Source organism: Sturnira hondurensis, unplaced genomic scaffold (genome assembly GCF_014824575.4).
Source record: "Sturnira hondurensis isolate 20B ecotype Veracruz unplaced genomic scaffold, ASM1482457v3 Scaffold0014384, whole genome shotgun sequence".
In the NCBI taxonomy this organism is placed as follows: Eukaryota; Metazoa; Chordata; class Mammalia; order Chiroptera; family Phyllostomidae; genus Sturnira; species Sturnira hondurensis.
The window spans coordinates 1-122705 of record NW_028087015.1 but is presented as its reverse complement, the minus strand read 5'-3'; the positions used below and the strand labels follow the sequence as shown (position 1 = coordinate 122705).

Sequence of the window (122705 nt, the reverse complement as noted above, 5' to 3'; positions counted from 1 at the left end):
AACCACTATCCTCTGGTTTGCAGGCCCGTGCTCAATCCAGTGAGCTACACCAGCCAGGGCTAGACAAGGATATTTTTGAGGGGTTGTTACTCTGCCTAAAACATGGTTGCTTGGGGAAATGGAATTTGTTGAAAAAGCGTAGAGAATCTTTTTGGAGTGATGGAAATGTTCTAGATCAGGCGGTTGCACAGGTGTATACAGTTGTCAAAATATTTATAATTTAACTTCTGTATTTTAAGTGTCTTTTCATAGTGTTTTTATAGTTTGCTAGTATTTATTTAGTAGGTGCTATATGAGAGGCACTCTATTAAGCACTTTATATAATCATCTCGTGTTTTTTTCTCCTGGTTCTGGTGTTATCACATACTAAGTTTAATATCTATATCAATAATTCAGACTACATTTTTTTCAGGTACATATTGTTCCTGTTCCTATGGCTCTTTTTCAGTTCAATTTAAAGACCAACCGGGTTCTCCCCCTGCAACAAAGTACAGTACATACATGGATCTGTCAATATTCACACAGTTATGGGAAGTTCACTTAAGAAAATACTATAATTGAATAGTAAATTTATATTTTTAAACATTTAATAAATTTGTTCATATTGTACAAAAATTTCTGGAAGCCCTTTATTCCAAGACACTGTCTTAGGAGCTAGGAATGAAGTCAGTCAATAAAACAAGGTCCTGCCCTAATGGAGTTTACTTTCTGTAGAGGAGATAGGCTAATATGTAAAAATGTCAGATTGTGATAAGTATTATGAAGAAAATAATTTAATGATCCCTCACCATGTGTCAGATAAGCACTATTCTAAGCAATAAATGTGTATAATTATTATCACATTGATGGATTTTCAAAACTTTGGGGATTCCCCTAACCTTTCTCCTGTGTTGGAACTACTGTTTTTTAGATCCCATGCCTTCTTTCTTAATTACAATTTTTGTTATGGGAGATTACAAACTCCAATAACTGCTAATACAGGGTACATAGGAGATAATTTTTTAGAATTTGTAAATCTGAAAATGCTTTTATTCTACTAGATGGTGGTTTGATAGTTTAGCTGGGTACAGAATTATAGGTTGAAAATCATTTTCCCATGTAATCTTGTAGCTTTCAACATTGCTGTTGAAAGTCCAATTTGAATCTGATTCTGGATCCTTTGTATGCTACCTGTTTTGGTTCCTTATAGGGTCTTCTTTTTATTCTTAATGTTATATGCCAGCACAGTGTGCCATGGGATAAATCTTTGTTCACTTATTGAAACTCACATCCTTCAGTTCTGGGAAGGTTTTTTTGGTATTTTTTTCTGTAATAATTTCCTTCCTCCATTTTCACTGGTCTTTTTTTTTATACTTTTTTATTTTTAATTACAGCTGACATACAATATTAGTTTCAGTTGTACAAGATAGGAACTAGGCATTTATATATCTCACAAAGTAATTACCCAATAAATCTATTACTCATCTGACACCATACATAGTTATTAAAATATTATTGACTATATTCCCTATTCTGTACTTTGCATCTCCATATTTTTATAACTGGCAATTTGTATATCTTACTCCCTTCTCTTTCACTCTTCCTCTCAACTCCCCTCCCATTTAGCAACTATCAATTTGTTCTCTGATTCTATAAGTTTGTTCCAGTTTGGTTTGTCCATTCACTTTGTTTTTTAGATGCCACTTATAAGTGAAATCATGGTATTTGTCTTTATCTGACTTACTTCACTTAACATACTACCCTTTATGTTCAGTCCTGTTGTCACAAATGGCAAGATTTCATTCTTCTTATAGCTGAGTAATATTCCATTGTGTATTTGTACATATACACATCTCCTCAATCCATTTGTCTATCAATAAATGATAGACACTTAGGTTGCTTCCATGTCTTAGCTATTTTAAATCATTCAGCAATGAACATAGGGATACATATTTATTTTTGAATTAGTGTTTTGGGTTTCTTCAGATAAATACCCAGAAGTGGAAGTGCTGGCTTCTTCTTTATTACAGTCCTTTTTTTAAGTCTTTCTTAAAATTTTTATTTATTGATTTTAGAGAGAATGAGGAAGGGGCAAAAAGAGAAGAGAGACAGAGAAACATTGATTTGTCATTCCACTCATTTATGCATTCATTGGTTGCTTCTGACCAGGGATTGGATTGGCAACCTTGGAGTATCAGGATGACACTCTCACCAACTAGTCTACCTGGCCAGGGTTACAGTCCTTTGTCTGATGTCTGGGTATTGCTGTCCCAGCTTTTTGTTGTTGTTGTTGTTACCATTTGCGTGAAATATCTTTTTCTATTCCTTTACTTTCAGTTTATGTGTGTCTTTCTAGCTGAAGTGAGTCTCTTGTCCGGAACATATGTATGGATCTTATTTTCTTACTCATTCAACTACCCTATGTCTGATTAGAACATTTAATCCATTTATATTTTTTAAGAGAGGGGAAGGGAGGGAGAAAGAGAGAAAAATATCAATGTGTGGTTGCCTCTCATGTGGTCCCCCACTGGGGACCTGGCCCACAACCCAGGCATGTTCCCTGACTAGGAATCAAACCGGCGACCCTTTGGTCTGTAGGCCAGCACTCAATCCACTGAGCTATGCCAGCCAGGGCTAATCCATTTACATTTAAAGTAATTATTATAGGTATGTAGTTATTGCTATTTTATTATTCATATTGTACTTTCAATTTTTTTTTCTTAAAGAATTCTCTTCAACATTTATTGTAATACTGGTTTGGTTGTGATAAACTCCTTTAGCTTTTTCTTGTCTGGCATCTGGTCTTTTGTTCTGAAACTCCTATTAAGTTACATGTCAGACCTTGTGGAATGATCCTCTGAGTTTCTCCTTTTGTCAGCCATTTTTGTGAGAAATTATTTTGAATTTTTCTTCCAAACATGTTATTGTATTTTTAAATTTTTGCTGTCATATTTTTCTTTTTTAATTGAATTTATTGGGGTGACATTGGTTAATAAAATTATATAGGTTTCAGATGTACAATTCTATAATACATCATCTGTGTATTTTGTGTTCACCACTCTAAGTCAAATCTCCTTCCCCACTTTGCCATTTTATCCTGCTTTGCCCTCATCTACCTGACCCCACCCCCCTTTCCTCTAGTAATTACCATACTGTTGTCTGTGCCTATGAGGTTTTCTTTCCTTTCTTCTTTCTTTCTCTTTCTTCCTTCCTTCCTCCCTTCCTCCCCCCCTCACACTCTCCCTCCCTCCTTCCTTTCTTTCTCTTTTTCTTTTTTTTAATTTTATTTATTTATTTTTAGAGAAAGGGGAAAGGAAGGGGAGAGAGAGGGAGAGAAACACCAATGTGTGCATGAGCCCCAACTGGGAATCAAACCATCGACCCTTTGGTTCTCAGGTCAGCACTCAAACCACCAAGCCACACCAGCTAGGGCTCTTTTTCTTCTTTTCTTTTCTTTTTTCTTTTCTTTTCTTTCTTTCTTTCTTTTCTTTTCTTTTTACTCTTTCTCTTTTCCTTCCTTCCTTTCTTTTTGTTTGATCATTGTTTTTACCTTTTTCACCCAGCCCCCTACTGCCCTCCTCTGACAGGAATCAGTCTGTTCTCTATCTATGAATCTGTTTCTATTTTATTTATTAGTTTATTTTGTTCATTAGATTCCACATATAAGTGAAATCACATAGTACTAGTCTTTCTCTGGCTGGCTTATTTCCTTTAGCATAATATTCTCCAGGTCCATCCATGCCGTTACACAAGATAAGATTTTCTTTTTTATGGCTGAGTAGTACTCCACTGTGTAAATGTACCACAGCTTTTTTATCCACTCATCTACTAATGAGCACTTAGGTTGTTTCCAAATCTTAGCTATTGTAAATAACACTGCAATGAACATAGGGTTGTATATATTCTTTCTAATTAGTGTTTCAAGTTTCTTTGGATAAACTCTGGAAGTGGAATCTCTGGGTCATAAGGCAGTTTCATATTTAATTTTTTGAGGTGACTCCATTCTGCTTTCCACAGTGGCTGCAACAGTCTGCATTCCCACCAACAGTGCAAAAGGGTTCCCTTTCTCCACATTTTTGCCAGCATTTGTTGTTTGTTGATTTATTGATTCTGACAGGTATGAGATGGTATCTCATTGTGGTTTTAATTTGCATTTCTCTGGTGATCAATGACATTGAGCATCTTTTCATATGTCTATTGGCCATCTGTATGTTCTCTTTGGAGAAGTGTCTACTCAGGTCCTTTGCCCATTCTTCCTTCTTTTTTTAAGATTTTATTTATTTATCTTTAGAGGGGAAGGGAAGGAGAAAGGACGCGAAATATCAATGTATGGCTGCCCCCCATGCGTCCCCCACTAGGAACTGGCCTGCAACCCAGGCATGTGCCCTGACTGGGAATTGAACCACGATCATCTGGTTCGCAGGCCCGTACTCAAGCCACTGAGCTACACCAGCCAGGGCTTCTTTGACCATTCTTTTAATTGGATGTTTGGTTTTCTGGTGTTGACTTGTTTAGCTTTGGGGGTTTTTTTTTCCCATTGATTTCAGAGACAGAGGAAGGGAGAGAGAGAAGCAAGAGACATCAACGTGGGAGAGAAACATTGATTAATTGCCTCTATACATGTCCTGACTGGGAATTGAATCCACAACCCACGTATGTGTCCTGATCAAATCTACAACCTTTTTGGTGCATGGGAGAGCACTCCAATCAAGTTAGACACCTGGCCACAGTTGTTATAAAAGTTTTTAATAAATTTTGGATATTAACCCCTTATTTGATGTATTATTGGTGAATAGGTTTCTCCCATTCAGTGGGTTATCTTTTCATTTGACTGATGGTTTCCTTTGCTGTGCAGAAACTTTTTTGTTTGATGCAATCCCATTTGTTTATTCTTTCTTTTGTTTCCTTTGCCTGAGGAGATATATCAGAAAAAATATTGCTACAAGAAATGTCTGAGATTTTGCCCTAGCTATTGTGGCTCAGAGGATTGAGTGCTGGGCTACAAACCAAAAGGTCACCAGTTCAATTCCTAGTAAGGGCACATACCTGGGTTGAGGACCAGGTATGAATACCTGGGTTGGAGCCATGTGAGAGGCAACTGATCAATGTATATCTCACACATCACTGTTTCTGTCCCTCTCTTTCTCCCTCCCTTTCCCTCTCTCTAAAAGTAAATAAGTAAAATCTTTTTAAAAATGCCAAAGATTTTACTGCCTATGTTTTCTTATAAGATTTTTATGGTTGCAAGTCTTACATTTAAGTCCTTAATCCATTTTGACTTTATTCTCGTGTTTGGTGTAAGAAAACTTTTTCTTTCTTTTTTCTTTTGCAGTAATCTGTCCAGTTTTCCCAATACAATTTATTGAATAGACTACCTTTACCCCATTGTATGTTCTTGCCTCCTTTGTTAAATATTAATTGACCATAAAGTCATAGGTTCACTTCTGGACTCTCTATTCCATTGATCTTTATGATTTTATGCCAGTACTTTTGATTTCCATGGTCTTGTAGTATAGTTTGATACAGTGTGATTTCTCCAACTTTGTTCTTTCTCAAGATTGCTGCAGCTATTTGGGGTCTTTTGTGGTTCCATGTAGATTTTAGAAATATTTCTTCTAGTTCTGTGAAATATGCCATTGGTATAAAGACAGTTTTACTTCTCCCTTTCTAGTTTGAATATCTTTTATTTCTTATTCTCATCTGGTTGCTGTGACTAGGATTTCCAGTACTATGTTGAATAAGAGAGGTGAAAGTGGGCATCCCGGTCTTGTTCACAATGTTAAAGGAACACTTGCAGTTTTTGCCCATTGAGTATGATGCTGGCAGTGGGTTTAGCATTATGGCCTTTATTATGTTTAGGTATGTTCCATCTATTCCGACTTTGTTGAGAGTTTTTATCATAAATGGGTGCTGGGCCTTATCAAAAGATTTTTTTGCATCTATTGATATGATCAGGTGCTTTTTTCCTTCATTTGTTTATGTGGTGTACCACATTTATTGATTTGCAGATATTGTATCTTGCATCCCCAGGATAAATTCCACTTGGTCATGGTGTATGATATTTGTAATGTATTGCTGGAATTGGTTTGCTAATATTTTGTTGAGGAGTTTAGCTTCTATGTTAATCAGGGATATTGGCCCATAATTTTCTTTCTTTCCAGTGTCTTTATCTGGTTTTGGAACTAATATAATTCTGACCTCATAAAAAAAATTGGGAATCTTCTCTCCTCCTAAATTTTTGGGAATAATTTGAGAAGGATAGGAATGTTTTATAAAATTCACTTGTGAAGCCATCTGTTCCAGGACTTTTGTTAGGGATTTTTTGATTACTGCTTCAATTTCATTAGTTGTAATCTGTCTATTCACATTTTCTGATTCTTCCTGATTCAGTTCTGAAAGATTGTGGGGGGGGTTTCATTTTATGATTTTATTTTATTTTTTAAAATTTTTTACTTAATTCTTGTTCAAGTATTTTTCTATGAATTTATCCATTTATCCAGATTGTCCAATTTGTTGGCATATAATTTGTAATATTTTCTTATAATCCCTTGTATTTCTTTGGTGTCAGTTGTTACTTCTTCTATTTCTGATTTTATTTATTTGGGTCCTCTCTCTTTTTTTCTTGATGAGACTGGTTAAGGGTTTGTCAATCTTGTTTATCTTGATTATTGTTTCAAGGAACTAGCTCTTGGTTTCATTGATTTTTTTGTAGTTCTTTTTCACTCTGCTTCATTATTTCTGGTCAAATCTTTATTATTTCTTTTCTCCTACTCACTCTGGGCTTTGTTTGTTGTTTTTTCTAGGTCCTTTAAGTGTAAAGTTAGATTATTTATTTCAGATGTTTCTTGTGGTAAGCCTATAATGCTATGAATTCCCCTCATAGGACTGCTTTTGCTGTCTCCTGTAGATTTGGGGTTGTTGTGTTCTCATTTTCATTTCTTTCAACATATTTTTGTATTTATTCCTTGATCTCATTGTTAACCTATTCATTATTTAATATGTTATTAAGCCTCCACATATTTGTGTTTTTTCTTGTAATTGATTTTTACTTTTATACCATTACTGTCAGAGAAGATGCTTGATTTGATTTCAAATTCCTTAAATTTATTGAGACTTGTGTTGTGTCCTAACATGTTGTCTATCCTAGAAAATGTTTCATGTGCACTTGAAAAGAAGATGTATTCTGCTGCTTTGGATGACATTTTCTGAAGATATCAATTAAATCCATCTGATCTAGTGTGTTATTTAAGGCTGTGCTGTCAGTTTTAATTTCCCAGATATCTTTTTAAAACTTGCTTATGGATGTATTATCTCTTATTTCTCTGATGATATAAATAACTGTTATTTTTATTTCTTGGCTTTCTTCTCCTTGAATTGCCTATTCACCTGGAATTCCTCTGTTTGTGTAGGCCTCCTTCTTTCAAGTCAGAGATTTCCTCAGATGACTGGTGTTCTTTGGCTGGCTTGTAATAGTTAAGAGCAGGACATTAGAATATTGATTAGAAGCTCTGTGTCAATATGCAAGCATGTCAAGTGGTGAACAAAACTTTAAGGGTGACCCAGCCATTTTTTGGCCACCCCTCCTAACCTTTAATATATTTAAGATTTTTCTCTTACACTTGTTCATTTGCCAGAAAATCATGTTTTCATCTCATTTATGCAGGTATAAGTACAGCTTCCTGCATTTAGAGGGCTGAGTGGAAGAAGGGAACTAAAGGTATCACCATTTGGTATGAAGAATTTCACTTCATGTCCGCATGCTTTCCTGGCATCTGAAATCCAGTTTCTTTAGTTCAGCCTCTCTAAAACAAACCTCCAGTCATCTGCCAGGACCAGGAAGAGGTTGCACTCTCACTGTGCTCAGGTTTTCAGGAGGGAATCAAACAATCCTGTTTTCAGCTCCACCTATACCACTGATTTTACGGCCTCCTGGTGCCTCCAATTCCTGCAACCTGCTGTAGCCTACAGCACGAATCAGTTTGCTTCTTGGCTTTCCACTGTTAGCTTAAATTGCAACTGTCTTAGTCTGGTTCCATTACCACTCTTCCATGCGCTTTCCTGTTTCCAAAATGGTGTCATTTTTGCTATTCCCCCATCTTTGAGAATTAATGCATTTTTAAAAATAATCCCTTTAGTATCTTCGAGAAGAAACAAATAGATGTGTATGTTCAATCTGCTATGCTAAACAACTGTTTCCCCTCTGTGAAACACTGCCTTCTTTTCTCACCTGCCACTATTTGGTCTCCTACCTCTGTGGTGCTCTGGCCCAGTTTTATTCACTGTTTTCTCCCCGTCTTTTCAATCTTTAAATGTGGAGGGCCCTGGGACTTGCTCCTGGACATCTTCTGTTCTTTACATTCCTTCTCTTGATGACCTCACTTGTGTCAGGATTTATCTACAGCAAGGGAGACTTTACTTCCGCCTAATGAACCGCTCCTTTTTATATTTTTAAGCATTTCAAATGTAGCAGAATTCTTTTTTCAATTTTTTTTTCAGAGAGAGACATCAATTTGTTGTTCCATTATTGAGGCATTCATTGGTTGCTTCTTGTGTATGCCCTAACCAGAGATTGAACCCACATCATTGTCATATCAGGAGGACACTCGTAACCAACTGACCTACCCCACCAGGTCTCCAAATGTAGCAGAATTCTTGATCTCCTGCCCCAAACTTGCTACCCTGTAAAGGCTGCTCATCTTTCCATCTTCTGTTTCAGTTACTCAAACCAAAACCTGAGTCATCCTTGACTCCTTTTCTCTTACTCTAAACATGCAAGCCATCAACACCCATCAAGTCTGTCTCCAAAATATTTCTAAAAACCATCCCTTTCTGCTAGCACTAGCAGAACTACCCAAGCCATCATCTTTTGCCTGGCCTCCTACAATAGCCTCTTCATGGCTCCCTTGCCTCACTTTCCCTTCTGTTTTCCCCTCCTCCTCCTCACCTGTATACATTATCTTCTCAACAATTAAGGCTATCTTTCTGAAAGACAGACTATACCACACCTTGGTTTAAGACCCTCCAAAGGTTTCCACTTCACAAAAAGCCCAGATAGACTCCTTATCTTGGTTTACAAGGACTTGTATAATTTCACCCTTCCAAATTTCTTTAATTTCATCTGCACTACCTGCCTCCCCCAAACTCTAGCCACACTGACTTTTCTGAACATGAGCAGCTCAATCCTATAATTGGGTTTTCACAGCCTATTTTCTCTATCTGAAATGTTCTTGTCACTTAAGCCTCAGCTTAAATGTCACTTTCTCCAGACATTGCCAAATGTTCCCTGTGGGATAAAATGCCCCCCAGTTGAGAACTACTGGTTTAAAAGAATTTTCATTGTGCAATGGTCAAGAAGGGGTCTTCCATTAAGTCTGGTAAAGGTTTGGCATCATAGAGTCATTCAAAGTTTGTTTTTAATCAGCTTCAGCTAGTTGGAGCCCATGGCAATGAAACATGAATTTCAACAGTTTCCAAGCAAATGCTGTGGTGAGGGAATGTGAAATCTAGGGAGAAATACTATGAGAAGCATGGTCTTAAATTTATTAGCAAACAAGTAATTAGCTGCAATAAAAACAGTAAATACACAGTAAAGAAATCAGGCAACTTCTTAACCAAGTGACCAAATTTAATCTCATTTATGGTGGACAGATGAACATCATGCATCTGCAGAGCTGATCCCTTAAGAACATGTGTTACAGTATAATAGCTAAGAATGCACAGCCTCTATTTCAATCACAAGAAACCACCAAACACACACAAAAATAAGACAATTTTATTTTTGGAAAGTAGCCCTAACTGGTGTGGCTCAGTTGGTTGGGCATCATCCCACAAAATGAAAGAAAGGTCACCAGTTCAATTCCCCATTAGGGTACATGCCTGGGTTCAGTGTTTGGTCCCAGTAGGCACATACGAGAGGCAACCAATTGATGTTTCTCTCTCGAATCTATGTTGCTCTCTTCCTCCCTTACCCTCTCTCTGAAAATAAAATAAAATCTTTTTTTAAAAAGTAGCAGGGGCCTTGGCTGGTGTGGCTCAGTGGACTGAGCACTGGCTTGTGAATCAAAGGGTCGCTGGTTTGATTCCCAGTCAGGGCACATGTCTGGATTCAGGGCCAGGTCCCCCGCTCTGGGAGAGGGAACCACACATTGATGTTTATCTCCCTCTTTCTCCCTCCCTTTCTCTAAAAATAAATAAATAAATAAAATTAAAAAAATAGTACTAGGGGTGCTATATTCTTTTAAAACATCAATGTTATAAAAGACAAAGAAAAGCTGTGGGAACTCTTCCAAATTAAAAGAGCCTAAAGAGACATGGCAACTAAATGTAACATCTGACCCTAGACTGGATCATGTACTGGGGAGGGAAAATCTGTAAAGGATATTACTATTAGGTCAACAGACAAAGAGGAATATAAAAATCAGGGTGAATAAAATATAATAAAATAAAGCAAAAAACATGGACATGAAAAAATTATAATGAAGTAAAATTTTGAAGTTATTAACTGTATATGGTTTTGTAACAGACCATGTTTTCCTTAGGCAATACACACCGCAGTATTAAAAGATAAAAGGACATGATATATATATATATAGATAGATAGATCTATATACCTGACCCTCAAATGTTTCAAGAAAAAATATATATAGTTTATACAGAGAGAGAAAGAGGGAGATTAAGTAAATGATGAAGGAAATGGGGTAACATGTTAAGGATAGTTGAATCTAAGTAAAGGGTATACATATGTTTATAATATTTTTGTTTGAAAATTTTCTCAAAAAGCTACAACAAAAAGATTGGCTTTGGAAAACAGTTTGATTGAAGGAATCTAGCAGGTTAAGAAAATAACAATATTCTTATGATACAATTAGCTTGGTGGAAATATCACAGAAACCTCCTCCCACAGGCTACCACCCACCCCTCCCAATCCCTTCCCCTCTCCCCCCAAAAAGAGAAAAACTACATTTAGTACCCACGTTACTAGTTTGTGATTCTGGAAAAGTTACCTAAAGCTTCTCTGGGCTTCAGTTCCTCCAGAGTGCTGTTGGAAAGATCAAATGAAAGAACACCTATCAAAGACTGTCTGGTTACATACCACCATATACATTTCCATATACACGGAAAGTGTGAAACAATAACTAAGACTAGAGCCGTAAGTGCTTTTTTTGCCATTCAAGTTGTGGCTGCTCCACTGTCATTGTTCCAAGGCAACTTTTCCCCTGGGTTATATCAAGGAACCCACAAATTCGAGGGGCCTCGCTTGGCCTGGCCTGACCTCTCCAGGTGACTGATTGCCTCAAATGCCCGAGCGCGCAGGCACGGAGCTAGATCAAGTTTGGGCTTCTCTCTCTGGCCCCACCCTCTCTCGAATTCCGTCGCGGGATCGCCCTGGAAACGCATTTTCGGGGGAATGAGCAGCCACCAATGGGAAGGGAGCGAGTGCCACGAACCCACCAATAAGAAGGGAGAGGTGCGGGGTTTAAATCTGAGGCTGGGCCTGCCTCTCCCAGCGTGCTGTGGAGGAACGGTTGTCGGATTCAGGTCTCTGGTTTGTCGGGGGCTCCCGTTCTCTGCTTCCTCCCACTGAGCTGCAACCTGGTGAAGAGGAAGCCATGGCGCTCCGGGTCACCAGGGTGAGCTGCTGCGGACGGTGAACAAACACGGTCTTTCTGGCTTAGTGTTCTCATCTCGCCTGCCGGCGCCCCCCGGGCGGGAGCAGACCAGGGCAGAGACCAGGGCAGAGACCTGGGGAGGAAGATAGAGGTGTCAGTGGGCCCCTGGCATTGTGGGGGAGTTTGGAGGTTTTACCGACGGAAACTTGAAGGTGACAAAGAGAGCTGGATGGGCCTTGGATGGATATGGGGGTTGGTGTGGGGGAACGGAGGAGGGTCGACGGGCAACCTTTTCTAAAAGGTAATGGAGGGCCCCTGTGTGGCCTTCCACCAACTACATTAACTCCGTTAATGTTCTTTCCGTTCGAGAAAGAAAGGAAAGAGCCGGCAATTTATGACGTTTTTTAATTTCCTTTCAAATGTAAATTCGTGGTGTTTTAGTGCCAGTGGCAATAAATGGGCAAACCCCTCTATAATATGAGTGAAGAGGTTCGGGGAGGAAACTGACTTGTCACGGTCTTGGCGGAGACCCTGCAACCCGAGTTTCCCGCACAGCCGAGTGCCCGCGGAACCTCTCTTTTGGCTTACTTTAATCCCTGACTTAGTCTAACCTGGCTGGGCCAGCTCTCAAAAATGGCCTCACTTCTTTCAGAATACGAAAATTAACGCTGAAAACAAGGCGAAGAGCAGTATGGCAGGCGCAAAGCGTGTGCCTTTGGTCACTGCTGCAGCCTCGAAGGTCGGACTGCGGCCAAGAACCGCACTTGGAGACATCGGAAACAACGTCAGTGAACAGCCACAGGCCAAACTGCCTCTGAAAAAGGTAACTATCTTCCTGATCCAACGTATCTTATATCTGTAAAAGTCCACCTTGCAACTGTGACCCCGGGTTGAGAAACATTCTATTCTCTCCCATTCATCCACAGGAGGCAAAACCTTTAACTGCTGGAAAAGTTATTGCTAAAAAACTACCAAAACCACTGGAAAAGGCACTCGAGCCTGAGCCTGAGCCTGTGCCTGTGCCTGAGCCTGTGCTGGAACCGGGGCCAGCGGTGGCGCCGGAACCTGAGGCTGTTAAAGAAGAAAAACTTTCGCCGGAGCCTATTTTGGTAAACTTATTTAACTATTTTAGAGTCTGTTGATTTTTTTTTTACGAATCTCATTTTACTCTAATGCATGGAGTAGCATTTCAATAAATAATAATAATAGTAACATTTATAGAGTACACTGGTAAGCACTTTAAATGAATTAACTCACATTATCTTATACTCTCTTAGCTAGTATTATTACTTCTACTTTGTAAATAATGACTTGGAGAAGTATTAAGTATGATCTAGAGACATATCAAATCAGTGGCACAGCCCTGGCTCAGTGGATTGAGCACGGACCTGTGAACCACAGGATTGCGGTTCAATTCCCAGTCAGGGCACATGCTTGGGTTGCAGGCCAGTTCCCAGCAGGGGATTCACGAGAGGCAACCACACATTGATACTTCTCTCCTTCTCTCTTTCCTTTCCCCTCTAAAGATAAATAAATAAAATCTTTAAAAAAAAATCAGTGGCACATACTGCATTCAAACCCAGGCTTTGTCTGGCTTTGAACCTATGCTTTTTTTTTTTTTTAATCCTCACTTGAGGATATGTTTTTATTGATTTTAGAGAGAAAGAGGGAGGGAGGAAGGAAAAAAGAGAGAAAGAAATATTGATGTGAGAGAAACATTAATCAGTTGTTTCCCCTACATGCCCCCAACCAGGGCTCAAACCAGCAACCTAGGTATGTGCTCTGACCATAATCAAACCCACAACTTTTTGGTTTAATAAGTCTGTAACATATAATGGGTATAAAGCAGGGAAAAAATGTAGCTCTTCAGAGATTATGTAAGAAGATGAGTTAGTTAACAGCTTCAAAAACCTAGTATTTCTATTAAGTATTAGGTAAATGTATCTACTGGAAGAGGTTGCTTTGTGAAATTACAATGAAATGTGTTCTGAGGCCCTAGTTTTAAAAACTTAATACAACCAGTTGGGAAAATCTGTAAAAGTCATTCAGGCTGGCTTATATATAAGAATATAAGATTTAAGGCTATTGGCTTAGCATTGGCCTTCTGGACATAACACAGTCTTTAATTGGCCATTCCAAACTACCTGAGCTTTCCTTGAAAGTTCGATATTGGTTTTTGCCTTTGCTTACACACTAATTTGAAATGCCTTCCTCACTCATTTAGCTAATAATCTTTTCATCAAAACATCTTGGATATCAACTCCTAAAGATCTGCCTAACTTCCACCACCCCAACCATTGTTTCTAGAATCAGTCTCCTTACTTCACTTTAAGTTCAAAACCCCTTCATAACATAAAGTTAATGGCTAGCACAGAGCTTGGCTTGAAGAAAGTGCTCAATTAGTGAACAATTGGGTAACTGGAGTTGGAAGGAAATGGTTAATGAAATCAGTCAATAATAGGACAGAACTTGTATTCTCTTGAGCAGTGACAAGTGGTTCATGTTTTGAAAATAAAAATGAAAGCTGTCTTGCCATTCATTTGGATTAACTTCACATGACACTGATAAAGACATTTATTACTTACCACTCTCCTTTGGAGGAATGTCCAGAATCTGAATTTATTTACTTTTCTGTTTTTCCTCTTAGCATTTAGGTTCGGCTGACTTCAAATTGGCATTATACTTTTCATATTAATTGCTTCTTAAAGAGAAACTGAATTTAAAAGATGATACTTGATCTTTAAGGAAATTAATTGCACGTTCAGCAAATGGTCTCTTGAGCTGGTACCAATCTGATCTTGATCCTTAGATTGTATGCTCCTCTTTGCTGTTAGCTCAAAAGGTTTCTCTGTTTCCAGGTTGATACTCCCTCTCCAAGCCCAATGGAAACATCTGGCTGTGCCCCTGCAGAAGAATATCTGTGTCAGGCTTTCTCTGATGTAATTCTTGCAGTGAATGATGTGGATGCAGAAGATGGAGCTGATCCAAACCTTTGCAGTGAATATGTGAAAGATATCTATACTTACCTGAGACAACTTGAGGTCAGTATTATGATTAGAATCTGCTTTTTCTAAACTACATCTAGATTTATTAAAGATATTTGCCATTAACAGTTTACAATAATTCAAGCAAGATGTGAGAAAAACATTTTTAATAGTAGATTCCACTGGCAAATTCTCCTTCATGGAATACCAAAAAAAGAGAAAAAAAAAGCCGTGGCTGGTGTGGCTCAGTGAATTGAAAGCTGGCCTGTGAATCAAAGGAGGGGGCGAATAAGCCTGGTCTTGTGGGGGGCGGGGGGGGCGGATTTAAAAATTAAAAGAAAAATCACTACACAAACCAATGAAGTCTTAATTTACCATTTTTAGAAGATTTTATTTATTTATTTTTAGAAAGTGGGAAGGAAGTGAGAAAGAGGGAGAGAAATATCAACATGTAGGGGGTGGGATGGGATGGGAGTAATAGACAGAAAACTGTACTTGAAAAATAATTAAATAAAAATATTGGGGGGAAAAATAAATAGAGTGAACAACCTAATGGGGGAAAAAAAAGAAAGAAATATCAACATGTGGTTCTCACATGCCCCCCCCCCACCCCGACCCCAACTAGGGACCTGCCCCACAACCCAGGTCATGTGCACTGACTGAGAAGCAAACTGGAGACCCTTTGGTTCACAGGCTGGCACACAATCTATTGAGCCATACCAGCCCAGGCTTAATTTGCCATTTTGAATAAGGAAATTTTAAAGTGAAAGTAGATACTACCATGGCTCTTTCTAATGCAAAGTCCACAGACTGAATGATATATTATGATATATTTATATCTCTCACAGAAGCTGGCAAGTCCCAAACTCTGGAAAAACTATAATCACCCCAACACAAAACATTTTGGTTCAGTGTGGCTGTGAAACTGTTCTTTGTGTCCAAGAAGAATACACTCAAAAACTAAAGTTTTGGTTTTCTTTTATTTCATCCCACTTCTGAAACTTTTCATGAGTGGCATTTATCCTCTCCCCCTCAAAAGGAAGCATTCTGTATGCCAACAACATAAGCTATACAGTTGTCAGATTTATCCAGTTTTTCATAATGCATGCTCTAACCCCTGGCATCATTAGCATTTTCAATCTCTTCCCTGTTTCTTTGGGGCATCTCTATTTTCTACACAGTTGTCCTCTAAGATGACTTCCTTGCCAGGACCAGCCGTCTGCTTTGAGTTTCTTCTCCCTTTTTAAAGTTTGTATTCCAATTTTGGAGGAGTAGATTTAGCAGATGTATGTGCTAGTCCTTGATCGTTCACTCTACTTATGTGTGGTGTTTGGGGGGTTTAAACCCCTGGGCAGGAGAATGGTAGCCCATGGGTTCTAGGTGATCTGAGAGCTGCTGCTATTTTTCTCTACTTCATAAAGCTCAGATTCTGGGTTTAGAGCCTTAGATGAAAAAAAGGGAGATGATAGTAGGGTATCTTTATTTGGGAGTAAGTGGGTACAGAGTATGGGCCAGTAGGCCACAATGGTGAATTGAACATAAGATCTGACAATATGAAAAACCTGTCCCACTGTCGTACTTAGCGCTTGCGTGCTTTTTGTAGTGACCACATGAATAATTAACTTAAGGACTGCTAGAGATCCTAAATGCCCCAGAGCTATTCTGGTAACTAATATTTCTTTTTCTTTTTTTAAAGATTTTATTTTTATTTACTTATTTTTAGAGAGGGGAATGGAGGGAGTAAGAAAGGGAGAGAAACATCATTGTGTGGTTGCCTCTCACATGGCCCCCACTGGAGACCTAGCCCAGAACCCAGGCATGTGCCCTGACTGGGAATTGAACCGGTGACACTTTGGTTCACAGCCCACACTTAATCCACTGAGCTACACCAGCCAGGGCTAGTAACTAATATTTCTGATCAGAAATGTCACATGGAGTGTTGCTTCTGAAAATCAGCATTTCTTTTGCAGGAAGAGCAGTCAGTCAGACCAAAATACCTTCTAGGTCGGGAAGTCACTGGAAACATGAGAGCCATCCTAATTGATTGGCTGGTGCAGGTTCAAATGAAATTCAGATTGCTACAGGAGACCATGTATATGACTGTTTCCATTATTGATCGGTTCATGCAGGTGAGCATAATTCAGTAATTGAGGGTTCTGTCTTCCAGGGTCCTAGCTGAGTCATAAAAAACAGACCTTTTCAGCTAAAATCTGTTTTGGGGGATAGATTGTCATAGAGATTTTGCTCTGGGAATATGTCTTCCCCACCTCTTTCATAGCTCAGTGTCTCCTTTTTTCAAATACATATTCATCCAGTTAAAATTCCCATTGCAGAATAATTTGGTGCCCAAGAAGATGCTGCAGCTGCTTGGTGTCACTGCCATGTTTATTGCGAGCAAATATGAAGAAATGTACCCTCCAGAAATTGGTGACTTTGCCTTTGTAACTGACAACACCTACACTAAGCTCCAAATCAGACAAATGGAAATGAAGATTCTGAGAGCTTTAAATTTTAGTCTTGGTCGTCCTCTACCCCTTCATTTCCTTCGGAGAGCATCTAAGATTGGAGAGGTATAGATCTCTTAAGAAACCTTCGATGTGGTACATTAGAGAATACTGCTGACCAACTATAGATAGAATTCAACTATCTGACATTCCTAACTACAGGGGAAGGGATAAACATAATTTATTTCCACGCAGGCTATATATTAATATTATTAAGGCCTTCCATGGGCTGTTGTACTTGAGAGTTTGTAGATAAACATTTGTAGCTACAGTTAGGGGCATACTGGTTATTGCCAAGGCAAAATTTTCTGCCAGCTCAGTGACCTGTGTGTGGGTTTTGTTGCAGGTTGATGTGGAGCAGCATACTTTGGCCAAATACCTGATGGAACTAAGTATGTTAGACTACGAAATGGTGCACTTTCTTCCTTCTCAGATTGCAGCGGGAGCTTTTTGTTTAGCACTGAAAATACTCGATAATGGTGAATGGGTAAGTTCTGTCCTGCAGATCTAGGTTGCCCTAAGTTTGTAAATTGTAAATATTATTTGCCTGAGTATAGAACTTTTCACTAAAGGACAGTTCAAATGGTTCCTAAATATGGCGTTACAGAGGGAATGATTAAAGATTATATCCTGCTTGTGATGTCTTCATAGAATGCTTTCATTTCATTACCTGATTTCATCTTTCTGTATCCCTTTGAGAAAGGCAGAGCCACTGATACTCCTTATAAATGGAAAGGTTCAAGCAGGTCAAATGACATACTAGAAGTTCATTCATAGTCATTGATTCAACAAGAATTTCTGTGTGCCATGTGCTACTCCAGGCCTAAGAATAGAGAAAGTGGGCCTTAAAGAACTCAGATCTAGGTTTGGAGTGGACAAGTCAGTAATTGATTGGTTTGACCACAGGATATGAGAGAAGCATGAAAGAGGAGTGTCTAGGGAAAGAGGGATCTTAAGCTTGTCTTAAATTTTAATTATAATAAGTCATACGGTATCTGTCTCCCTACCTTCTTGAATAACATCTAGAAATGTTATGAAAGTCTTTGTTGATGAGCATTTTTAACATGAACTTTTGTTGCCTTAGACACCAGTTCTACAGTATTACCTGTCATACACTGAAGAATCCCTTCTTGTTGTTATGCAACACCTTGCTAAGAATATAGTCATGGTGAATAGTGGGCTTACAAAGCACATGGTGAGTCCCATCAGTGACACCTCAGGAGGCTGTGGGGAAAGTGAAAATAATTAAAACTTCATGCCTGCAAATGCATAGCTTATTTTTAAGAACTTATGTTTTACATGAATATCTGTACTACCTGGATCTTATGTTTTTCTCTTTCATTAATTACTACGCTTTTCTCTTGCAGACTATCAAGAACAAGTATGCCGCATCTAAGCATGCTAAGATCAGCACTCTAGCACAGCTGAATTCTGCACTAGTTCAAGATTTAGCCAAGGCTGTGGCAAAGGTGTAACTTGGAAACTTGAGTTGGAGTACAGTAATATCTGCAAATACAATTGGCACCATGTGCTATCTGTATATATTATATGTTACATTTACTTACTTTTAATAAAGCTATTGTCCTTTTTAATTCTTATACTTTAGTTCATTTGAATGTGGCTACTTCCTACTATAGGGTACCTTAAAAGGTGTCTTCAAGATATGGTGGGGAATATTGGATGTAAAAAGTGCTTTCAGTTAACCTGGAAACCCAACTAATATATATAATTGTTGCTTATGTAGTTCTTGTTTTATGTACCTGACTTTTACTTTATTAATGGGAATTACTGAGGTTGTGAAGGCATTCAAAACTCTTTATTTTCACAGAGCATACTACATGTAAGCCCAGTTATCTTGGAGAATTTGCTGCCTTGTTCTACTTCAGTAAAAGTCTACTTTATACCTAGTCTCCCTGTTTTCTATTTCTTCTGGTGGTTGCTGCCATAATTCTAGTAACCTGCTTTTACCACTATTTCTTAACTTATCAAGTTTAGTATCAACTTTTAACTTGAAAAATAAGAACTCTAATCTATATTCTAAACTTACTTGACTTTGTTTTATTGGTTGAGAAAATAAAAGACGCTCCTTATTAAACATACAAAAGTTTATTTTACCCGTCTCCCAACTTTCATCCCTACATCTCAATCCTATCCACCTGAACTTTGGGATATATCTTTTCCTGACTTCTATAAACATAGACATGTGTATAAATTGTGGAGATTTTTAAAAATGAAATTGTTCTATTTACTCAGCATTCTTTTCAACTTGTATGGGCCTTACCTATATTTCAGTATTACATTCCATAGTATACTATAATATAGCCAGTCATTCTGTTGACATTCAGTTTGTTTATTTTCTTCGCCACTGTGCTGTTTAAATATCATTAAATACCATGCCATTTTTTAACACATACTGGGTTCTCCCGGGAGTGTGTTTGTTCTCACTTCTACCGGATGCTGCCAGATGACTCTTGGTGTCATTGGCAATGTACAAAAGTGCTTGTTTTCTCTGCAGTCTTGCCAGAACTAATGGTAATCATTTTCTTCAATTTCCGTGAATTTGGCAAAAAAAATATATTGTTTGTTGCTTTAATTTATACTTCTAATGGCTACTTGAATAAATTGTTGTTGTCTACTAACTGATCAATATACAAGGCTTTCCTGGCTTGTTATTTGCCCTTCGTTAACGCTGTTGTTTACCATGCAGACATTGACAGTTTATATATTATCAAATCTATTTTTTCTGTAGTCACTTTCAGATTTTCATTGTTAAAGTCATCTCCATCCCCAAACCATAAATATCTTATAAAATTAAAAAATGCATCCATTTAGACTTGTTACTGCTGTGGTGTGAGGTGGGATTCTATCTTCCAGATGGGTGCCTATTCATGCCAGTACCATATGATTAAAGTCATCCTGTCCAGCTGAACTGGAACATCAATGCTCATCTACTGCTTCCTGGTCTCCTTGTTTTTTCCTGTGATAAACAATATTAAACTATATTATCTGATAAGGCTATACTATTTTTCAAATATTAGGGGGCAATTTTCAAACATATATGAACTTTAAAATTATTTTTACCAAAAAGCTTTTGAAATTTTGGCTATTATGTACATAGTACATTATATCCTAGGTTGAAATGGACTTACATTGTCTCTACCCAGAAGCATTTTTCTCTATCAAGTTTTGTTGCAAATCCTTGAATATAGTATTAGGACTTAATTATATAATTGCTGCACTTTTCCTGTCAAGTTTTGGGGGGCTTTGTCTGTTTATCTACAAATGGTTTAGCACCAGGTTCCCCACAAATGTGTGTTCCCCCAAAACAGATGATGGGTTGTCAAACTTATTATCTGGGGGGGATTTAAATTATATTATTGTTTATGCTATTACGGTTGTCCCAATTTTTCTTCCTTTGCCCCCTTCACCTCAAGTTTATTATTGGGTTTAAGTTTTTTGCCACTATTATGAGTAGAATCTAATTTATTCTTTATTGCTTGTGTTTTTATCCAGCTGACCTCAATTTTCTTACTTGACTTTTTAGTGCCATTTTCTAGGCCTTAAATCCAAAAATTTTATTTTTCAACATTTATGGTATTTATTGTATTAGAATACCCAAAATAATCATTGATAATGGGTAGATCTTTGACTTGTTCCTGATTGGACATCTCAGGTATTTTTACCATTTACTATTTTTGTTGTTAGTCTTTAAGAAATTTTTCCATTTTATTTTTCTATTCATTTAGAATTATACACAAAGCTGTGGAGTTTCATTTACTTTTTCAGTTTATGGTATCATTAGGGTTTTTCTCTTTTAGTATGATAGAATAATCCTTGTTACAGGTTTCCTAAAGTGAAATGAATTGCTTATGATACATAGATTTAATCTGTTAATATTTCATTTTAAAAATTTTGCATCTCATTTGGGAAACTGGTTCAGTTTTTGTTGCTACCATTTTGGGGGTTTTACTAGCTTTTAAAGTTGGATTAGAGAGACTTTCATCTTTAAGTCTTTGTGATATGAAATCCTTATTCGTTCATTGAAAACTAACTAAATTAACTATAAAGTTATTTAACTTGGAACTGTTTAAATGGTAGTTTTAGATGACCTTTTGGTCTATTAGGGATATTCTTTCCATTTCTATTATCCATCCTAGATTTTTTCAGTTATAACTGTAGAGGTGCATGATATAATTAATCTTTTCTGTATTATAGTTTATTTTATCATTCCTGATATTACTTTTGTTTTCTAGTCAGACTTGGCCAAGGTATTGGTCTTTATCTGTGTTTTGAAAGAATCAGCCCTGGCTGGTGTGGCTCAGTGAATTGAGCCAGGGTCCTGAGAACCAAAGGAACACTGATGGAATTCCCAGTCCGCACATTCCTGGGATGGGGGCTAGGTCCCCAGCAGGGGGCGCTCGAAGGGGGAAAGACACATTGATGTTGTTTTCTCTTTCTTCCCTTCCCCTCTAAAAATAAATAATTTTTTAAAAGAATCAATGTTTGGTGTTAAGAATTTCTACCATCTTTGTTTCATAGTTTTAGCTTTTCATTCTCACCATCTGTTTTTCTTTTGGTAATTTTCTAATTTAACTTAAATACTTAATGCATTTTAATAAAAGCATTTACATTTTCCACTGAAAGAAATAGCTTTTTTCTGAAGTAGTCCTTTTCATCAGTTTCTTGTTAACTTTTCTTCTGGAGTTGTTTTTGGAAGATTATTTAAGTACTCATTTTCTAAGTAGTTTCTTAAAATTTGTCAAACCCTTCCCTGGTGGCCTGGTTGGAAAACTGTCCTGTACACCAAAAGTTCGTGGCTTTGATTTAGGTCAGGGTACATTTCTAGGTTGTGGGTTCAGTCCCTGGTTGGGGCAAGTATGGGAAGTAACCAACCCGGCTACGTATCTCTTCCTCTCCTCCCACTAGTCCCTCCCACATGCCTCCTTTGAAAATCAATAAACATGCTCAGGAGAGGATTTAAAAAAAATTTGTCAGGCATCTTTATGTTGGTGATTTTAATTGCATTGGAGATCAAGTTTGTAATAAGCTTAATTTTTATTTTTTACTTTGGTAGTTTTGCTTTTTTTCTTAAGGTTTTATTTACTTAGAGAGGAAGGGAAGGAGAGAAATATCAATGTATGGTTGCCTCTCCTGAGTCCCCTGCTGGGAACTGGCCTGCAACCCAGGCACGTGCCCGGACTGGGAATCAAACCCCGATCGTGTGGCCTGCGCTCAACCCACTGAGCTACACCAGCCAGGGCTAATTTTGCTTTTTAAAGTGGCCCACTTTAAAAACAATTCTGAAGTGCTGTCTGGTGTTCCTAAAGCAGAGAAGGTTGTGGAGAGCACTTCTGTTTAGTCTGAATTTTCTTTAAAGAAGTTATTGGGGTTTTTGTTTGTTTTTAAATCTATTATTTCTAGAGAGGGGAAGGAGAACTAGAGGGAAACATCAATGTGCGGTTGCCTCTCATGCGCCCCCCACTGGGGACGTGGTCCACAACCCAGGCATATGCCTTAACTGGGAATTGAACTGGTGACCCTTTGGTTCCCAGGCCTCGGCTCAACCCACTGAACCACACCAACCAGGGCAGAAGCTATGTTAAAACCCAATTGCTGCAGTGGTTCTTAAAAGTGTCCCCAACCAGCAATATCAATATCATCTAGAACTTGTTAGAAATGCAACTCAGTGGTTTAGACGCCTAACAATGTTTTAACTAGCGATTCTGATGTATGCTCAGATTGGGGAGCTACTACTACATTATCTTTGTCCCAAATTTGGCCAGTGGACACCTAATAGCCACTGCTTAAAAGGATGAGATTGATTTTGGAAGACATCCCGGGTACATTAGGGTAGGATAGCTTTTGTGTAAAAAAAAACTAAAGGAAACAAAATGTTCTTTCAGGAATTTGGGGGTACGAGTGGCGAACTTAAAACACAGTTGCATTCTACGGTGTGTTTTGAATCTTTTGCCAGAAGCTGTTATTTAATAAAGGAGAGGAAGAAAGGAGAGTCATGTGAGCAAGTACACCTTGGGAAACTAACAATGGAAGGGTGAGAAATCCGTGTTGCGGGGCTTGTGCCACGAGGACAGTGTCCCTTACACCGCCGTCCCTAATGAAAAACTATACCTCAGCCAGGCACTTACAGGTCCCGCTCACTGGCAAGCTAAGAAAGCTCAAATGTAACCTGTGGAATCAACAAGCTGACAATGAGGGGCACCTAACTCTGTTACGAGTACGATTTTTACTGATAAGGGAGTTTCACGCTAGATGTCTGAGGTTCAAGTATCCGCTCTGCCTCCTAGTGGGGCGTGGGCACTTTTGAACTTGGGCCACTCGTCTCTCCGCCAACCGAGGGGTCTGGACCTTATGAGCTCAGCTCACAGTCTTCTTAAACCTCTAATATTTCTTCCCTAGCCTACCGTTCTCCGCGGGTGGACAAGGAGTGCCAAAATAGGTTTTTTTTAAAAAAAAGAACCCACAAACACACAATACCCGCTGTCCCGCAGATCCTTTGTCCCAGACCGAAGGCTGAATAAGCTATTTATGCCGGGGTTTTACCCACCAGGTTGCGGTTCCCGACAGCGCCCGCGAGTGTCTCAAACGGCTATAGCCTAGCCTCTAGCCAAACACTCGGAAGAGATGGCGCTTAACTAAAGTTCTTCAAACTTACACAAGTCGTTTGTATCGATTTCAAAATAGGAAAGTCAGGATAGAAGGCACAACGGTACCTGAGGTAACCGAAGAACAAAACGGAAGGGGCGGGCCCGTAGGGCGGAAAAGGCAGGGCGGGACGCCCCGGCTCTCCGACCGTTTCCGGGCGTCAATTTGGTGGCGGGAAAAGCGTCCTTTTCTGACCGTTTCTGGCCGGTCCTATGCAGTAGCTCTTCGTGGGAGCCGGGATGGAAAAGCAACTGGGGAAGCAAGCTGCTGCCGCGCCCGCGAACTCCGGAGAGGAGGGCGGACTGCCGCTGGGCGCCGGGGCCCAGAAACATCCAGAGGACCAGATGACCCTGCTGCTCAGGTTGATTGTTCCCTCTGGCCCGCTGCGAGCTGTGGCCCGAGAGCTCCGCCTTTCGCGCTGAATAGCCTAAAGGTTTCAAGTTCAGACTCGGTCCCTGAATGGCTGTGTTGACTGCATCATTCGATAATAGTTCCTTAAGCTCCGTTCTTTGTCTTCGAAAAGATGATGGGGAAGAAAAATGACAACCCCCTATCACCGTTGCTAAAGATGTTAAATGAGACAGTTTGGGGCAAGCGTTCAGCAAAGTGCTCTTAAGAGCTTTCGCAGTTTTATTCTCCCTCCCTTTCTTATCCCTTTACTCGCTTGGGGCCGCGATTTTCGAGCTTCGTGGGTCCATCCAAGAGGGGCCACGATTTTCGAGCTTCTTGGGTGCATCCAAACCCTGAGCTCCTGGAGGCCGGGGGAGGGGGGGGGTAGCCCCGCCCCGCCCCGCCCCGCCCCGCCCCTTTTAGCGCTACAGCCCCTTTGAATCCAGAAGTTTTTTGTGTGTTTTTATTTGTTTTATTTTCTATCAGCAGGGTGGTTTTTATACCTTCCCACTAAGCAGTTGTTAGGGGAAGATTTGCTGGGAAGGGATATCAGTCTTCTAACCAGTGGGCAAACTACAGCCAAGTCTACATTACTGCCTGTTTTTGTGTGACTCCCTCAAGCCAACAGTAGTTTTTATGTCTTTAAGGATTGGGAGGAAACTTACAAGAAGAATATCTAATAACACGTGAAAATTATGAAATTCAAGTTTTATTGCCCTTAAGCAAAATCTTATTTTTACTTAACACAAGCTTTCCTGCTACTAGGAATGAATTGAGTAATTACAACACAGACAATATGACTCACAAACCCTAAAATATTTGCTACTTGCTTCTTTACAAAAGAAGTTTACTGATCATTCTAAATCATAACAAGGGGATTTTAAAAAATAGGCACTGTAGCTGTCAGGTTCACCACTGCTGTGGGTAATAAAGATCAGAAGCTCACTTTAAAAATTCCTCATGACCTGGCTGGTGTGGGTAAGCTGGTTGGAGCATAGTCCTATAAACTGAAAGGTCCTCGCTTGGATTCCATCAGGCAATGCCTAGGTTGCAGTTAGGTCTCTGGCTTGGGCATGTACAAGACGAACCCATCAATGTTTCCCTCTTTCCCTCCCTCCCCATCTCAAAAATCAATAAGCATGTCCTCGGGTGAGGATTAAAAGATAGTAAATAAATACATATTCCCTCCTACTTGTAGTATAAAATACTAAAACATTAAAGATGAGGGAACTAATCTTTCAGTGTGTCTTATAAAATGCTAGCCTAATTAACATCTAAGGAATGGCTTTTTTCATTTGGAATTTTGGAACATAAGAAATTGCCGTGGAGCTTTAGAAATTTATCTATTGTGCCTTAGCTTCTTTTTTAAGATTTTATTTTATTTATTTTTAGAGAGATGGAAAGGGAGAGAAACATGTGAGAGATACAGTGATTCAGCTGCCTCTTGCACACCCCAGCTGAGGATCTGGACCTCAACTCAAGCATGTGCCCTGATCAGGCAGGCATCCAACCTTTCAGTTTGCAGGCCGGTGCTCAATCTACTGAGCCATAGTAATCAGGGCTCTTTTTAAAAAGATTTCAAAGTCACAAAGCAACAGTTTCAATTTTATGAAACTACCATGTAAGTGTGAAATATTTTGTAAGTACAGCTTAACTAATTACCATTTAGCCATAGCTTTTCTACTTATTTTATGTATAATTTTAAAATAGGACAAAAAATTATTCTATTTTAAAATAATTTTAAAATAGAATCATAGGACAGCTAAGAAACTATGTTTTACTTCTCTATCCAAGAATTAGTATCTTTGTTATTTTTCTGGATCTCCTCTGCATTTTACAGTTTGGTTGTAAACTCATCAGTGTTTGCAGACTTCACCATTTTAATCTAGTTTTTTTGTGTAACATTTCTCATTAAGTCCCACATCACTGTGGCCTATTAAGAATAAATTGAAATATGTATCATTTTAAGTATACAAGTGATATAGAGTTGTGTGCCTAAACCTATATAATGTTATTAACCAGTATCACCCCAAAGAATTCAATAAAAAATAAGGCAAAAAGAATACATTTAAAAATGAAATGTTTAACTTTTCTTCACAGATGCTGTTTTTTTCTGTATTTCGTTTTGTTGTCTTCCTATGAGGCCTGAAAAATCTTTATGCCCATTTTAAATAAAATAAGGCAAAACTAGAAGACTTTAATGCTATTTATTTATACTTATTTTGTTGTATTACCTTCCAAATAATGAGTTACTTTATTATGCAGTAAGGAGTAAAACCTCAATAAATATATGACTTTTTCCTCTTTTTATGTTTTCAGACTAAAAGCACAGACAAAACAACAACTCTTGGAATATAAATCAATGGTTGATGCAAGTAAGTATTTGCATTTTCTTTTTTTTAAAGATTTTATCTATCTATCTGTCTGTCTATTCTGAATCTTTATGGGCCCTTTATTCAGATAGTCAGTGATCTGAAAAGATGGTGGATTTGTATACTCTCAGACTGTCTTAAATTCCATTTTCAACCAACCCTTTTTAAAAGGAGAGAAAAGTGTAGGTGATCTGTTTGTAATTCAGGGAAAAGGTGTCTCAAAAAAAGCATTCTCTAATCTGTGCCCTGGGCAGTGGTCTTTATCTGTTTCATCTATGGTGGGTGGTGGGCTTCTGACCCTGGAGCACAATAGCTCAGGTGCTATCTTGATTGCCGGCTCCGCAGTCCTCCTGAAAAACAAAGGTGGAGCTGTTTGTGGCCTCCTGAGTCAAAGTGGGTTATACTTCAGTTCTTGAAACAATACCTGATAACATGCCTTTGCAAAAATAGTTTCTCTTTTTCTGGACCCCTCGAACAATAGGCAATACCCTTTTCTCTTTTGATTGTAATGGATAAAATAATGTGCCCAACTGCCATTCCCTGGAGCATTTTCTCAACTCATTAAGGTTTTGCTTCCTGGTAATTGTCATCAGTTTGTCTCAAATAAACTCATAAAAATTCTCTTTGGGTTTGAATGTTTCTTTCTTTTTTTTTTTACTTTTTTTCCATTATATTTATTTATTATTTTATAAATATATTGTATTGATTATGCCATAACAGTTGTCCCATTCCCCCCTTCACTCCCCTCCACCCTGCACACCCCTCTCCCACCATTCCCCCTCCTTCATTCATGTCCATGTGTCACAAGTTATTTAGATTCTGTATTTCCCATAGTATTCCTGCCCTCCCCACTGTCTATTTTCTACGTACCGTCTATGCTACTTATTCTCTTTACCTTCTCCCCCCTTCTCCTCCTCCCACTCCCCTGTTGCTAACCCGCCATGTAATCTCCATTTCTATGGTTCTGCTCCTGATCTAGCTGTCCTCTTGGTTTGCTTTTGTTTTAGGTGTGGTTGTTAATAACTGTGAGTTTGCTGTCCTTTCACTGTTCCTATTTTTTATCTTCTTTTTCTAGATAAGTCCCTTTAAGATTTCCTATAATATGGGCTTGGTGATGATGAACTCCTTGAATTTGACCTTATCTGAGAAGCACTTTATCTGTCCTTCCATTCTAAATGACGGCTTTGCTGGATAGAGCAATGTTGGATGAGGGTCTTTGGATTTCATGCCTTGGAATACTTCTTTCCAACCCCTTCTTGCCTGTAAGGTCTCTTTTGAGAAATCAGCTGAGTAGTCTGATGGGAACTCCTTTGTAGGTGACTGTCCCCTTATTTCTTGCTGCTTCTAGGATTCTCTCCTTCATTTTTATCTTGGCTAATGTAATTATGATGTGCCTTGGTGTCCAGCTTCTTTGGGACTCTGAGTTTCCTGGGTTTCCTGGAAGTCTATTTCCTTTGCCAGACTGGGGAAGTTCTCCTTTATTATTTGTTCAAATAAGTATTCCACTTGTTGCTGTTCTTCTCCCCCTTCTGGTACCCCTATAATTCGGATGTTGGAACCTTTAAAGATGTCCTGGAGGTTCCTAAGCCTCTCCTCATTTTTCTGAATTCTTATTTCTCCCTTCTTTTCTGTTTGGTTGTTCCTTTCTTCCTTCTGGTCCACTCCCTTGATCTGAGTCCGTTTCCTTTCCATCACTATTAGTTTCCTGTGCATTTCCCTTCATTTCAATTAGTTTAGCCTTCATATGTTCCTCTAATTTGTGGCTAAAATCAACCAATTCTCTGAGCATCCTGATCACCAGTGTTTTGAGCTGTATATCTGAAAGGAAGGTTGGCTATTTCTTGGTCACTTAGAATTATAGGCTCTGGGGCTTTGAGCTGTTCTTGAGTCATAATGTTTGGTCTGTTCACACCTGTTATGTTTGAGGGGCGGGGCCTTAGGTGTTCACCAGGGCCAGGTGACCCAGTCTCTGGGTTGTGACGCTGTATGTGGGGGCGGGGTCAGAGAAAGAGAAAAAAATGGTGCTTTGCTTCACTCTGCTCTCTCTCAGATTTCTGTCCCCTCTGCAGCTTCCCACAAGCAAATTGGGCCCCTCTGGTGCTGGTTCCCTGGTGTGTGGACCCGTGTACTCTCCAGGACCCTGTGGGTCTCTCCAACGAACTCTCTGTGAGCCTGGGAGCCTCTCCCGGCTCCTTGACCCCGAGAAAGTCTTTCCAGTTGGTGCTTTCAGGCTCTAATTCCTGCTGAGGCCCTAGCAAGAGCGGTCTGTCTCACTGTTCGCTACTTCGCTTGGTTTATCTGTGCAAGAATGTGTCCACAGTCAGCCAGCTGCCCTGCTCCCTCACTGGGTCCGCCCATCGCCATCCCACACCTGGGATCCTCTAATCGCCTCCTCCTCCTCTCCTGGGTCGGTTGGACCCAATGATCTTTTCAGCCCGACCCTGCTCTGCCGCTGACTCTGCCCCTCTTACCAGTCTGGCTGAGTTGTTTGTTGTTGTTGGACTTCCATACAGTTCAATTTTCACTGTTTTGGCTGTGTTTTTGTTTCTAAAACTTCGCTGTCTTTAAATTTAGTTGTGGGGGGAGGCACAGTGTTTCCACCTATGCCTCCATCTTGGCCGGAAGTCTGGGTTTGATTGTTTCTTACATTGGTCTAACTTAATATAAATTATGTTCCAGCTCCTGAGCTCTAAGGCAGCCCCTTGGCATCTCTCTTTGAAACTGGTTCTGCAAACCAATTTATTTATTTTTAGAGAGAGGGAAAAAGGGACAGAAACACCAGTTGCCTTTTGTGCACACTCCGTCCCAGGACTGAACCAGCAAACCAGGTGTGTGCCCTGACCGAGAATCTCACTGAGGGCCTTTCCCTTTGTGGGGTCACACCCAACCAACTGAGGCACACTGTCAGGGCATGTTTGCATTTTCAAATAATGTTTTTTGAGTTTGATGAGTACTCTAGGGAAAAGACAGTCAACTTTACAAAAAGTTACTTACTTAGTGAATAGGATAATGGCAGCATAATGCTGTATTATATATACCACGTAAGAAGGCAAAAGGCAGGCTTGCCCAGGCCCTCTAGAACTGGTTAGGGATTCAGGAAATATATGTCAGGAAATACATGGTTATATCTAAATAACGATGCAAGGCTATTAAGTTCTATTGATTAGAACTCACTATTGATTAGAGAACTGAGAGATCCTGGTGGGCTTAGGGAATCATAGAACTTGCTACCATCAATTTAAAGATTGAATTAGCAGGTCATATAACTATGAAGCCAGTGATCTGGGACCTATGCTTTGAGAAGCACTGGGTAATAGGAATGAGGCAAAGGGGGATCAGCTTAAAGACACAAATGACAATTTTTTATTGTAAACAAAAATTTTTAATTTATCTTTTAAAATTATTAATTCAGAAGTCTCTGGGACCAAGATTGTAGCAAAATGATGGGTTTCGCCCTCCAGAAGCAATAATCACCTATTGCCACCTGACTCATGAGCCCTTCCCTCACAAAGGTAGGCTTGGTGAACCTTGTTTTCTGTATGAAATAGGCTTCAAGAATAAAATCAAATAATACATTAAGTTGACTCAAATTGTTATTCAATACTACTGAAATAAAGAATCTCCTAGATGTCTCAGTCTCTTCACCTGAATCTGTGTTTGAACCTAGGTAATTTTCAGATACTGCTCAAATTTTATTTCAAAGCCATAGTTCCGCAGTGTTTAGAAACCTCTTAGGTTTCTAAAGTCTTTTTATGTAAAAACAAACAAAAAACTAACTGTAAAAATGAGGCTGTAGCTTTTCTGTTTACTACAACTAAAAAATTAGGAACAAGGATATGAACCAGGCCTTCTGGCCTCCAAAGCCATGACCCTGTCATTAGGTAAGTAATGCTTACCTCAGAGATGGTGAGTAGGTCACTGTGCATCCCCTTACAGAGTGAGTGGCCCCCTTATTTCGAGGCCTCATGCTTTTTCAAATAAACCTATGATATTTACCTTAGAAATGAGGTAATGTTTTTTCATGAAAGCCCACATAATCAAAAAGGATAATCTATCTTAGAGGACAAGGTATAGGGGGAAATCTGTTCAAAATTTGGACCATTGAATATTTATCTCTGTAGGTATTCCTGCATTCATTTTATTCCTTTTAAGTCTCCAATGTGTTCCTGCCACCATGCTAGGCAGGGAGATACGGTGCTGAACAAGACAGATTTTGCCCTCACAAATCTTAAATTCTCTGTAGCAAAACAGGTAAGCAAAGAAACATATGAGGTAGTTATAAAGTGTGGTCAGTGTAATGAAGGTAATAATGGTGCAGTGACAGGGTGGTCGACATGGCTCTTCTGAGAAGATGACTTAAGAGCTAAAGTCAAATAATGAGGAGTCTCCCTTCTCCAACAGTCATTCCTGCTTTTCCCTCTAATAGATAACTTCATTTTTAAGGGATTGTGACATCTGAAAACTTGAGGAGATTTAGTAGTCCATACTAGAATGTCTACGAGTAAAGAAGACAAATTTAAAGCAAGCCACGAGAAATTAGGTTATAGTCTTTGAATAAAGGTATTTATCTAAAAATGATTATTTTACCATTAAAAAAACACAGTTATTTAACATTCCCATCATTGCAGAAAGTTGTATGGAGCAGCAGTGTTCTAGATCTGATGTAAGTGGGACTATATGTATTTTTGTGTCAGAAATATTTTCATTGAGAATTCACATAACATAAAATTCATTTTAAAATATATTTCAGTAGTTTTTAATATATTCACAATGTTGCCCTGGCTAATGTGGCCTTAGTGGATTGAGTGCTGTCCTGCAAACCAAAGGGTTGCTGGTTCGATTCGCAGTAGAGCACATGCCCAGTAGGGGGCACGCAAGAGGCAACCACACATTGATGTTTCTCTTCTTTCGCGTCTCTAAAAATAAATAAAATCTTTCAAAAACATAAATATATTTTTCCCACAATCTTATGCAACCATTACACCTAATTTCCACCACCCTAAAGGAAACCTAGAACCTGTTAGTAGTCATTCCCAATGTGTCTGGCTACCTTTACACAGCATAGTATTTTTATGATTCACCCATGTTGTCTGTTTCAGTAATTCATTTCTTTTTATTGTGGAGTGTGTTCCATGATGACTATATCACTGTGTTTATCCATTCACCTCCTGATGGACATTGAATTGTTTGCAGTTTCTGCTCATTTTAAGTAAAGCTGCTATGGACATTTGTCATTTGTACTTGTCTTTTTGTAGACATTTGTTTTCATTTCTCTTGGTTAAAAAACTTGAAAGTGAAGTTGCAATTCACATGATAAGCATATGTTTAACTTTTTAAGAAACTGCCAAACAGCTAAAATGATTATAGTGTTATGGGACAGTGCTCTCAGCAGGGTATGAGATTTCTAGTTACTCAATGTCCTCTTCAAAATTTGGTACTGACAATCTTTTTAAATGTTACCCACTATAATAAATATGTAGTGGTATCTCCTGTGGCTTTTCTTTATAGTTCCTCCTAACTAATAATGCTAAGTATCTTTTCATGTGTTTATTGGCAATTTATATATGAATCTACTTTTATGAAGTGTCTGTTCAAATTTTTGCCCATTTTTTAATTGGATTGTTGGACTCTCTAAGTTAGAGTTTTTATCTAAGAAATCTGTGATTACCTCACAGAAGGATTTTCCCCTATGTATTGTTCTAGAAGTTTTATGGTTTTAGGTTTAACATTCAAGTCTGATTTTCTAGTTAATTTTTGTGTATGGTGTGAGCTAAGGGGATCAAGTCTCTACTTTCAGTCTCCACTGTATATGTGTCGGTCTAAATCTGGCCTCTTTCCTGTGTTCTTATGAGGCATTTGTCTGTGCTGACCATAGTACCATACTGTCTTAATTACTGTACCTGTATAGCAAATCTTGATAGCAGCTACCATAAGTCCCCTGATTTTGTTCTTTGTCAAAATGGTTTTGATTGTTCTAGGTTCTTTGCATTTCTATATGCATTTTAAAATCAGCTTTTCTTTTTTCTGTAGAACAATTTCTATAAATTGATGGAATTCTACATGGGATTTGATTATGATCTTTATGGGCGATTTTTACTTCAGGAATATTGGCTCTCCCAATACATGTACATGGTATGTCTTTCCCATTAAAAAATTGGGTAAAGGTCATACACATACTTTGTTAAATTGATTCTTGAGTATTTCATATTTTTGATGCAGTTGTACATGGTATTATTAAATTTTAAGTTCTAATTTGCATAAACATACAATTTTTTCTGTTGATCTTTTTCAGCTTTTACTCCCTATTATTTTCTGTAATTCTAAAACTGTTCTGTCCAATATGGTAGACACTAGCTCTGTGGCTGTAGAACACTTGTAATGTGATTAGTCTTCATTGTGAAAGGCTATAAACGTAAAATGTGCACTGAAAAAAAGATTGTGAAATATTTCATTAGTAACTTTAAATTGATTATATGTTGAAATGATACTGTTTTGGATCTATTGGGTTGAATAAGCTATCTTAAAATCATTTTGACTTGTTCCTTTAGTAATGTGGAAACTAGAAAATAAAATTACATACTTGGTTTGTATTTGTGGCTTACATTATATTTCTGGACAGTACTATTCTAAAACATTGCTAGCTTCAAAAACTTACCCTGTCCCTGGCTGGTGTAGCTCAGTAGATTGAGCACGGGCCTGTGAACCAAAGGATTGCGGATCGATTCCCAGCCAGGGCACATGCCTGGGTTGCAGGCCAGTTCCGACAGGGGACACACGAGAGGCAGCCATACACTGATATTTCTCTCCCTCTCTCTGACCTTTCCCCTCTAAAGATAAATAAATAAAATCTATTAAAAAAAAACTTACCCTGGCCAGATAGCTCAGTTGGTTGGAGCATTGTCTTGATATGCCAATGTTGTGGATTCAATCCCTGGTCATGGCACATGTAAGAATAAACCAGATAATGCAAAAATAAGTGGAACAACAAATCAGTGTTTTTCTCTCTCTCTCTCTCCCCCTTTCTCTCCCTAGAATCAATCAATAAAAAAAAATTAATAAAAAATTTCCTTATTTGTAGATGAAGAAAAAACTCCAGAAGAAATCATGCCAGAAAAGCAAATGGAAACGTATGTCACATTTGAAATTTTATTTGTAGGTTTTACTAAAGATTTCATAGTGATATCTATCTTATAACATTGTCTTTCTTTTTCTCCCCCTTTACTTCCCAAGTAATTTGTCATGCATGTATTAAGAACTTGTTGATATGGGATATAGAAGTACATGTATATACATGAGTGATCCTATTAGCACTTTTGGCATTGTCCCTTAACAAGATATTTATCAGAATGTCTCCCGAGGCATCAGTTTGCCAAATCTGTTAATGCATTGGTGTGACGAGCCTATAAAATACTTTTATTTAGATAGAGGCATTTTTCTTTTTTCAAAAGTTTGCTTTATGCATATATTCCAATAGTGACGTCTCCTGATATTCCCCAAATTCTTTTATTCGTGCTTCTTTGATAGTAAAATTGAAGACCTGGAAAATGAAATTGAAGAGGTGAAAATGGCTTTAGAAATGAAAAAGCTTGCATTAGACAGGTAATTATTACATTTCTTTAATAAGCACTGTTCAATGGAATGCAAAATGGGTATGGCTGGAGGTGGAAAATATATGTTAATCTAAATGAATTAAGGAAAGTGATCATACAAATTTTGAACCCTGAGAGAAAAGTTATACCATTCACTAAAGAAGTTACATGAGCCCTGGCTGGCATAGCTCAGTGGATTGAGCACAGACCTGCGAACCACACGATCGTGGTTCAATTCCCAGTCAGGGCACATGCCTGGGTTGCAGGCCAGTTCCCAGCAGGGGACTCACGAGAGGCAACCATACATTGATACTTCTCTCCTTCTCTCCTTCCCTTCCCCTCTAAAGATAAATAAATAAAATCTTAAAAAAAAAAAAAGAAGTTAGATGATACAGGGTTAATAAGGAAATGTCAATCAAAACAACAGAAATGTGAAGTTAAATTTTATTGATCAATTGAAAGGATCGTGTGGATTTGTTTATTCCAGTAACTGTTAATTGTGTAAAAGAATGGTCATCAAGTTTAAAGTATACTTTAAATTAGGTTTTGCATCTGTAGTTTAAAATTTATACAACAAATATTTGAGTGCTTGCTATGTCCTAAGCTTTTGCTAGGTGTTGGTATACGGTTGTTAATACGATAAATATGCAGTGTGAGGACTTCTGGCCAAGATGGAGGCGTAGGTGGGAACACTGTGCCTCCCCCCACAACTAAATTTAAAGACAGCGAAGTTTTAGAAACAAAAACACAGCCAAAACAGTGAAAATTGAACTGTATGGAAGTCCAACAACAACAAACAACTCAGCCAGACTGGTAAGAGGGGCAGAGTCAGCGGCAGAGCAGGGTCGGGCTGAAAAGATCATTGGGTCCAACCGACCCAGGAGAGGAGGAGGAGGCGATTAGAGGATCCCAGGTGTGGGATGGCGATGGGCGGACCCAGTGAGGGAGCAGGGCAGCTGGCTGACTGTGGACACATTCTTGCACAGATAAACCAAGCGAAGTAGCGAACAGTGAGACAGACCGCTCTTGCTAGGGCCTCAGCAGGAATTAGAGCCTGAAAGCACCAACTGGAAAGACTTTCTCGGGGTCAAGGAGCCGGGAGAGGCTCCCAGGCTCACAGAGAGTTCGTTGGAGAGACCCACAGGGTCCTGGAGAGTACACGGGTCCACACACCAGGGAACCAGCACCAGAGGGGCCCAATTTGCTTGTGGGAAGCTGCAGAGGGGACAGAAATCTGAGAGAGAGCAGAGTGAAGCAAAGCACCATTTTTTTCTCTTTCTCTGACCCCGCCCCCACATACAGCGTCACAACCCAGAGACTGGGTCACCTGGCCCTGGTGAACACCTAAGGCCCCGCCCCTCAAACATAACAGGTGTGAACAGACCAAACATTATGACTCAAGAACAGCTCAAAGCCCCAGAGCCTATAATTCTAAGTGACCAAGAAATAGCCAACCTTCCTTTCAGATATACAGCTCAAAACACTGGTGATCAGGATGCTCAGAGAATTGGTTGATTTTAGCCACAAATTAGAGGAACATATGAAGGCTAAACTAATTGAAATGAAGGGAAATGCACAGGAAACTAATAGTGATGGAAAGGAAACGGACTCAAATCAAGGGAGTGGACCAGAAGGAAGAAAGGAACAACCAAACAGAAAAGAAGGGAGAAATAAGAATTCAGAAAAATGAGGAGAGGCTTAGGAACCTCCAGGACATCTTTAAAGGTTCCAACATCCGAATTATAGGGGTACCAGAAGGGGAAGAGGAACAGCAACAAGTAGAATACTTATCTGAACAAATAATAAAGGAGAACTTCCCCAGTCTGGCAAAGGAAATAGACTTCCAGGAAATCCAGGAAGCTCAGAGAATCCCAAAGAAGGTGGACCCAAGAAGGAACACACCAAGGCACATCATAATTACATTAGCCAAGATTAAAATGAAGGAGAGAATCCTAGAAACAGCAAGAAATAAGGGGACAGTCACCTACAAAGGACTTCCCATCAAACTGTTACCGGATTTCTCAAAAGAGACCTTACAGGCAAGAAGGGGTTGGAAAGAAGTATTCCAAGTCATGAAGTCCAAAGAGCTACATCCAAGATTGCTCTATGCAGCAAAGCTTTCATTTAGAATGGAAGGACAGATAAAGTTCTTCTCAGATAAGTTCAAATTCAAGGAGTTCATCATCTCCAAGCCCTTATTATATGAAATGTTAAAGAGCCTTATCTAAGAAAAAGAAGATAAAAAATAGGAACAGTGAAAGGACAGCAAACTCACAGTTATTAACAACCACACCTAAAACAAAAGCAAACCAAGAGGACAGCTAGATCAGGAGCAGAAGCATAGAAATGGAGATCACATGGAGGGTTAGCAACAGGGGAGTGGGAGGAGGAGAAGGGGGGAGAAGGTACAGAGAATAAGTAGCATAGATGGTAGGTAGAAAATAGGCAGTGGGGAGGGCAGGAATACTATGGGAAATAGTGAATCTAACTTGTGACACATGGACATGAACGAAAGGGGGGGAATGGTGGGGGAGGGGATGTGCAGGGTGGAGGGGAGTGAAGGGGGGAATGGGACAAGTGTAATGGCCTAATCAATAAAATATTTTTTAAAAAAAGATAAACATGGTCTCTTACTGACTTTGAGATCTGAATTAATTATCTCAAGGTGTAGTGAAAGTGCTTTCCACTGTCTTGTTTTTTGTTTGTTTGCTTGCTTTTTAAAATTTTATTTATTTTTAAAGCAGGAGAAGGAAGGAAAAAGGAGAGGGAGTGAAACATCAGTGTGATAGATAAACATCAAACATCGATCAATTGCCTCTAGTAGTCACCCCAACTGGGCCACTGAACTGGTAACTCAGGCTTGTTATGGGTAACTGGCAACCCCTGACTGGGAACCGAACTGGTCACTCTTTGCTTTGCAGAATGATGTCCACCCAACCAACTAAGATACATTGGTCAGAGCTAAAGTGCTTTTAATTGCTTCTGACAGTGAGCTTCCCCCTCATCTCATATGCTGGCTTATTATATAGATTATATTTTTTTAACTAAGGTGACTTCAGAGGCATTAAGATACCTCCTTTGAATAAATTCCTGTGTGTGTGACAAAAAGGAAGGGCTCTAATATTGCTGAGTTGATTGACTTCTTTTTTTTTACACTGTTAATAATGAAGCTCCTACAGCAAAGACATCATGTTCAAGGGCAGGAAAGGGCTGCAAAGTGTTTAGTTTATGCCTTTTTTGTCACCACATTGACTGTTTATTATTACTTATTAGCTATTTGAATTTATCAGTGATTTATGGAGCTTGTTTGTATGTAGGCATATTTCAAAGTTTACAGTTAAATGTGGGTTTGTATTCCCTAACTCTCCATTTCAGGCCCTCTAGATCTCTGTAGTGCCTGCATGCATGTTGCTTCCCCAGGCACCAAGGTACACAGATGGCTTGGAAAGCAAAGCTCAGGCTGCACAACCACGTGCATTGCCAGCCCTGTCATTCTTAGTGTTAGTTCATATTTCTGTGACTTATCAAATATTTCCCAAACAATACTGCTTTAAAACCTACTTATGTTTTATGTTATATTTAAACAGAAATCAGTCTTTAACTTGTCATATTTTTTTATTTTCTTTTCAGTGTACCATAAATGCTACCCATGTTTTATAATGCCATCTTTTTTCCTCTCATAGGATGCAGCTTTCGACAGTCCTTAGAAAAAACCTGGAAGAAAGTAAATTTCAGAATAGGTACTTTTTTCTTTCTAGATTTGGTTAAGGATGGGAATTAGAAGGGGGATCTGCATAATGACTTTAGTTTCTTGATTTTTTAAAAAAATAACTGTCACTGCCAACCACTTCAATCTGGGGAATAAGAAAAGTGATGGAAGTTTTGTGGGCCTTGCTCAGTATTACAACTTTTATAGTCCCACTGACATCTTGTTTATATTCCAACACTAAGAAGCAATTTAGGTTTTAACCAGATAGTCTGAAAATTTGGAGGAAGGTTTGAAGTTAATTTTGTGCATTATTCACTGAAAGCCAGGAACAGTTGCTATTTTATTCAATCAACAACAACCCAATGATTGAAAGTAAACTATTTTTCATTAGCATAAATGAGCTTGTACACATTAAACAGTTTTTCAAGGAATATAAAATAAAGACTGGCAGTCAGGGTCCTCTACAATTTGGTCCTAAATGCCTGGCCTCAGGAGCCTTACCTGTGATTTTATCTCCCAAGGCTCTACAAATCTTGTTATATAAAAATCTTCTCCCATAAGCAATAGAAAAATCCTGAGATAGAGTTGGCACTTCTCCTATCTTGGTGGTTCAGACTCATACACATTCTCCCCGTATTCTATATTGACCCAGCGTTACATAAACCCTAAAGTCTTAATTTGAGCTAACTCTTGCTCCTCCATAAAATGAGAGCTTAGAACATTCTTGAGTTAAAGGGGTATAGGACAGATTCATCATAAACTTTACAACCAGGTATAGTGTAACCAGTAGAAAATGTGTTCAGTTCTTCCATGTCTGTGTAGATTCCTCCTTTTCAGCCTCTCCACTACATTCCTTCTACAGTATCAGAATAATTGGTATTATCACAGTGACCACATTGCTGTTCTCATCCCAAGCCTACCGACTCTGAATCTAAAAACCAAGGTGTGGGGATGGAAGGTGGTGGAGTGGTCAGCTGTCAACCCACATTGAACAGCCCTCCCAAGGGTCTGTGGCTTTTTGAAATAGGAGAACTGTTTTCACCAAGTCCTATTTCACACCCTTTGGCTCCAGCCATTTCAAACTACTTGACCTAGATAATCACTTCATGTCCTTTAAGATCCCAGGGTGTGCCTTCCCCAACTCTGCACAACTCTTACAGTGGTTCATATCCATTACTGGTTTTAATAGAACCATACTACCGTTGTGGATTTATTTTTCTCCCGCACCAGGTTCTTTCCTCTCTGAAAACAAATACTATGCCTGGCACAGTTCTTGGTATGTAGTAGACACTTAGAAATATTTGTTGAAGAAATGGAGATAAAAAGCAGCTTATTCATTGAAACTCTTCTGTTTGATACTGTGGTAGTAGATTCATGTCGTTTTACAGTTGTCAAACCCATAGCATGTACAACAACAAGGGTGGATTCTAATGTAAACGGTGGGCTTTGGGTGATTATGTTGTGTCAGATAAACGTTTGTCATGTGTTGACAGTAGGGGAGGCTGTGCATGTATAGGGGCAGAGGGTACAGCGACTTACATTCTGCTTAATTTTACTATAAACCTAAAATTGCTTTAAAAAATAAAGTAGTTTTAAAAGCAACTTATTAGCAAATTGTTCATTTTTTTCTTCCTAAATATGAGATTGTTAGAAATGTTCCTACATGCTTGAATTTGATATTTTTTGTTGTTCATGATCAATAATTTTTCTAGGGAAATGCATCTCTACTTTTAAACAGAAATTTAGTTTACATCAAACTTTTCCAGATTTATTGTTAGATAATGATTTTCTATTGAAGTGTGCAGTTAATTTAATGAAAGTATAATACTAGTTGATTTCTTCATTAATGAGACATTGCTTTTAACTAAGGTTAATGTCATATTTTTCATTTCTTTTCAGTGAGCTCATGGAAAACATGAAACACATATTAAAGCTAAATAAAATAATAATGACATCACAGCAGGTAACTTTGCACATTAAGTTGCTTATGCATCTTAATGATTTCGGTAACACTTTCTTGCTGGTAACTGCATTGTATATGATTAAATAGGATTGCCCAAACAGACTGGTATGGTTGGAGCTCAGTATCCTTAAGTTTTCTCTCTCTCTCTCTTTTTTTTTAAATCTTCACCCAAGGATATATTTACCGATTTTGAGAGAGAGAGAAACATCAATTAGTTGCCTCATGCATGCACCCTGGGGTTGAACCCATAACCTAGGTGTGTACCCTGACCAGGGATCAAACCCACAACCTTTTGTTGTATGGGATGATGCTCCAGCCAATTGAGTTACCTCGCCAAGACTTTTCTCTCTCTTTTTTATAACTCAATTATTTTTCATTAATGTTGCTAAATGTCTACTTATAATTTATGCTACTTTGTCCTCTCGTTGTGTAGAAATGAAGTAATTTAAAACTGGAGGTTTAGAAAACATAAACTAAGATAAAATTCAGTGATTTAAGTATTACATGTTTGTTCTTAGGTAATGTACCTTAATCTTTTTATTTCTAATAATAGGAATCCTGGGATCTGGAGGGAAAACTGCTTAATGTTAAAAAGAAGAGATTTGGTATGTAGAACAGTTCTTGGGTTTTTGTATAACATTGTCACTTCATATGGAGATTGATAGGGCCACATCTTTCAGCTACTAAGAAATTTCTTTTCTTTTTTTTTTTAAGATTTTTTATTTATTTATCCTTAGAGGGGAAGGGGAGAAATATCAATGTATGGTTGCCTCTTGTGCATCCCAGCAGGAACTGCATCCCCCGCTGGGAACGGGCCTGCAACCCAGGCATGTGCCCTAACTGGGAATCGAACCGCAATCCTTTGGTTCACAGGCCCGCTCTCAATCCACTGAGCTATACCAGCCAGGGCCAAAATTTCTTAATTTTCAAATTTTCTTAAAATTTTAGGTATGGCAACTTAAAAAGTAATATATAAAGTGTATTTTGCTTGATATACTTTTGTTGTTTTAGAACATTAAATCACGAAATGAGTACATTCTCAGTGAAGAGAAATCAAATGATACAGAAAAGTGTGATGTGAAAGTCATGCCTCCTTCCTGTGTGACCACAGTTAGATGTGTTTATATATGCATAATTTTTATGTGGTCAGTTAATACATGCGGTTCTACAGCCTTTTAACTTAATGAACATGAGATGGCTTTTTGCATTGGAATTATTGAAATGTTTATTTCACAAGTAGTACACATTTTCTGTAGAAAATTCAGAAACAGTAAAGTATATGTAGGGAAAGTTAAATTTTTAATTTTATCATCAAGAGATAATCAGTCTTCAATGCCTATTTTTTATATCAAATGGGAATCTCTTTATTCTGTGTTATAAACTGCTCTTTTCATTTAACAGCATGGTTTATTATTTTTAAATATGTAGATTTGCCTTAATGTAAGGGTCAGCAATAGTCTTGATCATCTAATCTAATTATCCTTTGAATATGTAATATTTTTTCATTGCATTCTAACCTACCTTTGGTACATTAATGTCAAGGAAGTAAGCTCCTAAGACGTACCCATTTATGTTTTCAAATAGTTTAATTCTTAGAACATATCAGGAACTACAATAAATGGTTGATGTTTATATCTTGAGAAGGGAACCTTTTCATTGAAAATTCATCTTGGTGATATGTCATTGTATAAATAAAAGAGGGGAGTTGGTGTGCTAACACATAATTCCTACCTATTTTGGTACCCATAGTAGGTCCTCTTTGACACTATGTCTCTTCAAACATCTGTGAACAGTTATCATTATCATATATACAACCCTTGAACATTTGCATTGTTAAGTGTACATTTCAGATATTGGTATTTTGTACCAGGGAAGTCATATTTAGATCAAAATAGAACTACAACCTAAAATACTCCTTATTAAAAATTTTCTCTTGCCCTGATTGGTGTGGCTTAGTGTGTTGGGTGTCATCAACACAAACCAAAATGTTGCAGGTTCAATTCCCAGTCAGGGCGTATGGCTGGGTTGAGGGCCAGGTCCCGGGTTGAGGGCCTGGTCCCAGGGTGGGGAAGTGCAAGCGACAACTGATTGATGTTTCTCTTCCTCTCTTTCTCCTTCCCTTCCCCGCTCTCTAAAAATAAATAAGTAAAATATTTAAAAATATTTTCTCTTGACTGAAATAACCATAAATTTTTGGGATTCTTGTTTGTAGGAATTGCTATATATAGTACACTGTTTTATTTTTAACCTCATAGAATTAAAACGAGCTTCAGAACAAAAGTTTTTAGAAATACAGACTGAAAAGAACAAACAGAAAGATGATTTGGACAGTATGGAAAATTCAGACAAGATAAAGACCTTAAAAGAAAAGCTACAGATGGAGATACAAATTACTACGGTTATTCAACATGTGTTCCAGGTAACATGTATATAAATAAGAAAGGGAGATAAAGACCGTTTTTTGTTAATAAAAATGGTTGATTTTGTTACTTTTAGAATTACAGTTAGTCTTTGATCTTGGCAAAATAACTCAATCCTGAAAATTGGTCTGTTTACATATATCTGAAATTCATGTATATTTCATATCTGGCTTTGATTTTGCATAATGGCATTTATAAATGGAATGATTTTTAGAAGCCCTGTGGAGGCAGAATGATGAAATGGTGGAGAGCATTAGATTCCAAGTTGGGAGTTTGGGGAGAACATGGGTGGGGGTGATGGGAATCTAGAGTTAAGATCCTGACTGCTACTAAATAGTGGCTGACCTTGAGCAGATGATTAACTTTCCTAAGTGTTCGTGTCCTTGTTTAGAAAGAGTGGTGTAAAAACTAAAGAGAATATAATTTGTGCCAATCTCCTTAGCATAGTGTCTGGTGCCAGTAAATTCTCAATAAATGTTGGTAGTTATAATCGTGTCAAATTTTAAATTTCAAGTATCCATTTCTTTATCCTGGGTTTTTTTAAGTACTTTTTGAATTTTAAAATGTCTCGAACTATTGAAATACTTAAATTGCCAAGTTTGAATTATGAAGATGCACAGTTAAAACTGTCTATTACATGTAAAGCAAATGCTTGTTATGTGTAAAGCATGTTCTTGTAAAATATGAGGCCTTATGTGTCACCATAAGAAATTCTTCCCCAGGTCTTACACCTACTTTTTAGTTACAGTGGGTTTTTTGATTAGAAGTAATCAAATCCCCTAAGCTAACCTTGAGAGGAGGATTGCATCATAAGTAAAGAATCATTTTCATTTTCTTTGGCAAATGTTCCTGTCTACTATTTTTAGACTTCTGTTAGTCTGCATTTCTTTGTTTGTTTGTTTTCATTTTTTTATTATAAGAGAATTTATTTAGAAAGTCACAGAAGTAGAAAAGGTGAGTCAACTGGGCTGTATGGGCTCAGGAAATAAATTGCAGAGGCAAAAGAAGGGCTAAAGCTTAGGAGAGAAAAGGCAAAGGTAATGCGCCTGGTGGGCAGGGGAGGAGTGGGAGGGACAGGCCCCAGGAATACTCCAGAGCCAGCCCAGCTGGGGAAATGAGGGGGCGAAAGGCATTATTCTGTATTTCCTTAAATTAGTGTTCATTTTGAGTTAATGAACTCATTGCTTTGTTAAACAGACTATAGGTTTGTCTAGGTCAGGAGCTCTCTCTCTTCCTGATGGAGTGAATCTTCAGGAGTTCAGTCACATTTGAATGCTTACTTTCATCTGCCTTTGCAAATTTGACTGAATTTGTATACACTAGCCCTTTTATTAACTTATACCAAGAACATGCCTTAGATAGGCCAAAGTTTTGTGTTTTATGTGTAGTAATATACCATTATACTCTAAAATGGATTTTTAACAATTTTTTTTTTAAAAATGTACATATTTTACATAATGTACAACTTTACAAATTTCAAAATTTTAAATATTTCAATTAGTAACTTAGTATCATGGAGCTATATAGTTTTTCATTGCATAATGACCAGAAATTTCATTAATTATGACCCTAATTATTCCTCCATTGTCTACCCCCAAATTGCTCTTCATCTTTTTTTAGGGTCTTGAAACTTGGCAAGAGCTGAGAACTAAGCTCTTCTTTTACCTCTTTTTAAAAATAGGACATATTAGTTAGGCTCAAATTGCTGTTCACCATAGAAGTACAAAGTGAACTCTGAACCAACTGCAATCTTTTCCCTTTAATCCAGGATACCACTGCAACCATCCTTAACGGGAAAAACTACCCACAAAAACTGATGCAGCATAAAAAATTGTTAGCATTGTAAATCTTCCCTAGCGGCATGGGGATCAAGCCTGAACCCTCACTGAAAGTGGAAATGAGCATATAATAATGTATCACTGTGTTTTTCTTATGATCAGAGATTAAATGTTCACACTTCATTTGATAATTGTTTGATCAGATCAGTGAAATAGGATGTTTTGAGAGCGTGTTAAATTTTAAAGTACTTACAACTTTAATTTGAAAAAAATTTTTTGTGTGTGTTACAGAACCTCATTTTGGGGAGTAAAGTCAATTGGGCAGAAGATTCTGCCCTTAAGGAAATTGTTCTGCAGCTTGAGAAGAATCTCACCATGATCTAGTAAAAATTCTATTTGGCCCTGGCTGGTGTAGCTCAGTGCATTGAGCATGGGCCTGTGAACCAGAGGATCGAGGTTCAATTCCCAGTCAGGGTACGTGCCTGAGTTGCAGGCCAGTTCCCAGGAAGGGACGCACGAGAGGCAACTATACATTGATATTTCTCTCCCTCTCTCCTTCCCTTCCCCTCTAAATATAAATAAATAAATAAATAAATATTTTAAAATTCTATGTTTGCATTATTTGTTTTTATCTGTGATACATCATTTAAATAGCAAATTTTAGGTGCAATATGTTTTTTAGTATTTTTAGAACTATTTTTATACTGCGATTTTTTTTAGCTTAACACTCTAACATGGAATCTATTGTTTTAAATATGATAATTAAAGTGACTGGCATACTCCAAAAGAATCTGAAAATCTTGGCCTCACAGGGGAGTTTGGAAAGACTTCATCTAGTCAGCTTTCCACTCAATGTGGACATTTTTTCTACAACATTCTTGGAAGTCCCAACTCTTATTCGTAATACATCTGTGCATTTCTTTGTCAACCAAAATACCAGACAAATTAGAAAAGCATATCCACATCTTTATTTTTTAAGTCAGTTGCATTTTATTCAAATAAATCTTATTTTTGATTTATCTCATAACATTCTTTTTTTTTAATTTGTTTAATTGTTATATATTTTTTATTTATTTATTTTTAGATAGAGGGGAATGGATGGAAAGAGAGGGAGAGAAACATCAATGTGTGGTTGCCCCTTGCACAACCCCACATGGGGACCTGGGCTTCAACCCAGGCATGTGCCCCGACTGGGAATCAAACCATCAACCCCTTGGTCTCAGGCCAGCACTCAATCCACTGAGCCACACCAGCCAAAGCTACAGATTCTTTTTCTTTTTTTGATTTTTTAAAATTCTTTTTCTTTATTGCGATATAATTGACATGTAATGTTGTATAAATTTAAGGTATACAACATGTTGAATTAACCACTGTGGCATTAGCTAACATCTCTATTATGTTATAATTACTTCTTTTTCATGGTGAAAACATTTAAGATCTAGTCTCTTAGCAACTTTGAAGTATATAATACAGTATTGTTAACTATAATCACAATTCTCTGTGTTAAATCTCTAAAACTTAATCGTCATCTTTTTTTTAAAGATTTTTAAAATTTATTTTTAGAGCCCTGGCTGGTGTAGCTCAGTGGATTGAGCACAGGCCTTCGAACCAGAGGATCGCAGTTCGTTTCGCAGTCAGGGCACATGCCTGGGTTGCAGGCCGGTTCCCTGCAGGCCAACTCCCAGCAGGGGACACACGAAAGGCAACCATACATTGATGTTTCTCTCCCTCTCTCCTTCCCCTCTAAAGATAAATAAATAAATAAAATCTTAAAAAAAATAAAGAACTGCTATTTAAAAAATATATNGTGTTAAATCTCTAAAACTTAATCGTCATCTTTTTTTAAAGATTTTTTAAATTTATTTTTAGAGCCCTGGCTGGTGTAGCTCAGTGGATTGAGCACAGGCCTTCGAACCAGAGGATCGCAGTTCGTTTCGCAGTCAGGGCACATGCAACCCAGGCCGGTTCCCTGCAGGCCAACTCCCAGCAGGGGACACATGAAAGGCAACCATACATTGATGTTTCTCTCCCTCTCTCCTTCCCCTCTAAAGATAAATAAATAAATAAAATCTTAAAAAAAATAAAGAACTGCTATTTAAAAAATATATATTTTTAGAGAGGGGAATACACGGAGAAAAACGTCAATTGTAGTTGCCTTTTGCATGCCCCCTACTGGGGACCTGACCCACGATCAAGGCATGTACCCAAAACTGGGAATCGAACTGGCAACCCTTTGGTTCACAGGCCAGCTCTGAATCCACTGAGCCACACCAGCCAGGACTGATCATCTAAGTTTGTACCCTTTCACCAACATCTCAATTTCCCCAACTCACACCCACATCTTTAATCAGAGACCCAAATAAAGCACCTTAGCCTTGAAAAATAAAAAGGCACCTGGAGAGTTGACAGTTGGGGTTCTTATGAAGGGATTGTGGCTTTATTTTTTTGTATGTCTGTATCATGCATCACTTTTACAAGTTAAAAAATAAAAAATGTTGCTCTTGTAATTAAAAAATAGAACTTGCTACTTTTTATACATCCCATCCCATCTTTTAAAAACTCTTAACAAGCTTTTTATGAATTTGGAGCCATTGTTCATTTTTATAGATACTGTGGTGTTTTCAGCACTCTCTATGACTTTAAACAACTTGCAGAGTTGTTTATTACCACTGCAGTTGGTAATAGCATTTGAAATAATGCTCTTTAGATCAATAATAAAAATACCACCAATACTTGTCTAAATTTGTATGCTAAACATTTTCTTTGGAAGATTTATAGTTTTCATTTGTTTTGATAAATCATAATTCATTTTTAATTTTATTCTTTTTGACTGTGAAAGAATTCACAGTGAATTCTTGGAAATTCTCTACATAAATTGTAAGACTAGTCATATTTTTCTTACAGAAAATCATTCTGTAAAATGCCTTTCTGATCCAAGGGTACAGCATTAAGTAAATCACAAATGCACACTATTTTAGTGAATCCCAACTCAACAGGTTATCAGTATCATCTGAAGAACTTTTTGAATTTTCCTGGGACCCTATTATCCTGTGTGTTCCCCCTTAAAGTCCAACTCTGAGAAATTGTGTTAGTCAGCTTTGTCTGAAATCGTGCTGGGTAACAGTGGCAAATCTTGGTGGCTTATAATAGTTATATCTGTCTTTTATTCATGGTTTGGCTGGTCATTCTAGGACTCAGGCTTGAAAGGGGCAGCCACTGTCTGAAACATGTTGTCATGGCTTATGAGGAGGCCAAGTCAAATTACATACAGTTCAATTTTCTTCCGTATAGAAAATTGAACTATACAGAAGTCTGACAACAATGAACTGTTCAGCTAGACCGGTAGGAGGGGCGGAGCCAGGGACTGGCAGAGAGGGGTTGCACAGGAAAACTCGGCCAGACCAACCCAGGCACTTGGGCAGCTGTTGGCAGATCCCCAGGCATGGGGTTGCGACAGGCAGACCTAGTGAGGGCGTAAAGCGGCAAGCTGACTTCGGTCACACATTTGTGTGCAGATAAGCCAAGTGAAGAAGCAAGCAGTGAGATGGACCGTGCATGCCCCAGCTGCTTGCAGGAAGCAGCAGAGGGGACCGCCATTGCCCCTCTTTGACCCCGCCTCCATAGCGTCACAACCCAGCAACCGAAATTGCCCCACCCTGGTGAACACCTAGGGCTCCGCCCCTCATACATAACAGGTGCAAACAGACCAAAACATTATGGCTCAAGAACTCAAAGCCCCAGAGCCAATAACTCTAAGCGACCAACAAATAGCCAACCGATCAGATGCACAGTTCAAAATACTGGTGATCAGGATGCTCACAGAATCGGTTGATTTTAGTCATAAATTAGAGGAACATATGAAGGCTAAACTGATTGAAACGAAGGGAAATGCACAGGAAACCAATAGTGATGGAAAGGAAACTGGGACTCAAATCAAGGGAGTGGACCAGAAGGAAGAAAAAAATGACCAAACAGAAAAGAATTAAAAAAGAAGAATTCAAAAAAATGAGAGGCTTAGGAACCTTCAGGACATCTTTAAATGTTCCAACATCCGAATTATAGGGGTACCAGAAGGGGAAGAGGAATAGCCACAAGTGGAAACTTACTTGAACAAATAATAAAGGAGAACTTCCCCAATCTGGCAAAGGAAATAGACTTCCAGGAAATCCAGGAAGCTCAGAGAATCCCAAAGAAGGTGGACCCAAGAAGGAACACACCAAGGCACATCATAATTACATTAGCCAAGATTAAAATGAAGGAGAGAATCCTAGGAGCAGCAAGAGATAAAGGGACAGTCACCTATAAAGGAGTGCCCATCAAACTGTCACTGGATTTCTCAAAAGAGACCTTACAGGCAAGAAGGGGTTGGAAAGAAGTATTCCAAGTCATGAAATCCAAAGAGCTACATCCAAGATTGCTCTATGCAGCAAAGCTTTCATTTAGAATGGAAGAGCAGATAAAGTGCTTCTCAGATAAGGTCAAATTCAAGGAGTTTATCATCACCAAGTCCTTATTATATGAAATGTTAAAGAGACTTATCTAAGAAAAAGAAGATAAAAAATAGGAACAGTGAAAGGACAGCAAACTCACAGTTATTAACAACCACACCTAAAACAAAAGCATACTAAGAGGGTCAAGGAGAACTTGCCAGGGAGCCGGGGCGGGGTGGGGGGGTGGGGGGTGCGGAGCGCAAAAAAAAAAGCATACTAAGAGGACAGCTAGATCAGGAGCAGAAGCATAGAAATGAAGATCACATGGAGGCTTAGCAACAGGGGAGTGGGAGGAGGAGAAGGGGTAGAAGGTACAGAGAATAAGTAGCATAGATGGTAGGTAGAAAACAGATGGGGGGAGGGGAAGAATAGTAGGGGGAATATAGAATCTAAAGAACTTGAGACATGTGATCATAAACTAAAGGGGGAATGGTGGGGGAGGGGTGTGCAGGGTGGAGGGAAATTAAGGGGGAAATAGGGCAACTGTAATGGCATAATCAACAAAATATATTTTTTTAAAACGCAAAAATAAAATAAAAACGAAAAGTGTTCTTTGCATATCTAGTCACTTTATCAATCTGATTTTAGAATATGTGCTGCTAAAACAAATTTGACAACTTTTTAAAAAAGAGATTTCTGGCCCTGGCTTATGTGGCTCAGTTGATTGAGGGCTGGCCTGGGAACCAAAGGGTCACTGGTTCCCGGGCAGGGCACATGCTTGGGTTGCAGCACAAGTCAGGACCCCCAGTAGGGGGCACGGGAGAGGCAACCACACATTGATGTTTCTCTCCCTCTCTTTCTCCTTCCCTTCCCCTCTCTTAAAAATAAATAAATAAAAATTAAAAATATATAGATTTCTGGTCCCCCCCGCAGACATATTGAATCAGAAGGGCCCACATTTGGGATCCATAACTTACATTTTTTTCTTTGTTTAAAATTTTTTTATTGATTTTACTGAGAAAGAGAAGGGGGGTGAGAGAGAGAGAGAGAAACATCGATTTGTTGTTACATTTTATGCATCAATTGATTGTTTCTTGTCTGTGTCTTGACTGGAGATTGAACTGTAACATTGGGATGATGCTCTAACCAACTGACACCAGGCCAGGGCAACTTACATTTCTAAAAAGCTATAAATCACCTAGATCATCAATCAAATTTGTTATTTTAAATGATTACAATGGCTTAACGCTACATTACCCACAAAGTTATGTTGAATAACATGGGAGTAAAAGACAGAGAACTGTACTTGAAGAACAATTAAATAAATCTTAAAAATTAAAAAAAAAAAACATGTTGTGTATTAAAAATTCTAACAATGTGCCCTGGCTGGTGTGGCTCAGTGGACTGAGTACCAGACTGTGAAGCAGAGGGTCACTGGTTTGATTCCCAGTCAGGGCACATGCCTGGGTTGTGAGTCAGATTCCCAATTGGTGGTGTGCAAGGGGCAACCACACACTGATGTTTCTCCCCCTCTCTTTCTCCCTCCCTTCCCCTATAAAAATAAATAAATAAAATCTTTTTTAAAATTATAACAATTTCAACATTAATTTTACCAGAGAATTTAATATCATTTTGGGAGATATATACAATAGATGGCTTATATTTCAAAAAGAAAAACTTGAACTTTTGCATTCTCTGAAATTTGAAGCAGGCAGCAGTTTAGTATCAAGACATACAGTGGGAAAAAATAGAAACAGAAGACCAAATTAAGCAATGCCAATAACTAAGGGCATATGAAATGGCTTTGTATAAACCCAGAATTGATTGCTTGCCCCGAGTTTGCCATTAACTCCTAAGTTTTAACAAAAATGTTTGTTTTAGGAGACCTCAAGAGATTGTATTTGGTTTCAGATTAAATTTGGACTATACTGAAATTCGAAACTGGTTGTCTGTTGAGGAAAAGGTCCTAGATCACTCATGGCTAATGAGCAAAATAAACCCGACATCACAAAACTTCATCGGCAAAAGGAAACAATGAGAAACACATGGTGTGTAAGGAGGGGGCGGGGTCACGCAAAGAAGGGTGGTGTTAGCGCCACTTTGGATATCCTGCCCGCTCGCCCCTCCTCCATGACGTCACAGACAGGGCCCGCCCCCAGGTGCTGAAGACTCCAGTTATCTCTGCGGCTCGCTAACGCCCCGGAAGCTACCCCTTCTCGGGGGTCATGATGGGCAGTAAGATGGCGTCTGCCAGCAGGGTCGTTCAGGTAAAGAGATTCGGTCTACTTTCCGCACCAAGGGCGGTAGGGATGGTGCTGACTATAGCTAAAAGCACTGGGGAGGAAAAGCGGTGGCGGAGACTGCGCGGCGTTCGCAGCCCTGAGTATAGGGCCAGCGGCGTCGCATGGGGGTGTGTGAGAATTGGACCTTGAGCCCGTTGGGTCGGGTAGTAAGCCGGTGACCGGAGCTGAGGGTTCGAGCCAGGCGGCGGGCGTGTGTCAACTTAGCAGGTAGGCGCATAGCTGTTTTGTGGGGTCTCTGGACTGTCCTCTGCGAGGACCTCGTTTACTCTTCCAGTTGTCTGCGGCTAGGCTGCTCAGGCTCTATCCTGGCCAATCGGCGTCTAGTATAGTCTGTGTTGCCCCTGTAGTATAGCCCGATCAGCCAATGAGAAGACAGGCGGTAGCGGTGAGGGAAAGCAAGGAAACCCTGCATTGACCCAGTGTGTCCCTTCAAGGACTTGGGAACGGCCGGAGAACTGGCTGCACCCTCGCCCCACCAATTCAAGTGTCCGGTTACAGGCAAGATGGGAGGGAATTTAAAAAGAATATGATTATTTAACTTTATCTGTGATGTTTTAGTGTTGGTTTCCCGAGCTTCCCCCCCCCCCCGCCCCAAGTTTAGATTGGCAGCTAGAGGAACCTTGTTAATTCACGCGTTAGTTAGTAACTCCTAATAGCTTTTGTTCTGCTCCAGCTGTGGTCTCGAACTTAAATAGGGGAGGTACAATTGGATATAAAGGAACACAACTTACACTTTTGTAGTTGGCTTAAACGATCTTTTTCAACTCTTGAGAGTGTGTTACTAATTTTGATACGAGAAGTGCATTCCCCTTTGCACAAGTATATCTTTAAAAGACCTTTTCTTAAAGTTGTGCCAGTCTAAAATAAAATCCTAGATCCCAGTCTTGGTCTCATTGCAATGACTGACCCTCACACGTTCATTGGGTATTTGAGTGTTAATTAAAGATTCTGTGAGAATAAGGTGAACATCTAACAAAGAACTGGTATCCATAATATATAGCCCAATTTAAAAGTGGATAAAAACAAGGATACTGCACAAAAGAAGATATCCAAATGAGCAATAAGCCTGTGAAAAGATGCTCAATATCATTACTTACCAGGAATATACAAATGAAAAACCAAAAGTACTACTACACCAACCTAATGATTAAAATTAAAATAACTGACAGTACCAAATGATGTTAATATGAAGCACCTGAAATCCTCATATATTGCTGGTAGGAGAATATAAAATGATACAGCCACTTTGTTTTATCGGTTTCCAATAATTAAATATACCTTCCCTTTGACCTGTCAAATCTACTCATAGATTTACACCCAAGAGAAATTAGTGTATATTCTATATAAAAAAGACTTACATGAAAGTGTTCATAGCCACTTTATCCATAATAACCACCAAACTGGAAACAATCCAAATGTCCATTAGCAGGATAAACAAATTGTGGTAGATCTGTTAAAATGGAATAGTACACAGTAATAATAAAGAACTAACTACTGATATTTTTTTTAAAAGAAAGGTACTATGAGGTATACAATAAGGAGTGGTCTGTCTCCTAACAGCTACAGTGACTTTGACTAAGATACTCATAATACAAAGCAGTATGTGCTGATATTAAATAATTACATATTATGTTAGCAAATTGTTTTGAGTACTTCGGTTCCAAGCCTATATTCAGTGCTGGGAACTACAGTGCCAGCAAAACAGATGTGGTGCCTCCATAGAGCTTGCAATTTGGCTGTAGACTCATATCTTGAAGAAAGGGTAGTATTTTGACCCTTTGGCACAAATTCATGGGAAGTCACGAAGCATGGTGTGAATTTTGGCTGGACTACAGGATATTCAGAAGCAATTTTAGAAGAGTGAGTTACAGTTATTAATTACATGCCTGCTGAATGCCAAGCAGTATATATTTGATGTTTGGGCTGCTATAAGAGCAGAAAGGTGAGTTTGTCGTTTAGGAAATCATTTGGCTGCAGGAGGCACAGGGGAAGAAGCTGGGTGGTTGGATTAATGCAGGGAGTGAGATTTACAGATGAAAATAAGCCTCCAGCAAGGAAGTAGAGAGTGCTGGTACGAGGAGGTCCAGTGAACTGCAGGTTCTAGGCTATTTTCCACTCAAAAGAGGTTTTACTATTTTGCATTCCTACGGCAATGAATGGGTGCCTGCTTCCCTCCCTACAGCCTTCCCAAAAGACTTCAGTTATTCAAATTGTACATTAAAATATAATAACATCTACTAATGAAAAATATTAATCTCCATGCAGTTTTTACTTTGATTTCTCTTATATGTGAGGCTGACCATCTTTTCATACGGTTAAAGAGCTGTTTTCATTTGTCTACCTCTGGAGGATTTCTTACCCATTTTCCTATGCTTTCAAGTTCTATATATATAGCATGGCTATTAACCTTTGGCCTGTTGCAAAATTTTTTTACCTAGTTGGTTTATTAAATTTGGGGGGGGAAGGTCATTTTTTTTAGTGCAGTCCAAATTATCAATTTTTTCCCCTTATAGGGGAAAAGTTGATAAATTAAGATTGACTATATTACTGTTGAAGTTGTATAATGCATTTATCAGGGTTTATTACTCTCTATCTGATTTTTAAAATTTTCTGTTGAAAAAGGAGGAGCCTTAATAGTGTGGGAATTTCATCAATAAGGGCATATTACATCATAGTTTTAAGTGTACAAAAGCAATGTTGAAATGGATTCTTTCCAGTATACATGCATATGTATGTATTAAGTGTGTATATACATACTCACAGGCTTATATACTTAGTTTTACCATAGAAATAGCTTATTCACTCATTTAGCAGATGTTTTCTGAGCATTTACTGTGTTCCAGGCACTGATGCAGAAGTACATAATTCTCTGACTCTGCCTTTCCAGGAGCTTAGCTGTCCTGTAAATCATTGTCTCGTTTATCTATCTGCTGCAAAGATGTTCGGGATACTGTAGAAACAAAGGAGAAGAGTCAGATTTTGGAATCAGGAAAAGTTTCTAGAAAGCACTGATATTTGAGCTGTTTTAAAAGAGAAGCAGTCAAGTGAAAGTGGAGGCATGCAAATGGGTGGGATTGGGGAAAGATTTCCTGGTAGAGGACATAAGCTCCAGATTGAATGGGGATGGAAATGGCATGATGAATTGGGCAAGGAAAAGAATGTATTTCTATGGGTACAGAACAAGCCTTAAAAGGGCTATCAAATGTTTGAGCCTATTGTATGTGAGTTTTGAGATCATAGATAGGGTTTCCTCTTTGTGCTTTTCTGCATTTTTTCCCAAATTTTTTACGTGGAACACATACTACTCTCGTGGCCAGCAAATGCATAATTTTATTTTATTTTATCTTTTTAATATATTTTATTGACTATGCCATTACAGTTGTCCCATTCCCCCCTTCACTCCCCTCCATCCTGCACACCCCTCCCCCACCATTCCCCCCCTTTCGTTCATGTCCATGTGTCACAGGTTATTTAGATTCACTATTTCCCATAGTATTCCTGCCCTCCCCACTGCCTGTTTTCTACCTACCGTCTATGCTACTTATTCTCTGTACCTTCTCCCCCCTTCTCCTCCTCCCACTCCCCTGTTGCTAACCCTCCATGTGATCTCCATTTCTATGGTTCTGCTCCTGATCTAGCTGTCCTCTTGGTTTGCTTTTGTTTTAGGTGTGGTTGTTAATAACTGTGAGTTTGCTGTCCTTTCACTGTTCCTATTTTTTATCTTCTTTTTCTTAGATAAGTCTCTTTAACATTTCATATAATAAGGGCTTGGTGATGATGAACTCCTTGAATTTGACCTTATCTGAGAAGCACTTTATCTGCCCTTCCATTCTAAATGAAAGCTTTGCTGGATAGAGCAATCTTGGATGTAGGTCCTTGTCTTTCGTGACTTGGAATACTTCTTTCCAGCCCCTTCTTGCCTGTAAGGTCTCTTTTGAGAAATCACCTGACAGTCTGATGGGCACTCCTTTGTAGGTGACTGTCCCCTTATATCTTGCTGCTTTTAGAATTCTCTCCTTCATTTTTATCTTGGCTAATGTAATTATGATGTGCCTTGGTGTATTCCTTCTTGGGTCCAACTTCTTTGGGACTCTCTGAGCTTCCCGGATTTCCTGAAAGTCTATTTCCTTTGCCAGATTGGGGGGAGTTCTCCTTTATTATTTGTTCAAATAAGTTTTTCACTCGTGACTGTTCCTCTTCTCCTTCTGGTACTGCTATAATTTAGATGTTGGAACATTTAAAGATGTCCTGGAGGTTCCTAAGCTTCTCCTCAATTTTTTGAATTCTTGTTTCTTCATTCTTTTCTGTTTGGTTGTTTCTTTCTTCCTTCTGGTCCACTCCCTTGATTTGAGTCCCATCTCCTTTCCATCACTATTGGTTTCCTGTGCATTTCCCTTCATTTCAATCAGTTTAGCCTTCATAAGTTCCGCTAGTTTGTGGCTAAAATCAACCGATTCTGTGAGCATCCTGATCACCAGTATTTTATTTATTTATTTATTTACCTTTTGTAAATAAGCAGAGAGGGAGAGAAACATCAATGTATGGTTGCCTTTTGTGTGTCCCCTGCTGGGAGTTGGCCTGCAGGGAACCGGCCTGCAACCCGGGCACGTGCCCTGACTGGGAATCGAACCACTATCCTCTGGTTCACAGGCCTGTGCTCAATCCACTGAGCTACACCAGCCAGGCTGATCACCAGTATTTTGAACTGTGCATCTGAAAGGCTGACTATTTCTTGGTCACTTAGAATTATAGGCTATGGGGCTTTGAGCTGTTCTTGAGTCATAATGTTTGGTCTGATCAAACCTGTTGTGTATAAGGGGTGGAGCTTTAGGTGTTCACCAGGGCCAGGTGACCCAGTCTCTGGGTTGTGACGCTGTATGTGGGGGCAGGGTCAGAGAGGGGAAGAAAATGGCGCTTTGCTTTGCTCTGCTCTCTCCCAGATTTCTGTCCCTCTGCAGCTTCCCACAAGCAAGTTGGTCCCCTCTGGTGCTGGTTCCCTGGTGTATGGGCCTGTGTACTGTCCAGGACCCTGTGGGTCTCTCCAACGAACTCTCTGTGAGCCTGGGAGCCTCTCCTGGCTCCTTGACCCCGAGAAAGTCTTTCCAGTTGGTGCTTTCAGGCTCTAATTCCTGCTGGGGCCCTAGCCTGAGGGGTCTGTCTCACTGTTCGCTCCTTTGCTTGGTGTATCTGTGCGCGAATGTGTATCACAGTCAGCCAGCTGCCCTGCGCCCTCACTGGGTCCGCCCCTCGCCACCCCATGCCAGGAATCCACCAACCACCTCCTCCTCTGCTCCTGAGTCCGGTCCAAAAAAGCGGTCTTTCCCGCCCAACCCCGCTCTGCCACTGATTCCGCCCTTCTTACGGGTCTGGCTGAATGGTTCGTTGTTGTTGGACTTCTGTCCAGTTCAATTTTCACTGTTTTGGCTCTGTTTTTGTTTCTAAAACTTCGCTGTCTTTAAACTACTTGTGGGCAGGGGCACAGTGTTTTCACCTACGCCTCCATCTTGGCCGGAAGTTCACAAATGTATATTTTAATTATCTAATTTTCAGTATACTTTTTATCCTATACTAAACTGCTACACAGTAACAGAATAGAGAAACAACACTGGACTGAAGTCAGGAAACTTCAATGCTTACCAGTTAACAGCACAATATATAAATCACACGACATAAGATCGGCGTCATCTTTTTCATAGGATTGTCTTTGAGGTCAACCCTCAAGATATTTTACAGTAAATGTCTTATAATGTATAAAGTACAAAGTTATTATGACTTGCAAGTAAGATAAACAAGTTAATAATTCATAGGCCAGCTTTCCAGTTTGGGAAGGAGTAAAATTTAAAATTTCTGTTAAATACTAAGTTACTTTATTTTAATGAAAATAAAATAATCTTTTAATGAAGATCTTTGTGGTTCAGTAGATTTTCTTGTATAAATATAGCTAATGACTTTATTTTAGTATTTCATCTTTTTTATGCATTTTATTTTTCCTTTAGGTAGTCAAGCCACATACTCCATTAATAAGGTTCCCTAACAGAAGAGACCATCCTAAACCCAATGGTAAGTTGTACTTCAGATTTTTTTTAAGTGTACATGTATATTTCTACATGAATATCCTATCATAGGCAATATTTTTCATTTTAAAATCGGTTGGACTTTGTAGCTTAGATGAAAATGGTACCTTAGGTGGCATGCAACTAAAAAATTAAGTTATTACCTCCATTTAAAAAGGAAATGACTCAGTAATAGATGTTTCTGAATTTTTAATGATACAGAGTTTATATAGGGGAATTTTTGTTCTACCTTTCTTTCCTTCTATCCTTTAGAATAATCTCCCATGCTTACATTTGCAGATATTGTGAGGAATAATAACCATTTCTATATTTCTCTCCTGGCTAACCTTTTTTTTCATTTACTCATTTATCTATTTATTTCATAAGTAAATATTTCTTAGATTGCTGTAGACCTTAGCAACCATTGCCTAGAAAGTAACTGAAGATTCTGAACAAGTCCTGTTTTTCTCTGGCCCCTCCTTTTTACCAGATCCTCTGTCCCTGTCTTCATTATATTTGATCTTTAATTAATGGAAAATTTTTAACATTTTATACAGATATTTTTACTGTATAAAACTTACTGTAACTCTTGATTAATTAAGATATAGTTGATAAGTATAAAAGTATTGAGAAAACAGCCCTGGTTGGTGTGGTTCAGTGGATTGAGTGCCTGCCTCTGAACCAGAGGGTTACTGGCTCAATTCCCAGTCAAGGCACATGCCTGGGTTGCAAGCCAGGTCCCCAGTGGCGGGTGTGAGAGAGGCAGCCCCACATTGATGTTTCTCTCCCTCCTTCCCTTTCCCTCTCTCTAAAAAATAAATAAGTGAAATCTTAAAAGAAAAAGGTTTTGGTCCTGGCTGAGTGGTTCGTTGTTGTTGGACTTCTGTCCAGTTCAGTTTTCACTGTTTTGGTTCTGTTTTTGTTTCTAAAACTTCACTGTCTTTAAATTTAGTTGTGGGAGGGGGCACAGTGTTTCCACCTACGCCTCCATCTTGGCCGGAAGTTCACAAATGTATATTTCTGCTCAAATCTCATATAAAGCAGAATTCTCATTCTGAACTATTGTAAGATATCTTATTACCTGTGAACTCCACCATATGACAAAACTGAAGTCACTTAGGTTATCTATATGGGTTGAACTCCACTACCTAGAAATTTCATTTTGTAAACTTGTTCAATTTAGTAATTCACTCACCTAATACTACCCTCTATATTTGTTTAAGAACTTTATAAAATATTTTTTAAAGGTTTTATTTATTTATGTTTAGGGAGGGAGAGAAACATCAATGGGTGCCTTCTATATGACCAGGGAACCAACCTGCAACCCACCCATGTACCCAGACTAGGGATAACATTGGTGACCTTTAGCTCTGAGAGGATGCCCAACCAACTGAGCCACACCACTCACAGCCTTTATGAAATTTTATGTAGCTACCCAACTAAGTTACTCTCCAAAACTTACCTCTCAGAATTATAATACTTATTTCAAGAATGACTAGATTACTCAGTAATAGATCATGCAAAATAGTATTTTAAGACATCCAAACAATTTCTCTAATTACATTTTTTTAATTTCAGTATCAGAAGTTCTGAGATCAGCAGGACTACCATCTCACTCTTCTTCAATTTCACAGCATTTTAAGGGAAGTAAATCGCCAGATTGGCTGATGCATCAGGGTCCACCAGACACTGCGGAAATAATAAAAACATTACCTCAGAAATATAGAAGGAAACCTATGTCTCAAGAAGAAATGGAATTTATCCAGGTATATTGTTGATCTTTATCACAATATTGTGCAAAACAACTTAACATTTTTAGCAGTTGGAATTTCATGTCCTGATTTTCATGCCTCTCCCATTGTCTTGTCACGGTCTGTCCATAGCGAAGACACAGATGGTCTGATATGCCAGGACTATGAGAAATAAACTGTGTCCGAGCCCTCAATTAATGTGCATGAAAGAATATATGTGTAGAAGTATGATATTTAGAAGCAACAGATATAACCACATGAAAAAGCTCTTTAGGGTTCGTGGTAATTTTTCAGAGTATAATGATCTAGGTCAACCTTGAGTCCCTTCCAGATTTGAAATTACTTATTACATTTCTATGAGTGCCCACAAGCAATGGAAAAATCCCAAAATTATTTTTAAAAAACTAAAGATCATTTGCTTATGATAGTGTAAATTTGTATAGTGGCTATGAAGACATTTTTTCTGTGAATGTAATAGCTAATTTTACTGTTTTATTTTTTTCCTTTTCAGCGTGGAGGTCCAGAATAATCACTGACAGTGGCTGCTGGTTGTCATCAGACAGGAGGATAGTCTTTACAATAAAGGACTTCCAAAATGACAAATGAGAAATTGTACATTAAACACCTTAAATATTCTGTAAAAAAAAGTATATAGAAAATTTAGATGGACACTTATAACATCTCATAATTTATGTATCTTGGTCAGCTCCTCCACAAGCTTACCTAATTGTTTATATACTTTATCCTTATTAAAGTACACTTTTAAAATGTTAGCCTATTATTTTCTTCTTGATTATTAAGTATTATTAGTGTTGAACTATTAAGAGAACACGATGTCTAGTAAACCATCATAGATTTCCTATAATTTCATTTTTCTTTCGATTTCTGTTTAGATACGAATTTATCAGGCAGAATTGCTGCTTTTTGGAAGTGATTTTTCTGAAATTGGACGAGTATCAGTGAGATAATGTCTCCATTATTTATTCTTGATTCTCTTCATATTTTTTCCATTCACAAAGTTACTGGAGTATAACTGGCTTAACAAGCACATCGCACTCTGAACGAGAAAAATACAGCCAAAGTAAAACCAGTGACTTTGGGGTAGTAAGGCAGGGGAGTTAACACAAAAGATTATTTGTCACCTATGTTTAGAAAAAAATAAAGTCAGTATAAAATCAGAGATAACAGGAATACAGTGTAGGTATAATGACCAAAAATGGCAATTTCTTATGTTTTTAGGGGTATTAAGAAAGTATTGTTCTTTGGTTTATTTTACTGTTTTGATTGTAATAATGTATGCAAATCCTGGTAACCATTAATTTTCTCAAACTTAATGTCTGAAAGCTTCATAAAATCAATCTAAATATTTACCTTGTTAAGGTGATTTATGAAACTTTAAAAAAGATCTTCCTGTGCCAAGAGTATATATTACTGTGAAAATAAAGTCTCATAAAGTGAAATAAATTTTCTTCCACACCTGTATAGATTTCTAGAATATGCTTTAAAGAAGCCATCCCTAGCCCTGGCCAGGTAGCTTAGTTGGTTAGAGCATCGTCCCAATACACCAAGGTTGCAGGTTCAATCTCCAGTTAGGACACACATAAGAAGCAACCAGTGAGTGCATAATTAAGTGGAATCACAAGTCAATGTTTCTCTTTCCCCTCCCCATCTTCCTCCCTCTCTCCCTAAAGCCTCTCTTTAAACTCAATAAGCATATCTTTGGATGAGGATTCAAAAAATAGAAAAACTAGCATTATTCTCTCCATAGCTTTTGCATTTCAGTGAAAATTCCAGGCGATTTTTGTGTTTTGTTTTTTTTCTTTAAGAAACTGGGTTCAGGTTCAGCTTCCTGTCTGCAGCCTCTGCAGAGGACAGTCACTGCACTCATGGCTGGGATTTTGCGCTCAATAGTTCAGAGGCCCCCAGGAAAACTACGTACTCTGACAAAAGGTGTGGAGTCTCTTGTTTGTACAGATTGGATTCATCATAAATTTACCAAGTCAAGAATTCCAGATAAAGTGTTTCAGCCTTCACCTGAAGATCATAAAAAGTATGGTGGGGATCCACAGCACCCTCATAAACTGCATATTGTTACCAGAATAAAAAGTATTAAAAGACGTCCATATTGGGAAAAAGATATAATAAAGATGCTTGGATTAGAAAAAGCTCATACTCCTCAAGTTCACAAAAACATCCCGTCAGTGAATGCAAAACTGAAAGTAGTTAAACATTTGATAAGAATTAGGCCCCTGAGGTTGCCACAAGGACTTCAAAAGAGGAGGACATGGCTCACACCTGCCTCAAGAGCACTGGAGAGTTAGTGCTGCAGTGGTGTCTAAGCCCTGTGGACCAGGAAGTAATTAAGTCCTAATGCCAGAGCTGTTTCAGATTAAAATGTGCAAATCGCCCTGGCTGGTGTAGCTAAGTGGATTGAGCACAGGCCTGCGAACCAGAGGATCGCGGTTCGATTCCCAGTCAGGGCACATTCCTGGGTTGCAGGCCAGTTCCCTGCAGGCCAACTCGCAGCAGGGGATGCGCAAAAGGGGATACATTGATGTTTCTCTCCCTCTCTCCTTCCCCTCTAAAGATAAATAAATAATTTTTAAAAATGTGCAAATCATTTTTATTTAACGATGTTGAGAAAGTGCTCTGGTTAAAATATATTTTAAATGCTAAAAAAAAAAAGAAAGAAACTGGGTTCAGTTAAATAGTAGCCAGCAGTTTGAAACCCTAACCCTAATACTAACTCTGAGGGCCATCTTTACTAATGCTGCTGCCATGATAGTCACAATGAAAAAATACGACTTAGAGAATTTGCAAGTACAGATGACAAAAAGGCATGTCAGTGGAAATTTCTGTCATAAGGATGAACTCCAAAGGAAGATGGTGTCATAAAAAGAATTCTGGGTTGCCCTGCCCAAGCAGTTCAGCTAGAGCGAGCGTCGTCATGTCTACCAAAATGTTTCAAGTTCTATTCCTGGGTAGGCCACATACCTAGGTGAGTGATCCCCTGTCTGGGCACTCAGGGGAACAACTGATTAACATTTCCTACATATATGTTTTTCCCTTCCTTTGTTTCTAAAATAATAAATACATCCTCAAGTGAGGATTAAAACAAAGAATTCTCAGTTGGCTTAAAGTAAATAGCCTGTATTTTCATTTAGGAGTTAAGCACTTAAATGTACGTAAGATCAGCCAAATTACTTACTTCATCCAATTTTAAGTTTTCCTCTCCAGTACTACACAGTATGATAGAATCAAGTTAGTATTCTGACTTTGTGACAAGCTACCCCAAAACTTAGGGGCTAAAAACAATAATAATCACTTAACTCCCTATGTTTTCTCCAGGTCAGGAATTCCTGCGCTGGTTGGCTAGACAGTTCTACCCAGTCAGTGTCTCTCACAAGGTTGCAATCAGATGCTACCCAGGGCTGCACTTATCTGAAGACTTGACCAACATGGCTGGATAGTTGCTGGCTGTTATCAGGAGGGCTCAGTTCCTCTCCACAAGGCTACCCGAGTGAATTCATGACATGATGGCTGACTTCCCCCAGAATAAATTATCCAAGCATACAGGACAGAAGCCTTTTATGACCTAGACTCAGAAATTACACTTCTGCCATATTTTACTGGTCATGCATAACAGTCTGTTTGTGAGTAAGCGCGACTTCCACCAAGATGGAGGCATAGGTGGAAACACTGTGCCTTCTCCCACAACCAAGTTTGAACACAATAAAGGTTTGAAGAACTTAGGACACACTCAAAGACCAGAAAACGAAATTATACGGAAGTCCGACAACTACGAACCGTTCAACGGGACGGTAAGAGAGGCGGAGCCAGCAGCGGAGCTGGGTCGGGCAGGAAAGATCCCCCGACCGAGATGCCCAGGCAGCCCGGAACCAGTCGGGCTGCGGGGCAGACTGACCACGGTCGCACATTCGCTCACAGTGAGACGGACCACACGCAGGCCCCAGGGGGTGAGGGCTGACGGCGGTGGCACACTCGCATGCAGTGGGACGAAATGCATGGGCCCGGTGACGGCAGCAGCTGCGACGCCAGTGAGGGCCGAGGTGGCAGGCGGCAGACAGGACACCATAGTCCCTCTTTGACCCCGCCCCTGCATACAGCGTCACAACCCAGCAACCTAGTTGCCCTGCGCTAGTGAACACCTTAGGGCTCCGATCCTGTTCCTATGGAACAGGCATGAACAGCCCAAAAGATGGCGCAAGAAGAACTCAAAGTCCCAGAGCCGATAACTCTCAGTGACCGAGAAATTGCCAGCATCTCAGTAGCACACACAGTTCAAGACACTGTTTATCAGGATGCTCACAGAACTGGTTGATTATAGCCACAAATTAGAGGAACATATGAAGGCTAAACTAATTGAAATGAAGGGAGATGTCCAGGAATCCAATAGCGACGGAAAGGAAACTGGGACTCAAATCAATGCTGTGGACTGGAAGGAAGAAAGAAACAACCAAACAGAAAAGAATGAAGAAACAAGGATTCAGAAAAATGAGGAGAGGCTAAGGAACCTCGAGGACATCTTTAAACGTTCCAACATCCGGATTATAGGGGTACCAGAAGGGGGAAAGAAACAGCCACGAGTGGAAAACTTATTTGAACAAATAATAAAGGAGAACTTCCCCAGTCTGGCAAAGGAAATAGACTTCCAGGAAATCCAGGAAGCTCAGAGCGTGCCAAAGAAGTTGGACGAAAGAAGGAACACACCAAGGCACAACATAATTACATTAGCCAAGACCAAAATGAAGGAGAGAATCCTAAAAGCAGCAAGGGATAAGGGGACAGTCACCTACAAAGGAGTTCCCATCAGACTGTCAGCGGATTTCTCAAAATAGACCTTACAGGCAAGAAAGAAGGGGCTGGAAAGAAGTATTCCAAGTCATGAAATCCAAAGACCTACAGCCAAGATTGCTTTATCCAGCAAAACTTTCATTTAGAATGGAAGGACAGATAAAGTGCTTCTCAGATAAGGTCAAGTTGAAGGAGTTCATCATCACCAAGCCCTTATTATATGAAATGCTAAAGGGACTTATCTAAGAAAAAGAAGATGAAAAATATTAACAGTGAAAGGACAGCAAACACAGTTATTAACAACCACACCTAAAACAAAAGCAAACCAAGAGGACAGCTAGATCAGGAGTGGAACCATAGAAATGAAGAACACATGGAGGGTTAGAAACAGGGGGGTGGGAGGGGGAGAAGGGGGGAGAAGGTACAGAAAATAGCATAGAGAGTAGGTAGAAAATAGATAAGGGGGAGGGCGAGAATAGTGGGGGAAATATAGAATCTAAAGACCTTGAGACACGTGGTTATAAACTAAGGCGGGGAGAATGGTGGGGGAGGGAGTGTGCGGGTGGAGGGGAATGAAGGGGGGGAATAGAACAAATGTAATGGTATAATCAATAAAATATATTTTTTTAAAAAAGGTAACAGTAAGCGACAAGACTGACATGTATAAATATACAAATTTCTGAGCTTTCAGGTTTCAAAAAAAAAAAACAGTCTGTTTGTGAGAGAAAAGTACACATTACGTTAACACCAGAAGGTGAGAATCACTGGGACCGTCTTGGAAGCAGGCCACTACAGTGTGTGATAGTGCTTTGTAAATTATAACAGGCTATACAGATGCGGAGAGGTATTTTATACATACAATGACCTAATGAACCCAGACTATCACCAAAACACCTTTGCTAACCCTATTTAAAATAAATTCCCCATATAGGAATTTATAGCATAGCAAAATGCTGCTGATCATGTCGTATGCCATACACACTTGGGAACCTCAAGCCTCACAGATGTACTGTTAAATTTATCTCACTACTTAGCTTACTTTTACTATAGGTGAAGTTATATTGTTACAGTGATGTCTTTCAGAAGGAACTTGGCCTAAGTTATGGGACACTATGGATTGTTAGGTATGACTTGTCACAATTAAGAGACTTAAAAATTAAATGGTAAGCAAGAATGGTGTGTTTTCTGCAATGTGTGAAATTGTCTATGAATGTATCAGAGGTCAGGAAAGACCCAAGTAGTAAAAAAGGGCTAGGAGGTGAACAATAATATTTACGTAATGACTAACATAAACTGAGCACTTTTCTAAGGGTCTTGAAGTATAAAATTATTTAAGCTTTGCAGCAACCCAATGAGTAGATCCTATTACAGAGGAGGAAACTTGGGGCAGAAAGATTAAATGATCTTCCCAAATCATAAATCTAGTGATTGAACATTTGGGCCAGTAGTCAACGCAGACATCCAGATCCAGAGCAGGGACTGAGCTCTTACACTACAGTGTCTTTGCTAAATTATAAGCCTTGGTATTCTGCTTTCTTCAACATACCTTGGAAAATCTGATTCTCGACTCAGAAACATTAGATAATCCAGTTCAAAACTTTAAAATTATGTTTCCCTTGCCCCACTCAACTCCTCCAACACATATGCAGTCTGTCAGCAAACCCTATTGGTTAGAAGCCAAACTGGTAACATCTAATACAGCCATCTGGATTACTGCAATAATTCTGTAACTGGCCTTCTTGTTTTCCTTTGCGCACCCCCACCCTATCAGTCAGTAGTTTGGTCTCTCACAATAGCCAGAGTGAACCTTTTAAAACATGGCCATATATCGTTTGCTCAAAACTTTGCAGAGGCTTTCAAGTGATGTCTTTCTTGTCCCACCCTATTTATTTCTTTGTTGGTCTTTTAACGTTTTATTTACTTAGTTTTTAGAGAGTGGAAGGGAGGGAGGAAGAGGGAGAGAAAAAAGTGTGGCTGCCTCTTGAGTAGCCCCTACTTGGGGGCCTGGCCAGCAACCCAGGAATGTGCCCAAGACTCTATCCAACCAGCGACCTTTTTGTTCAGAGGCCACAGCTCAATCCACTGAGCCACACCAACCAGGGATGTCCACCCTACTTAAAATTGAAAATCCTAATATCTCTGTACCCTTTCCCTGCTCCATGATTTCTATAGTACTTATCCCTATGTATCATTACATCTTTTTTTATCATAACATATTTCACTTGTTAGCCACTCCCATTTGAAGGCAAGGATACTTGTCTTTTTTTCTGGTTGATTTCCCAGTCTAAAAAAGAGCCCGACACACAGTGCCCTCATTAAATATTCATTGAATAAATGAACTAACATATTTCCCGATTTAGAAATTTATGAGAAAGCTGAGTACTGATTACAGTTAGCAGTAGAGCATTTACTATGTATAACTTTTCTGTTGTCTCATTTAATCCTCACAACCACCTGTGATGTAGTCTACTGCTATTTCCACTTGACCGAGTAGAGAAAACTGATGATCGTAAGTCTGTTGCACAGCACAAAATTCTTCGGTTGACTTGACTTTTGTGTCCCTGGGCGTGCTTCGTCATAAAGGTACTAATAAGTAAATATCCCTCCTGACCAGCCTTTAAGAAGTGGGCACGCGTCTAAGTAACCTGAGATTGCGGGGCAAGGCATCCATAGTAACCGTAGAGACAGAACGCCCACGACCAAGAAACAGAAAGGGAGATCGAGTACAAAGGCTGACACTTCGACACTCATACACTCATAACTCCCGAACTCAGAGCCCTATCAGATCGCTCAGTAGTAGCCGGTAGTTAAAATATCTAAGTTACATCCCTAACTAGGTGACAACGACCGGAACCGCAGAAAACTACCGGCTTCCAACGCCACGTGATCACGTGAGAGCCAACCCCTTCCGGGTTGCTCCACGTAAAAACCAATGAGCTCTACCTTGCGTAACTTCCGTGGGGCCGGACTTATTTAACAGAACCCACGCCCATCCCGGAAGAGGGGCGGAGCTAGTAAAGCGTCGGAACCTAGGAGACGGAAGTGGCTGTTGGAGGCTTTAAGGTAGCTTTAAATTGCTGGTGGCTTGGGACATAGCTCTTTCCAGCTGGTGTCGGGCTTCGCGTGCGGATGGCTGTGGACGTGAAGTCGCGAGCAAAACGTTATGAAAAACTGGACTTCCTCGGGGAGGGACAGGTGAGGCTCTCCTGGATTCGGGCGATCCTGAGAGGATGGTGCCGGGTCGCCGTTCCTGTTCACAGGTGTTCTCGTGCAAGCCAGAGGACTGGTCTTTGGCGGAGACTGCCCCGACGCAGCTGCTGCCCTGGTGTCCACCCTGAGCGGCCCTCTCCTTCCTGAATTACAGACAGGAACGAGGCGTGGACTGCCCGACTACATTTCCAGCTGCCACGAGCCCGCTCCGAGAGCCCTTGATTCTTCGCGTCCCAAAATCTAAAGTAAAAAGGCAAACACAGAAAATTTCCCACAAACTTATGTTATTTTTGTTTTTCTCTCTAGTTTGCTACGGTTTACAAGGCTAGAGACAAGAACACCAACCAGATTGTCGCCATTAAAAAAGTGAGTTACAGTTTGTTTTCTTTGAGTTCCTTGGAAGATGCAGGTGTGTGGGGGCTGGTAGATAGCCGTTTGACTAATCTTGACCGTGCTCTGCTGATGAGCACTTAACGTCATTTTCAAAGAAAGCGAAATTTGTGAATGCCTTGTGTTCCAAGATTGAACTCCGGTTGCACTAGATTTTTGATCCATTAGTTGGAATTGAAATGAAGATGAAGCTGTATGTTTGCTTTATAAACTCAGACGTTAGCAAAGGGGGTAAGACTGCCAATACGTTGGGTTCTCAGAACTATTTAATGTCACTGTTTCCGCCTCACGTGCATCCACTCTGTATATCACTTTTGTGTTTTATGTGTTCAGATATACCATGAAAGGCTTTCACCAATATTAACAACATTGATGTGCATGCGTTTTTTAAAATGATTTAACTAGCTTTTTTATATGCATGCATTCCAGAAACTTAGGTTATATTTAAATGACTTTCTATATGCCAGGCACTTTCACCTATATTTTTTCATTTAACCCTCAAAACAGCCTTGCGAAATAGGTAAAGCGTTTCTGCTGTATACTTGAGGTACCTGAGGCTAAGAGAGATTAGGTGACTTGTCAAGATGATACACAGGTAGCAATTGCTAAAGCTGAGCCGTAAGTCCAGGTGTCCTGCTGCCGGGTTGATTGCCCTTTCCCTACTACTGCAATCAATAACCCTCTCAAGGAGGGCCTGGCTGTTTTGCTCATATCTCAGGGCCTATTGATGGGGTAAGTGACCTCCACCTCCCTGTTGTTCCTGTTGCTGCTTTTTGCTACTTTAAATCTGTTTTTCCTTCAAGATCCCTAACTCATTTGAAGCATATTTTCCTCATTTATTTAACACCTGGCTCCCTCTCCATTGTTCCCTTTTTTTTTTAATCCTTGCCCAAGGATATGTTCATTGATTTTGAGAGAGAGAAACAATGTGAAAGAGAAACCTCAATTGGTTGCCTCCAGTAGGTATCCTGAATTGGGACAGACCCCACAACCTAGGTACGCGCCCCATCTGGGACCAAACCTGCAACCTTTTTGGGATATAGACAATACTCCAACCAACTGAGCCACCCAGCCAGGGCTCTTTTTTACTTTTTCTGACTTTTCTAATCTCGTTTTCCTGTTTATGTTCTATAATCTAGCACTCTAGCTACTCCTTTATAAAATCCTTAACTCTCCTTACCCTTTCTAAAGTTATCTTTTCAGTTTAACTCCTGGTTCTCGATACTGTAAGTCACACTGACCTTTCTGTTACTTGAACACATTTAATTCATTCCAGTCCCACGATTGCTTCATTTGCTCTGCATTTTAATATATTTTTCTTCTAAAACTTGGCATGGAAGTTTCATTATCACTTAGATTACACTCAAATATCTCTTCACCTAGACACCTTTCCTGGCCACTCGAACCGAAATGAGCATGCCTCCCTCCTTCCCTAGTGTTCTTTGCCATATTTCTCTATTATCTTCACAGCATTTATTAAAATCTAATATGCTCTTATCTGTGAGTTTATTGTCTGTTTACTTCCACTCAAATTACACTTACAACTATGACTAGTACACTTGTAGGCCCTCATTAAAAACGTATTCACTTGCCCTGGCCAGGTGGTTCTTGGTTGGAGTGTCATCCTGTATACCAAAAAGTTTCAGGTTCCATCCTGGTTGGGGCACATACTGTAGGCAGCCTATTGATGTTTCTTCTCCGCCCCCCCCCTTCCTCCCTCCCTCCCTCCCTCCCTCTCTCTCTCTAAAATCAATAAAACATATCCTAAAATGAGTTTTTTAAAAAAATATATTTACTTGACTGACTGATAGAATCTCTTCAAACTGTTGTCATATTGAGTTCTGTAGCTGTCTGAAAGTCCTAATGGGTTTTTTGTGTGTTTACTTTTAACATAAATTAGGGTAGAAGCCATCCTGTTTCTATGTGATAGACTTTTACCCTTTGAAGGTGACTCAGTGAGACCAGTGGTCCTAATTTAATACATGGTTTTGATTATTCAGCACCCTATTCAGTTTCTTCACTCCATGCCCTATGGCCTTAGCCCTTTCCCTCCCTAGTCATTAACCCCTCGAGGCAGCTAGAAACAGTGGCCATACCTTGACTAAGGGTTACAAGGTGTGGGTTTCTGTTAAGCTGAAGATACTGTCTTGACCTAAATTGTTTCAGCTCCTAAGCCCTAAGGTGGAACCCCTGGCTACTTTTCTATGAAACCAGGCAGAGTGATGCCAGAGCAGACCTCAGAGCTGTCCCCAAGACCTGAAGAAATTATTTATTAACCCTTGCCTCACCCCTAGCCAATCAGCTTCCAACACAACCCCTAACCTGTTACCCACCATGTCTTGTGATTTTGCCCTATATAATATGAAAACTATGTGCCACTGAGGTTTGGGCTTTTGAGCATTAGCTTCCCGTTCTCCTGGGTGGTACCATTTATAATAAAACAGTCAATCTTTCTCCACTGCAGTTCTTTTTTTAAAATTATTTATTTTTTAGAGAGGGAGAGAAACATCAATGTGTGGTTCACTCCCACATGGCCCCCACTGGGGACCTGGCCTGCAACCCAGGCATATGCCCTGACTGGGAATCAAACCTGCAACCCTCTGGCTTGCAGGCCTGCGCTCAATCTACTGAGCTATACCAGCCAGGCTCCACTGCAGTTCTTAATGTTTGGTGTTTGGTTCTGCTAAACAGAACCAAAATGTGCACAGAGTGGACAGACTTTCTGCTCAATAACAATAATAATTTTTTGCAGGTTATTTTATTTCAAATAATACATCTTTGTGGTTTGAAAAGTTAATTAGTAGGTTGAGGCTTTTTAACATACCTGACTCTCCTATACCCCTGTTTTACACTCCTTGGAGTAATCACTTTTAACTCCTATAACTTTTTCTCCATTTCTTTAAATAATTTGCTTATGTCTTTATTTATTGAGTGGTTTTCAATACATAATTCAAAAACTTAAGGGGCAACAAATGGTAGGTGCATAATCCTGTCCTGTATTACTTTTGTCTTTCTGATTCATGATTCCCATTCTCTTCTTGCCTACTAATACTAATTACATATGAGTTGCTATATGTTTTTGCAGTCGTTTTTTGAAGTGTATGTCTGTGTGTGTATTCATTAAGTCTAAGTAACTTAACATATTTTTAATGTTTGTTTGTTTTTTCCTCTAACAGATTAAACTTGGACATAGATCAGAAGCTAAAGATGGTAAGTTATTTCATGTAATTTTCCAGAACTAGAAAGGTTTTTATTTCCACTGAGAAAGTGAATGAAATATTTATTAGAGTTAACAGTGGTCCTAGATAGAGTTATTGCAGGGTCCCGGAAGAGTAAAGGTAGAGTCAGGAGAGAGACAAGATATTTGTGACTTCTACCCTTTAGATGTAGAGAAGAACATTTGAGTCATCATAGTAAATGGAAGGCAGCAAGGGTATTAGTGTCTTGTCTTGCTGTCTTCATGTTTCAGGTGTGGTTACCAGCCATTGTTTCTTCATTTTCTGAACTTCTAATTACTTTGAATATTCAGTATATACCTTCATGGAAGTACACAAAGCTCACTATAGAACTCTCATCCCTCTTCCAAAGCTGTGTTTGCTGGAGTGCTAAGTCCTCTTTAGTCATCAAGAAATAGTTTTTATGAAAAAGGACTTGTTGCGTGTGTAACACCTAGTACCAGATCTTATTTTTTATTTTGAGTTCTGTCCTTTGAAATGGGAAAGATACTATGTCACTAGACTGCTGTTAGCATGAAGAATCTCCTGCTCGTACTGGTAGGGCAAGCTTATACCTTAGTGTCTGTATGCTGCACATGTTTTATTCCATCAGTCTTTAGAGCTGATACTTTAGAACTAAAATGAGTACATTTTCCACCATTTATCATGGTCTGTGTAAGTGATTTTTAAAATAAAGCAATGTAAAAGAAAAACATGTCATTAAAATTGTCAAAATAGCCCTTATTTTTCTGTAGACTATTCACTGCTATTTCCTGAGAGTCTGACCTTTCCCCAAATATGTTTGTAAGGAGATCTGAGAATTATTTTTCACTTTTTCCTTTGCCTTTTTATATAGGTATAAATAGAACAGCCTTAAGAGAGATAAAATTATTACAGGAGCTAAGTCATCCAAATATAATTGGTGTGAGTATGATCTAAATTATTTCCGGGATTCGGGACCCTGTCTTTTCAACATACCCTGTCTAGTATGTTGGCTGAAGGCTCAACAAAATGAATCGTTCTAAGCCAGCCTTGAAAAAAAGCTTCAAAGCTTATTAGGCTGAAATGTATTTTCTATCCTAATTGTTCCTGTAGACAGTGTCTTTAAATCTGTACAATTGAAGAAATAAATACTGGCATACAGGCTCATTTATCGAGTCATTTTGAAGCCCAGAGAGCTCTTGCATGTGTTAGACCTTGAGCACATTCCCTCGCAGCTCTGTGCCATAGTCCCTGCCTAATAGGGCTGTTGGGAGGCTAGCTGAGTGAGTACATGTACAGTACCCGGAGAAGTGCCTGGCATAGAGAGAGTGCACTCGTTCGGTGAATGATAGCTGCTATTGCAACTTACAGGATTTTCCTAGGTAGGAATTTCTCTGCAGTGGAGATTGAGGTGAGGTTTTCGTTGATTCATTTCTCAATTGTAAGTCCTAAAATTCGGGGGAGAGGTTAAGTAGTGATTTTTGAAAAATTAATAAAGTTTATATTTTTGTGCCTCAAAGTACAGATTCCTAGCAAAAAGAGATAAATGTCAAATTTAATAAAATTGCTTAAACTCTACAGGGAATTATCAACTGGCCAAATGCTTGTTTAAATTTTTAAAAAATTCTTTAGTTGGTATAATGTTGCTAAGTATTTAATAAAGAATGACATCTTGATTATTTTGTTTTATAGCTCCTTGATGCTTTTGGACATAAATCTAATATTAGTCTTGTGTTTGATTTTATGGAAACTGATCTAGAGGTAAGGTTAAGATGTCCGAAGGGATGTTGGGGGTTTTTTTTTCTTTTTTTTTTTTAATTAAAAATTTTTACCCTCTTATTTTCTTATAGCATAGGAACCTCACAGACTGATGTCAGTCTGTGGGGTCAGTCCACAATTGATTTTTTTTAGGTTGATTTTTAAGAAGATTTTATTTATTTATTTATTTATTTATTTATTTATTTATTTATTTATAGAAGGGAAATGAGGGGGAAAGAGGGAGAGAAACATCAGTGTATGGTTGCCTCTCATGTGGCCCACGCTGGGGACCTGGCCCATAACCCAGGCATGTGCCCTGACTGGGAATAGAATGGCCGACCCTTTGGTTCACAGGCCGGTGCTTAATCCACTGAGCTACACAAGCCAGGGTCGTCTTCTCTGTTTTTCAAGAGAACCTAAATGTTTATTTTCTACTTATGAAGATACTGGTACTCAAAAGAATGCTTAATTTTGAAATCTGGATATACCTAGGATCTTCTGAAGTGTTTAGCCATATTCTCAATGTTAAATACAAAGATTTGGGTTTTTGTTAGCATTTGTCTACTAAGTTATCCTATACATTATTGACATTTTTATTTTTGTGGTTTTTTAATTGATATTTTTACAAAAATGAGTGTTAGGCCTTTGAAAATTTAGTGCTTCTGCTCTGGCTGGTGTAGCTCAGCAGATTGAGCATGGGCCTGCGAACCACACGATCGAGGTTTGATTCCCCGTCAGGGCACATGCCTGGGTTGCAGGCCAGTTTCCAGTTCCTGGCAGGGGACGCAAGAGAGGCAGCCATACATTGATGTTTCTCTCTCTCTCTCTCCTTCCCTTCCCCTCTAAGATAAATAAATAAAATCTTTTTTTTTTTAAAAAAAGAAAATTTAGTGCTTCTTTTCCATATTATCACAGAATATCAGTCAATCTTTTGAAAGCCAAGTTTCTTTTTGAGAAAATTAAGATCTTATGTTTTTCATTGATATTAATTGAATCTCAAAATCTGACAGTCCAAGGGTATGAAGCAATTGGGATTCTCATGCATTGCTGGTGAGACCACAAAATGATACAGCTACCTTGGCCTTGGCTGGGTAGCTCAGTTGGTTAGAGCATCATCCCAATACACCAAGGTTGCGAGTTTAATTCCCTAGCCAGGGCACATACAAGAAGCAACCAATGAATACATAAATAAGTGGAACAACAAATCATGTTTCTCTCTTTCCTCCGCCTATTTCCAAAATCAATAAATTAAAAAATTTTCCCTGGCTGCTGTAGCTCAGTGGATTGAGCACGGGCCTGTGAAACAAAGGGTTGCTGGTTTGATTCCCGGTCAGGGAACATGCCTGGGTTGCGGGCCAGTTCCCTAGTAGGGGACACCTGAGAGGCAACCACACACTGATGTTTCTTTCCCACTCTTTCTCCTTTCCTTCCCCTCTCTCTCTAAAAATAAATAAATAAAATATTTTAAAAAATTTTTAAATGGTACAGCTACTTTGGAAAATAGTTTGGCAGTTTCTTTTTTTTAATCAAATATTTTATTATTGTTTTACTATAGTTGTCCCCATTTCCCCCTTTTGCTCTCCCCAGACCCCATCTCACAGTCAATTCCCACCCTGTTGTCCATGGGTCATTCATACATGTGCCCTGATTAGTCCCTTCTCGTTCTTTCCACCCTTATCCCCCTCCCCCCTCGTCTGGTTGCTGTCAGTCTGTGCTATGTTTCCATTCCTCTGGTTCTGTATTGCTTGTTTGTTTGGCAGTTTCTTAATATAGTAAAATATATATTTAATGTATATACATTGTATAAATGTATACATAAATGCATAAATTATACATTTATGTACATTTATACAGTTAATGTATAAATGTATACATTTTACTATATTAAGTAAAATATAATTAATATAGTAAAATATACATGTTCTAGCAATACTATTCCTAGGTATTTATCAAAAAGTAACAAAAACACACCTACACAGAGATAAATTGGTATACAGATGTTTAGCTTTATATAATTGCCCAAAGACAAAACAGTCCAAAGAGCTTTCACCCAGTGAATGTATGAACCAACTGTGCTATATCCATAAAATGGCATACTATTTGGAAATAAATGGGAATGAACAAATATGTGCAACAATATAACAAATCTCAAATACATTATACGAAATAAAAGAAACCAGGTATAAAAGGCTATATGTTGTATGGTTCCATTTATATAAAAAGGCAAAAGTAAAGGAACAGAAATCAGATCAGTGGTTGGGGTACAAGAAAGGATTGCGTATAGAGGGGCCTGAGAGTTGTGGGGGTGGTTCTATTCCCTGATTGTACTGGTGGTTATAGAACTGGGTGTGTTCATTAAAATTCATGGAACTGCACTCTAAAGAGGGTTGCCTAAATTTGATCCTAAAAAAATAAAATGGGAATTTTTAGTTCATGTAATTCATAAGTTTAGAAATAAACTGGTTTTAGGCTCAAGTTACAAACAGTGCCATCAGAACTCAGTCTTGCACTTTATTTTCTTTTCTGTTGCCTTCATTCATGGGCATAATTTCTCCATATAGTGTCTCAAACACTTAGCTAGGCTTATATCCCTAGAGTTTAATAATCCCTAAGGAAAGAAGTTCTTTGTTCCTTTTTTTTTAAGATTTTATTTATCTTTAGAGGGGAAGGGAAGGAGAGAAGGAGAGAAATATCAATGTATGGTTGCCTCTCATGAGTCCCCTGCTGGGAACTGTCCTGTAACCCAGGCCATATGCCCTGACTGGGAATCGAACCGAGATTGTGTGGTTCGCAGGCCCGTGCTCAATCCACTGAGCTACACCAGCCAGGGCCTGTTCCTTTTGATTCTAGCACAACTATGTGGTCCAGTTAATTGGCTTGACCAGGATCACATGTCTGCCCCTGAACCAATCTCCTGGACAACAGGCCATGATAGTCATTGACTGTGCTTGGGTCATGAGCCTACTTCTAGAAGCCACAGGCAGTGGTCAGTCCATTTTTCACCACACGGATTGAGCTGGGAATGGGTAGTTTCCCAAAGCAGTGTCAGATGCCCCAGAATTAAAGCCCCTTCTGATAAAACAAAAGCAGCAGGTGAAAAAACAAAGCAGCAAGAGAAAAAGCATTGCTTTTTCTCTAAACCAAAGATACTTTCCCTGATCTCATGATGGGAAATTCTGACAGCACTTCCTAAAGAGAGTTGGGCAACCTTTCTTGAGATTCACCTATATGAATATATTAATTTTATGTCTGTAAATGATTTTATACGGTGGCATTTATTTGTAATAATAAAGGTTCCTGTACATTGTACACCTGCTTTACAGGTTATAATAAAGGATAATAGTCTTGTGCTGACACCATCACACATCAAAGCCTACATGTTGATGACACTTCAGGGGTTAGAGTATTTACATCAGCATTGGATTCTACATAGGGTAAGATTTCTAACCTGGTTTGGTAACCTCTCTATATTGTTAAGTTTTATGGAACTGGTTTATTACCTAAATGGTCTGAATATGTAAATTATTAAAGATGTAGCTGGACTACTTTATCCCACCTTCTTTCTTGGTGTGTTCCCTCCAGTCGTTCCACCAGGTGGTGCTATGAGGACTGTAAATCACTATGTGAAATTTAGAAATGGAAGAGACCCATCCTTAATATTTTTCAAAAATGAAGAATTTTTAAGTTACTTAACCAAGGTTATATGTATGTTTTTCAAGGTCAGTAACTGCTAACTGACAGTATAAGAACCTAGATCTTTGGCTTTAAGTCTGCTGTTCTTTGTGCTATACCATTGTTATCAGGGAAAAAACACAGAATCTGGATTGAATTATACAATGCTAAAATTCCTTTAGAAAAATACTTCTGGTAGTCTAAAATTCTATGAAGTAATGAAATAAAATTTCTGAAATGGTTGATTCATTCTTCTGAACACTCAACTATTGGAACAAGACTGATAATTTAGATAGGTAGATATTCTTAGGCACCCTATTTAGGTAAATAGCTGAGAGTATATAATTCATAGTTGGTAACCCTCATGCCTTAAACTTGGAATCCTGTTTAGGTTATTGCTAATATCTTCTTAGCGTAGATTTTTGAGACTACGTTCCTCATCCTTTCTAAATGTATAATGTTTTTATTTACTAAATTCACATATATTGTTGTTATTAAACTAGTGGCAGCAGCCATTTATTAAGTATTCACTGTGAGCCTATCATGGCACTAGGCTTTTTGCAGAAAATATTAAATATAAGTCTCATAGCAACCCTGTAAAGTAGGTAAATTTAAGTTCGGTGAAATTAGGTGCCTTGACCAAGGTCTCGCTAGGTAATATGACCAATTTTCTTTTGCTTTGATATTTTACCTCAGTGGGAAAATATTGTTTAAAGTTAAGCCAGGTGAATATTTAGTTGTGTTGGTCTCACACACCCTTCTTACTTGTATGTTTAAAACCTCCATACTATAGGATCTGAAACCAAACAACTTATTGCTAGATGAACATGGAGTTCTAAAGCTGGCGGATTTTGGCCTGGCCAAATCATTTGGGAGCCCCAATAGAGCTTATACACATCAGGTTGTAACCAGGTAAGAATCCCTTAAATAACTCAGAGTTCATATTGTGCAGGATATTAATGACAAGTGAGCATCATTTGGCTTCTCGTGGCAGAATTCAGGAATCGTTGTTGATGTTTTGTTGAAAATACAGCCATTTTTGGGTTATGTCTATCCTACCACAGTGAGAAAAAATACAGCCCTTCATTCAAACAAGAGTTGCATTAAATCTGTCCTCAGACATTTATCTAGTAATTTTTCAGAACAATTTATATTTCTTTCTTTAATAATGAAGACCATATCTTTTTTAGAGGGAGAGGGGAAGGTAGAAAGGGAGAGAGACATTGATCGGTTGCCTCTCGCATGCACCCCAACCAGGACGGAACCTGCAACCCAAGCATGTTCCCTCACCTGGAGTAAAACTAGTGACCTCTCACTTGACAGGATGATGCCCAACCAACTGAGCCATACCGGTCGGGGCTAATTTATGCTTCTTTGGTTAGGTACCTAATTTTAGTTAGGTAGTCTGTAATTTTAGTGATTATTTTACATTATCACCTGATTTGGAGGGCCTGTGTTTACTTTATTAGTCATGATTCCATATATTATATCATTCAGTGTGAATGAAAAGTCTCAGAAGTTCATCGATGTTTTAATTTTTCATATTATTATACTTTTTTAACCTTTTTGTTTTTACCTTTACCCAAGGACATGCTTATTTATTTTAGGAGAGGGGAATGGAGGGAAAAAGAGAGGGAGAGAAACAGCAATATGAGAAACATTGATCAGTTGCCTTTCATTCAGTCCCCAACTAGGGACTGAATTTGCAACCCAGGTATGTGCCCTGACAAGGAACATGTTTATACTTTTTGTATACACAAGTTAAAAATCATGTTTAATAGATAGGGACAATAGATTTTATCTTTTTTATCGGGGTGGCATTTTTTAGTTTCTAAAACTTTAAGAATTTGAAAAGATCTTCATTTTCCCTATCTATTCCTTTGAGTTACTTTGTCAACTTCTTCCAAGTAGATCTCAGTGAGCATCAATCACCTGAACCTTAGTAAGACATAAGGGATATAAATAGTTTTTCATGTAATTGCTGGAAAGATTAAACTGATGGGTTTAATTTCAGGAATTTAGGAAAATAGGGACCCACATACAAAGCACTGTATACAGGACTTTTCATCTAGCAATTTCTCATGTTTTCTTTTCATGCAGATCAAATGCTAGTAATAGTAATAGGTCAAGTTAAAATGAGGACTGAGAATTGACAGATGAGGATATCATTGTTGACTTAGACAAGAGCCATTTTAGTGGAGTGGTAGGAATGAGAGCCTGATTGAAAAGAGTTTAAGAGGATGAGAGAAGAGGACTTAAAGACAATAAAAGCAGACAGCTCTTCAGACTGACCAGAGAATGAGGAGGTAGCTGTTAGGGGAAATAGGGTCGAAAGAAGTTTTTGTTGCTTCTTTGGTTTTAAGTTTATTTTTAGAGCCATGGAAATAATGGTATGTTTGTATATTCATAGTTTAGTACAGAACAGAAAGTTGATGTAAAAGAAAGAGGGGAGAATTATAGGAGCAATGTCCTTGAAAATAGGCAAAAGACATGAAAGTCAAATTGAAAGATTGACTTTAAAACAGTCAAGGGTAATTACAGATAGGAAGGCGGATTGTGTGACTACAGAGGACTGTAGGTGAGTCTGTAGAAAATTGAATTTTGCCCAGGCTGGTGTGGCTTAGTGGATTGAGCACCAGCCTGCTAACCAAAAGGTCAACGGTTCAATTCCTAGTCAGGGCACATGCCTGGATTGCCAGCCAAGTCTGGCCCCCAAGAGGGAACATATGAGAGGCAGCCACACATTGATATTTCCCTCCCTCTTTCTCCTTCCCTTCCCCTCTCTCTAAAAATAAATAAATATTTTTTAAAAAGAAAAAACTGAATTTCATTAGTGAGATGATGTTTCACTGAGTTTTCATTAAGAAATACTTTAACAACTTTATTTTAACATGACTATATTTCTTTTTGTTCTTCAGGTGGTATCGAGCCCCTGAGTTACTGTTTGGTGCAAGAATGTATGGTGTCGGTGTAGACATGTGGGCTGTTGGCTGTATATTAGCAGAGTTGCTTCTAAGGGTGAGTCTTGAATTGCTATACACACTTCAATATTGTTATAGGTATTTGTTCTTAAAATTTTTGGAGGAATTAATCTTCCCAGAGAGAAGAGCAACATCCTTACATCAAAAAGCTAACAGACCAATTAAAAAAAAAAAAAACGGCCCTGGCTGGTGTAGCTCAGTGGATTGAATGTGGGCCTATGAACCAAAGAATCACAGTTCGATTCCCAGTCAGGGTATGTGCCTGGGTTGCAGGCCAGTTCCCAACAGGGAATGTGTGAGAGGCAACCATACATTAATATTGCTCTCCCTCCTTCCCTTCCCCTCTAAAGGATAAATAAAATCTTTAAAAAATAAAAAAAGATCATTAAAAAAAAGCCCTACCCCAATACAATCTTTTTATTAATGCTAATCTGAGATGAGAATACCTCCCATTTAAGACAATAAAGGTTTTATTGTTGATTATTTCTGTCTTCTGAAATATAACTATAATAAAACCCTTATTGGGCTGTAATATGGCAATATCTCTACAGTAACTTTTTTTTTAAACATTTCCCAATAGAACTTTATTTGAAAGTTAATGTCACTTCAAGTCATTTCTCTGCATGACTGAAAAGGCTGCTCTTCATGTTAACATTCTTCAAAGAATTGTTTTAAATGCTATTGGGCTATGCTAAGAAAGACAATATAAAGTCACAGTAAAGGGTTAGGTTCCAATTGTACAGATCTGTTACTTACAAAGTGTCAAAGAGAAAGAAAAGGGGCTGTTGAAATATAATGAAAAACTACAGTGCTTAATAGTAATAGAATTTTTCAAAATGTTATTGGTAAGTCTAAAAACTGAAAGGTCCCTCTAGAGACTTTATTTAGTTCTTAAATTACATTTAAACTCTAGGCTTAAGAAGAAATAGAATCAAGGCCCTGGCTGGTGTAGCTCAGTGGATTGAGCGCAGGCCTGCGAACCAGAGGATCGCGGTTTGATTCCCAGTCAGGGCACATGCCTGGGTTGCAGGCCGGTTCCTTGCAGGCCAACTACCAGCAGGGGATGCACGAAAGGCAACCATACATTGATGTTTCTCTCCCTTTCTCCTTCCCCTCTAAATATAAATAAATAAGAAAATAAAATCTTTAAAAAAAAAAGAAATAGAATCAAACCCCAAATTTTCAAACCTTTCATAAAATATCAGTGAATATCTTCATACAGCATCTCTCAAGTATTTCATTCTGTAAATTTGATTTTCTTTTTTTATTTCTTTTATTTATTTTTTATTTAATTCTTATTCAAGTACAGTTTTCTGTTTTATATTCCCAGCCCTGCCCCCCCCCCAGTGCTCCCCACCTCCCTCCCATTTCCTCCCCCACCTTAGTTATTGTCCATGTGTCCTTTATACATGTTCATGTGAGTCTCCCTCCCCTTTTCCCCTATGATTTATCTCTACAGTAACTTAATGTGTTAGGGTGAACCTTTGTCTGTGGGATTTTGTTTGGGGCTATTTAAATGTACAATTTAAAGCAAGGGTGTCCAACCTTTTGGCATTTCTGGGCCACACTGGAAAAGAGTTATCTGGGCCACATGTTGAATGCATTGCGACATGTAATCACACACAAAAAAATCTCATAATGTTTTAAGTAAATTTACGATTTTGTATTGGGCTGCATGTGACTCATAGGCTACAGGTTGGACACCATATAGGCTATGTAATACCAACCACTGCAGCTGCAACTCTGTAACTAATGTTGAACCTTGTGTGAGAGAGTCATTTTAGCTCAGTTCAAGCAGAGCAGACGTGGTGGTCCTACTGACACCATTTTACAGTAAAGCATCCTTGCTCTGCCCTCATTGGATGGAAAGATGCTGGCTCAGAAACTTTTCTTTAAAGTTCAGGTTAGCCCTTCAGAATGATGAAGAGTAAGGAATATTAAGGAATCCTTCTAAAGCTGATTTTTTTCTCCCTACATTCCAGATTCTAGTCCCTATTCTTTCTCCTCAAGCCATATTTAAAGAAATGTGAACCCAAGACATAAAAATGTAGTTGTTTATTTCCTTGAACACAGAAAGCAGCTTCTGTACACCAGAGAGAAAACATACCTTCTTAAACATTATTTTGGGTTTGTTTTTTTTTTTCCAGTTTAGTGTCAGTTCTATGCATCATTTTGAGCTCATCCCTCTGGGTGCTTGCAGAAAAAACCCTCACACTTAGATTTGAGGATGACATAGTGTCTGTTGCTATACTGGGTCCTGTGAGTTAGCTGCATGGCAACTCGGCTGCTACAAGAGCTCGGAGTTTACCCCAAGCCCACATTTGACAGTGTGTCAGCAACCAAAAGCACTGTGCACTCATGATCAAGAAAAAGAACAGTTCCCTAGCCTCTAATGTTACGACTTACTGCTCCACTGAGAAAGTAAGAGGAGACAGTTTAGAAATTGTGGACGTGACTAAAATCATANTCCTTGAACACAGAAAACAGCTTCTGTACACCAGAGAGAAAACATACCTTCTTAAACATTATTTTGGGTTTGTTTTTTTTTCCCAGTTTAGTGTCAGTTCTATGCATCATTTTGAGCTCATCCCTCTGGGTGCTTGCAGAAAAAACCCTCACACTTAGACTTGAGGATGACATAGTGTCTGTTGCTATACTGGGTCCTGTGAGTTAGCTGCATGGCAACTCGGCTGCTACAAGAGCTCGGAGTTTACCCCAAGCCCACATTTGACAGTCTGTCAGCAACCAAAAGCACTGTGCACTCATGATCAAGAAAAAGAACAGTTCCCTAGCCTCTAATGTTACGACTTACTGCTCCACTGAGAAAGTAAGAGGAGACAGTTTAGAAATTGTGGACGTGACTAAAATCATAGTGGGAATCTTACCCTCTGGCATTCTTGCTGGAATCATTATTCAGGTTACGAAGAAATAGGCAGGTAGCCTTAATTGATGAAGAATTGTACCATTTTCCCATATTTTTGTCCTGCACAATTAAGAAATATATATATATATATATATATTTTAAGATTTTATTTATTTTTAGAGAGAGGGGAAGGGAGGGAGAAAGGGAGAGAAACATCAGTGTGTGGTTGCCTCACACGTGCTCCATACTGGGAACCTGGCCTACAACCCAGGCATGTGCCCTGACGGGTAATCGAACCATTGACCTTTTTGTTTGCAGGCCCACACTCAATCTACTGAGCTATACCAACCAGGATATTTCTTATTTTTTAAACTGCCCGTTTACTTGTTAGAAAATATGTATGAAAATGCTCTCCATGAAGTTCTAGGTCTGTAGTGAGATCCTGTAGTCCAAACAGATAATAACTGGAAGAAGAATAGTTATATAACATTATCATATATAATTATAAGTTATATATTTTAATTCCCTTAAATAATTAAAATGGCAATTTATATCATAGTATTATATAGGATTGACAGTTATATAATATTGAAAGCAGAATAGTTAAGAGAAAGATGTGCTATTAGGAGCATTCATCTCTTTTCTGTAGTGCTGTTTTTCTTTTATATAAATTTTATAAAAGTAGGATTAGGCTTTGGCTGTGTAGCTCAGTTGGTGTCATCCAGATATGCCAAGGTTGCTGGTTCAATTCCCGATCAGGTCACATACAAGAGTGAACCAAAAGCCCCGGCTGGTGTGTCTCAGTGGATTGAGCACCAGCCTGAGAACCAAAGGGTCCCCAGTTTGATTCCCAGTCAGGGCACATGCTTGGGTTGCAAGCCAGGTCCCCACTGGGGGGCGCACAACTACACATTGATGTTTTTTTAAAAAAGAATCAACTAATGAATGCATAAATAAATGGAACAAAAATCAGTCTCTCCCTTCTCCATCTCTAAAGTCAATAAGTAAAAATTAAATATTGTTTTAAAAAAGTGGATTAAAAAGCTACTTAAACTAGAAAACAGAGGAGCAGTAATAAGCCTATATCTAACTAAAGTAGTCGAGACAGTTCAAATCATTTTAGATGAAAAATTATCTACATTCTGAAACTCTTAAAAGACAGAAATATTTTTACCAGTGGTAAGTGTTCATTAAGGATTTGTGGAGTGAATAAAATGGGCATTGTGGTGGTGCTGTATATTAGGTTATCAGAGACAGGACCTAATGCCATATCCAGGATACCTCAACTACATTTTAATTTTTGTCACAGTTTAGTTTTTATTATTAAATTTATAGTCTTACTTGCATAATAACTATTACAAACCACCTTGACTTACCTGCCTCTTACTTTCATTCAGGTTCCTTTTTTGCCAGGAGATTCAGACCTGGATCAACTAACACGAATATTTGAAACTCTGGGCACACCAACTGAGGAGCAGTGGCCTGTAAGCCTTCACACATTTTCTGTACATAGTGCTGCCATGTAAATATTCTTAAAGAAATGCATTCATTGTCTTAATTTGCTAGTAATTTTAGTTGCTAAATTTTATGTATAAAGTTCAGTAAAATTCCTCACTTGTTTACTCTTAAATTAAAATTACAGACCTTTTGATTTTTGTCCTATTCTAGCTCCATCTCCTGGGGAATAAGTATTAGAAAAGAGAAATTTTAATTAGACTACCTTCTGGTTAAAACTGCAGTAAAATTATCTGGAACTGAAATTAGATTTAAGGAATTTCTTTCCTGCTATTACTTCCTCAGCTTTCTAATTAAAAGTTAGCTCTATGTTCTAATTGTAAAACATGCCCTAATAGCTATTATTTACTGATGTTTGTTTATAGCTGTGATCCTTTTTGAGTTAATTTTTGTATGAGGTGTGAGACTTAGGTCAGGGTGAAGTTTTAAGTTTTGAAATTAGATAGACTGGTTCGTCTCACTGTTTTTATTTTTTTCAGTTATTTTTTTTTTAGCTATTTTAGTTCCTTTGGCTTCCATATAAATTTTAAAATAATCTTATATAATTTCCCAGAACTTTGGTAAGAATTCCATTAAATCTATCTATAAGTTACAGGAGAATTAACATCTTTTTTAAATTTTTTATTTATTTATCTTTAGAGGGGAAGGGAAGGAGAGAGGGAGAGAAGCATCAATGTATGGTGCCTCTCGTGCATCCCCTGCTGGGAACTAGTCTGCAACCCAGGCATGTGCCCTGCCTGGGAATTGAACCGTGATCCTTTGGTTTGCAGAACTGGGCTCAATCCACTGAGCTGTACCAGCCGGGGCAGAATTAACATCTGTATAATGATAAGTCTTCCAGTCCATGAACATGATAGGCCTCACTATTTATTTAGAGCATTGATTTTTTTCATCAGTGTTGTATAGCTTTCAGTATAGGAGTACTACATATGCTTTGCTCAATTTTTACCTGTTCCATTGTTCTTTTTGAGTGACTCTAAATGGCATTTAAAAAATTTCAGTGTCCACATGTTCATTGTTAGCATATAGAGCTACAATGATTTTTGTGTATTTTATATTGTGCAACTTTCCTCTACTCATTCATTCTAGTTTTTAAATAGATTTCTTTGCTTTTTCTACATATTATTCTTATGACAGTTTTATTATTTCATTTGCTATCTATATGCCTTTTAATCCTGTAATGAAGTTTGAGTTATAAAACTATTTTTACAGGACATGTGTAGTCTCCCAGACTTCGTGACATTTAAGAGTTTCCCTGGAATCCCGTTGCAGCACATCTTCAGTGCTGCAGGAGACGACCTGCTGGCTCTCATACAAGGCTTGTTCTCATTTAACCCTTGTACTCGGATTACAGCCACTCAGGTATTTTAGCATATCTTCCTCAGCAGCCGAGGGTGATCTTAACTGTAGCATTGATAAGATAAAAACAGAACTTCATAGGATTTCTGACATTCTTTAAATACTGGAAAGATGTGTTTTTGTTTTAAGGAATAACAAATTTTATCTTTAAGCTACAAGCACTATTTTGACTGGTATTAAACTACATCATGCATGCACCACTACAGGAGAGTTTATCGGGAACATAAATACATAACTGTTCCTTTCTTTTTTTAAGATTTTATTTATTTTGAGAGAGGGAGGAAGGGAGGGATAAAGAGAGAATCATTGATGTGAGAGGGAAACATCCATCAGCCACCTCTTGTAAGCACCCTAACCAAGGACCTGGCCCACAACCCAGGCATTTGTCCTAAGAAGGAATCGAACCAGCAACATTTTGGTTCAGAGGCTGGCAGTCAAACCAATGGACTACACCAACTAGGGCTCAATTTCATAATTAATTAGCTTTCAAGTGGTCTACTTTTTTTTTTTAAGAGATTTTATTTATTTATCTTTAGAGGGGAAGGGAAGGAGAGAGGGAGAGAAATATCAATATATGGTTGCCTCTGGTGTGTCCCCTGCCGGGAACTGGCCTGCAACCCAGGCATGTGCCCTGACTGGGAATCGAACCGCAATCGCCTGGTTCACAGGCCCGCGCTCAATCCACTGAGCTACACCAGCCAGGGCTCAAGTGGTCTACTTAAAGAGGAAAAAATAAGCTTTGTATTTGTTAAGACATTAGTACATTTAAATTAAATGTTTTGTATTAATATAAATCTCATGCTAAGACTAATGCCTAAAGTCTTTTGTTCTTTCCCATAAAATACACTCCAGATACGCACACTGGTATGGTTGCAGTCCAAAAGCGATAATGGGGAGAAAGTGGTTTAGTCTGATGTAACTATGTGCTTAAAAGAGATTAGATGATAGTCCAAGTAGAAGAAACACTGAAACTGACAGTTGTTTAAGGGAAATAAGAATCTAACTCAACCTGGCTGGTGTAGATCAGTGGATTGAGTGCGGGCCTGCGAACCACACGATTGCGGTTTGATTCCCAGTCAGGGCACATGCTTGGGTTGCGGGCCAGTTCCCAGCAGGGGACTCATGAGAGGCAACCATACATTGATATTTCTCTCCTTCTCTCCTTCCTTTCCTCTCTAAAATAAATAAAATCTTAAAAAAAAAAAAAGAATCAAACTCAAGAAAAATTTGAAAATCCAAGTATGTCTGCTCTTATAGACGAAGAGAGAAATGTCATCTAACACAAAAATGTAAGACCTATAGATTTGAAATAAAAATTTTCTTTGTTTTAAAAACCAGCACACAGACCCTTGCTGGGTAGCTCAGTGGGTTAGACCATCATCCTGATACACCAAAGTTGTGGGTTCGGTCTCTATTCTGGGCACATAGAAGAATCAACCAATTACTGCATACATAAGTGGAACAATTCATCCTAGTTCCTCTCTCCACACCCCCTTTCTCTCTCTAAAATCAATACATTTAAAAAACTTTTTTTGAAAATCAAGCACACAAACCAAAAGGTAGACTCACAAACACTTAAAATCGGTTCAGGGATAATGTGCAACACAGTGCAGTGCTTTAGCTCCATGAAGGAAGAGACTGATTCAAATGGAATATGAAGTCTTCCCGTCTATAACGTACAATATATCAAGGATACAAAGTGGGTTTTTTCCCACTTTTTTATTACAGCCTACCAAATCATTGTTTAAAGCATTTACTTCTGTAAGCCTTCTCTTTTTATGTAAAAGCTACATTATAATACATGCTAGATATTTTACCATTAGAATTACTCGTCTACTTTCAAACAAGTAATGTGCTATCTTTTCACCCATACGTGTATATATGTATATTATCCCCATCATAAGGAACTTGAGACCAGGTCAAATTATCTAGAAAGTTGTTTTCATTAATAGTAAAACTCAAAACTTACTGAAAAATAGTAGCTGTGGTAATGGATTTGAGTTGTATTTTGACATAATGAATTGTTTAAAATGGGCTTTGCTTTTTGCTTGGTCCCTCCACCTGGACGTGGACAAGTATAGTGATGGCTGGGGGAGGTGTAAGGGGATTATGGTAATGGAAAAAAATACAATAAAGATTAAATTTTAAAAAAAGGTACTAAATAGCACAGAGAATTTCGTGAGAAAAAGGGATGGGGTTGGCTCTATCTTAAAGTTGGAATGAGGTACTCCTCAAATTTTAGATCCTGTGTAGCTCAGAATTAGCTCAGTTAACTTAGAGAACTGCTATGATTTCGAAGTAACACTTTAGAAATGCAACTCTTTGGAAGTAAGAAATCTCTAAATCATTACTTCAGAATAATAAGATTTTGGTGGGGGGGAATGCATGAAAAGTTTATATGGACCTTTTTTTGACCCTAAGAGGATTATCCAAAAGGAAATACCTTAAATTCTTGTGGATGTTAGACAGTACTATGATGCAAATAAAGCATGAACTCGACAAATATGTCTTTTAGAAATAAGTATTTTTATTGGAATTTTGGCCTGCAGTAAAATATCTTATCATAGACCGTAGGACTTGTAGTAAATAGAAATAACCTTGGGCAAGTCCTTTCAAACATCATTTCTGTCAATTTGCAGTGGCTTGTTGGGTTTTAATCTCGTTGCCAACCTACTGCATCTTTTTAAAAGCTTTGCTTTTAAGAATTTATATTTACATGATTTGGAATCTGAATACAGGGTGGAACAAAAGTAGGTTTACAATTGTATGTGAAACACAGAATTTTTTTTAACTTCTAAGTCTAATTTTCCCGTTACCATTTATGCCCCCATACCTTCCACCTCTACTCATCCCATTCCCCCAGAATTTATTCTTGAATTGTTATTGTATTTTTTTCATATGAACAACTGTAAACTTTTGCCCCATGCTGTTCATGTAGATGTTGCGATAAGTAAATTTGGATTTTCTTTTTAAGCAAGTTTCTTTGTGTTTTGAACTTTAGAGCCCGTTATGTGTAGAAAGCTGAATTACCCAATATGGGGGGGGGGGCAAAAACAGCACCAGATTTTATTTATTAAAAATTGTGTATTTATTCTTATGTGTTTAAACTTTAGTCACCTTCAGAGTACTCTCTGTTTGATACAGTTCACCTGTTGAGACATTTTTGTTTTTCCCACTGCTTTAGTTTTTTAACTCACTGATTTTGATGCCTTTTAGCACTTCTGCCATTTTTTGTCTCACCTCTTACATACTGGCAAAACGTTTTTCTTTGAGGACTTTTTTCATCTGGGGAAACCAAAAAAAGTTGCTTGGGGTGAGATTGGGTGAATAGGGAGGGTGAGGTTTGGGGCTCATGCCATTTTTTGTCAAAAACTGCTGAAAACTCGAGCGCCACGAGGGCAGTTGCCCTTGTAAATCACCCATCATGAAATGGGCAAAAGCGTTGGCAGAGTCTTCAAAAAAACAAACTCACCAAAGTGGAATACAGCCTATCACAACAAGGCCAGCTGTACCTTGATACAGAGGGGAAGCCTGTGTTGTAAGGGGCCCACCCTCCAGAATATAATTTTGTTTTTTGGGTCCCCTTCATATCTTACTAAGGCTATTTCATACTTAGTATAGACTATTTAATTGTGGAAAAACTAGAAGGTAGTATCTTTCTTCCAGTAATGAATTAGCCAAGCTTCAGCAGCTAGATGTTTATTTGTAGTAATTTGCTTGTCCAAATACTTGAAATTAACTTTGTTTTGGGAGCAGGGGTATTCACATAGTATTTTTAATGTTCCCAACAATTTTGGAGGTCAGATTTTTCTTAAACACAGTTCAGATACTCAAAAGTTTACTTTCTTTGGTATTTTAAAAGGCATTGAAAACTAAATATTTCAGTAATCGGCCAGGGCCCACACCTGGATGTCATCTGCCAAGACCAAACTGTCCAGTGGAGGCGTTGAAGGAGCAGACTAATCCATCTTTGGCAACAAAACGAAAGAGGACAGAGGCCTTAGAGCAAGGTGAGACGCTCATTTTTATAAGAAATGCACTGGATTCAGAAAACTCCAAATGGCTAATGCATAGCTAGTGATGGAGGACAGCTAAGAAATGTAGATTGTAAGCTATTTACTTTTTATAAATTTAAATTGTATGAAGTAGATAGAATGTGGTATTTTAATATTAGCTGCATTTGCTCCCATTGGAAATACTTACATCATACTCTTGAAAAGGACAAGGGCATTTTTGAGTACCTCAGAGCTATGAGAACTATCAGTGTGTGCCTTATTCTCTTCATAAACTCTTACTGGTACTCCGTATGCTTAATGTTTAACAAATGCTATTGGAAAAAATCAAAGCAAGTAAAGTAAATGTAATGGGAATTCAATGACTGGCTAAAATTACACAAACAAAACTGCATAAACATAAGATTAAATGTGAACAACCTTTTTTTCCCCCCCCACCTAGGAGGATTACCCAAGAAGCTAATCTTTTAGTTACAAACAACACTGGATAGTGTTTTACTACTGAAGAAAATAGTCAAAAAGGCAAATAATGAAAAAATAGTAAACCATTAAATAAATGCTGTAGAAGGAATTTGTAAATATTCTACACATGTAAAATATGTAAAACTGAGTTATTTTTATTAAATGTATTTTAAAACAAACTTAATTTCGATTTTTCTGATTAGAATGCAAAAGTAAGATAAGTTCAATTTTCTGAAATGTAGAATAAGAATAAAAAATGCAGTCAGTTATTTTGATGATCTGGTCCATACAGCATCACAAATTTGTAGTAGCAAGGGTAGTATTTAAAAGCCGAACAATAATAGTAGTAATATAGCAAAATGTACTCCCAGACTTAACAAATGTTAAATACTAAATAGGAAAAAAAGAAAAAATACTACAGATAAAATTGAGGTCTCTTTAATATGTCATTCCATTCTGTTTCTTCCTTTTCACATTTCCCAGAGGGGACTGACTCGCAGGAGACGAGTGTGTCCTCTTATGGTTTTACACGGCCGTTGAATAATGCACGTAATAGTGCACGGCATTGGTTTGGCTCTCAGAAGTTTACATTGGTGATAAACTGTACATCTCATACTGTAATTTTTTTTCACTGAAAACTTTTAAATTCCATATTTATTTCAAGTTAATATGTATATATATAAATCTACTTGCCCATGCTCAATTATGGGCTGTTATTTTTCTTTTGCTTAATAAAAATTGCCATAAATGTAGCAGCTTAAATTAAAACAAATTTACCAGCTCACTGTTCTATAGGTCAGATAGATACCTGGCACAGCTCAACTATGTCTGGTGCATAGGCCAAAATCAAGGGATCAGTCAGATTGTGGTCTTAATCTTCTGAGGCCTTAGGGAAGACTCTGCTTCCCAGCTCATCTCATTCATGCTATTTTAATGCATGTTCCACCTGCCCTTCCCAGCTGCCAGCCAGGGCAGTACACATGCCTCGGCACATGGCACTCTCCATCTGCAAGCCAGTGGCAGTGCTTCAGTTTGTCTGCCTTCCTCATCTGCTACCAAGAGAGAACTCTCTGCTCTTTGAAAAACAGGAGTCGGGGTGTGCACCTGATTGAGTTATCCATTTATTGAGGTCAGCTCTGTTGGATTTTAAACACATCCTAAAAATCTCTTCATGGCAGTTACCTAGCCCATCCCTAGATGGGAATCATGAGGAGGGTCATCTTTAGTGTATTGCCACATGGACATTTAGGTTATTTTCAGTTTTTCACAATTATTAAAAAACGAGAACATTTATACGCATTTTGAATTAGTGTTGATATTGCCATATTTCTCCAAAGTAGTTGTATCAGTCCACACTCCCAGTAGCTGTTCAGTTCTTGAAAATGAAGCCCTTAACTTTATACCATATACAAAATTGAATTTAAAATGGATCAAAGACCTAAACATAAGACTTAAAACTATAAAAACTCTTTAAAAAAACATAGGAGGAAAGCTTCATGACTTTATTAGATTTGACAAGGACTTCCTGGATATGACCTCAAAAGAACAGGCAACAAAAGTGAAAACAAACAAATTGGAATATATCAGGTAAGGAGTTAATATCTGGAATATATAGAGCATTCATAAAAGGCCAATTTAGCCCTGGCTGGCGTAGCTCAGTGGATTGAGCACGGGCCTGCGAACCAGAGGATCTCGGTTCGATTCCCAGTCAGGGCACATGCCTGGGTTGCAGGCCAGTTCCCTGCAGGCCAACTCCCAGCAGGGGACGCACAAAAGGCAACCATACATTGATGTTTCTCTCCCTCTCTCCTTCCCCTCTAAAGATAACTAAATAAATAAAATCTTTTTAAAAAAAAATTTTTTTTAAAAAGCCAATTTAAAAAATTGAAAAATCCAATTAAAATTTGGGCAAAACACTTAGACATTTCACCAGAAATGATATGGCAAATAAACATATGAAAAAATGCTTGATACCACTAATCACTAGGGAAATACAATTCAGAACCACAATGAGCTCTGGCCAGGTGTCTTTCCCATACACCAAAGGGTATGGGTTGAATTCCCAATCAGGGCACACACTTAAGTTTCGGTTTGATCCCTGTTCAGGGTGTGTGCAGGAGGCAACTTATTGATGTTTCTCTCTCCCCCATCCTTGAACTCTGGAATCAATGAACAAACTTGTCCCTAGGCAAGGATAAAAATAATTAAATAAAAATAAAAAATATGAAAACCACAATGAGATATTACTTCATACCTATTAGGATGGTTACTATTTTTAAAAGCCTGACATTAACAAGTGTTGGCGATGTGGAGAAATTGGGACCCTTATGCACTGTTGGTGGGAAAGTACAACAGTGCAGCTGGCTACGGAAAACGTGTTTTTTCAAAAAATTAAAAATGGAATTACCATATAATCCAGCAATTTCACTTCTGAGACCCCCCCCCCCAAAAAATTGAATACAGGGTCTCAAATACACATTCATCAACACTGCATTAAGTTAGCTGGTTTACCTCATCTCTACCTCTCACATAATCTTTGTGATCTTTTGCTAATTTGATACCATAATTTATCTTTCTTTCATTTCTGTGTATTAATCCCTCTTGTGAACTGTTGATTCAGATTCTTTGTCCACCTACCAATTGGAGTGTTACAAATACCCATTTATATAAATTTGTTTCATATAGATATACACATATACACACATTTAAAAATAACCTTTCAAGGGGAGGGGGTGTGCAGGGTGGAGGGGAACGAAGGGGAAAATGGGAAAACTATAATGACGTAATCAATAAAATATATTTAAAAATATAAAATTAAAATAACCTTTCTAGTTTTTGTAATTTGACTTTTTTTCATTTCTAATTTTAGTATTAGATAATCCAAGATCCTTTCCTTACCTTTAATTTTTTATTGATTTGAGAGAGAAGGAAAGAGGGAGAAAGAAATATCAATATGTTATCCACTTACTTATGTCTACATTGGTGATTTCTTTTATGTGCCCTGACAAAGGATCAGACCCATAAGCTTGGTGTATTGGGATGATGCTCTAACCAACTGGCTATCTGGCCAGGGCCCTTACCTTTTATTTTATATGAAATTCTTATACATACTAGATCTGTGTATGGTCTTTTTCCTACTCCTTTGACCTGCTGGTACCACACTGCTTTAAAATAATGTAGCTTTAGCCCTGGCTGCTGTAACTCTGTGGATTCAACCTGGGCCTGTGAACCAAAGGATCGTGGTTCAAGTCCCAGTCAGGGCACATGCCTGGGTTGCAGGCCAGTTACCAGCAGGGGACACACGAGAGGCAACCATACATTGATATTTCTCTCCCTCTCTCTGTACCTTCCCCTCTAAAGATAATAAAATCTTTTAAAAAATCCTTAAAAAATAATGTAGCTTTATATTATAAGGGCAACTTTTTAAAAAAGATTTATTTATTTTTAGAAAGAGGGGAATGGAAGGGAGAAAAAGGGAAAGAAACATCATTGATGAAATGTGAAAGAGATACATCAATTGTTTGCCTTTTGCATACTTCCAACTGGGGACCTGACCCACAGCCCAGGCATGTGCCCTGACTAGAATTGAACCAGCAACATTTTGGTCTGCAGGACAGCACTGAGCCACACCAGTCAGGGAAGAACAATATATTTTAATATCTGATAACAATAGCTCTTCATCATACCTCTTTTTTTAAACACTTATTTGCCAAGTTTCCAGCTTTTATTATTTACTAATGCCAACTAAATGCTCTCCCTTTAACACAACTATAATTTGTGTATATTATTACCTTATACTCTGTTATTTAAGTAGTAATTAGTGTAGCCATATATCTTTTCATCAGAGATCTTCAATTAGATAAGCTTTATTATAACTGCTGAGAATGTAATACATTTCCTTCAACATAATTGTGATGATACTAATATAGCAATATTCCCCAAAGGTATTAAAGTTATTACTATATAATATTTGTAGAAACAGAAAATTAAGTGATCTAAAATTTAGCATCGAAACCAAGAAGTTAATTCAGACTGGTCTGGGTATCAGAATTTTGTGTAGATCTGGCTACAAAGTGTCACCACTTTGGACGAAAAACAAAACTATGAAGAGAACTAGCTATGACTTTGAATATACTTCTACCAAAGTCCCACCATAGTAACTTTTAACTGAGGTTAATTTAAGGAAAATATTTTAAACTTTATGTCACAAATGAAAAATCCTGAGAAACACAAAACAAAATAAGTGTATTTAAAAAATTAACATACGTTCACTCCTAGGCATTGTTATGTTTTAGAGGATTCATTTACATTATGTTGTTGCTTGAGCCAAAGATCCCCACATTCAATCTAAATAGTTAAATAACTTTTTGTTTTTCTCAAAATGTTGGTTTGGCCAAAAAGTTCATTTAGTTTTTTTCCCATAAAATAAAAAGAGGCATTTTTCATTTTCAGTAATAACCTTATTGATTTGGATATTTTGAGTATGTTAGCTATTTCCTGTGCTGCATAACATTGATTCTTTCAGTTAACGTCTCAGTTTGATCGCTATCAACTTCAGCTGGTTTAACAGACTGTAGAGCCTCATCCAGAGAGAAATCTCCAGCAGGAAACTGCGCAAACCACTTTTGACACGTTCACTCAGTCACAGCACCTTCTGCATACACTGCACGAATCTTTGTTCCCATTCCAATTGCAATTTTACCTTTTTTGAAATAATAAAGTATAATATGTCAAAAGTGTTGTGTATTTTCTTCCATCTTCAGAATTAAAATGGGTACACCAAAATTCACCAATTTTGGTAAGGTTTTTTAAAACACACGATATGACAACTGTCACAACATAATCTAAGAAAATTGTTTCGAATGAAGTTGAAGGCAGCTAAGCACGGCTAGAGCCATCTTACAGAAAAATACCAAACAAACTTTTTTGGCCAACCCAATACAATAATATTTTTGTTTTTAAGTTGTTGGTAAATACTGGAAATTTTTTAAAATATAGTGGTATATTTTATAAATAAAATGTGTCTACAGAGAATACTAATAAATTTCTTGTAGAAAACATTTGAGTATTTAAGCTGCCTCCTAAAATTTAGAAATAACCAGAAAATATACAACTGAATATGTTACAGTGTTTACACAATCCTTTTTCAAAGTCTCTTGATATAAACAGTTCTTGGTTCCAGTTTCAACTGGTTTGTCTTCCAAACATCATATTTGATGGCAAAGAATGAGATCTTTTCAGAGTCCTTGCATCATTTTGACCTGTATGAAGATGCTGGGGTAGACAAATGCAGCCCAGCGAATTAAAAACTTGAACACTTGAAGGTACAGGATCCTGCAAAACAGAGAGCTCTGTAGTTTTCTGCTGTGGAGGTTTTAATGGAAAATTGCCTTTATTCCCTTTTGAGCCTGTGTCTTTGTCTTCCAGTGCCCGAGCAAGCATGTAACTAACTTTTCTTTGATGAGCCAAAGCCTCTTCTTTATCATTCAGCTGCATGCACAGAGATTTAAAAAATGCCAGTTAGTCAATAAATGATACAGACCTATACTCAGGTTTTATCAAAATGTTCATTCTTTAGAGAGAGGGGAAGGGAGAAAGAGAGCGAAACATCAATTTGTGATAGCCTCTTGCATGCTCCCTACTGGGAGCCTGGCTCACAACCCTGGCCTGTGCCCTGATTGGGGATGGAACCAGTGACCCTTTGTTTCCCAGATGGGCACTTGAGCCACTGAGCCACACCAGCCAGGGCTTGAGGATATCTTTTAAAGGAAGAACAGAAAACTACTGCTGAAAATTTTGTCTGAAGAGCAAACAGAAATACATATGTGTGTGTATATGTATATACATATATAAATAAAATATACATATAAATATATACAACAAATCTGTACTTAACCTCTCTCAAAGAATGTTGAAATTGCCTATATTTAAAATTGTTTTTATATATTTATATGTAAATAAATAACTTTAACACTCTTATATAGATAAGTATGTTCATATAATGTGAGTCTTTGGTCACCTGTCAAATGGGGATAACAGGGCTGAGTTCAAGCTTGGGGTCATGATTAAAGGACATAATGTGTCAGGAAGTGGATGACTACTTTAAAAATTCCTGAGTAAAGAGAAGGTCTTGCCATGAACTATGTATTTAAGTGCAGAAGCCAGATGCCTGGACTTAATTACAGGGACCCCCCCTTTTTCAGAGGTGGAGCTTTAAGCTTGCACAGGAAGAACATGGATGAGGGAAGTGGGCAGAGCATGCTGAGAGTTCAAGGAGACGGAGGCTATAACTCTGGAGGAGGGTCTGGGGAAAGGGCATAAAAGGCAAGTGTAGAGTGGTAAAGCTGAATTAATAGGAAGCAAAAAGATTAGCCTAACCACAATCCCTAACAAGAGAAAGCAAAGATACCAACCAAATCTATTAGCATCTTAAAGACTTCCCGAGGATTATCCTGGTCTTCAGTCCTCTTAGAACTGTTTTCAGAAGGGAGCATCCCCAACAGTCTCTGCCCTAAGGTCTTCTTAGTCCTTTGTGATAGTAATCCTAAAATGGAACATGGAAACTCAGCTGAGACATAAAAAAGACCTTCACTGATGTGAACTCCCAGGAAAAGAGGTAAGTATGAACTAAGGCTACTGCCTTCCGCAGCCAGGAGGCTGTCCTCTGGAGACCCTGAGCGCGAGTGAGTCAGCACAGCGGAGTGGGGAGAGCTCAGGCTTTAGAGCCAGCGTGGCAAATGCAAGGAGAGGGCCACAGCCAGAGGCCAGAGCAATGCCCCGCCATTCTGTCGCATCCTGTTGCTCCTCAGCTCGCAACAATGGCTGCCCCACGGGAAGGAATGCAGCCCATCTACCAGATCATCTGAGTCTTCCAGGGGAAGCAGAGCAATCCAGATTCCAGAGCAGTCCAGATTTGTATGGGATATCTTCCAATTTTAAACATCAGCCACTTGACCCACATTATTTGAGAATACCATGAAGACCCAAAAAAACCTCCACAGGCCAGTGGCCTCTGAACCATGCAAACTCTTCTTCAGAGTCAGAAAGATCTGGACTTGAATCCTGTTATCACTTACTAACTGCGTGACCTTGGACAGGTGCTCTGAGTTTCACGCTCTAGAATAAGAGTATCAGTACCTATGCCTCAGGACTGCCGGGCCATTAAATTGCAGAGCATCTGCTGTGGGAGGAGGGTGGGCAGTTAGCAGTTAATGGGTACAGTCTCTGGGGTGAAAAAGTTCTGGAGATGGATGGTGGTGATGTTATACAACACTGTAAATGTGCTTAACATTACTTACAAATGGTTAAAGTAGTAATTACTCTCCCCACCCCTAAAAAAAACGCGTTGTGAAAGCACCCAGCCCAGGTACTGACGATGTTGAAAGTCCACATCCTGAAATGTGTACATTAATGTTCTGCTTCATCCATAGAAAGGATGCAGTTTATACTACAAGGTGCAAAATTTGTAGATTTATACCAGGAAAATGTCAAAATTGTTTTTGAAATGCTTTGTAAATGGTCTCATGGAGAACAGAGAGCAGATCAACTGTAGTGACTGGGGCTCACACCTGACCTCTTCCACGAGCAGCTCTGGCAATGGGAACAATGCCAGACAAGCGATGCCCTTGGCAACTTTGATGAGTGGACGAATTGTCTCTATTTGAGGTTTCCAAAGAGGAACGAGGTTTATAGCTTGTCACTGAGAACTTGGCTAAGCTGCCATTCAAGAAGAAAAGTTGATGGCTAAGTGGTAACCACACATAAGAGAACGGTCTCTAATAATAATCCTATATTGGTTCAGATTATTGGAAATATACTAGTAAAATGAATCAAAATCTTGTCACTAAGAAACTCAGTCAAGAGTTAATGAAATTTTAAGGACTTGTAAAGGCTTTCCAGAGATGAATCAATTCCTTAAATTCTGCTTCTAACTCTGTCAGTGCCTTAACAGAAAACAAAGATTGGGAGATATACCTCTGAAGTCATATTTTTAATGGCAAAATCCCTGAGTTTTATCACTAGCCAAGAAAGGTGGGAATTCTGGAATATAAAATGAGTACTAACTCAAGTGCTGAAATGAATACAAGTCTACCTCGTAAAAACCCAGCTTTGTCTGCATAGCACTATCCTTATAGCCAACCTCCATGCATAGTCGGGGGTCAGGGAGGCTCCTATGCAGGTGACAGAATGTGATAAGCTCTCATAAGATCACTTTAGCCCTTCTTTTCCCTCCTTTTCCTCTTTCTCTCATCCCTCTTCTCCCTACAGTCCATCAAAACAAGTAAGGTAGATTTCCAAATGGATCTGCCTTCAATTAACAACACAGAAGGCCAAGGCTGTTTTCAAAGAGACGCCTTGGAAGCAGTCCGGCTGCGGTGAAGGGTGTGGCTGGGAGGAGGGGTGGAATGCCTGAGGGAGGCCACCTGCATATTTGTTGTCCATGCAGAACTAGACACTCCTCATGTTTTCCACGGATTCCTAAGAGGCTAAATGCATGGACTGAATTTTATTTCCCTGGCAAAATCACCTTCCTTGAGTTGGACATTGAAGTTATACCTTACATTTTTTGTCAAGGAATTATTATAGAAAATAGCCACATTAATATTGATTTTTTATTTACCATAAATTACTGTCGAGGACTTAGCCATTATATTAGCTTAATGGCCTGTGTAAGTCTCATGTCACAAACTTTTTAAATTCACTTTAGGACAATGTGGAATGCCTCTTTAGGTATGAGAGTTGAAGAACAGATTTTCCTTTTTTGCCCTGACTTCCACCTGATGAGCACTCTAAGTATATAGATAGCTTTTATAATCTTTTTTAACCTATGTTTATGTTTCTTTACTGCCATTCTTATTATCCCTTCTTACCATTTCAGCAAAGGGATGAGTGAAGTTTAGTCAATGAATCCAAAATTCACAACACTTGACCATAATACTATTACTAATATGTATTATTTGAAAAGAAAGAAAATTAAATAAAATAGGTATCTACTATTAAAGGTTTCATATTTAATATCACAAGATGCTTCCTAGTCCTGAAGTTCATCTTATTTTTATTTTTATATTTAAAGGTTTAATTTATTTAATTTTTAGAGTGGAAGGGAGGGAGAAAGGGGGAGAGAAACATCAATGTGCACCCCCCCCCCCACTGGGGACCTGGCCCACAACCATGCGCCCTGACTGGGAATTGAACCGGTGACCCTTTGGTTTGCATGCCAGAGCTAAATCCACTGAGCCATTCCATCCAGGGCTGAAGTTCATCTTAAAATGAGATATACTGGACTAAGGATTATGGATATTAACATGTTATGACATATTTGGAAATATGGTCATCTCAGAATTTTAGCACCAAAACATTTAAATTTCTTAAGAACTTCACTTTAATCTTTCTTGACTGATAAATGGTTTCAAATTGAAATTTTAAATTGAAGCAATATGAATTCTGAATAATATTGATAAATGAAAACTGATATTGACCTTTTAAACTAAAATTTCTTTTAAAACAGCTACTTTGTGTATATTGGATAACCTACTTCAACTGTAATTTTATTTTCATATCATCTTCATATATTTTGTTTACATGAATAAGTAATACTTAAAAATGGCCATGAACTTTTGATAGGCTTGTGAGCTAAACATTAACTTATTTTATTATAAGAATATTTTATTAATTTGTCCAACTTAAGATATTTCCTCTACTCCAAAATGTCTCCTCCAGAATTATACATGTCAAGAAAGTTTAATTAGATAACATTTAATGTGAGTTTCACTGTTGTTTTCATATTACTTCCCTCTTGGCAGTTTCCCTTTAACCATCTAGTACTATCTATTATACTAACCACCTAGTATTCTTTCCTCCACTAAATGTGGTCTTGTTTCAATGAAATAGAAGAGCACTAAAAACAATTTTCCTGTTACTTTATGGTTTTGCTGCTCCCAATAGCTCATCTGCACGTGTAACAGCCAACAGCCCCCTTCTTCCCATAGATACTAAATTTTAAAATAAATCATAACTATATGCAAAATTTCAGTTACGTTATCCATCCTATCAAATGTGCATAATAAATTATAACCAAAAATAACTTAAATTACACCTGATTTATTGCCATTATAGTTCATATTTACCATCCTCTTTAACTTTCTTCCAATTTATCCATTTTGTTTCTTTTTTACACATTTTATCCATTTGTGTTAATCTTAGTGCCTGGTCATTTTTCCTCATTAATTGTTGCTCAAATGCAATTCTGAATGCATCTGCCATTATGTATGCTTCTTCTTTACTCTTCTGCAAAAGTTCCAGCTGGTTTTGAAAGAAAGTTTGAGAGATGTCAGAGGAAAACCCAGAATGATTCTTGCCTGAATGCTAAGTCAGATTAGCAAATGCAATCTTTCCTCCTAGCATGGGTCTGGTAGTTTGTGTTTGGTCTATTTTATCTGCCTTAATTCTTGCCAGTTCTCTTTTGCAGTAACTGCCCACTCTGAACCAGAATACCAGAAAAGTCCTTTGTGGTGCCCTCAATTCTGTTAATTCAAATCTGTACCCCATTACCCTACATAGGCCCTGTGTGTGTTCTCCCCAAATAGGGAGAATGGAGGCTATCAAAGGCTGCCTTTCAGCACTGCCTTGGGCTGGCTATTCCAGACAATACCACTGAAAATAATCCTGAATATCATCTTTCAGATACCTCCAATATATAGTTGACCCTGACTCTGATCTGTGTGATCTTATGCTTTTCCTAGTGAACTGCTAATGTTTAGTTGTTAACTTTTCTATATAGTCTGAAGACTTTAAATTTCATACCTTCAGTAAAGGTAAAATATTTTTAAAATGATGGCCCATGCACCGTATTTGTTATTAAAGCCTAATTATAATGGCAGCGATCATTTGACTAAATGGTGGGCATCGCTAAATATATGTCTACTTCCTCTATTTTTTACAACAACCCTCCAAACTAGTTATCATTACCCTTGCCATACAGCTAGAAAATGATGGCCGTAAGATTCCCACCTACCTCTGGCTAGTGCAAACATTCCTTCCATAGTACCTTACTGCTTTTCTAATAGGCCTCATGTTTATCTCCCTGCTAATCAGCATTGAGGATCCCAGTAACTTTAACCGTAAGTGCGCATTTTCCTCTCATACAGCAATACTCAACCTTTTATATCTCATGACACATAAAAAGTAATTATTAGAATTCTGCAACACACCAAAAAATATATATTGTGCAAATCTGACAAAAATAGGTATAATTTTGATTCACTCACATGGGACGGCTATTGTTATATTGGCTGTTGTAATTTTTACTTGACAGTCTAAGGGAAGAGAGGTCAGTGTCTCTGACTAAATAGGTATTGTATGGTTTAAAAATTCTTGTGGCACATTGGTTGAAAATTGCTACTCTAATATATAGTGATTTTAGGATTATGTATAAACAAAAGAAATAGAATCCAGGAAATATTAACTACAATCTTAGGCAAATAACTTTATGTGACTACAATGTCATGCCAAGTAATTATGGAACGATGTAAAAAGACTTTATAAGTTCATGCTATTATATAAAATTAAGTGTAAGTTCCATCAACAATGCCTACTAAAATGAAGCTAGTAATTGCAGATACTTCCATTTATTCTACTATTAATAGAGAAAAAAAGCCCTGGCTCATGTATCTCAGTGGATTGAGTGCTGGCATGAAAGGGTCACTGGTTCAATTCCTCGTCAGGGCATATGCCTGGGTTGTGGGCCAGTTCCTAGTACAGGGCACATGAGAGGCAGCCACACATTGATGTTTCTCTCCCTCTCTTTCTCCCTCCCTTCCTCACTCTCTAATATAAATAAATAAAATCTTTAAAAAATAGAGAAACAAAACCAAAGCTTTTAATGTTAACCTCTTGCTTGACCTGAAGAAGCATTTTCTGAGCAGATGCCGCCATTTTGGCACAGGAACAGGGGTTCCCTCCGGGACCATGACAAAGGCAGGCTCCAAGGACTGCAAGCTTGAAATCCAAAAGCATTATCCGTTACTAAGTTGCAGAGCTTAGCTGGGCACAAATGAAGGGGCATGCCCACACATACCCACACACATACATTTCTAGCCAAGCATCTGATTCAAAGAAACTGAAAAGGAAAACAAAAACAGAAGGAAGCTGAGGCCAGGGTTTCAGGATCCAAGTGAAGATTAATTATATGCAAATGAGAAAAGAATGTTACTTGGAACAAAAACATACTGGAATTCTGCCTTCCTCCTTTTCACTCTCCCCCTTCACATTTAACCTGGCACAGTTTCGTATAGTTCTGAATCCTTGGTGGGAACCTGATCTAATGAAGTAACTACTAACATCCACAGTGTGGACTTCCTGTGCCTGCACTTGGCCCTGCATTAATCACTGGCAGCTCCTGTCAGGGAGAGTTGCATTCTCAGAAATGACTAAATTTCAATGTCAATGAGAAAAACAATCATCTGGCCAGTTATAAAAAAAAAAGTCTATGATTATGTAATATGAGACCCTACTAACATAGTTTCTGCTAAACCTGTAAAAATAGGAATAAAAGGAAGGAGGTGGCTAGCATGTCCCTTAATGTCCAAGAATGTCATGCATGAAAGGTATGGTACCAGCAAGACAAGAACTGACCTGGGCAAACCATGGGTCTCTCAGTCTCAGATTGGTAGATATGCTGCTATCTTAGAACGTATAATAGATGGTGATGGCGGAAAGGAAAGCAGAAAATTTCCATCCTGCTAAGCTTTCATACCTGCTTACCTACCTCAAGGCCTGAAACCTCTGTAAAGTCACTTTTATCATTGCACGTGGTTTCCTGAACCATCTTCTGTTGTTTGATATCAAGCATAGCAAGGGCTTCCAAATACTGTTGATTCAAACCTAGGAAGGGCAATATAAGAAAGCATTAGTTGTGAGGGCCAGCTGTAGCCTCACCTAGTCCTGTTACATCAACATCTAACCTCATTTCTTATAAGCAATGCATATATAACAGGCACTGCCCACAAAATTGTGGTGGCCCCATCCAGGAAATCTGATAGCATAGTGGGTATCTAAAATGTTATTTCCAATGTGCAAGTATCTTTTTTGTTTTTTATTTATCTTTAGAGGGGAAGGGAAGGAGAGAAGTATAAATGTATGGTTGCCTCTCATGTGTTCCCTGCTGGGAACTGGCCTGTAACCCAGGCATGTGCCCTGACTGGGAATCGAACCACAGTCCTTTGGTTCACAGGCCCGCATTCAATCCACTGAACTACACCAACCAAGGCTGAGGCTTGCTTTTGCTAAAACTCCCTTACCCTGAATTGAGGTAGAAAATGTTTACTGCATTATCTTTAAAGTAACTTCCTAAAATCTGTGCTAAATCTCCCAAGTATGGAGAGTAACCAGTTCAACCACTTTCCCCCTTGGTCTGCAACATTCTTCTCTTTGAAGTAATTGGCAACATTCTTTCCTTTGTTATCTGTAAAAGGTAATCACCTACAGCCAACCTACACATAGTAAACAAGGACCATCCTCAATATAATGTATCCTAAAAAGAAATAAAAGCCTGTCCAGGTAGGGGTCGAGGCCCTCTCTCTCACTTAAAGAGTATCCATGCTGTCCCATTTTCTCCACAGGACTTCCATAGTCTGTGTGAATTTGTTCATCCCAGCCACAACACACGGACCCTGTGGGCCAGAGTCTGCATCAGTTTCCTATTGGGAGTTTTCACAAGAGGATCGCAGACCATTTACAGCAAGGGCCCAGCTATCTACTGGAGGGCAGAAAACAGTAACTTTTTCCCTCTTGTTGCAGAGTGGAAGGTTAGGGAGGAAGGGGAGGAGTTGTGGTTATGAGCAGCTTCTGCCTGGAGAACTAGCCTCCCAGAGAAGTCTGCACCTGCTCTCATCACTGGCACTAAGAAGCCCTGTGTGTGCGCAGTTCCCACCAGGGGCACTGCCACAGGTCACTCAACTACACTATGTACAGAGCCTCTCTCAGGCCCAGGACCTGGTTTAGAGCTCATTTTATTCCCTTCAAACCACCACTTTTTTTAAATAGTTTTTGCTTAGAAGGGAGAATTAATATCTCCTCAAATTTTCATAAAAAGTTGGTATCACCTTAATATTCTTTAAACACTTTAATATTCTTTTTAAGATTTTAAAATATTTTTAAAGATTTTCAAAGACTTTATTCTTATTTTTAGAGAGAGGGGAAGGGAGGGAAGGAGAGAGGGAAACATCAATTGGATACCACCCCCTGGGGACCTGGCCTGCAGCCCAGGCATGTGCCCTGACTGGGAATCAAACCAGCAACCCTTTGGCTTACAGGCCAGTATTCAATTCAGTGAGCCATGCCAGCCAGGGCTTAAATTTCAAATTCTTAATGAGAAAAATAATATGTTGAAAAGTTAAGAATAGTTTTATTAGGGAAAAAAGTCACAGAAAACACTTTTGAAGGCAAATAGTGTTAAACAACTATACAATTATAAACTTTTTCTACTAGTGTCTCAATAAAACATACATCTGCTCAGGTTCCTCAAATATCAGGGACTGTACCATTTTGTTTTACACTGAGTATAAAATCCATATGATAAAGGAGGAATAGGTTCGAAGTTTTCTTTTGGAGGAATGGAAATGTTATAGAACTAGATGGTTGCACAACACTGTGAATGTTATGGATTGTTCACTTTTTTATTATTTCTTTTATTATGCATTGGTTTTGGGTGTGCAGTCTAGTGGCTAAACAATCATATAACTACATAGTGTTCCCCATGATATTTCCAATACCCTAACTAGTACCACACTATATAGATTTATGTGTTTTCACACATAGTTACTACAATATTATTGACTATATTTCCTATGCTTTACTTACTTTCCTATGACTATTTTGTAACTACCAGTTGAATTGTTCACTTTTTTAAATGTATTGATTTAGAGAGGGGGGATGGAGGAGAAGCAGAGCAGGAAGTATCAATTAGTTGTTCCACTTATGTGTGCACTCATTGGTTGATTCTTGTGTGTGCCCTGACTGGGGGTCAAACCCGCAACCTTGGTGAATCAGGATGATGCTCTAACCAACTGCTACCAAGCCAGGGATAAAATCGTTCACTTTTAAATGGCAATTTTCTTATGTAAATTGTACCTCTTAAAATTTTTTTAATAAAAAAACTAAATGATGCACTTTTTCTATTATCCTAACAATACATGATTTAGACACACTCACACTTTGTCTCCATTTACATGTGTGCTCTAAGCATAGGACACTTTGTATAAAATGAATCTTCTAAAGTAACATTTTAAAAGGGCCATTAACATACCACTCTTTACTTACTTGCATTGTCAGACTTCAGCATTTGAATCTCGTCTGTTTTTAGTTTCAAAGTTTCTTTGAGGACTGCGCTTTCACAGTTGAGTCTGGAAAGAAGTACCCTCCACATAAGCAAAACATAAGCACTTTGTACTTAACTAAGAAATACATTTTAGGCCCTGGCTGGTGTAGTTCAGTGGATTGAGCGCGGGCCTGTGAACCAGAGGATGGTGGTTCGATTCCCAGTCAGGGCACATGCCTGGGTTGCAGGCTGGTTCCCTGCAGGCCAACTCCCAGCAGGGGGTGCACGAAAGGCAACCATACATTGATGTTTCTCTCCCTCTCTCCTTCCCCTCTAAAGATAAATAAATAAAATCCTTAGAAAAAAATACATTTTAATCCTGTAATTCGAGCACAAAAACTTAAATGTCATTTCTCCTATTTCAAAACAGTCTAGAATTTATATGTGTCATAAAATAAAGACAATTTAAAGGAATGTGGAAAGGTTTTGAACATACTCTAAACCTTACTGTCTAGCTTAGAAAGAATCAGAACCAGAAATACCTGTCAGGCATCCACTTAAGTTACTTTATTTTTTTTTATTTTTTTAAATATTTTATTTATTTATCTTTAGAGGGGAAGGGAAGGAGAGAGGGAGAGAAATATCAATGTATGGTTGCCTCTGCCAAGGACACACAATGTATTGTGTGTCCCCTGCCAGGAACTGGCCTGCAACCCAGGCATGTGCCCTGATTGGGAATCGAACCGAGACCTTCTGGTTCGCAGGCCTGTGCTCAATCCACTGAGCAATACCAGCCAGGGCCCACTTAAATTACTTTAAAAATTACTTTATAAACTGTAAAAAAAAAACTACTCTGTAAAATGCATTAACTTTAGCCCTGGCTGGTGTGGCTCAGCGGATTGAGGCCAACCTGCAAACCAAGGGTTCACTGGTTTGATTCCCAGTCGGGGAGTATGCCTGGGTTGTGGGCTCCGTCCCCAGTCGGGGGTGTGCAGGAGGCAACTGCATACTGATGTTTCTCTCCCTCCTTTTCTCCCCTCCTTCCTCTCTCTCTAAAAATAAGTAAATAAAATCTTTTTTAAAATGCATTAACTTTGCTATCTGGTTAACTATTTTGTGCAGACCTCATAATAAAGTATCTTCTGCCAACTCTGCTTAATTGATGAGTATCTGAAAAGGTAATCTATCAACAAATTAGCTAAATAACACTATCAAAAATTAAACTATATATTGTATTTTTAGGACTATAAGATGCACCAGATCATAAGATGCACTTGGGATTTAGAGGAGGAAAATAGAAAAAAAAATTGAAACAAAAAATGTAAAATATTTAATAACGTGTGGCCCTGCTCCACTGCCCACCATCCCCCAGCCAGAGTGAGCCAGGCAAACTACATTCAGACTATAAGACGCACCCCCTTTTCCTCCCAAATGCGAGGGGTGCATCTTATAGTCCGAAAAATACGGGGATGTATCCTCTTCATGAAGCTGTGGGGAAACAGGCACTCTCCTGTGTGGCTGGTAGGAGTGCAAAGTGCTAGAAGCCTTATAGAGAGGAATTTGGCAACATCTAATAAATCTATATATGCATTTACTTCTGACACAGCAATTCTACTTCTAAAAAATCATCCTGAATAAAATACATCTCCAACAACACAATGTATATATGTTAAGGTTATTTATTGCAGTCCTGTGTACACTAGCAAAAATGCGGGAAACAATCTAAATACCTACATATAGGAGAATGGTTGAGTGCACTATGCAATGGAGTGATTTCCAGGATATATTGTTAAATGGAAAAACCAAAATGCAAAAGAGTATTTATAGTAAATTATCTTTTGTGTAAGAAAGAAGGGAAAATAAGAAAACATAAATATCCGCCCTTTGTGCAAACAGAAACACAGGAAGGAGAAAGCAGAAAGGACTAAGAGTGGGCATCTGCAGATGGAGAGGGGAATGAAGCTGGCAGGAGGTTGGGAATGGGGGATGGCAGGTGGTGGGGAGAATGACACCTCTCTGAATACAGCCTTCTGACGATTTCTGACTTTTGGAAGCATGTCATTGTTTCACAAAGTCAGAAATAAATAAAATATTCTTAGCCAGGTGGTTCAGTTGGCTGGAGCATCATCCCATACCCAAAAGGTTGTGGGTTTGGTTCCTGGTCGGGGCATATGCCTAGGTTGCAGGTTCAATCCCTAGTAGGGGTGCATAGAGGAGGCAACCAATTGATGTTTTCCTCTCACATCAATGTTTCTCTCCCTCTCCCTCTTTCTCTCTCCTTCCTCTCTCTGTAAAATCAATAAACATATCCTCAGGTGAGGATTAAAAACAAAAACAAGAAACAAAATAAGTAAACCAGCAAGCATGGTGAAAAAAACCTTAAAACAGCATACAAACTGAAACACATTATCTTAAATAAATAGCATAACTTCTTTTTTTCTCTTCTATTAAAGAGAAAAAAAGAAGACACTGTCAAGTAACTTTTGAGCACAGGATTTTTAACTCAGACTAAAAAAAAAACTATATGCAAGTATTGGACTCTAGTTAGTAGGTTTGATTTTACAATGGCATGTATAGCAATTCTAAAGCTACTTTCTGCATAGTCTGTGGTGGAAAAATAAGTAAATATATTGGGTAATAGGAGCCGGGTTTCTCACTGTGGAAGTTATAAATGTGGAAAGGGGCAAAGCTAAAATATTGGTGGCCTAGAATTGGAAAAACGAGTATGAACTCAGGGTTTATAATAGATTGACAGACGAGAGATACTAAATAGACAGATGGCAGAGAGATGACAGACAGAAGAGGGGTGTGTCTTCCAGCTCTGTCCCTTGAGAGGACCTTCTGGCAGTGACTCCCCGGTAGCAATGAACTTACCTAGTGCTCAGCCCCTGACTTCCAAACACCATGCCCCATGGAGAGGATCAAGGGCTCCTTGAAGAAGTGCCTAATACTGTATGCATTCCGGACTAGACTGTCTTGCACCAGAAAGCAAGAAAGTGCTACAGGAATGATAGAAACATGCCAAAAAGCCACAGAAGCCAGTTGATGGTACTCCTATTGACCAAAGTTGAAAAACTTTAGGCATCAAAAGAAATTAAGATAATAGCTTTAATCCACTGAATAATGCAAGAATCCAAAAGTTCATATTCATATACACACAAAAATAGGGAAAGGAGAAGTCCTTTCCTACAGCAATATGCCAATACTTGTAGAAGGAATGATGGAATACCCAAGTTGCCATTTGGCAACCATCACGGTAGCAAATGCTTCAGGCAGAATGATCAGTGGATGTAAAAGCCAGTGGGTGAGAGCCTGATGAGGAACAGTATATTTACATAATTTAAAGCGCCTCCCCACAAAATGCTTGGTTAATCACAAGGGGAAAATTGTGACTGCAGTGTAGAATGAGGACAGATGCCACACCCACACCAAGTGATGGAGATGCACCACCTAGGAACTGGACATAGCAGCATCTCACACCTCCTGATCTGATGCACGGAGAATACAACATTGCTTCGGTGCTAATCCTGCCCAAAACACGCAACCTGCATTTGGTCCGGAAGCACAGACATCCCCACGGTGGGTCTTTCTACAAAAGAACTGGCCCATCCTCCTCAAACATTGCCAAGGTTATGAAGGACAAAGAAACACTGAGGAATTGTTTCATATAAAACGACTAAAGCTTAGACTTGACAACCAAATGCAAGGTATGATTCTGTATTAGACCCCTAACAGGGGAAATTTTTCCCCTCTCTTTTGCTATGGGGCATTATTAGGATAATTGGCAAATGTAAATAAGGTCTATAAATTAATGAACAATGTTGGTTTTTATAATTATGGTTTTAAAAAAGAATGTCCGTGCAACTTATTCATATGGTTCAGAAAAAATTGTGTCTATCTACATATTCAACTACAAAGGGAGAGAATGATAAAGCAAATGTAAAGGATCAAAATGGGGGCAATCTTTGTGAAAGTTATATAAAAATTCTTTGTATTGTGCTTCAAAGTCTTCTGTAAACCTTCAATTTATCTCAAACTAGAAGTTAGGGAATAATAAATTTAAAATTTAGGTAATAAGCCCTGGCTGGCATAGTTCAGTGGATTGAGCACGGGCCTGCGAACCACACGATCGCGGTTCAATTCCCAGTCAGGGCACATGCCTGGGTTGCAGGCCAGTTCCCGGCAGGGGACACACTAGAGGCAACTGTACATTGATGTTTCTCTCTCCCTCTCTCCTTCCCTTCCCCTCTGAATATAAATAAATAAAATTAAAACAAAAAAAAGAAAGACAGTGTCTAGAAAAAGTGAATTTATAAAAAATAAATAAATAAATAAATAAATAAAATTTAGGTAATAAAGCCATCTATAACCCAAGGTATCGAATCAATTTCTGAATCACAGATCTTATAAAAAGTACATGTTAAAATTTAAAGTTATTAAAATCACACTAAAGAAAGAGTTGCTCAAAAGATTTTGTTTGAAAAAATAGTGTCAGTGCTCAAATAACCCAGAAAGCAATGACTCTTATACTATATTTGAAAATACTGTTTATATTTTATATTTTTAAAAAGAAAATAGAACTAATGGCCCTGGCTGGTGTGGCTCAGTGGATTGAGCGCGGGCCTGCGAACCACACGATCCCGGTTCAATTCCCAGTCAGGGCACATGCCTGGGTTGCAGGCCAGTTCCCAGCAGGGGACTCACAGGAGGCAACCATACACTGATGTTTCTCTCCTTCTCTCCTTCCCTTCCCCTCTAAAGATAAATAAATAAAATATTTTTTAAAAAAGAAAATAGAACTAATAAAGATATGGAGCTGGCAAGTGGATAACAGTAAGAATTTTATAATATTCACAGTTAGCTCAGAGAAGAAGAAAGACTAAGCTACATTTGAATTATACACACTTGAAAGATTTACAAAGAAAAATGATGGAATCATAATATACAAACCTGTCATACTTTTGGGTCCAAGATTCCTCTATATTTTTAAATCTATTCTGATCAAATTCTATTTTCCACTGCAAGGCATTTAGTTCCTGTAAGGAAGAAAATAGTACTTTCATGGAAAATTTTACAAAATCACTTCAGGATATTGTGAATAGCTGAAACAAATCATCTAATCATCTAATCATTTCATAGAAATAGGATAAAGAGGGGAAAAAACACCAATCACTGCCCAAAAAAGAGTCTATGACATTTGTAAACCCATATAACATGCCTCTTTAGCACTCAAAAGAGCTCTGCCTAAGCTTACTTATTATAGGAGAAATTTGAAATTGTTTAGCTTAAAATTTGCTGGTCCAAACCTAGGCTTCTCAACATCCCCACCCTCAAGCCATGTGGACTTCATGAGCAAAATACACTCCTGGAAGACTGAAGCCAGGGCAGCCCCATCAATGGAGGGTACAACAGGCACAGAAGGCACGTGACCTTCAAAGGTGATTCCTAACTACCTCTTCAGTGAGGATGACATGGTCAGAACTCAGAGGCAGGCTCTGGAAGCAAAGGAAGAAAAGAAAAATAGGAAGTATCAACTTGGCTGGCTTCCTACTACCTTACAATGGGAAAATAAAAGAAACCTAATTCTCTGCCCATTTGACAACTTGTTTTGGATTATAACCTTCAAAAGGGAAGGAACCATATAAAGTTGAAGCACACCTAGCAGAAGGTATGCACAAATGACATATCCATTAGTAAGGTGACCCTTAAGGAAATTCTGTTTGAAAGATTATTGGATTAAACAAGTCTAAGCTAAAAATACAAATACCTTCTCCAAGGATCTCTTTTGTTCCATAGTTTTTTGAAGTACCACCTGAGTGTGACTTGTGGCTTTGCCAAATATTGCCTAAGAAAAATAAACATCATATCAGTATAAATTAAATTTCTAATTACTCCTATGTGTACAATGAAGTTCACATTTTTTAAAATCCTCACTCAAGGATACATTTATTAATTTGAGAGAAGAAGGAAGGGAGGGAGGGAGGAAGGGAAGGGGAGAGGAGGGAAGGGGAAGGAAAAGAAGAGACATCAATGTGAGAGGAAAACATCTATAGGTTGCCTCCCTTATGCACCCCTGGGGACCAAACCCGCACCGAGGTATACGCCCTGACTGGTAATCAAACCTACAGGCCCCAGCCAGGTGGCTCAGTTAGTTGGGTTAGTTGGAATGTCCTCCTGTACACCAAAAGGTTGCAGGTTCAATTCCTGGTCAAAGCCCGTAGGAGAAGCGACCAAGTAATGTTTTTTTCTCTCTCAAATTTATTTATTTATTTACTTACTTATTTATTCACCCATGACCTTTCAGTGCAAAGGATGACATTCCAACCAACTGGGCCACACTGGACAGGGTGAAGTTCACATTTTTATTTTAAGGCAATAGCAAATTAATTTGAGATGAGAATTTCCACAGAGACCACTTTTTTGTGGAGCATTTGATAGTTCAAAAGTCAGAAGATCTTGGTTTGGCTCCTTCCCAATGAAGGGGAGAGTGCACGAAAGCATCTTCCATACAAAGACTTGCACAAAAACATTCATAGTACCATTATTCAGAATGGCCAAGAAGTGGAAACCCAATGCCCATCGACTGGTGAATAGATAAACAAAATAAACAACACATGCTACATCTGTACAATGGAACATGAGTTGGCAAAAAAAGGAACAAAGTGCTCACACATGCCGCACCGTGCTTGAACCTCAAAACATCCGAACTAAAAGAATCCAGACACATTGTATGATTCTATCTATATGAAATAGAAAAGGCAAATCTGTAAGACAGAAGGTAGATCAGGGATGGGAATGGGGAGTGACTTGCTATGTGTAAGAGGTTCCTTTTTGGGGTGTTGAAAACATTCTAAAGTTAGATTGTGGTGATGGTTGCACAACTCTAAGTCTAGTAAAAACGAACTGCATGCTGAAAACAAGTAAATTTTGTAGCATGGAAATTATACCTCAATAAAGCTGTTTGAAAACCGAAACCTCCAAAAGAAATGGAATTATATCAAGCATTGCTGCTTTTGTTTTAAAAGTTAAAACCACACGAACGAGTATTGCATTGTGAAAGTGATGGAAGTTTTCAAACAACTTCTTACCATGCTTTGAAGGATTTTCAGTGCTTCCTCTTTACCTTCAAGTTGTCTTTGAGATGCCTCAAGTTCAGTTTTTAAAATTTCTACCTCCTGAGGAAAGAAATAAAATCAGTCTTCTTATCTGCAAGATGTGCAATGCCAAATGATCAATTTGATGAAGAGTCGACACGTAAGCTCAAAATGCAGTTTGACTCAAAGCACTCTGACCTTATAAAAGAGGTTAGAAGTTCCTACAGGCTCTATAAGTGGACCAGACAGGCCAAAATTGACAGCCTCACTATTGGATGCTATTTGTAACTCAAAGCCCAAATCTTTTGCTTTTACCCTCCTAGGCCACACAGCTAAGGATCTGAAAAAAAAAACAAAAAACCCTTAGGCCACATAAAATAAGCACATGATCATTCATAGCTCCAGTAGTTTTATAGGCTGAACTGTGTCCCCACAAAAGAACTGTTCAGATTCTAACTCCTGGAACTGTGAATGTGACCTTATTTGGCAATAGTATCTTTGCAGATATAATTAAGTTAAAATGAGATCAGACTGGTTTAAGCTAAGCCCCAACTCAATGATTGGTGTCCTTATAAAAGGAGAAAAACTTGGACACAGACACACAGGGGAGAATGCCATAAAATGCCAGAGACTGGAATGAGGCAGCCACAAGCCAAGGAATGCCAAGGACAAGGATTACTGGGGACAACTACCAGAGGCAAAGAATCCTCCTCATGTCCTCTCAGGGAATATGGCCCCCCAATACCTCCATTTTGTACTTCTAGCCTCCAGAACTGAGAGAATAAATCTCTGTTGTTTCAAGCCCCCAGTGTGTGGTACTTTGTTACAGACGCTTTCAAAGAGTCACAGACGGTCCTGGCTGGCTCAGCGGATTGAGCTGGCTGGCTCAGCGGATTGAGCGTTGGCCTGCAACCCAAAGGGGTGCCAGTTCGATTCCCAGTCAGGGCACATGCCTGGGTTGTGAGGCCAGGTCCCCTGTAGGGGATGCATGAGAAGCAACCACACTTTGATGTTTCTCTCCCTCTCTTTTTCCTTCCCTTCTGCTGTAGCTATAAATAAATAAATAAATAAAATCTTTTTTAAAAACCCAAAGAGTCACAAACATACACTAAAATGGACATGCCCTGAGATGGGCTTCCCGTTTCCCACAGGACAGGTGCCCCTCACAGAAACACCTACTCCCAACAGGCCCAACAGGCCGGACCGACTTCAATTCACAAGAGAATTTTTATATTTGCCAGAGTACTTACCTCTAATGTTTCATCAAGACGTTGCTTTAATTCTACACTTGATAATTCTGAGTGAGAATCTATTAGGGAAAAAAAAACATATTTTTTTACTTAAAAACTACTTAAATAAAGATATGTGTTTACAAATTATCAAATATCAATTTCCCCTAAATTGCAAAGCGAAAAGAATTGTAATAAACCAAGTAATGATAAAAATAGGTACCTTAAAATATTTCACAAATGAAGACAAACATACATTGAAGAAAAAGACTTTTAAAAAAGACTCTAAAACTTGTTAATAAATTGGTTAGTTACATAGAAACACAACACAAGAAAACCCCATAAATGCTAGTGAGTGAAATAAAACAATTCTGCTGTTTGGCTTAAGTGTGATCAATATGGCGATATGAATAGCTAAGAAATAACCTGGACTTAGTTTCTTCTCAAAGAGAATGACTAGAAGTCTCCTGTAAGTTCAGTTATTCTCTCCTCAGTGTGGTCAGTTGAGACAGGAAACTGAGCTCTCCAGAGCTTCATTTTCACTGTGGTCTCAGAGGCAATAACACTAACCAAAGTGACAAATTACAAGCAAGACGAAAAGAAGTAAGTGAAAAAAATTAGAAAGAATATTTTGCTATTAAATTTTTCTCAAAACTATTGGGGTTTTTTTGCTATTTTGAACTTTCCTCAACATGCCAGTATCCAGGGCAAACCCACATCATGTTTTTACTCTGATGATACAGCATTCCAAAGAGGGACAAAGTGACATTGCATTGACAATGACAAGTTCTGTTTCATTAGGACTTGTGGTAGGCAGAATAATGGCTCCCAAAGATATCCACATCTTAATCCCCGCAACCTGTGAATACATGGCAACAAGGACTGTAAATTGGTACTTGGAGATGGAAGGTTGTCCTGGATTACCCAGGTGGGTCCAAGGTACTCCAGGTCCTCGTCAATGAAAGAGGAGGCAGGAGAGTCAGGGTCAGACTGATGCAGCACCAGAAAGCCCGCAGTAGCCACTGCCGGCTTTGAAGATGGAGGAAGGGGACCACAGGCGGCCGCTTCTCTCCTAGAGCCCCCAGGAGGCGTGTGGCCCTGCCTGCACCCTGATTTTAGCCCAGTGAGCTCTGTTATGACGTTTGACCTACAGAACTGTAAGGTAATAAATCTGTTTTGTTTCAAACCATTAGATTTCTGATAATTTGGAAATAACCTATTAGGAGATTTGCATAATACTCTTACCTATGATCAGGTCAACTTCGATAAAAAGACAAAAGTGCGTAAGACAACAAAACAAGAGCTCATGCTCTTACTGTTACATCTTGTTTCCATCCCAGTGTTTGCCCCATGTTTTTACAAAGGCAGCTGGGCTTAGTGTTCAGTTTTCAACATCTTGCTTGCAAAACAGTGTATACTCTCTAAAGCACAGGTGGCAAATACAAGGCCCATGGGCTGAATCCAGCCCTCCACCTTGTTTTGTCCAGCCCGGCACCTTGTTTCTATCTGGCAGCAGCACCAAGTTCCTTGCCCCTAGTGAAGGAGTAGTTACATTTACATAGTCCTAAAATTACATTCAGCCCTTTGAAGGCAACTGAAAGGCTGATGTGGCCCCCAGTGAAACTGAGTTTGACAGCCCTGCTCTAAGAACTTGGAAGAACAATGTATAAATAATCCCGTCCTAATTTCAAGGATTTTGAGGGATGAGGATAGATCCCCAGCTACAACAGTTGTTTGTAAATCCGAAACCAGGTTTCTTAAATTATTTTTGCGCTGCTCTGATTCGTGTCTGTCCTGCCTGGTAGGGGATGTTTCACAGCGTGGACTGCAGGAGACTCAGCCTCAGGAGAGCTGTGTCACAGCACAGGCACGCACTCACCCACGAGTTTCCGGTCCCTTCAGAGTCGTGTCATTCCATCACAGTATGAGTCTCAATTTTACTCTTTTCTTAATGGGATAATTTATTTTTATAATAAATTGAGGTTAATTTTGTTTCGATATTTTTTGAGAATTTCATAATATCCCTAAGATAACCAGAAGTATCGTGTTCTGCGGGGGACACTCCTTCCCCAGATAAGCACCAGGCTTGGGGTGCTCAAATGTCATCTCCTTCCAGAGGCTTCCCTGACCCTTGCCTAAAACAGCAGTGCCCCAGGCCCTCCACTCACTCACTATCCCTTCACTGACCACCACTTGATGTCACATAGCTGCTGATTTGTGGGTTTATTTTCTGTCTCCTCTACTAAAGTACAAACTCCATGACATAAGGCCTTTGACTATTTTTCCAGTGATGTTCCTCATAGAGCTTAGAACTGTCCCAAACACCTAATAGGTACCCGATAAATATTTGTTGCATAAGAAATAAAGAATAAATGAAGTATGCCATGACGTCACCAAAAAAGCAAGGTAGGTAATTGTGTACTGATATCACTATGTATTAATACAGAATAACTAGTGTACTTCACAATTTGAACAATTCTTGGAAATAGAAGTATCAATTACTCTTGAACCATCACCAATCTCCAGGGAAGAAGAAAGATAAATTTCTAAAATCCACTCTGGTGACCCAACTCCATGTGCGGGAAGGGTGGAAGCACTAAAATTCACAGGGGAGCAGGAGAAGGAGGAAGAGGGCACCAGGCATCCTTACCCGGGCTGCTCTGTCGTCTGCAGTGGGATGTTCTGGACCCGACAGGGTGTGTATCTTGCAAGCCCTTAGGCCTGGAATATTGAAAAACAGCACCACTTCTTTCTTCCCCGTTTCCTGGAAATGGGGGAGGGCTAAAGTTCCTTTCACCTGATCTTTTTCTAGATGTAAATAAAGGTGAAATTTGCACTTCATAAATACCGCCGGGCCTTCTTCCAAGGCCGTATCCTAAATCGCCTTCGGCCATATCGTCATCCTCTGGTTCCCAGGTCTGCGCCTGCGCCTGCGCCTCCGCCGGCCCCAGAGGCCTCGCCACCCTGCTCATCAGCCAGATGCCTTATTGACCATAAGGAAAAAATGGTTCCCTGTAGTTAAGAAGTACAGTAGTTAAAACACTGTCAGTGAAAGAAAGTTGGGTTTTCCCGGGGAGAAAAAGTTCACGTTTGTGTTATGCAGGCGTGACTATCCCAGAGAAGCACCAGCACAAAGACGCAATCCAATTCAGCATTTCAGGCCTTGTTAGGTAAGAAGCATTCCAACTGCTTATTTCAAAGATGCAGTGAATTGTGGGGAAGCAGGAAAGGCTTTTCCTTAATGCAGTAATCAACTGATCAGGATAAAGCAGAGCAGTCTCTGCTAAGGAAACAGAACGTTCTTGATGCACAAGCGTATAAAGGAAAGGGTTCAGTTTTCACAAGCCTAAGAACTATAGAAAATTCAGAAAACTCTGAAAAATGAGACTTCCAATGACTGAGACCACTCTGTCTCTGCCCCTTCACAGCCCTTTATCCAGTTGAGGTGCTGGGGACTCTTCCCCTTTCTCCTACAGCCCTACTTGCCTCATCTGCTATTTCTGTTAGTATAGGTGGGAGGGATGTAGGTGCCCCACCTCTCTTTCTAAAATCAGATTGCATTTGTGTTCACAACGGATTTTGCAATGCAACCACAGCAAATACCAAAGCCTTTTCATTGGCTAAATGCCCTAGGCTCCCTCTGCCCCAGCCCCTCAGGCTGATGGCCCTGGCCTCCCAGGTGCTCTGGACCAAGCCAGGCATTCCTGCCCCAGAGCTTCCTGCTCTCCCTGCAGGGGCAGGGGTGGGGGGTGGGGGGGGTGGTTGGGGTGTGGTGGGCCCTGAATGCTCTTTCCTAGGACAGATGCACAGCTATTTGTTAGCTCCTTCGGTCTCACCTTCTCAGTGGGGCCTCTCCTGACACCCCATTTGAAAATTGCTAACTTCTCCCTGTCCACTTACCTGCTTTATCTTTTACCTTCACACATATGACCTTCTAACTGGGGTGTCCAACCTTTGAAGTCTCTGCACCACACTAGAAGGAGAGGAGTTTTCTTGGGCCACACACTAAATAAATTGCTACATGTAACCACACAAAAACATCTCTTAATGTTTTAAATAAATTTACAATTTTGTGTTGGGCTGCACTGACAGCCATTCTGGGCTGCATGTGGCTCTCAGGCAGCAGGTTGGACACCCCTATTAGGACAAAAGCCACTTTCTCAGGCCCCCTTTCCCACAGCTGGCTAGACCACAAGCATGACTGGCCCTCATCATTTCATGATGCACTGGGAACACCCTGAAGGCGCAGAGGCTCCAGGAACCCAGGAAACAGGACATACCAGACCACAAAAACGGACTGGACCCTGTACCCAAATATGACATTGAAACAAGCTGCAGACTAACATCCTGCTCTACAACCACCCCATTTCCGGATAAACACTCAAAGCCCTAACCCACACGGGGCTGGGGCTGGTGCACATCTTCACACCTAGCCCTCTTTCTCCCTTGGGCAAGTGAAAACAAAAACCTTTACCTACTGCGCTCTCTTCTCCCTGTGAATTCTTTCACAGCCCATGTCACCAATCACCCTAACACCTTCTAACATACCCCTCCATGTTTTACTCATTTTTCAAATCATGCCACTAAAAGGGGGAAAGTAGTGCAAAAGAGGGAGCCCCGTGAAGCTGCGGATGGCATCAGCCTGACCTGGATGCCTCTCAAGAGGTAGGGCACCTGGAAAATTGTCCCCCACCAAAGTCCAAACCTGCTCTACATGGCCCTAAGACAAATGTGAGCTCCGCGAGGGGCAGAAGTTTTCATGTGTTCAGATCCCCACTGCATTCCCAGTGCCTAATACTGAGACATAATTGGTGCTCAAGTACTTGTTTAATAAAAGAACAAAGCAAGGAAGAAACATATACTGAAACCAACTTGCCTCTAGGGTAGAAAAACAAAAGCAGTCACCTCAGCAAGGCTCCATACTGGATACCTCAGGGCTCATCTGCCTGCCCTTCCTCCTGGAAGAAAACATCTCCAAGTAAAAATCTACAGACAAATCATAACCTAGCCTTCCTGGTCTGAGGACCATTGTTGGCACCTACCTGCTGACAGTAGCCTACCTGGTAGCTGGAGGGCACCTGAAATGCTCAGTTTAGTACACACAGTGCAGTCAAGAGGGACTTTCACCACCAGATGTTTCAAAACAGCTGCTTTGCTGTACTTATTTAGAAAGATTTCATCCTTTTCACAAACTCATTAAAAATACAAAAGGAGCCCTGGCTGCTGTGGCTCAGTGGATTGAGTGCGGGCCTGCAAACCAAAAGGTCACAAGTCAGGGTACCCGCCTGGGATGTGGGACAGGTCCCCAGTTGGAGGTGTGCGAGAAGCAATTGATCTATGCATCTCTCGTTCTTTGATGTTTCTCTCCCTCCCTTTCTCCTTCCTTTACTCTCTCCCTAAAAATAACGAAATAAAATCTAAAAAACAAATACAAAGGGAAGAAAGAAATGAAACACATCTGACATATTTTTTTAAATATCCTATGTATTAGGACTTTCAAAAATCTCAGTTCTTCAAAAATAATTAAATCTCATTTTTTGCTGCAATCTCTTTCATTCTTCCACTATTAAAACTAGATATGGGTGCCAAATAAATTCAATCATGTATGAAGCGTTTTCTGTTGCTTTAGGTCAAAGTACCATATATTTTCAATGTTTAAAAGAGAAAGGCCCTTAAAAGATTTAAAGTAATTCATCATGAAAACAGATACAAAGATGGAAAGACACTCAACATCATTAGTCATCAGGGAATTGTAGATTTAAACTACAATGACATTCCATCACCTACTACTGCCAATTCCAAGTGCTGCTGGGATATGGACATCCAAGTACACTGTTGGTGGGAGTATAAAATGATACAAACACTGTGAACAGTTTGGCAGTTTCTTTCCAATGGTGACCCAGCAACTGCATTCCTGGTATTTACCCAAGAGAAATGAAAACATGTTCATATAGAGATGTCTGCATGAATATTCATAGCATTATTCAAATTAGCCCTGATCTAGAAATAGCCCAAATGTCCATCAACAGGAAAACAAATGATAGTATATCTAATAGAATATATTCATCAATAAATAATGAATTCTGATAAATGCAGTAACATGGGTGAATCTTACAGATATTATGCTAACCAAAGAATCACAGTACCATATGGAATCCTGGAAGAACTAATATTCATAACAGATAATAGATCAATGGGTGCCTGGGGTGGGAAGGTGAACTTCAAAGGCCATGAGGGAATTTTTCTGGGTGATGGAAAAGTCTTATATCTTGCCTGGAATGATGGCTTGTCAAAACTAATCCAACTATATACTCACAATGATGCTTTTTATTTTATGTAAATTTTTAAATTTATTGAGGTGACATTGGTTAATAAGATCACATATGTTTCAAGTGTGCATTTCTATGATACATGCTCTGTTCGTTGCACTGTGTGCCCACCACTCAAAATCAGATCTCCATCACCATATATTTGGCCCTCTATACCCTCCACCATTATAGGCTGAATTTTACCTTTAGTGCAGCAGAATCCTGTTTACAATTGCAACTTCATGTCTCTGTTAAGGAAGCTGTGGTCACAGCTAGGCAGCCAGCAGTGAAGAAAGTGGAATTGGTCAACACAAAGAAGAAGACAATTAAGAGGAAAGAATATGCAATCACAGGATTAGCTGAGAATATTTTTTAACGTGCCATATATAAGATCTGTCTAGAAAAAGTCCAGCCATTGTTAATATAACAAGAACAGTTTGCCTGACATCCATGTAACTTGGCAGCCAAGCAGAGTGGACTGGAATGCACATGTGTGAACAATGACAACTTTACTAGTCAGTGGGGGTGATAGACGCCATTAAGTGAGCATGTGTACTGTGTGGCCGTCACATTCAAAATGACTGAGCGAGTAGAGCAATGAATCTGTATCAAATTTTGCATTAAGCTTCAACATTCCTCTGGAGAAATTATTTGGATGATTCAGGAGGCTGCAGCTTTGGGCAGCTGGTGACTGGCAGCTTCATCACAACGACGTGCCCTCTCACGCATCATGCATACTTTTTTTGGGAAAGACTAAATCTCCTAAGTGACTCAGCACCCCCCAGCCCAGATTTAGTGACTTCTGGCTTTTCCCAAAACTAAAATCACCTTTGAAAAGAAAGAGATTTCAGACTATTGATGAGATTCAGGAAAATACAACAAGGCAGCTGGTGGCAATTGAGAGCAGCTGTGTGAGGTCCTAAAGTGTCTACTTTGAGGTGTCATTGTCCTATGTACAATGTTTATTGCATCTTGTATCTTCGTCAATAAATGTCTCTATTTTTCATATTACATGGCTGGATACTTTCCTGACAGACCTTGTAATAGGGGTCATGGGAACACCTTCCTGCTATTCAGAACTGAGTGTAATACTAAGCTTTCACATAGTCTTATGCTCCATTAATTTTTTTTATTTTTATTTTTTAAAGATTTTATTTATTTATCTTTAGAGAGGAAGGGAAGTAGAGAAATATCAATGTATGGTTGCCTCTCGTGAGTTCTCTGCTGGGAACTGGCCTGCAACCCAGGCATGTGCCCTGACTGGGAATCAAACCGCGATCCTGTGGTTCGCAGGCCCAAGCTCAATCCACTGAGCTAGACCAGCCAGGTACTAATTTTTATTTTTATCTCTTATCTTTAGAGGGAGAGGGAAGGAGAGAGGGAGAGAAATATCAATGTATGGTTGCCTCTCATGTTTCCCTGTCGGGAACTGGCCTGCAACCCAGGAATGTGCCCTGACCGGGAATCAAACCGACAAATTTTCAGTCTGCAGCCAGCACTCAATCCACTGAGCCACACCACCTGAAGCTTGGAACCTGTTTTCAAATCTCCAGAATGGGTTTAATCATAACTACTTTATAGGGTTATATAAACTCTACATTTTGGAACCATTGATATATTTGAAATTAATGTTTAATGCATTAGAATTTGAGTATTAGTTTCATTTGCCAAATGAGGGGATTGGATAAGAACATTTTGGGGGGGGTTAGAGCTCTAATATCCTGGTTCTATATCAGCATTTTCCAAATTGTGCCACATAAAGCCCTAGTTACATGAACTATGAGGCATCGTTAGGAATAAAAGGGCCATTCTGGTTTTATTAAGAGGTGTATTTTCCTATGCTAGTCCAGGCACACATGACTAGCCCAAAACTATACAGAGAGTGGCAGAAACTACTAGAAACTAGAAAACTAGGATTGAAGGATTAAACTAGAAACTACTTCTCTGGCTCCTTGTTCTGCAGTCTGGCCACTTGGAAAAAGGCAGCAGAATGATTAGACTGCAGACTGAGCAAATCCTACTTCTGCACTAACAACTCTTTGACACGTGACCGATGACTTCCTAATGGCTAAATCCAAGACCTAGTCTCGTTCCTCAGCCACCTCCACTCCTGCAGAAGCTCCCTACTGACTCATCACACCCAGGCGCCTGGTCCACTATGGCTCTTCAACCTCACAGGAATCCCCCACTCTGTTATCTGCCTACCCAGGCTCCTTTTCCTCTTCCTGTCCATTCTGTATTTGTTTGGCTTCCACTCCAGCAGGATATCCTGACAGCAATTCGAACACAGCTTGTTCAAAAACAAATTCACACCCCTCCCCCACTACAGCCATGTCTCCTCAGGTCCTGTATTTCTGCAAATGCATCAACCGCCCTCTAAAACATCCAAGTCTGAAATTCAGGAATACATTTTTTCTTTCCCCTTCTTCTTTCTTCTCTCTGGTACTTTCAGATGTCAAGTCCTTTAGATCCACAAACTCTCCCATGCCATGATTTTCTTTGCACATTAACAGACTTCACAGACTTGGCTGAATTGCTTATACTCCCACTGGACTAAACCAATGCTTCCCTAGTTGATCTACCCCAAGCTATCCTACACAGTTGTCAAGCGCAGTCCAAAGATGCCCATCACATTCCATAACCCCCATGACATACAAATATATAATAAAAGTGTTGCCCTGTTTTGTACAAGAAGAATCCCGTTTCACCACCTGTTTCAATTGTCAGTACTCGTTGGGTCTGATCAGTGCTTCCTTGTAAAAGGGACTGCGATCTCTTCCCGGTGGCCTCAGCCTGGTCACCTTCAATCGTCACTTGGGGCCATTCTCCACCCTAGGAATGTTTTTTCCTCTCAAGCCCGAGCTCAGTTCATGACAGCCCTCCCTGCAGTAGCCTTCCAGACTACCTTGGGCCAGATGTGATTTCTCCTACCTCTGAGCCCTCCTAGTGCTGAACTGTCACTTTCAGTAGTCCTTCTTACCTAATGTTTTTACTGTATACACTCCTAGCTCAGGGAGTGTATGAGTCTCATTTGCTTGTGCATAACAGGGGTTCCAAAGGTGTTTAATGCTGATGAACAGAATTAAAAGAGAAAATAGATTCCTTCCTGGAAAACACAGACCAGAAGCATCCACACCCAGTGACCTAACAACTCTTGCCTTAGCAAACAAGTTGTTCAAACAATGCCTGTCAGGTCTGGAAAAGAGGAATGAACTGAATCCTGGCCTGGTCAATACTGGCTAGTTGCACAGCTCCATAGAATTTTGTTTTGTAACTCTTCCTGTTAAAACAATTTTAGATTTACAGTTAATTGCAAAGATAATGCAGAGAACTCCTTTATATACTTTACCTAGATTCCTCCAATGTTGGTATTACAGTGCCTTTACCGAAATGTTAAGAAGTTAACATTTAAAAAAAAAAAGTTAACATTAGCTAAACCAACTTCATTAATGGTAAGAGGTTAACATTAGCTAAACAGACTTCATTATAATTTTCCCAGTTTTTCTCCTGATATCCTTTTGCTGCCCGAGCGGCCAATTCAGGATACTACATTGCATTTAGTACGCATTAATTGTTAAGGCTCAAAAATAATACAAAAAAAGAAAAGTGAAGTCAAGAGAAGACGAAAAGAGGCAGAAGCAGTCTCGTAAACCCATTCCCTATACTTTCAACATCGGACGAGGCCACTAAAATAGTATTAGCGGGAGAGAAGCCAGTTGGCCAGCTCGTCCACAACCTGCGGAGTTCCCGGACTGCGCCGCCACGTCCCGCCTCTCCCCGCTCCCCTCTCCCCACACTCGCGGTTCCACCTGCGGGCTCTGCCCTGCCCCCGCCCCGAAACCCCTTCTCGAGGAAGGATAAGGGAATCACGACTCCCATTGGGCCACCGCGCCCCCGGTCACCCTCGAGCCCCCTTCAGCACGCTCACCTGGCCCCCGGACGCCACGTCCCGAGCGCCGACGCGTCCTCCAGCAACGTGACCCCACAGCGCAGACCGGAGCGGGGAGGCGCCTCCGGGCTGGACTC

The 122705-nt window shown here is 39.0% G+C and overlaps 6 protein-coding genes across 15 annotated transcripts; 5 read left to right on the top strand and 1 right to left on the bottom strand.

The window, feature by feature from the left end:
* The first annotated feature begins 11373 nt into the window (after positions 1 to 11373).
* CCNB1 (cyclin B1) lies at positions 11374 to 19723 on the top strand. The gene is made up of 9 exons (XM_037062820.1): positions 11374 to 11609; positions 12241 to 12411; positions 12515 to 12697; positions 14447 to 14629; positions 16543 to 16701; positions 16906 to 17142; positions 17423 to 17563; positions 18161 to 18271; positions 18444 to 19723. The coding sequence occupies exons 1-9, from the start codon at positions 11589 to 11591 to the stop codon at positions 18549 to 18551; spliced, it is 1314 nt and encodes a 437-aa protein (XP_036918715.1). The 5' UTR covers positions 11374 to 11588; the 3' UTR covers positions 18552 to 19723.
* A 4150-nt stretch (positions 19724 to 23873) lies between these two features.
* On the top strand, positions 23874 to 44391 carry CENPH (centromere protein H). The gene is made up of 9 exons (XM_037062821.1): positions 23874 to 24100; positions 26449 to 26504; positions 33580 to 33628; positions 34026 to 34100; positions 37774 to 37830; positions 39699 to 39762; positions 40316 to 40367; positions 42018 to 42181; positions 44252 to 44391. The coding sequence occupies exons 1-9, from the start codon at positions 23979 to 23981 to the stop codon at positions 44342 to 44344; spliced, it is 732 nt and encodes a 243-aa protein (XP_036918716.1). The 5' UTR covers positions 23874 to 23978; the 3' UTR covers positions 44345 to 44391.
* A 6159-nt stretch (positions 44392 to 50550) lies between these two features.
* Positions 50551 to 59704, top strand: KGD4 (alpha-ketoglutarate dehydrogenase subunit 4). Its single transcript, XM_037062818.1, has 4 exons — positions 50551 to 50657; positions 56690 to 56753; positions 58325 to 58512; positions 59009 to 59704. The coding sequence occupies exons 1-4, from the start codon at positions 50616 to 50618 to the stop codon at positions 59024 to 59026; spliced, it is 312 nt and encodes a 103-aa protein (XP_036918713.1). The 5' UTR covers positions 50551 to 50615; the 3' UTR covers positions 59027 to 59704.
* Positions 59705 to 60342: 638 nt separating this feature from the next.
* On the top strand, positions 60343 to 61180 carry LOC118998554 (39S ribosomal protein L30, mitochondrial-like). Its single transcript, XM_037062792.1, is given in 3 exon segments — positions 60343 to 60765; positions 60768 to 60899; positions 61115 to 61180. Coding segments are annotated over 2 exon segments (483 nt in total). The 5' UTR covers positions 60343 to 60383; the 3' UTR covers positions 60869 to 60899; positions 61115 to 61180.
* Positions 61181 to 66318: 5138 nt separating this feature from the next.
* On the top strand, positions 66319 to 90370 carry CDK7 (cyclin dependent kinase 7). Of its 3 annotated transcripts, XM_037062816.1 has the most exons (12): positions 66320 to 66507; positions 66829 to 66888; positions 70089 to 70122; positions 70984 to 71051; positions 71802 to 71870; positions 75191 to 75301; positions 76333 to 76451; positions 78458 to 78557; positions 82781 to 82867; positions 84111 to 84260; positions 88120 to 88267; positions 88713 to 90370. In XM_037062816.1, exons 1-12 carry the CDS (start codon positions 66442 to 66444, stop codon positions 88739 to 88741), a joined length of 1041 nt encoding a protein of 346 aa, XP_036918711.1. In that variant the 5' UTR covers positions 66320 to 66441; the 3' UTR covers positions 88742 to 90370. The 3 variants fall into 3 exon arrangements, with proteins under 3 accessions (XP_036918710.1, XP_036918711.1, XP_036918712.1); XM_037062815.1 differs by lacking the exon at positions 88713 to 90370 and having other exon boundaries at positions 66319 to 66507; positions 88120 to 88694; XM_037062817.1 differs by lacking the exon at positions 70984 to 71051 and having other exon boundaries at positions 66328 to 66507.
* A 3514-nt stretch (positions 90371 to 93884) lies between these two features.
* On the bottom strand, positions 93885 to 122636 carry CCDC125 (coiled-coil domain containing 125). Of its 8 annotated transcripts, none has more exons than XM_037062809.1 (13): positions 118884 to 119079; positions 117248 to 117329; positions 115022 to 115383; positions 112393 to 112451; positions 111137 to 111223; positions 109816 to 109893; positions 108999 to 109084; positions 104051 to 104133; positions 101499 to 101614; positions 100622 to 100729; positions 98860 to 99034; positions 95146 to 95276; positions 93885 to 94222 (listed from the first exon to the last, which is right to left on the bottom strand). In XM_037062809.1, the coding sequence occupies exons 3-13, from the start codon at positions 115341 to 115343 to the stop codon at positions 93917 to 93919; spliced, it is 1551 nt and encodes a 516-aa protein (XP_036918704.1). In that variant the 5' UTR covers positions 115344 to 115383; positions 117248 to 117329; positions 118884 to 119079; the 3' UTR covers positions 93885 to 93916. The 8 variants fall into 8 exon arrangements, with proteins under 8 accessions (XP_036918704.1, XP_036918705.1, XP_036918702.1 ...); XM_037062810.1 differs by lacking the exon at positions 117248 to 117329 and adding an exon at positions 116272 to 116344; XM_037062807.1 differs by lacking the exon at positions 118884 to 119079 and adding an exon at positions 117432 to 117626.
* Positions 122637 to 122705: the final 69 nt, after the last annotated feature.

Excerpts from the sequence above, each read along its gene's own strand:
- CCDC125 (XM_037062813.1), bottom strand. The coding sequence starts at position 115,343 with ATGAGCAGGGTGGCGAGGCCTCTGGGGCCGGCGGAGGCGCAGGCGCAG. Across the intron at positions 111,224-112,392 it reads GTCTTGATGAAACATTAGAG|GAGGTAGAAATTTTAAAAAC; the intron begins GTAAGTACTCTG and ends TTCTTTCCTCAG. Across the intron at positions 109,085-109,815 it reads AAAAGAGATCCTTGGAGAAG|GAACTAAATGCCTTGCAGTG; the intron begins GTATTTGTATTT and ends TCTTCCTTACAG.
- CCNB1 (XM_037062820.1), top strand. The coding sequence starts at position 11,589 with ATGGCGCTCCGGGTCACCAGG. Across the intron at positions 17,143-17,422 it reads GAGCATCTAAGATTGGAGAG|GTTGATGTGGAGCAGCATAC; the intron begins GTATAGATCTCT and ends GTTTTGTTGCAG. Across the intron at positions 18,272-18,443 it reads GTGGGCTTACAAAGCACATG|ACTATCAAGAACAAGTATGC; the intron begins GTGAGTCCCATC and ends TTTCTCTTGCAG.
- CENPH (XM_037062821.1), top strand. The coding sequence starts at position 23,979 with ATGGAAAAGCAACTGGGGAAGCAAGCTGCTGCCGCGCCCGCGAACTCC. Across the intron at positions 24,101-26,448 it reads CAGATGACCCTGCTGCTCAG|ACTAAAAGCACAGACAAAAC; the intron begins GTTGATTGTTCC and ends TTATGTTTTCAG. Across the intron at positions 42,182-44,251 it reads TTATTCAACATGTGTTCCAG|AACCTCATTTTGGGGAGTAA; the intron begins GTAACATGTATA and ends TGTGTGTTACAG.
- CDK7 (XM_037062815.1), top strand. The coding sequence starts at position 66,442 with ATGGCTGTGGACGTGAAGTCGCGAGCAAAACGTTATGAAAAACTGGAC. Across the intron at positions 82,868-84,110 it reads CAACTGAGGAGCAGTGGCCT|GACATGTGTAGTCTCCCAGA; the intron begins GTAAGCCTTCAC and ends CTATTTTTACAG. Across the intron at positions 84,261-88,119 it reads CTCGGATTACAGCCACTCAG|GCATTGAAAACTAAATATTT; the intron begins GTATTTTAGCAT and ends GTATTTTAAAAG.
- KGD4 (XM_037062818.1), top strand. The coding sequence starts at position 50,616 with ATGATGGGCAGTAAGATGGCGTCTGCCAGCAGGGTCGTTCAG. Across the intron at positions 50,658-56,689 it reads CTGCCAGCAGGGTCGTTCAG|GTAGTCAAGCCACATACTCC; the intron begins GTAAAGAGATTC and ends TTTTTCCTTTAG. Across the intron at positions 56,754-58,324 it reads AGACCATCCTAAACCCAATG|TATCAGAAGTTCTGAGATCA; the intron begins GTAAGTTGTACT and ends TTTTAATTTCAG.